Source organism: Carassius auratus, linkage group LG45M (genome assembly GCF_003368295.1).
Source record: "Carassius auratus strain Wakin linkage group LG45M, ASM336829v1, whole genome shotgun sequence".
Taxonomy (NCBI): domain Eukaryota; kingdom Metazoa; phylum Chordata; class Actinopteri; order Cypriniformes; family Cyprinidae; genus Carassius; species Carassius auratus.
The window spans coordinates 184,561-328,739 of record NC_039299.1 but is presented as its reverse complement, the minus strand read 5'-3'; the positions used below and the strand labels follow the sequence as shown (position 1 = coordinate 328,739).

Below are 144,179 nucleotides of genomic sequence, written 5' to 3'. Positions count from 1 at the left end.
GAGCATTAAAAGCTATTTGATTGCCTTTAGACAAGATCACTTACCACACAAGTGCTGCGACCGCCGCTGAATACATCATTCAAACCAATTCATTTATACAGCGCTTTCAATCCAGCTCAGTATGAAGATAAAAACCAAAAACTAAACCAAAACTCCGTTTCGTTCTGTCTCAAAAACAAGACAAATAATATCCAGCAGCTCTTCATATAAACAACAAGTCTGCGACCACCAGCAAAACTGCTTCAAATTTCTATTTTTTTATGCTGTTTTTTTAGTTTGTACAAATTATATATATATACACACACACACACACATATATATATATATATATATATATATATATATATATATATATATATATATATATATATATATATATATATATATTTTATTATTTATTTTTTTTTTTTTTTTGAAATTTTGTTTGAATTTTTTGTTATTTTTATTTTTTTTTTAAATAGCAGTGAATGGGTGCCGTCAGAATGAGAGTCCAAACAGCTGATAAAAACATCTCAATAATCCACGGCACTCCAGTCCATCAGTGAACATCTGGAGAAGACAAAACCTGAAACACATCCAGCATTAAGATGATTTTAACTCAAACACATAGAGTCTATAATCCAGAATAACACTTCCTCCAGTGAAAAAGTGTTCTGGTCTGAATCAGGAGAGAAATCTGCACAGATCAAGCAGCGTTTACAGTAAACAAATATGTGTCTGGATTTAGATGACGACAGAAGATGGAAGGAAGTGTTTCTCATTCTGACGGCACCCATTCACATCCATTGCTGAGACACATTTATCCAAATCCTTCTTAAAACCATTTCTCCAAAACCTCTGAAAATGTAAAAATGAAGTTTTTTCATCATTATTTATAATGTAGATAAATCCCAACAGGGTTTCTAAACTTAAACCAGCGCTAACATTTATAGCACTAGTGATGCTGATAGTAATAACAGGTTAAATATTAGTCTAATGTGATGTAGAGCAATGATGAAGCCCAGTTTATATGTCACTGTTTGGATGAGTTACATGTGTTATATAGTTACCTGAAGGTTACCGCGGTACTCATGCAGCTGTGATTCAATGCACCAATGTAAAATGCCACATTACCATATTGATTAAAAGTGACGCTGTGGCCTGAAACACACACGTCTTCATTACCGCTAGCGTAAAGCTGCTCGAAACACAATATAAAACATGAAAAGAAGTTCTTGCACTGCACATCATTTTATATTTATAAATGCATGATGGGAATAAACTCAAAACTAGAATGAGCATTCAGTGCATGTGCTGCGTACCACGAATGTGTGATGCAGGGTGCTGATGAGAGACATTTCTCATCGCATTTATGTCACATTGTGCCAAAAGTCACTGAGCTTCACATCAGCGCATCGACTTGTTTCCGGGAATCTGTCAGCTTCGTCCGGAGCCCAACAGCACGTCGTCTGTTTGAGGGACTATATTAGTTTCTGTGGTATCAGCAGCATGAGACAGACGCCTGTAGACACCAGTCAAGTTAGCTAAATAAAACATGAAATCTGTCCAGTTTAGAAATGCTGGATCCATCATCCAATCAGTATCCGAAAGCAATTCGAACTACAATATCAGTGAATAAAGTTTCCATTGAGCTTTAAATGATTGAGCTAAACAAGTTTTAGTCGTGTGTTCACCAGATGCTGTCTTTCTGCTTCTCAGCATTTCTTTACGTCAGACTGATTTAATGCTTTTCGATATTCAATATATGTCATTTATTCCTGAGATCAAAGCTGAATTTGAATCCAGCATTACTCCATTCCTCAGTGTCACTTGATAAATGATAATAATAATAATATTTTTATTCATTAATGATGCATTTGATTGATCAAAAGTGAGAGTAAAGACATTGATAATGTTACAAAATACTTCTGTTTCAAGTAAACGCTGTTCCTTTGAACTTTCTATTCATCTGGGAATCCTGACAAATAAAATGCATCACAGTTTCCACAAAAAGAGAATTAAAAAAAAAAAATCCACATTGATAATGATTACTTGATCTTGATTATTCTGATTTCTGAAGATCATGTGACACTGAAGACTGGAGGAATGATGCTGAAAATACAGCGGAGCATCACAGAAATACATTACACTTTAACACAGATTCACACAGAAAACAGATGATTTACATTAGAATAATATTTCAGCATTTTTACTGCACTTCTGATTAAATAAATGCAGCTTTGACGAGCAGAAGAGACTCTTTCAACCCTACATGATTTTACATACCATTAAACAAAGTAGCATTAAATGTAATATTTATTGCTAAAAATGGCAAAGCCGTATACTTTATTAAAATAAAGGAGCTCTCATAACACACACTGTCCTTTTAAGATTGAGAATGAACAGTTTGTGTAAACGTGAAACGTCTGTATTAGCACATCTCAGGTCTGTGAGCTCTGGGTGAGTTTCAGGCTTTATGAATTATAACACGAACAGGCAATTAGATCACAAATCCGCACCTTTAATCACCTTCATGATGGATCAGAGAGTAACTCTGAATCTAATGATCCACGCTTTGCACAAACAGCCCTAAATCCTTCACGTCCGTTCATCTCTGCATGCTAATCAGCCAGCGTTTCACACACCTTCAGACACTTAGACAGTTTAGTACTCACCGATTGTGATTTTCAATATAATTGTAGACCACAGGACAAGTTTAATTTGAAAAAAGCAATTCGCTTGACATCTCATGACTTTGGGGTAATGCTCAAATGCTTTTTTGGATCAAGCTGCCTTTGAGAAAAGCAATATGTTCAGGCCGTCAGAATGACATTGCACTTCAACTTCTACACAATTGTTGTTGTTGTTTTTTTTGGTTAGCCTGTTGTTAGAACCACTAAAATTTTGTATTACGAAATTATATCCAGGACCATTTCAGCATGTTTTCCCCACAAAATCATAGTGATTGTAAAAATAAAGACTTCTTTTTCTTCGTGCTAAATATATGTGACCCTGCCTGTGAAAACCCAGCTAAAGCCATTTTTTGTGATTATTATTTTTTTTTTTTTTTACATAAAATTATCCTTCATAAAGATGTAAAACGTATGAAAATATAACCTTTATGTCTTTAATATTGATTGAGTAAGGCCTGCCAAAGATTTGAATGCTTTAGCCTGGATTTCACAGACAGGGTCACATATAATGGTATATTTATTTAATTTATTTATAATTATTTATGCCAGCTGATTTAACCGTATAAGCATCGAAACTCAGTAAAGAATCATAAAACAGCATTTATTATTTTGACAGTGATTTTGATTGCCACTTCTACAAAAAACTATTGCGAAAAACTGTGAAATAAATAAATAATTGTCATCATCATTTTCAGTGCCTTTCACCATACAATATTTAATTTAATTATTCAAATATTTTAAATTAAAATCTAAGCATCTAAACTAAACAAAGAATTGCTAAATATAATTTATTATTTTTGTTATTGATTTTCATTTGATTTAATTTTTATTTGATTGACACTTCTAATATATATAAATCTTTCAGTTTGCCTTTCATTATGGTGTTTATTTAATTTAATTATTTACATAATTGCCCTGCTGATTAAATTGTCTAAATATCTAAAGAAAGAATTGCAATTATGATTTATTATTTTAGACACTGATTTTGATTTCCACTTTTATAAAAAAGTAAAAAAAAAAAATAAAAAAAAAATTATTATTATAATCTTCGGTATGCCTTTCATTATGATATTTTTAATTTGCTTATTCGATAACTGCCTTGTTGATTGAATCGTCTAAGCATCTAAACTCAACAAAGATTTGCAAAATATGATTTATTATTTTTAGCATTGATTTTGATTGCCACTTCCAAAAAATAATTTTATAAAATTGTAACAATATGAATAATAACCTACAGTATGCCTTTCACCACGGTAATTAATTTAGTTATTTACATAATTGCCCTGCTGATTAAATAGTATAAACATGTAAACATTCTAAATTTGATCTATTATTTTTGACTGCTATTTCTACAAAAATAATTTGTGATAATAATTTAATTAATTGAATTATTTACATAATTGCTTAGTTGATTAACTAGTCTAAGCATCTAAACTCAACCAAGAATCTGGACAACATCATCGTCGAGTTATCGCGTCCTGATTCTGCGTGAAAGCTGCATGCATCAGTGTAATCCTGCACTTTTCAAGTCAGAATAAGAAGAGACAAAGTCAGTGTGACTAATAATTCCAGCACTTTCCTCATAAAAACAGATGACAACTTGCCTCTGAAGTGTGACGCTCGAATTCAAACCATGTCGGGCTTTAAGAAGCTCATGAATAAACATGAGGCGTGTTTAATTATTGCCCCAATTTGAGAATTTGTGCAGTCTGGGGGAGTTAATCTGCAGAGGAGGGGATTATGATATTACACCTGCGAGATCAGACACCGATCCGAAGCTGAGGCAGAAACACATCCAACCAAAGCCTTTAATTGGGCCAATTGTGCTCAGTCCGAGGTTGAAGGGTCTTAACTCTTTCCCTGCCAAACACTGATTTCTTCATTGTATTCGGATGTACCTAATACATATTAAACATCTCCTAAGTGCTGAGTTCGTGCTGCAATGTGTTGTTTCTGAAATTAAGTCAAGTGCTCGTTGATCGTTGAAACATTTTTAGCAGTAGACCATTGGGGATCATGTTAAATTCTTGTGGAGCTATGTATTTATTCACAGAAGTGAATAAAAGTGAAAAAAATCCCTGTTGTTTTTAAATCAATGTCGATTATTTAAACTCAGTGTAATGTTGCAATTGATTTCTGGGGAATACAATAAAATTTATCTAATGTATAGCAGCATAAAAATACACGTGACTGATTATATTAAAGGGTTAGTTCAGCCAAAAATAAAAATGAAGCCATAAATTATTTATCTTTGATCTTTCGAGCCGTTTGATGCAACTTAGCAGGTGTTACACTCCATCAGTCCATGAGAAGTTTAATATAAAATGCATCCATTTAAAAAAAGTGTTTCACACGACTCCAGTGTGAAAAATATCCATAATTAAAACGTAATAATCACTTTAATCTAGCTTGCACTCACAGTTGTGAAACGGAAGCGGTTCCAGCGGAATTACATATGAAGTGAATATTAGTATTTCAAGTTTATTTCTTGCAATTCAGACTTTTTTCTTGCAATTCTGATTATGTAAAATGAAAGTTAGAATTGCAAGATTTTAACTCAGAAATGTAAGGAAAAAAAATCAGAACTGTTGGGGGGATCAGTTACTTTTTAGCCCTTGGCAGAAATAAGCTTCCAAAAATAATGTTTCACAATGTTTTTAGGAATAAAATGTTGTAAAAATGTGTGAATGTGTTAATGTTATATTAACAAACCCCTCAGTAAAAAATCTTCAGAATATATGGAAGAATAAAACTGTAAGTTTTGGTGTTTGCAAGTGCTGCTGAAGTGGAGAAAAATCTTTTAAAGTTATATATTATATATTATATTAAACTGTTATCTTGTTTGTGATTTTGTTATTCTTTATATCTTTCAAACTATAAAGATATTATTTGGATTTGTTGTTGTGTGATCTCTGGGACAGGAGGTTGGATTATCCTGGAACTCTCTCCAAGGGTTAATATTATTTAATTTAAGTAGTAGTTTCTTTTTTTTTTCATTTTGTTACTAACTCCCCAACCCTAGATGGGTGGTTATGTAACAATTGAAATCTACATACATCAATGAATGCTTAAATGTGTGTTTTGTTTGTTTTTCTTCTTCTCTCCACTAGTCTGAACATTTGTTCAAAATTCTTATTTGTTTTTGATGACATTATAACAAACTCGTACTTCTATGGTAAAAGTTTACTATAAATCTGAAAGTAATTTGGGGAGGGATCTACATACCAACTTTTCACAAACATTAAACTGTTTGTTGTAAAAAAAACAATAGAACAAAAAAATAGATTTTCTTCGTAGAGATATATTATGAAAAAACAACAACAGTGAAATGCACAATAATAAACCAAAAACAAATTAACATACCATAATCCAATAGTACAAATGACTCAACCAACAATTTAAAAAATACAAAATGCATAGTCATGCTGATATGAGCATTTACTGTCAGATGTAATGAATGCGGGAATACTTTGAATTGAAAGAAGAACTCTTCTAGACAATGTAGATGTACCCAATTATTCAATCTTTGGTAACAGTCCAGATCAAATTCAATACTCCACACAGCAATTACAGACTAAAGCAGAAACCCTTTCTTATCCTCTTCAAGGTATATCCCATTTTGGTGACCCAAAGCAAAGCTGGTAAATTTGTCCTTTCTATTTCCAACATGTACCATGAAATGGAAAAATGGACCATGGGTACAAAACAAGGGTAGGTAAAAGGAGTCCTTCTACAAACAAAATAATTAAACATTATAAACCTCACCAACAATGGAATAAAATTTATTCAGCAGTGAAAAAAATAACCTTACTTTGATTGAGCATAAAACGGTACGTTTCCCAATCAGGACATCAGTATGGGTAAGCATGGCTTCCCTCTTACCAAACAGTTCTCTCTTCTTCTAGTTCTCACCTGTATTTAACCTTAGCATAAAGGAACAACAGTGGGTAGTAGAATAACACCATAAGTAACTTTGAAACTGTTACAACATATTAGAGTTAAAGGTTTTTATAAAAGGAATTTGGGATCCCTTTTTTATCACTCTATAAATCAGAAAATACTGTCAACAGTTAGTTGACAGTAAAAAACTACAAATGTTCACCTAAAAAGTGTTGTAAAAATCAGTGTGAATGTTATATTAACAAACCCCTCGGTAAAAACCTTCAGAATTTAGAGAGGAATAAAACTCTAAGTTTTGGTGTCTGTAAGTGCTGCTGAAGTGGAGGAAAAACGTTTAAAGTTATGTATTACATTTGAAATCTACATGTATCGACGAATGCTTAAATGTGTATTTTGTATGTTTTTTCAGCTTTTTTCCACTAGTCTGCACATTTGTTCAAAATTATTATTTGTTTTTCATGACATATTAAAGGTTCTTATAGAAGGAATTTAGGATTTATCTTTTTATCACTCCATAAATCAGAAAATACTGTCTACAATCAGTTGACAGACAGTAAAAAAACTAAAAATTAGCTCCTAAAAAGTGTTGTAAAAATCAGTGTGAATGTTATATTTGTACAAACCCCTCAGTAAAAACCTTCAGAATATAGAGAGGAATGAAACTCTAAGTTTTGGTGTATGTAAGTGCTGCAGAAGTGGAGGAAAAACTTTTATAGTCATTGGAATTAAAATCTACAGGCACAGTGATAAAATGCAATGAACACTTACAGCTGTATTGTGGATGTTTTCTTTCTGCTAGTCTGAAACAACACATTATGAAATGCCAAATAGTCCACAATCTTGAAATTGACCAGTGTATGAAAAAAACAATGTTTATGCCTGTAGTGTCTTGCCTTAATAAACAAAAACAAGATTTAGAAGAAGTTTAAACAATCGTAAACTCTGTGGATTTTTTTTTTAATTCCCTGCAGGTTTTGTTACATTCAAAAACAGATCTAAAGAGCGTTTGTGGGGGGCTTTAGCTCAATTCTGCTGCTTGGCACAAGCTTCTGCTTGATCTCGTTGGATGGCTGCATTTTTTCTTTGCACTGAACCCCGAAAAAATGGTTGTGAAAAACTGCTTGTCTCTAAATAAATAGACTTTGGAGCACGTCCTGCATTCTTCAAATCCCGTACCATACATTAAAACCATACATCCAAGTGGATGCTGCACACTTGATTGTAAAAAGCACTTAGTGTGTACAACAATACACAATAAAGCGCTATATAAATGCATCATTCATTCATTAATTCATTAAAATTTTGGTGGCAAATCCAAAGAGACAAATACTTCAGAAATCATCAGCTGCAGGCGAAACTCACCTTGATGACACCAATGTACCGCGGTACAAACCCAAAAACACAGTCAGAAAGAAACCTGTGAGTCTGCAGGAGGAGATCAAACCAAGTGTGCAAACTGTTTGGAAAAAGATCATAAATATTTTAAGATTTAGATTTAGATTAATTTTTACTGTACTGTTTTTGTGCACAGCACTTTGGTAAACCCCTGGTTGTTTTCAAATGTGCTTTATAAATAAATGAAAAAATAAATATGCTTATAAATATGAACAAAATCTGTACTATTTATGATAGCATGATACATTTGTTTATGATGATAAATTCATGAGACATGGTTTGGTGGATATTGCATATGCTTTGATGTGTTTCTCCTATCCTCATTTCTCAAGCCTGTTCTCTGAAAATCACGGACAAATATTTAATCTTTGTTGTTGTTGTTTTTGTTTAGATATGTTGTTTGTCATTTTTTATAATAATGATTTTTTAATGTTTTTATAAATGTTTTATTTCAGTTTTAGATATTTTACTTAATATAAATATAGAAAATGAGAAATGTTGACTTAGCAACTAGCTGAAAAGAAATAAGTTTATGTTTTTGGTTACACTTTATTTTACGGTGTACTTGTTACTGTGTAATTATACATATACATACAGAGTAATATTAAGTAAGTACATGTAAAGTGTAACAAGGACATTTAAAAATAAAAAGGTTTTATATATTTTATTTGTTAACTTTTTATTTTTTACATTTCAAGCTTTATTAACCATTTTTAAAATTGGTTTAATTTTAGCTAATTGTTTAACCCTGCTATTAATTTGAGTAATTTTAGATATTTTATTGATTTATTTATAAATTATTAATTTCAGAATTAGTTTTAGTTATTTGACACAGTGTCGAATCCTGCTGTTTGAAACTTTAATTATCTCATTCTGTAGCTGGACGCAAATAATTTTTTTGGTGAAGTTCACTGTGTTTGTATCATCTGGTAGATGAGAAGACAAATCAAAGTTCTCTGTAATTCTGTGGCTATTTCATCTATTGTTTATTAAACCAGCGTACGTGTATCTAGAGACACACAAATGTGTGACATGATAAAGACCTGTCAGTGACATTTCACATTTAATTGACTGTAATTCTCTTTCCTTGTACCTACGTCACATTAACAGAGACATCAGCTTAACCTGTCAGCACGCAAAACACAATCACCGTCTCATTAAGGGACCTTGTAAACGTCAGACTTGTCTGAAGCGTCATCCGCCGAGGCCTGTGTGAAGATACAGCCGACTCCAATTACACAGATAACACCTTCTGCTTTATATGACAACTACATTACATCAGTGTCAGAACACGTCTGTGTTCACAGGACGAGCGGCTCTGCAGGGACAAACTTCTGTCGTCAGTTACTCTCCTTCATGTCGCTCCAAACCCACGTGACATTCTTTAAGATCTGCACAAGATATTGGGCAGGATATTCATGCGGCTCTTTTCCATGAAACAAAAGTGAAGCACCCTGCAAACTTCAGAAATGACTAAAAACACTGACAGTATCCCACCAGAAGTCCTTTATTATGGTGCTCGCAACACCAGGGCCATGGATTTGATTCCCAGTGAATGTATGAAGTGATATGAGACGTCAAATACAGTGTAAACTGCTTTGTATAAAGGTAAAAGCAGTTTTTAATTGAGTCATTTTTTATTAGTTTTCTTTATGTGTGTGTGTGTGATTAAATATTGTATCTAAATTTATTAGAACTTAACATTTTTTATGATGTATCCAAAAAATGTGTTAACTTAACTTTAGGGTTAGGGTTAATTAGGGTTAATTTAATAAAAGGATAATTAGATATATTTTATAACAATTATTCAATACATTTTTGTGCACTGTAAAGAAAAAAAAAGAAAAGGAAAAAAAAGTTTTTTGATTGCAATTTCTGAGTTTTTTGTTCAGTCTATATCTATGCACTTTAAATAAAGATTATTAGAGTATGTTTTACAGTTTTGTTTTTTAATACTATTTCTACTTCAATATTTCGTGTTTAATGTTTTATTTGCAGTTTCTTTTACTTTGCTGTCACTTTGGAGTTTTATTTCAAATTCTGTAGAATTTTGTGACTTTACACACGGAATTTAGCTTTATGAAATATGACAAATAACTTCTAGATGCATTTGCACACACTATCAGGAATCTTCCTCTGTATTCACCTGCTGAATACGAGATCAGATGCTGTTTGAAGACTATTCAGAGTCTGATATTGACCGCTTCTCGAGGCGTGCGGCTTTCATCTGCGCCGTCCTGCGGTCTGATGCTCAGCCGTTTGTCACGAGGAGACCGCGACATGAGCAGGGTTTACGGACCGCCTGCGGAGGAGCTTGAAGGGGTCGTGAGGAATCAAAAGGATCTTTCCCACAGGACCACAGCTGGAGCTCTGAGAGTTACTGAGAACAGAAATCAAGTCCGGTAGGAGACGAGGTGAAGAGCCGGCATACACATCAAACAGACTCCTGAGATTCTGTGATAGTGGCATGACGTCGCTGCTTTGAACTTCATCTTCCTCAAACCCTTCATTAATTAAGGCCGGTGGGATGCAGAGTTAAAGAAAACGAATGCATGTTGAGGAAAAATGAAGTGCTTTGAGGGTCAAGTTCAGCCTCCAGAGCATCTCCACAAAGCCATTTTTTCACCGTATTGCTCTTTAGCAAACAGACAGAAGAGGAATAGTATAGCCAAAACTAAACATTTTCTCACGCCATCCCAGATGTAGCTGAGTTTGTTTCTTCATCAGATTTGGAGGAATGTAGTATTGCATCACTTGTTTACTGCAAGTGAATGGGTGCCGTCAGAATGAGAGTCTGATAAAAACATCACAATAATCCACAGCACTCCAGTCCATCAGTGAACATCTGGAGAAGACAAAAGATTAAACAAATCCAAATCTTTAGTCTTCTCCAGATGTTCACTGATGGACTGCTGTGGATTATTGTGATGTTTTTATCAGACTCTCATTCTGACGGCACCCATTCACTTGCAGAGCATCCGTTGATGAGACACTGATGCAGTGCTACATTTCTACAAACCTGATTGTTGTACATTACGGCTGTTATTAATTCACTTGTGTGGTTCTGGGTATCATCATGATCAGAACAAAGAAAAAGAAATTTGCTTCAGTGAGGATGATCAGTATTTTTATCTAGAATAAGACCAGGAACATACATTAAAGTAAATAAAGTCAATTTTAATTTATAAACACAAAGTAAACAATGGCTTCAGTCGATACCAATTTCAATACAACAGCAAAAGCTTGACCTTAAATCTCTTCTGAATGCACCAAACATTGTTTCTCGTGTAATTATTCGAGATGATTTAAAGAAACGACTGGCAAACAACAGAACAAAGAGTGTTTCAGGTCTAACAGCAACAACTGTTAACATTCAGAAACTGAAAAAAACACCAAAGCAATTAAAAGACTGTCAGTCCTCAATGTATGAGAATTAATTATTATTCATTCGGAATTTGCTGCTGTTGGAGTTTGACTGAGAAGCTGTAATTAAAATGAGCCGTAGAGTCTGTTTCTTCAGGGCCAAACTCTGTGTTCATGTTCAGCTGCAGATTATTACAGATACTGAAGTGATTCAGACAAAATCAGTGAGCCATTTTCTATTTTTTGCTTATTAATATTCAATATTAATGATTAGTAATTCAGCATCAGCTGCATTTGCACCATAAAATCTTATTCAAAGACATATTTTATGCATTCTTATTAATACACATCCATGTTTGCATTAATTCATTAACGATATGAGCATTTTAAAAAGTGATCTAAAGGTAAATGAGGCCCAATCAAGCCCAAAATACATAGGGACTCTTATTTTGAAATATATATGTTTTACTACTTCCAGCTGCTCATTCTAAAAGATGAGATAAATATGGGAACTAAAATACCACTAAGGACCAAAAAGACAACTGTATGTATAATGTAGGAATTGTAATCATAAACAAGCTCAAAATACACAGGACTCTTATTTTGAAATATCCACACTTTACTACTTACGGCTGTTCGTTCTAAAAAAAATGAGAGATATATGGGAACTACAATAATGACCAAAAAAACAATTGTATGCATACTTTTAATCATAAACAAGCCTAAAATATACAGGACTCTTATTTTGGAATATCCACATTTTACCACTTACGGCTGTTCATTCTAAAAGATTAGCAAAATATGGGAACTTGAATACACTAGTGACGGAAAAAAACAACTTTATGCATAATGATGGACTTTTATTCATAAACAAGTCCAAATTACATAGGGACTCTTATTTTGAAATATATGTCCTTTACTTCGTTTACTACGTTCCAGGTGCTCATTCTAAAAGATTAGAGAAATATGTGAGCTACAATAATGATCAAAAAGACAATTGTATGCATACTTTTAATCATAAACAAGCCCAAAATATACAGAGGACTCTTATTTTGGATTATCCACGCTTTACTACTTACATTCTAAAAGATGAGATAAACATGGGATCTAAAATACCACTAATGACCAAAAAAGACAACTTTATGCATACTGAAGGGCTTTTAATCATAAAAAACCCCAAAATACACTGGAACTCTGACTCTGAAATGCCTACGCTTTGCTATATCCAGCTGCTCATTAAAAAAGACGAGAGACAGAAAATATGCATCTTAGAACTATATACAATATATTATATTACAAAAACCGTGACATACAAATTTTTTATTCATCAAATGTGCATCATAAGCAATAGTTCTCATAAATGTGCAGAATTCCCTGAATCGTGCAGTGCAGCCTTCATTTATTTACAGTAACTGAATCCTGGATTGTTTTAAGCCTGATTATTATATATCCATCTTGTGGATTTATAATAATGTTTTGACTTGATCATTTTAAAACATTTCTGACACTCTTTAAGAATTTTAAGGGCCTGCAGAAATCCTGGATGATGCACCAAGCGCAGTTCTTTCAAGAACACAAGATGCATGGGATGCATCCTGAAAAATCACGTGATTTTCGCCAAACCTGGTGCGACTGTCATGTGACGAACACACATTAGCTGACAGGCCTGTCTCGTGCCATGATCAGATAGAAACGCACCATCTGCTCTCCACGGCCTGGATGCTGGTTCTTCTCCTCGAACAATATGTGCCTGATGTCGAACAACATAAACACAAGCTGCCGCTGAGAGCTAAACACGGACTGAGACTCAGTTTCCGCTGTCAGGAGGGCATATGGAGAGATTCCACGATGAAAAAAACTGTGTGTGTGTGTGTGTGTGTGTGTGTGTGCGTGCGTGCGTGCGTGTGTGTGTGTGTGTGTGTGTGTGTGTGTGCTTCACATGAGCTTCATCTGAGAGTCACTTCATCAGACTCTCGAGTAATTTGAGAAAACTATGGTCAGACACAGAAACTCAAAGAGCTTCACTACAACCCGCCAAAATAAAAGTTCAGTTTAACTTGAAGAAATTATGACAATTATTTTACTATTGTACAGTAGAATGCATTTCTCAATGTAATAATATTGATTAAAAAAAATGTATTAAACCATTATTTAATAAGGAATATCACACAATACTACAACTTGGAGTTCAAATTGGATTTGAATACACTTGAAAAGTTTTATGAAATTGCATGCATTTATTTGATAACTGCCGTTTTTTATAGTAAATTTGTATTAAATTGTTAATCAAACACAGAATCCAGAAAATATAAATAAAACAGACACACAGAAAACAAGGGGGAAAATAATTAATAAATAAATTCATTAGACATTATATATTAGAGTTAAGAATGGAAAATACAACAAATATTTTTTGTTTTTTTATGTTCCCATTTTCTCCAAAAGATAAAGAAAGAATCCTGATAGTTTTTGTGTGACGTTCCAAAAGAGGATTAGAAACATTAATTCAGATGCGTTAACTAGTTTACAGTATTTTATATATATATATATATATATATATATATATATATATATATAAATAAAATAATAAATATATATTACAAGTGGGGGCTCGTCCGGGATTTGACCCGGGAACTCTCGCATATATTACATTTTGAAAGTTTTAGGAATTTTGTTGTGTTTTGTCATTTTTATTATTATTTTGTATATATAGTTCTTATTCATTTTGATTTTAGTTTGAGTTTTATTTATTTTAATACTTAAACTGAAAAATAAAATGAGAAATGATGCTAGTGGCCATAAACTTTGTCTAAGATTTGTGTCTTTTATTTTATTTACTGACTATTTTAAGTAACTTTTTATTTATTTATTTATTTATTTATTTTACTGTTCTGTGTAAATGCAAAGCAATCTCAAATCATGCTATGTATGTAAGATACTTTATCCAAAGCATTGCATTTAATCAGCTCATGCATGCGCTGGGAATTGAACCCATGGCTTGCCGTTGCGAGTGCTGTGATCTACCGCTTGAGCAGGAACATATTTGATGTTTGATGTACATCAGGTTTGACCTGCAGTTTGTTGTGGTTTTAGCTTGTGTTGACGCTCGTCTCAGCATCAGTAAATCAGTTTCCCGGCGGATGATTTGTGACCCTGTGAAACTCATCCGCTTCTAAATCACAGCCTCCATCATGCGTCCCCCTGTCTCAGTCTACATGAAATAACTGTACAGCGTGTCCTTCTGCAGATACGGTCTGATGAAAGAAAGGCCTGTGTGAGGCCTGAGCTTTGAAATGACTTCTCACACATTTGATCACACGTTTAAGGCTGTGGATTCAGCTTCAAATCTTTCCCGTTTCTACTCAGCAGGTATTTGAAGCGAAAGTCAGTGTTGGATTTTTCCTGCTCTTTGAAGTTAAATATTTCGACATTCACTTATTAATATATTACCACAAGACCTGTTTAGCATTCAGCATCCTGGCCCTCACTCAAAGAGGTCGGCCAATCACGACAGACCTCATTAACATAAACTCTTAAAGGCACAGAAACAGGGTCCGAGAAAGAGAGTGCGGAAAAGGACTAAATTATAATGTTTTTGTGCAGGAAAAACATGTCAAGTGTCAAAGCTGGAGAATCTCTGGTAATGATAGACATAAATTTAGAGAACTCAGTTGACAAATGTGTCTTTAAAAACATTAGTATCTTGTGTTCAGTCGTAATCACATCTTCTGTGGTATTTAAACAGGAATAAGTTGTGAACTGCAAAAGGTTTTCTTTTAAAATGAGGTCAGTTATTGCAGTGCATTGAGTGAGATGATCCCAAAAGACTGTTTCATAATCACATAATAAGCATCTGTGTGTGTAATGTGTTGGGAATCAATCTTAGTAATGCAAAAGAGATAAAGGACATCAAAAGTTTAAATGCATTAAACAAAAACTTGTCCAGATCACATTTCGCCCACAAAATCAAAAGGAAAAAAAATTATTATATTTTGTTTAGAGAAATGTAGGCCTATTTTAACATTTTTGTATTGTGGTATTTATGGTTAAGTTCATTTATGTGGATGTTTTCATCAGATTCTCATTATGTGCTACTGTATTTTCGTGAAAAGTACTGTGATAAAATATTTATTTTTATTTAATTCAATCATTTAAATATTTCCTTATTTTGTATTACTATGTTTGCTTTAATTTCCAACTTAGTTGTGGAAATAATCCAATAAATGAAAACTTGTCCTGATCACATTTCATCCCTAAAATTAAGAGGAAAACAATTAATAATATTATATATAAATATATATTACTTTACTATGTTTTTAGATATTTGGGTTGTAATGATGCTTAATTTAATTTATGTCGATGTTTTACTTCTCTTAAATTGTCATTTCTGAACTACTGTATTTCTGCACAAATTAGTGTAACAAATGTATTATTTTTAATATTTTAATAAAGAAAAAAGAGCTCAACCAATCCTAGATTGATCAGTTTATATATTTCACTATCTTTCATTAATACATTTGCTTAAATTGGCAAATTAATCTCATGAAAATAATGTATTAAACATGAAACTTGCCTACACTACCTATAGAGTCAAAATTATTTCATTTATGTATTTATTTATTTATTTTAAGAAGCCTATTTTTGGTACTATTTCAGATTTCTACATCGTGATGTTATTTTCACGGGTTATTTATTAGGGTCTCGTTACTGTCTTTCTGAAAAAGTACTGTAATAAAAATTATTTTAAAAAAATTACTAAGTAGAAAAGACCACACAAAATCCTGATTATATATATTTAAATATTCCATAATTTGTAATTACTATGTTTTTACTATGTCATTAAAATAATGCAAAATGATCATAAAATTGGCATAATTTTCATGTAAGTTACACATTTTATTTATTTCACTTTTGAGGTCAAATATGATCCTTTTTTTTTAGTTTTTTTCTGTGATATTAATCTAAAACATAATAAAAAATCCTGAAGGAAGCAAGGTGCAGAATAAATTCAAATTCAACAAGACTTCAAAACACGTCTGAAAAAAAAAAATGTTGTGCTGAAAGAAAAAAGCTGTAACTCCAGTCTAATGATGTCAAGTTAAAAGGAAACTCCTTCAATTATTCAACCCAGAGCAAAAGCGCTCGCGCCAGACACACTCATCAAAGCTGCGTTCACCGCAAACACACACTCATCTCCTCATCTCCGGCCTAGAAATGTTTGTCAGTTCATTATCAGGGAACTTGATGAACGTAAATGACATTAAAATACAGTCAAGAAGCAAAACAGAGCTGAGAATCTGTGAACGGCTCGTCAAAAAGATTCATACCGTGTAAGTGACATGCATTAGTTTCATAAGACGCCTCTGCGGCGAGATCTGATTGGGCGGCTGTTTGCGCGTCTCTGTCAGCCTCGATCACGCTGAGGTTGGGATTTCACATAAATCTTTCTAGAGGCTTTTTTCACTTGAATATTTCAAAGCCATCAGAGGGAATCGCTGCGAGCAGATAGCGGGCTTTCAAGTGCCTGCAAGCGCTTTCTCACCAAACACCATTTGCCATCCGTGAAAGACTTTTCAGATGAGTGTTTCTGGCTGCACTCGGCCCTCTGACGCTGTTTTTGTGCTCTGTGTTCACGCACCGGCTAGACGAAATTGAGTTTTTCTGGGATTTTCTGAAGATTAATGCTGTTTGCCAAGTCAAGCATCACTAGAGCTACACTTGATGTGGCATTAACAGCACTGCATGCCATCTTTTACCTTTAGTACTCATGTATGCACTTAAGTCAACGACCCCCACACACACCTTGGCAATACACTCACTATAGGCGACAGCAAGTAAACTTTTTAGTTTACTCCCCCTTAATTTATTCACTCATTAAGATCCTTGAGAAAGTTGTATTGATTGTATACAATTGTATTTGGCTGTTAATTCATCAAACGTTTCAGCACTGAATCTCCCCTTTTAAGTGATTTTTTACAGAAACCGATTCTGGGAAATCCATGGCGTTAGTTTTATTAGATCTGAGCGCTGCCTTTGATTCGGTTGACCATGAGGTCCTGTGACACGTCTGGAGATATCTGTGGGCCTTCATGGCACAGACTTACAGTGGTTCTATTCTTATCTGACCAAGGGATGTTTTGGTGTTGGTACTGGTCATCAGACCTCCTCTAGTATACCTCTTAATTGTGGAGTACCACAAGGATCAGTATTAGGACCGATATTGTTCACCTTGTACATGCTACCTCTGGCTTCCATTTTTAACTAAAATAGAGTATGATTCCATGTATATGCTGATGATACTCAGATCATTTTATTTTTCTAATTTTAAACTAAAATAAAACCAAAATAATTATATTTTTTATTTAAGATTAAAGAGCACATTATTTTTCATTACTATTTTTGCTTTAATTGTCAATTTAATTGAATTGTCAATTTAAAAAAGTCTATATTTGGGACTATTTTAGATAAAAATCCAAACATAACACATAAAAATAACAATGATAAATAAATATATATTTCTTTTAAAAAATTATTGAATAATTGTTTCATTTATATATGCATTGTAGCATACTGCCGAATGAAATGTTTACTACTGCATATGCATATTTCCTAAAAATGTTCCAGTGTATATGCCGTCAGTTTAAATATAAATGCATTTATACTCACTTGCATATGTAAATACATTTTCATTCTAGCTGACTTATAATGACACACTGTTATATCATCTATCAAATAAAATTTAAAGTGTATACACTATGTAGTGTGCAGTTAATTAAGCTACTATCCCATTTATACATTTGTCCCTCTTGAAATTGAATGTCAAATCAAGAGAAATGCGATTGCACTAGTACTTGATTCAAACACATTCACAGACTCTATACTTCACTGAGTCCAGGTTTCTCTCAGGTCACATTTACTCTTCTCCTGATCCAGAGAGACCGCGTTCCCTGAAGCAGATGGTGAAGCTATGCAGAGATGAAAAATATCTCATTAGCGTCTGGAAATTAATGGATTTTGCTCTTTAGAGCCAAGCCTGGAATGAACCTGCGCAGGATTCAGGACGACTCTGTGTTTAATCAAACCTCCATCGAGGCACACGCTCCCGAATGTCAGCATGACCTCACACTGCACCTTCATTACACCTGGACCATCGAGCAAAGCATCATGTGCGTCTGAGAGACACGGAGGCCATGATGGGATACATACTTACATATACACATATGTATATATATATATATACACATATGTATATATATATATATATATATATATATATATATATATATATATATATATATATATATATATATATATATATATATATGTCTGTGTGTGTGTGTGTAATATTTATGTATCATAATGTATATCTATATTACATTTTATATACAAATTGTATATTTTTACATTTTAAATTTTGTTCATATTTTTATTCATGGTATTTTATTATTTTATTTATATTTATAACATTATTATTTAAATATTATATGTTAAAATATTTAGAATTGTGAAGTTTCATATATATATATATATAGAAATTATATTAGTTATTTGTATTTTTCAATACTAATATTTGTATTAGTTTTTTTTTTTAATATTCTTGAATATTTTTAAAACATTTTTATTATATATATACATACAAACATACAATGTTGAAGTACTAATAATAGAAATAATAATAATAATGATATAAGTTAAACAGGACAAAATATTGAAACCTATTAATAAATAGTTAAATTAATATTATAATTTCATTAACCTATTTCTTTACCATATTGCTGTTGCTGCCAGATAATTATAATAAATCCCACTTTCTAAAAGTGAAAGCCACTTTGGTTATCATTATAGCTCCTCTCTTGGATAAACAATATAAACAGGCACGTGCACAGGTAGGGCTCAACCTGTGCAGAGCACATGCCCTTTTTGCCCTTACACTCCGAAGTGCCCTTTTTTTGGTGGTGTCTTTTTTTTTTTTTTTTTTTTTTTTAATCAATGTTATCGGTCACCCTTTACGTCTGTCTGTCTGTTTTACCAAATGAAAGTTCTTAAAACGAGCTTGTGTAAATCTTATTGGATCCTCAAGCTGTCAGTAAGCTGATAACTCCGCCCCCTCTATATTCATTGAATCAACTGAAGTTCCACAGCAGCCGCACAGTAGACAACAGCTGAGCTGAACAAAGTTTTGCGAAGGGTAAATAAATATCTTGTTGTTTGAATAAGTACTACTAAACACTGTCTATAAAGGCTAATGTTTTATTTATTTGATGTCTGACTGACTCACTGACTGAGACATGTGGGACGTCGCCTGAGAAAGAGGGCTAGCATTTGCCATCTAGTCATAGCCAATACATAGCCAACACTTAAATAGCCTGTGCATACAGTTGCATTTCATCTTTTATAAAATGCTAATTTGGCCAAATGCATTTTACCACAGGAAAAACTGAGCGCTCCGTCTATATAGCTAAAAAAACTAGTTTGTAACCTAGATGAAAATGTAATGTGATGCCGGCAGCGGCAGGCGCCGTCGCCGTTTTAATGACGGACAGAAAAAAAAAAATCACATTTGCACACATTCGCTGGTCAAAAACGATATATTGATAAGTAATACAACAACATATCATTTGTTTTTACCATCGGAAAATCATAATAGGTGCGCCCCCCGCTGTTTCGTACTGGAACTTACACAAAGCGACGAGCGATCCTCTTCACCTAGATAACATATTTCTAAGAAATTTCTTCTTTGATTTATGATTGCTGATACACTTAATTTATTAACATTTAGGCTAATCATGTTATGGTATACTCTCTGTATACTCTCTTTATAAAATGTTGTAAAACATGGTTTTACTACAGTAATGTAGTAGTAACTAAAAAAAAAAAAAAAAATTACAGAAGATCACTGAAATCTTTATATTTTATCATACAGAATGTAATTCATGATTCATTCGAAGGCTTCATTTATTTGATCCAAAATACAGCAAAATCAGTAATATTGTGTAATATTTTTACAATTTTAAATAACTGTTTTCTATTTTAATATTTTAAAATGTAATTTATTTTTGTGATCAAAGCTGAATTTTCAGCATCATTACTCCAGTATACTCTTCAGTGTCACGTGATCCTTCAGAAATGCTTTTCACTGCAACTGTACTTTTCACACTATTTTTATTTATTTTTTCATTGCTGGCTTATTTTAGGGAAAGTTTAGTGAATAAGAGACCTTCAAGAGAGCAACATCCCTGGTCCACCACAGTGTCAAATTTTTGCCAGATACATGGCTCACAGAAGGTTGCTGTTGTATTAGGTTTAAAGAAGCCCTTAAAACCCTGTTTATCTATATTATCTAATATTATTATTATGGTTGTTATTAATCGTTAATAAATCTAAAGCTTTTGAGACTATTATTTTGTGTTATTGAATTTGTCATGAAGATGTGACCATTTCTTCCTTTTATGCAGGCTTACTAAATAATCTTGATATAAAGAAGGGGGGGGGTGCCCTTTTTCAGTTTCAGCACATGCCCCTCAAAAGGTCTGTGCACGGCCCTGAATATAAACCATGCTATAAATCAGCTTTTCATGGTAAATGTTCTTCATGGTCTATGGTGAAATATGTTTCCCATAATCCCATCTGAACAGAGGGTTTTAGCTTTTGTCTGCTGGTACTGTAAAGCTCACTAATCTCTGTTTGTTTGTCAGACCTCCGCAGTGACGTGATGTTGTGACACTAATTCTACATTTTCACCCATTAAACCAGAACCTATTAAAATGCACAGACGCTTGTTAATGAAATGCATATGAAGCAGTGGGTGCCGCTGCAGTGGTTTGCAGTGTTACAGTGAGATATCAGAGGGATTTTCTAATTAAAACACAGTCTTGACTGAATAACCTTTCCTGCAGATTCAGAGCCATTCATCTGAGAGCTTCGTGTTTAAAAGTGTATGCATTTTGTTTCGAGGATATGATGAAAATGTTACACTGTTTGAGAAATCCTGTGGAAAATGAGCTGCTGTTGTTTGTAGAAACTTATTCTGCCTTCGAGTCATGCTGGAATGATTGTGTTTACGCACATGAACAAAGCCACGGTGTTGTAATTACTAGTGGGAAGCTGAACGCTACATAAACGAATAGTTCCACAAAAAATAACATTTTCTGAAAATGAACTCGGCCTCATGGATCAGTTTGTTTCTTCATCAGATTTGGAGAAATTGCATCACTTTTTCACTGCAAGTGAATGGGTGCCGTCAGAATGAGAGTCTGATACAAACATCACAATAATCCACAGCCCTCCAGTCCATCAGTGAACATCTGGAGAAGACAAAACCTGAAACACATCCAGCATTAAGTTGATTTTAACTCAAACACATAGAGTCTATAATCCATAATAACACTTCCTCCAGTGAAAAAGTGTTCTGGTCTGAATCAGGAGAGAAATCTGCACAGATCAAGCAGCGTTATGTGAGAGACTTTGTTGATTAGGAGCTGAACTCTGTTGTAAAGAATCATTGTGGAAGCTAATCAATACAAAGTGGAGAAAGAAGAAAGAAATCATCCAATGCATCCATTTAAGACTGACCAAAATCACTCATCACATCCTAATACTCGTGTCCCCTCAGGACATGAGCCTCCCTTTCAGAGGAAAACTAAAGCATTAGTTTGGCAGGAAGCTAATGTGTTAATCTAAAATCAGAGCCGAGGCTGGTTAATGAGGAGATCTGGATGACGGCATTCGCCTTGAAATGACAAACAGTCCTCACTGCTTTTGTTGTTGCTGCACATGATTGACAGCAGATGTAATTGCATTAGATTGAAAGCTGCTGTCAGCTCCTGTCAGTCGTTATAATCAGCAGAAGCAGATTCTTAATAAAGGTGAGATTCAGACTAGTGCACTGCTTCATGCAGACTGCCTTGTGCTGCCTATATAGACTACATTAACATTTATACTCTATAAAGGAATGTACTATTAAACATAAACTCACTATTTTAAGCAGAAAGGAACAAGACTAATAAATCTGCATGGTCTGTATGACGTCGTTTCATCTACTACAAAAACTTGAACATTCGTGACATTCAGTGTTTTTTTTACTTCTCCATCTCGATTTATGAAGATATTTAATCATTTAGTTTGAGAAAAAATATATGCCTTTATTTGATTTTGATTGTCAAAAAACATGTAAATACACAACAGGATTTCTGAAAAACAAAGGGCCCTGTTATTATAAAATAATAGTATTGTGACAATAATAATAGTAAATGTAAAAAAAATGCTAAATATTTGCATGAATTCAGATGATTTGACAGATGATTTTTTAATTAAATTTTTATTTTTATTATATATATATATATATATATATATATATATATAAATTTTTATTTTTATTATATATATATATTTTTTTTTTACTAATTAAATTCCATAAGTTTCATGATTGTAATGGGAAAATTATACATGCTTTTTCATTATTAAAATTTTAATGAACTAAAACAAATTTCACAGAAAATGTAACATAGAAAATCAACAGAATAAACGGAATCTGTAAATAAATAAATCTTAAAAATACACAATTTGGGAAGAAATATAACAGATTTTCATATATATATATATATCTATATCTATCTATATCTATCTATCTATCTATCTATCTATCTATCTATCTATCTATCTATCTATCTATCTATCTATCTATATCTATCTATATCTATCTATCTATCTATCTATCTATCTATCTATCTATCTATCTATCTATCTATCTATCTATCTATCTATCTATCTATCTATCTATCTATCTATATCTATATCTATCTATCTATCTATCTATCTATCTATCTATCTATCTATCTATCTATATCTATCTATATCTATCTATCTATCTATCTATCTATCTATCTATCTATATATATATATATATATATATATATATATGCAATTTTAAGATTCATGATCACAATTAATTAGACATGCATTTTGCTTAAACATTGTTTTTGGACTTTTAAAATTTAAACAGAAATAAACTGAATAAAAAAATGGAGTTTGAAAGAAATAATTCAAACAAACAAAACAAAAAATCAAAGATTGTAGGAATAAACAGTGTTAGCCTTCAATTTACACTGGTTTACACTGATAGTTGAGTTGTGATGTGGATATTTACACTGTTTGGCTGAACCGGACATGTATTTATGTACTTCAGGACCCCAGAGGATCAAGCTCAGAGGCGTTTAATGATGTTTTTCTCACCAGCGATGTGAGAGAGCGACAGATCGAGTCATATCAGGAAGGGTCAAGTAGAGTTTTTCCTCAGGGAATGATTTTCCTCCTATGATTTTTTTTAACCACAGCAGAAAAACAATACAGATCTGGATCACAGATGGGGATGCGTCTGCTTGATGAACACAAAGCTGATTCATATTCTCAATGCAAAGCAAACTAAATCAGGTGAATCACATGCAATAACCCCTAAAACTTAAATCTTACATGGCCTAAACTTTAAAACCCCAGTGCAAACACAGAACACGTGTTAATGAATCAGTGTCATACTTATTTTGGTCCCTGCTGAGCTCATTATGCAGATGTGTTTGTCTTTCTCTGCACTCATTTACTATTATTGATTTGTTCCTACGCTTTCAACCTCTTTTCCAATATCAGTTAGTAAACAGCATCTATTAAGCCAGAGACTTTACAATGAGAAACTCCCTGTGGTTTTGGCGAGCGGCCATGTGTGCTACATATGGGAATAAAACCAATTCGCACACAACGTGGGTGCTCGCGATAATAAACTAGTCTGAATGCAAACTTCATTTCACGAGCTTTCCGCACTCCTTCTTCTAACAAGAAAAAGAGTCAAAAGAATTGAAAGGGACGTATTAATTTGAGCCTCCTGCCGTGAAACTGACGACAGCCACACATGAAAGACTTCTCCCGTCTCTGTCATCATTACTCCGTCACTGAGATGCTTTTTGCCTGTGTTATTACTCTCTGATATAGTTTGCAGCCATTCAGCGGGATCTTGAACAAAACCTAGAGCAACTCGAGCTCTCTTGTAATTCTTCTCCATATCTTCAGACAGAGACTTTCTTCCCGCCTTTATTTTGTTCAGAGAAGAAAAAATAAATCACGAATGAATCGATATATATATATGAGAAGTAGAGTTGAGTGTCATCAGCATAGCAGTGATAGAAAAACCATGCTTCTGAATGACAGATCCTAATAATTACACGTAGATAGAGAAGATAAGTGGTCCAAGCACTGAGCCTTGAGGAACCCCAGTAGCAATAAGTTTGTTGCTTAGAAACCTCACCCCTAGATTTAGATTTCATGACACTTTTTTTTTTTTTACATTTTATGCATTTAGCAGACATTTTTATCCCAAGCAACTTACAGTGCATTTAGGCTACACATTTTTGTTTAAAAATAAAAAAACCCTATTAATTCAGACCAGGGTAGTGACGTAAATGGATAGTTCATTCAGAAGTGTACATTCTGTCATCATTTACTTCGTCACTGAGATGCTTTTTGCCTGCGTTATTACTCTCTGATATAGTTTGCACTCTGATTTACATGTATATTTACATTTGCATTAAATCATTTAACAGATGATTTTATCCAACGACTTAACAAATGAAGAGTACAAAAGAAGCAATCAAACCAACAAGAGAGCAACAGTATACAAATGATGTGACAAGTCTCAGTTACTCTAGCACAGTATGTTTTTAAAAAATAAATCAGAGAAAAACAAATAACAAAAGTTTGGACAAGGAGATGTGTGCTCTGCTCTGATACGAAGGGTCTAATCTTCCTAATGTTGTATAGGGCAAATCTGCAGGACCGGGTCGTTGTAGCAATATAATTGATCATCTATCACAACTTCAAGGTTCCTGGCTGTCCTGGAAGGAGTAATGACTGATGAACCTAACTGTATAGAGACATTGTGATGTAGTACTGAGTTGGCTGAGACTGTAAGCAGTTCTGTCTTCGCAGGGTTGATCTGAAGGTGATGGACCTTCAACCTGAATTATCTATCAGACAGGCTATAATGCAAACAGCTATTGCTGGATCATGTGGTTGGAATTAGAAGTAGAGTTGAGTGTCATCAGAATAGCAGTGATAGAAAAACCCATGCTTCTGAATGACAGATCCTAATAATTACACGTAGATAGAGAAGAGAAGCGGTCCCAGCACTGAGCTCTGAGGAACCCCAGTAGCAATAAGTTTGTTGCTTAGAAACCTCACCCCTAGATTTAGATTTCATGACACTTTTTTGTTTTTACATTTTATGCATTTAGCAGACACTTTTATCCAAAGCAACTTACAGTGCATTTAGGCTACACATTTTTGTTTTAAAAAACTATTAATTCAGACCAGGTTAGTGCCGTAAATGGATAGTTCCCTCAGGAGTGTACATTCTGTCATCATTTACTCCTTATGTCATTTAAACCTGAATATATCTGTGTTCTGTGAAACAAAAGAAGATATTTTGAGGGTTCAAAACAGTATTGGACCCCACTGAAACATGTGTTAAAACCGCAGAAGAAAAAAAAAACAGTTTTTCCTTTGTAAACAAAAACTAACCAAGCAGATCATATAAAGAAAGACTGCAGCAAAGAGACACTGTGTGGAAAGTTATAAATGTTTCTAGCCCCCCAGATCCATCTGAAATTGCATTATGAGATTCTCACAGGCTCGCCGGCTGAATATTAGATTTCTAGAAAAGTCAATAGAGAGCCTCATCCTTAAAGTGAATAAATATTCCCACCCCTCAAAGCGATCACAAATCTTGCATTTCTCAAAAGCTTTTCTTTATTATCGACAGAATAATGTTGATACTATTTTGCCTCGTGGCTTTTTATAAGAAACTGAATGCGTGTGAACAATGGCTGAATGACTTTATTGGACAACATTACTTCACCTCACTGTCTGCGGTTGTAGCTGCACTACATTAATTTTATATTTGATTGATCTCTGTATATTTCCGCTACGGTGGAATACAGCTTGATACTGCTAACCACAAACCAGCTGTTTTGGGAGATTTTTCTTTATTATTATTATTATTAATTTTTTTATTTTTAAACAACAACAGTTGCCATTTAAAATGTAAACACTTCTCAAAGTTATACATGAAGATCATAAGAGAACATTTTGCAAGAAAATATTTAAGTTTTTACTTAAAAATGTATTGTTAAATTAAATGCATTACTTGCCATTTCTTTACAAAAAAATGTAAGCAAGTGAAAACTGTTTTAAAGTAAATCCTTCGTTTAGAAAAAGATTAAAAAATATTTTAGTCAACTTGTAACAAAATTACATTTAATAATTTTCACAAAGAAAAAGTTTCACATATAATTACAAAAAGAAACTGCAGTGCAAGTAACACATTGAATTCAATGTACCTTTATGTATAAAAACTGAAGTACTATATTCTTGTAAAATGTATGCCAATAATCTGTTTTATTAAGAAATTATATGTATTTTTAAATAATTACAATTAAAGTTCATCAGTACACAAATAAACTGGTGTAGAAACAATTCACTATGAGACTGATTGTAAATTTACAATTAATTATTAAGAAATGGCAAATAACAATGAAGAGAACATAATTAAATCTGTATTCCAGTAATCTTTATTTTACAGTGTGCACCAATTTGTTTAGTTCATTTACACATTTGTCAAACATTGCGTTGCATTGCCTAACATTTGACCCGTTTATGCATTCAAAACATGCATTAATGGAAACTCACAGCTCTCTATATTGACCATTATTGTGGTTAATATATCAGTCTGTCGCCCTTAAAATGGAGCAGTGACTGTTGTGCAGGGTCTTGTTCTTCAGTCGAATCTGCAGAGATGTTTGCCTTGAATTTCTGCTGCTCTGTGCATCTTAATCATCTGTATTATTCTCACAGCGGTGGCAAAAACCTGTGATGCCCAGGGATCTGATTGGTATTTCTGTAAGGTTTTTAGAAGCTCTGGAGACAGTTTACTTCCCCTCCTCAAGTTAATTCATTTATTTATGTGTGGCGAATGAAGATTTAGCATTGTTAGTTACACAAACACAATGACATCTCAGGGAGATTAAAGCGTCCCATCCACCGCCGCGCATGCTGTGAATTAATTATCTGGTTAGGAACAGAATGATCCCTTAGAGTAGTGAACACTGCCCAAACCAGCACATCTACACTGACCTGATCACACACACACACACACACACACACACATTCCTGAAGTGCAAACAAACAACAGAAATGTTCTTAGAGAATGCATGCATTAATGCAATCTACTGTATATACCGTATTACCAGATATGCAATACAAGTTGCATTGAATAAAAACATCTGCCAAATGCATAACATTCATAATTAAAAAAGAAAGAAAGAAAAGGACTTTTTACACAATTAAGACATCTTTAGGATCAAATAGTGAGTAAAGAAAGACATGGCCTAGTGTACTTCAGTGTGCTGCAGTGTCTCATATACTATTATAGTATTATAAATATCAATATTTTGAATATACAAAAAAAGCTTTAATTTATTATTTATTTATTTATTATTTATTAATTATTTTTCATCTGAGTTTTACTTAAAGTTTTACTTTATTTTATTTCCATTTAGTAATTTTATCTAAGGTTTTTTTTATCTGAGGTTTTTGATTAAATATTTTAGTTTTAGTTTATAGTTTTAGTTTTAGTTAATAATAAATCTGATAAGCTGTGGAATATAAACAATAATAATAAGAAGAAGAATAATATGTGGATTATGCAAAAAAAAAAAATAATAATAAGTAAATACTGACTGCTACTAGGAGATTGCTAATTATTATTATTATTATTTATTTTTTAACAGTAAAATTTAGGTTAGACATTTTTGATTTTCATTTATATATACTAAAATAACTAGAGCTTAACTTAAATCAAAACATTTATTAACATATACAACATTTTAAATAATAAAAAACTGAAACTAATAATAAAGAAATTACTAAAATTTCAAATGAAAACAGAAAATATTAAAAATAAAAGCAAATTCAATGTATAAAAACTATACCAGTATCTTGATACTACAATAACACTGATGTAAACTACACAGCAGACAATGGATATGCTTATTATAACAGGGCTAATTCAAAACAAACCACATTTTCAGAAGAAACCCCCCTGCAAACTGCAAATGATGAGAGATAACTCTCAGTAAACGATGCCTGAATAAGCTCAGCTGTGGTGTTTCCAGTGTGGAAAATGGACTGTAAGTGCAACTACAGATGGTGATGGACTCTTGTTTTACACTGAAAGGCTGATAACAACACGTAAAACACACAGCTGAAAATCAAACACTGCCAAGAGAAGCCATCGAGGCTGATGAAGCCACAGAGAGACGATCTAAGAGCATATTTCAACAGGTGCCAGAAAATGCATCAAGTCATTGAAAAAATAAATAAATCAAGAGAAGATGCAGCATCCAAATCCACCCTCTTCTGAGATAATGCATGTGTTTGAGCGCTAGCAAGTGTATGGTCTAATTAAAAGCTTTGGATTTCTCCCAGCGGTGCAGACTTGCACTTTTCCAGCCTTCAGTCAAGTCTTAATGATCGTGTTTGTGTGATGAACGCACACAAACGCTTTCCTATTTGGAGGCATGTCAAATAAAGACACATGAAGAAGCAAACTGGTCAGATTTGTAAACATATTTAATAAATAAAACACTACTTTTAACACTTTAAAGTAGTAGTTCACTCCAAAATGGTCATCTGAGGTCAGGGTTAGTTTGGTTCCACATCAGGTTTATAGAAATGCATTGCATCACTTGTTCACTGCAAGTGACTGGGTGCCGTCAGAACGAGAGTCCAAACAGCTGATAAAAGCATCACAATACACATTCACAGTTGTGAATTGTACACAAAGTACTAGGTTTCTTGGCTCATTAAACACTAAATACTCTTATTAGTTCTGCAATATATGAGTTCATCTACATGTACTCATAAATGTTATCTTTTAATGAGAACTCAAAGCGACTTTCTTCCCGCCTTTATTTTGTTCAGAGCATAAAAAATAAATCACAAATGAATCAATATATATATGAGAAGTTGAGTGTCATCAGCATTGCAGTGATAAAAAAAGCCATGCTTCTGAATGACAGATCTTAATGATTACACGTAGATAGAGAAGAGAAGCGGTCCAAGCACTGAGCCCTGAGGAACCCCAGTAGCAAGAAGTTTGTTGCTTAGAAACCTCACCCCTATAGATTTAGATTTCATGACATTTTTTTACATTTTATGCAAATATTTTTAACACACTTTTACGATATATTTCTTATTGGAGAACCAGCATCTGATTCACTCTTTGATGTCCTGCATTACATCATAACTCTCTCGTGAGAAAACATAATTAAAATTCTGTATGAATCATTTTTATATTGGAGATTAAAATCAGTAAACTGCCTCGCATCCGCTATCAAAAACATTCAGAATCAGAGAAATATTACATCCCGTAAGAGCTGCACTCAGAGTATTAAATATGTCGTTATTTATCAATTATACAGTTCAAGCATCTGTGCTGCGCATGCACAATTGCTTTATTTCTACAATCTACAAGCGTATAACAGAGTAAACAACTCGCCTGCTTTCAGGAAATCAACTGAAATTCATTGCCTACAACCATGATTTAAGATTATTTGACTAACAATCTCAAAATATAACATTATAGCCTAACAAATCACTCAGCAATGGATGCTCTGCAGTGAATGGGTGCCGTCAGAATGAGAGGCAGTTAACATCTGGAAGAAAGTGTTATTATGGATTATAGACTCTATGTATTTGAGTTAAAATCATCTTAATGCTGGATGTGTTTCAGGTTTTGTCTTCTCCAGATGTTCACTGATGGACTGGAGTGCTGTGGATTATTGGGATGTTTTTATCAGCTGTATGAACTCTCATTCTGACGGCACCCATTCACTTCCGTTACTGAGCAAGTGATGCAATTTCTCAATATCTGATCAAGAAACAAACTCATCCCAATCTCGGATGGCCTGAGAGTGAGCACATTTTCAGCACATTTTCATTTTTTTGAGGAACTATTCATTTAAAAAAAAAACTTGTTGTATGAATTTATATCCATAAATCCATGTATATCCACTACGATCCAAATTAAACTTAAAGGCTATTACACTAGCGAATCCTCACGTACAGTATATGGATAGACCACTGCCAATAACAAAACTGTCTTTAATCGCTTTGTGACCCTTAAAACACTCAAGCTCACAATATAACAAATGTATTTTATTTTTTCTCAGGCCTCCAGCGTCTGATGTGTTTGATGCCCAGGATCGCAGCTTTACATGAAACGTCTTTACAATCTGACAAATTAAGTGAGAAAAACAGGAGGTGCTGCGGACTCATTTTTCACGTTATAATGAACTACAACATCAGGGAGGAAACACACCGAGCTTCAGCCGGATTAATGACTCCAGTTGTTCGGGTCATGACCTTAGAAGGTCTCCGGATCATTATGGCGTTAGCGAGCAGCTGAGCTCTCGCACGATTCAGTGAAACACCTCCAGCTTCATTTCTGCTGAATAATTCATGCTTCATTAATTGGAAAGTAAATGAAATCCAATGTTTCCATACATGAATAATGTCTGTCGCTTTACCTGACGCTCGTTGTGCATTTAAGATGCTTTCACTGTAGAGCTGCTGGTGAAGAGCCATGTTTGCATCAGAGTTAGTTTGTGTAAAAACACCTTTCAAATTAGCATCTCTTTAATATTCACACAGCCGCTCTTTTCCATATAATGAAAGCAAAGGGGCCTGAAGCTCCAAAATAAGAAGAAAATATTATAGAATTCTGGATCTAAAGTATAGAATAAATAATTAACTCAATAACTAACTAAATTAACTAAGAATAGTTGCTTATCAAATAAATAATTGTATAAACAACTAATTCAGTTAATTATTAAATAAATAAATAAATAAATAACTTAGCTATACATTAAAGAATTTAGTTACTTATGAAATAAATTAGTTACTTAATAAATAAACAATTGAGTTACTTATTATAAAAAATTATAAATTAGTTCATGAAATTAATTATTTTGTTACTTGCAAAATAAATAAGCTAACTAATTAATTACTTGTTAAAAAATTTATTATTTAGCTACGTATTAAGCAGATACATAATGTAGTTATTTATTAAATATAGATCCATTACTAATTCATAAATGTCGAATTTTAGTAACAAAGGAACGTTGACTCACTTTATTAAAGTACATTTTATTGTTTCACTCTTAGTTTTAGTTATTTTAATACTTCAAACTATGAATGAAAAATCTTGTTAAAAAGATTTTTTTATTTGATTTAAGTTAACATTATGTGAAAAGTATAAATAAAAATAAATAAATAAATAACCAAATAAGATGAAGCACAATGCATCATCTATCCCCATACGATTATGCAAATATAGTGTCTATTCTACAATATAAAGCATATTTTCATTATATTTCCAGCTATACATCATTCACAAGACACTGAGGAGATCCAGATGTTGGTCGTATCCAACACGTGTTGCTGATTAATTTTTCCCCTGCGTCTGCAGTCATTTCAGTCCAGATCAGATCAGTCTGCTCTTGTTGACTGACCTCTATCATGTGCAGTTATGTTCAATGTCCAAAATCTCCTTCACTAAAGCTGTGAGCGCTGCAGTTTTCTCTGTGATTGATGTTTGGCCAAAAGCAGCTCTGAATATAACATTAATGCAACCTCCTGCAATTCACAGAGCACAAAAAACAATCATTGATTATTTTAATAGAAAAACAAACTTCTAGTGTGTTTAATATAGTGATTAAACAAAATATAGAAATACACATTTTTTTTAAGCCTCAAGACTTCATTTGAATCAGTTCGGGAGTTCGTAGCGGGATCGGGAATCATTTGAGTCAGTTCGGGGTCACGAAACATTTGAATCAGTTCGGGAGTTCGTAGCGGGATCGCGAATCATTTTTTGAGTCGGTTCGGGAGCTCGTAGCGGGATCGCGAATCATTTGAGTCAGTCCGGGGATCGCGAATCATTTGAATCAGTTCGGCAGTTCGTAGCGGGTTCCCGAATCATTTGAGTCAGTTCGGGAGTTCAAAGCGGGTTCGCGAATCATTTGAGTCAGTTCGGGAGTTCAAAGCGGGTTCGCGAATCATTTGAGTCCGTTTGGGGATCGCGAATCATTTGAATCAGTTCGGGAGTTCGTAGAGGGTTCGCGAATCATTTGAGTCGGTTCGGGAGTTCAAAGCGGGTTCGCGAATCATTTGAGTCCGTTTGGGGATCGCGAATCATTTGAATCAGTTCGGGAGTTCGTAGAGGGTTCGCGAATCATTTGAATCAGTTCGGGAGTTCGTAGCGGGATCGCTCGTATTTTTTGTTTTAAAGATGTGCCTTTTAACAGTATCAAGTATATTCAAAAACTAAACAAATTGTGCCTAAAAAGTGCATGCATCTACGCTAATGTAAAGTTACATGATGAAGTCATACTAGTGAACAGTGCATTTTGAGTGCGTTCTTTCACTGCATTATTCGGTGTATTCAAATGCATTTATGAATGCATGAGAATAATCACAAAATTCAAGATATGGGGGTTAGAAAATGTTTATATTTATATCATTTTATGTATTTAATCAATGTCACACGAAGAGTGCCATTTCAGTTTTTCTCCAAAAATCAGCATGATTAAAATGTGATATTAAGTTACTACAAACAATAATTTAATTACAAATACAAAATGTTGTAGAATAATGTAATATATGAATGAATAATAGCCACAAATGACCACAATTTAGTGATTTTATCTGTATGACTATAAAATGACTTAACTAGTATTATTATAATTGATAAAACTATTTAATGAAGTATTTAATGATATAATAACTTTATTTTACAGTACAACTGTACTGTACAGTATGGAAATAATATTAATTTTTGTCTCAGTGTCTTTTAAAAGCAGTGTAATTTTAGCATAGCTGAGAGCTTTTATTAATATTTCGAATCAGTTTTTATTTTTCTATTTAATTTTTTTTTTCTATTTAAAGTTTTATTAATTTAGCTATGTCTTTGTCATTTGTGGTATATATATATATATATATATATATATATATATATATATATATATACAGTCTGTATAGTTCATGTAAATGTTTTATTTCAGTTTTATTTTGTTTTTATTTTTTTTATTTCAATGCACCAATTTAAACTTAATTAAATGATAAATATTGGTTTGGCAGCTGAAATAAAAATATTTTATGGTTTACTCCAGTTTATTTATTTATATATTTTTCAAATAACAAAAATGTTCTTTTTTTATAGTAATTTTAGTTTTGGACTCCACAGGGATTGATATATATATATATAATTTATTTATTTAGTTTTGATTAACCGTGCTTTAAACGATACATTAACTGTCATGCTATTCAAATAAAATGTATCAAGTTTGTAGCGTTGCTGCTGTGAGTTAGTTTCACTCTCAGTGCTGGCTCATACGCAGATTCTCAACGCCAGCCCATTAGCAATTCAAATGCATGAGGAACGACAGCTCATCCGCTCGTTTATTGAGCCGGGGTTACAAATGATGACTCACCGACAGTTTAACCACTCGTCAAGCGAAAGAGAGAGAGATCCAGGCCAGATTCAAACATATGTTAGTTGTCGAAGTTAAAAACCCACCTACAGCGCACTCCAGATCCTGCTTCACCACTCGTTCCACACATCTCTGGTCCTTCAGCGTTATTATCGTCGCAGGAGATGCAAGGCCACGGGCACCGGGCAGATCAGCTCTTTGTGCTTCTCGATGGGCTAATCACCCTGCGCTTCATGACGCTGAGAGGTTTGTAGACTCTGATTCTGTGATGAACATCCGACGCCGAGCTGAACACGTTCCTGGATCCACCTCCTTCTTGGCTTTTGGAACAACACTCCCATTAAACAATCAACATCCTATTCTTGCATAACTAGATATTGTTGACTGCTGGCTTTTGTGTGTCATGTAGCATCAATCTGAAACGTAAATGAGAACTGCATTGATTTTGCATGTACGTTTTCCAGAACATGTGAAAGTGAATGGGTGCCGTCAGAATGAGAGCTGATAAAAACATCACAATAATCCACAGTCCATCAGTGAACATCTGGAGAAGCAGTCTCAGCAGTCTGGACTCTCATTCTGACGGCACCCATTCACTTACATTGAGCAAGTGATGCAATGCTACATTTCTCCAGATCTGATGAAGACACAAACTCATCCAAATCTTCATGAGATTTTGTTTGTTCAAATATCTTGAAGATATTAATGGTCAAACTTCTCGAAGCGAACCTGTCGCTCCTCATCGCACCCGTGCGTTCGTATTCAAACTAAACCTCTGGGTTTTTCGCACGAATGAAGACCTTTTCCATTTGCCCCGCTCAGTTTGTCTGTTGGAAACGAGGAGCGACTGATCGAGTAAGTGAGCGCAGTTCAAACTGATTCGGTCTGACAGAGAGAAAAGGGCAGCTTTTCATTTCAGCCAGCTGAATATAAGTCGGCTTTCTTGTCTATCATACGCTCGTCTCGAAGCTCGCTGAACCCCAGAAGCAGCTCAGTTTGAGAGCCCTACTGTAGCTGAGGGCAAGATTCAGAGAAATATTGTTTATTAAAAGTGATAGTGTGTCTGCCATTGCTATCAACTCAGATTTATGTTCACTGAAGAACGATCTTATTCAGTGCTTGCACCATACTGTGAACAGGATTTACAGTAGTTATGGGAATATAAATATAAAGATCTGCCATATTATATGCCATCTATGTTATCAGACAATCTTCTGCATGTTTGTAATGTGAGTTTTCCAGAGTGTAGTAACTGTAAATGCACAAATGCATTCATAAAACGAGTCAAAATGTAATTTAAACAACTGAGCATGGCACTAAAAATGCCAAAGTCATGAGTTTGATTCACAGGGAATGCATGAGACAAATCTTAGCATGACGTAAACCTTAAGTGCAATGCAAGTTTCCTTGAATAAAAGCATGAAAATAATATGTTTACAATAAGATTAACATGCAATTGTTAGCTAAGACTAATAATATACACGAAGCATATATCAAGTGCTCCTTATATGCAAATCATATTTAAGTTAAAAAGTTAAGATTACAGCAAAGGAAATGCATGAAGCAGACTTTAAGTGCATTGCAAGCTGCCTTGAATAAAAGCTGACAAATGCTTTAATGTTAATGCTTACAGTAAGGTTAACATGCAATTGTAAACTAGAACTAACAATGTAAAACTTTTATCAATTTCACATCATATGTGAATATCTTACATATCATTTAACAGATTTTTCAGTTTTATGATTACAACAAACTCAGTTTGTTGATTGGAAATCAAAGAGTGCTTCAAATGTTCATCTTCCAGTTTTTTTTTACGACCCAAACCTGTAAAATGCACAAATGCATTAATAAAACTAGTTTAACAGTTAAGCAGGTCATGAGTTTGAGGGAATGCATATAAATATATAAAAATAAAATTTTTACATCGGGGGCTAGCATGCAACTAATGACAAGAAATAACAATTCATGCATACGTCATACTTAAGAATTTTTTTTACAAATAAACGTTGCATCAGATTGCTCACTTCAGTGCGGGTGCGAACGGAAGCAACTGAACTGAAAAGCCTGATTGTGTTAGCGGACCGGACTTTATTTAGTATCCCTGACCTACAACCCCAAACCGTTTGGAGATGATCCAAACCTCCGGTCCAGAGTCGACTAAAGAGGGTCGCTGTGATTGACTCGTTGCATGATGTTAAATGTCACTCCTTGATCTTTCTGCACTTGAGAGTGATTCAGCTTCCCCTCAGCGTTCAGAAGAGACCACACAGCTCACGAAAGACTCTTGTATCTTACAGGATGCTTCATTTAATTCAGCTGTGAGTATATTAGTGAATTAACAACGACTAACTAACTTAACCAGTAATCTCCAGCTTTCTGGTGGAAGAAACACATGAATATTGAAGAAAGCCTAAATATTAAATGTCATGGATGGTTATTCACTGAATAATACACGATTTTGAAGAAGGGTGTGAAAATGACAATTTTCACCTGAGATTCAGAGCTAAAATACCGGAGGGTAAATATGATATTAGAGATCTTATTTTTACACAGAGATTGGAAGCTCGATTAATAAAATCTGTTGACTTTATCAATATTTGTTGCATTATATGACAACAGTGACTGTCCAACTATGGGAAAAAGCACTTTTTTTGCATTTTCTCCCAAATGTATGTGCCTGTAACTCAAGAATTATTAATTTATATATCAATATCCTTTTTGATGTTGGTTCTAAACATACTTTTTCTTTCATATGTCAACTTTTAAAGCCTTATATGCTTCGGTTCCAGAGATATGGGGATCTCAATATGGCTTCATGTGCAAATTGTACACGTTTTCAGAAGTCAAAAACAAACGTGGGTTGCTTTGCATACAGCTGATATTAATTGCATTTAAAGAAAAACATCTCAAGAACAAATAACGTTGAAATTAGAACTGTATCTTGTTTCCTTCTATTAAAACAGTTGCATAGAACAGAACATATTGAGTGCCAAAACACTCTTTTCCCAATGTTCGCATGCCTATAACTCAAGAAATAGTAAAGATATTCTTAATATCCTTTTGGGTGTTGTTTCCTAACAAACTTTTCATTTGTTATCTTCATTTGTAAGTCCCTATATGGTTGAGACTCAGAGATATGGGGATCTGAACTCGGCTCCGTGAGTGAATTAAGTACAGATGACACCATCACTGCAGACCCGTAATACCTGAGCTTGATGAATGACTCCATCACTCCACATCCAGCATCTGTTACAGCTTCTGTGTTTAAAGATCTCAGATCTGACCCGTTACCCTGAACACTGTTCCTGAAATACACATAAGAACATGCAGCTCACACACACAGAGCTTGATGCGCTGTGTGCGAACCGTGCTGTGCACTTCAAATGGTTTGGAATATTTAATTAGCTCCATCTCATCTGACCGTCTTAACTTCTCCTATTTGCATGTGTCTTTTAACAGAGGGCTTTCAACTTCAGCTCACTCTGAAGATATCCTGAAGATGTGTGTGGTGCACGAGCGCCTCCTCAGCACACGACCGGGACTGAAACCGGTGCAAACCCACAGATGCACAGAAGAGGAGGAACCCAAGCCATGTATATATTTATATATAGAACAGGAGATCCCAGATCTATTCACACCAGACAAGAAGACACTTTCTACTAACAACCTAGCAACACCCATAATACCCTAGCAACCGAACACACCACAGGAACTGCCAATGATCACTGTTTCTATAATTAAACAACATTATAATCTGGGATACAATCATAATTAAAGAGTTAATCTCACCAAACCTCATACTTCACCCCAAAATCAGAAGAATTACAATTATTTATATAAAAAATTAAATTAAATTAAATTTGTATTGTATATATATATATAACTCATTTTCTTACAAATAAACATTTAATTACCAGAAAAAAAATACATATTTATATAATGAACATATAAATATTTGTATTTCTGTAAAAACACATTTATATACAATATATACCGATATTATTTATCACTGTTAAAATGCTAAATGCTATTAATTTGTCATACTGCCTTTAATTATACTTATTTATCAATTGCACTTCATATGCAAATATTTAATATTTAAGAAAAAAAACATCTGCAGTTTTATTTTTTGCTGCTAAATGAATTACAATTACAGTATTAACTGAACAAAAAAACTTATTTTTATTATATATATAATTATTTTTTATAACTGTTAAATATTAATTCAAAGTAATAATTTGTTATATTGCCATTAATTTATACCAATTTAAGTGGAAGAATTGTATTAAAGTATTCAAATATATATATATATATTATTGAAACAGAGAAAGAAAATGCTGTATTAAAATATTCACCATTAAGAATTTCCCCAAAAAATGAATGAATAATGAAATATATAAAAATAAAAATATTTTAATTTTTTTTTTTTCTCATTTTGGAGGGGTGGATGATTGTCAAGAAAATAATGTCACACTGGATGATTTCATGTGCAAATCTTTTATTAATGCAAAAAAACAGTAAACATTTTAAAATTATAACATATAAAGGCGTCACATCTATTATTTGCTGAATCCTCATCTAACTCGGGCAAGTGTTTTCCCCAGAATTATTATTATCACATCATCATGAAATCATGTGAAGCTAGTGTGAAAAAAAAAGATAAGTTCAAAGGTCGCACCCAGAGGCTAAGGCTGTGATGAACAAGTGTATCTTCATGAGCATCCATGTTTCCATGCCAACCTGCAGCATCTGAAACATCCTGTTATCTTGGAAACAGCTGGCAAGCCAAGGGTTACACGACTGGAAGAGGCTTCGCTTTCATTTTACAGCCTAAAGCAGAGCATTAAAGGCCAGCAGCCATCCATTAATATCCCTTACTGTATATATATATCCATGACGGCTTCAGATCGTTCTCCTGTAGGTCATAGTTTGGGTTGTTTGGATGATAAAACTGTTGAGCTGATGGCAGCTGTAAACCTAAAGGTAAAACCACTGCTTTTAACCTTAAACCGGTATTATTGTGTGTCTGGAGGCGGATATAAACCCGTTTTTAACCCATTCGTCATGTGCTTTAGAAGCCAGAGTCGACTGCTCGGTTTTACGAAGGCTACTTTATGAAATTGACTCTGTTTTTACAGTTATAATGAAAAGTGGTGAAGTCTTCAAATGCTTTAGGCTTCTGCCATCTAGTGTCAAACAGCAGATTTACAAACATGGTCGCTTTCAAACAAAATGTTTCTGATAAATTCCCATTTGAGAAAGATTTGGTGTTATTCATTTCTGACTTATTAATGGGCTACATATATTAGAATGTAATATGTTTTGGTAGATTTGACGTCATTTTGAACTCTTTATTATGTTTATGTCTAATTATTTAAACATGAAGGATGTGTAGCCAGTATGATTGGAATTTAGAAATAAAACTCCGCCCAAGTGGAGGCGTTCTTCATGAATATTAAATAGCTCAGGGCGTTGCTTGCTTGGTTCTTCAACCAATCATGAAGGTGAAGCGAAGCCAAGACGAGGTGGCCGAGTGGTTAAGGCGATGGACTGCTAATCCATTGTGCTCTGCACGCGTGGGTTCGAATCCCATCCTCGTCGACACTTTTTAGGTGTAATCAATCACTGTTGCTATGGTTACTGTGTGTTCGATTACCATTTAAAGTAATTCTGTGATGCTCCGCTGTATTTTCAGCATCATTACTCCAGTCACGTGATCTTCAGAAATCATGAAAATGTTTTTTTAATTTATTGAAAATATGAATTTATTCTTTGAAGAAAAAAGTTTAAATGAACAGTATTTATTTAAGATAGAAATGTTTCCTAACAATATAAATCTGTATTATTAAACACATCCTTGTTGAATAAAAGCATTTCTTATATATATAAAGCAACCATTATAAATCAGCATATTATAATTTCTGAAGAATCATGATCTCATTACATTTTAAAGTACATTAAAATAGAAAACTAGTATTTTAAATGGTAATAATATGTCACATCACTGTTTTTATGATCAAATAAATGTAGCCTTGATCAGAAGATACCTCGGTTTTAAAACACATTAAGAATCTTGGTGATCTAAAACTTTGGAAATGCACAGTGTATTTAAAAAAAAATATATATATATATATATATTAAAAAATACAGCATACTACACTATAATATACTATAATAACCACATAGACATTACTATCACATATTAAAAACCACATACAAGGCACACATTAAAGCAAACATCTTATTAGCTCAGTACTGGAGTCATTTCTGATGTACGTCTGTATTATAATTCAATAGTTCATGAGTTTAGTTATTTATCTACTTAATTCCTATTGTTCTTATGTTAATACAGGTGGAAACCAAGTGCTTTAACACTTGTCCTGGTTCCACACTGATGTCTTCGACAGCTCAAGTTCTGTTTTTAACTGTATATATATAAAATTGGTGAGGTTTACACATAACTTTGTCAGGTTTAGGATTTTAATTTATTAAAATGATTACAGCTAAAAAGTCTGCGACCAAATCATAACTCCTCTTTATTTCAACTACTTTCCAAAACCATGTTTAAGTGTTTTCCATTAAATGCTTATGAAATTTGTGGGAGATTAGAATCTATAACGCATCAGTTTATGGACTTCAAACGTCTCTCAACACTCCCAAATGAGGAAGAAAGACTCGATGCAACTTCTGAACAGAAACTAAGCATGTTTATTGACTGTTCTAAAGGAACTTCATGACATCAGGTCGGTGTCTTCGACTCCACATCCTGGAAGTCCAGCGAAGTTTAATCCAGCTGGAAAACAAAGTCAGAGAAGAAGAGTTAGGTTTGAGTTTTTTGATGCATCTTAAAGTTAACAAACAGAAATGCAGAACTCAAATGCACTTAAAATGCATGAACACTTGCCTTGACGAAGCCGATATCTTTAGCGTACTGTCTGAAGCACTGGCGGCACATGTTCAGTCCGTACTTACGGATCAGACCGTGTCTGTTTGAGCAAACCCGGCTGGAGAAACATGAAAGAACAGCTTAGAAATGCACATTGAAACATGACTAAATACAGCCAAAACATATTTAAAAGATATTTAACTACTTTAATAAGCACCTCTTATGAGCCTTAATATCTGAAATGCTTTAACGAACACCAATTTTGTTAAATTACTTTATCAATTGTTTATATGCAACTCAACTTCAAACTGTAATGTCACGATTATCAGATATTACACACTTTAATTTAAAGGGATAGTTCACCCCAAAATGAAAATTGTCATTTAATTCACTTTATGGTCGCCAGAGTATTTTTATTCCCTCACTTTACGGAGGAATTGTTTTTCGTCAATTTTCTTCAAAATATATTTTATGTTCAGTGGAAGATAGATATGCATACATGTTCAAAACAACTTGAGGCTGAATAACTGCTTCGGAGTATTCTTCAGATGCGAAGAAATCTCGAAGAAATTAAGGTTATTGAGGAAAACGTTTCAGGTTATGACGTAATCACGTTGTAAGAAGCACTAAAAGCCAGTCTCTCTTCTCAAACTTCGAAATAGTCCGACTTCGTTGTTCGATCTTTGTTTTTGTACTTTCTTTGCATATTCGTTTTGTAAACAATGGGACGGTACTTCCGTCCACGTCACGCGTGATACTTCCAACGTCACTACGTAATGCGATAAGCATTCGCGGTTTAAAAACTACATAATTTCTCTAATTATTTTAAGAAATGATTGATCGTATCGCTAGTTAAAAGCTTTAATAGCTCGACTGGGAACGTGTAGAGTTTTTTTTTTTAAGTTGATCCTCAGCCCGTTGAATCCATTATATAAAGAAAAATCCTGGAATATTTCCTCAGAAACCTTAATTTCTTCGCGACTGAAGACATGAAAGACACGGAGTAAAATATCAGTACATTTCTATCCTGGAAGTGAACTAACGCTACTCCTCTAAACACACGGGAGGCACTATAAAAGTTGCACATTTCTATTAAAGTCGTCGGACTGGAAGTAGAATAGTTGAATATGTTCCGGCGCGCCATGTTTCCGCGCATCTTCTCCATGTGCTTCACATTCAGACGCGTTAAACAGACACGCGACGCCGCACAAGCGCGCGTTCACAGCCCCTTCACATTAAACACGCAACAGAAGCAGAACTGACCAGGATCGGGATCCCTGGCCGTATTTTCTCGGGTGACTCCAGTAGAGCTGCTGATGGCCCATCTCGTCTCTCTCGATCGGGATGAAGAAAAGGAAGAAGCGCTTCTGCGCAGGCGCCAAAAAAGACGTTCTCCTTCTGCGGTACTCGGCGCTTCCTGCGTCACCACGGACGACGGCGCCCTTCAGCGGTCGAGTGGTGCATAACATAAATAAAAACAAAAACAATGAGTGTAATATCATTTTAAATGAATAGTTCTAAATAGTCTAATGTATAATATGATGTGTTTAACACTCTGTGTTCATCTACACACATGTAAACGTGCTGATTAAAACCCAGATTTAGTTACTTTTGTCTCTATATGCTCATAATTTAACAAGTTAATTTAAGCCACTTTATTTCCAATAACTTTATTTATTATAAACCCATATGGCAAATAATTTATTATTTTTTAAAAATATTTTCAAATATAGCCAACATATATTTGCTGAAATATGTAATTATTAATAACATTTTCATTTAAGGGAGGAGTATCCTTTTAAAGTCATCTTCTAAACGTCTGTTTGGCACCTGATAGGAAAGGTTGCACAAACACTAAAAATATATGTCTTGCAGATACAGTCAAATAGACGTGATGTACTTGTGCCATCAGACGCTTTCCAGATCTTTAACAGACTTCTGGCAGACGTGTGTGTACTATCTGGAAACAATCAGTATTATCACAAAATGAGCTTTGTTTCTTGCACTTGAACTTTTCCAGTGTTTCTTTAACCATAAAACGAGACTGGTGTGTGAGACGTGACGTCACGCAGCCCCCAGGGGGTCTGACGAAACTGTGGGAGCCTCTGGTTCCGCGCGGAGCATGACACGCGCTTTCAATTAAAATGCGCTTTTATGTGGACATGACAGCCGCCATACATGCGTGCACCTGCGGTGAGGCTTTGATTCTCTTTGTGATTCTGTGTTTCGTGTGGATCCGACTGCGGCAGCTCTTTAATATTCCGCTTTAAGAAGCGATAGCAGCAAAGCTAACCAGTGCTCCAGTGCATCACCAAAATACACACAGCGGTATGCACGCGCGTGCTTCGATTAAGTGTCATCCAAAACGAGTAATATCAAAAAAGCAATACAGTTTGTGATGTGTGCAATGGCATGTTTTTGGCTTTAATGCTTTTTCTGTCTCGCGCCGCTGCTCGCTTTAGCATGCAGCTGCAATGAATGCCTGCGTGCTGGCTTCATATTCCTTTTTTTTTTTACTTTAGCCTGTGCATATTTTTGCACTTTCTCACTTTTATTAAGCTCTAGAGTTGCATTAGTCGACAGTCATGCAAATGTGGCGTAAACATGGTCGCGTTCCCCCAATATTGTGTCTCTATGCGCGTGCACATGCATGTATTCCCGCAGGTTTATTCATAGAACTGCTGCTTTTGGTCCTAAAAATACCAATGCATTGACCTGCTAAAAGCACACCGATCACGACAAATCTGTAATAAATAGGGATTGTTTGTACTGGTGATTCAGTGCAGATTGCGGTATAAATGCAGTACTGCTTTAGTATTATTAGTTTAAATAAATGTTATGATAATCTGTACAGTAATGCATTCATTTAATCAGAAGACTGTTATGTTGGAAGCATCAACGTTCCAGTAGATTGCACTTTTTTGCATTTTTTTTAATATATGATCTGATTGAAATAGGTACAGATATTAAACAATCAGTTTATTAGAAGAATACTTGAGTACTTTGTGCGTGTGTGTGTGTGTGTGTGTGTGTGTGTGTGTAGCACTTTGGTCTTTTGTTGAAATATAAAGTGCATTATAAATAAAATGTATTATCATTATTACTTTCACAACTGGATTCAGAAGGACCTTGCACCATGCAATTTATAATTTACAAATATCTAGTTATTGAGTAGAAGCCAGTTTTTAGATGCTGCTTCTTATTCTCGTTAGCAACCTGAAATTAAAGCTCCTTGGCATATTTTTAAATATGCATGCATGCATTAGATCACTGTCCACTGTGTAGCATCACGCTGTTGTTGTTGTTTTGCATCTCACGCCATGAGTGTTGCATGTTGAAGCTTTTTACATTAACAGAATGTTGTGGATGGTTTCTTTGTATTGGGAACATTATTTTTGTATTATCTGTACTATCACTGTTCTAGTCTTCTAATTAGTGGCTGTTCAGGTTAAATCCACTGAGACTAGTAATTAGGTCTGGACTCCTGTGAGTTTATACTTTAGTTGAATCCAGGGCCACATTTTTATAGTAATACTGTACTATTAATCTCATCTGCATTTGAAATACAATCATCCAGCATTTTGTGTTCGATCATAAAAATGATCTAACAATAGGTTGCATTAAGAGGAGTTTCAAGAGAACTAAATGCTTTTGTTTGAGTAAGCGTTGAGCTATATTTATTTATACTTTGGCATTTTACGTAAATGATTTGGATTCCTTTCAGATGCATTTTTTAAATTTAGGCCTAAATTTAAGATGCATATATAATTTCCATCCATTTGGATGGCTATATTTAGCTAGCTATATTTCAACAATGTTCATATATTTTAACTGCATAAATGTCATAGTTTTTACAGTGAATAAATTGAGTTTGATTCTACACAATTCGAATAAACTCATTAATAAAATAAATTTTTTATGTTAAAAAGTAAAAAATAAACTGGATAAATCTGACAAAATAGCATGACATTAAGTTTATGTGTTTGTTGAAATTGTGTTATCCAAATATATGTAAATTTTATATGCAATTTAAATACATTAATCTTAAATTTAGTCCTAAAATACTTTTTTAGTTTTTGGGGGTGTAGCTACTAAAACTCCATTGCTTACAATGAATATTAACATGCTTCGTAAGTTCGTTTAGTTTGCAAAAAATAAATAACGTAAACAATGCTAATTGAAATCATTCTATCCACTTATTTTCCTCAGGTTTTAAAAGGCGACACTAAGAAAAATGCCTTATGGGAAACGCCGTCATTCGATTACATTCCAGAATTAGAGGACCAAGAATAAGCTGCATTTTCTATGATAACGATTCGTTCCCAATCTGCTGACGCAGAGCTTTTTGGCATCGCAAACCTGCCGTCCTCGTCTCCCGAATCGTGTCTCCGACCGTCCCGCGAGGCGACTGCCTATCATGAGATTCCGAATTTACAAGCGAAAGGTGGTAATCCTGACTCTAGTGGTGGCCATCTGTGGATTCGGCTTCTGGAATAGCGGGAAACCGAAGAAGGCGAGCGCCGCCGTGTTTTCCAAAGAGCCGGAAACGGGGAAACGGAGTAGCATTGGTGGTCAAGAACAAATACACGTCACGATCCCAGTAACACGTAAAACTATCAACGAAACACTTCCGGAAAAACAACAACCAGTTGCCAAATCTGAAACGGACAACACAACTCTGGTGTACAGAGGAATCGTCTTTCAACTCAACTTCGACCAGACGCTAAGAAACGAGGAGAAGTTTCGTTCCACGCGCCAGAAGGACGACCTAGTCGTCGTCGTCCAAGTCCACAACCGTCCCGAATACCTACGCCTCTTAGTGGAAAGCTTAAGGAAATCGAAAGGAATCGAGAACGTCTTGCTGATATTCAGCCACGACTTCTGGTCGCCGGAAATCAACCGGATAGTCGCGTCCGTCGACTTCTGCTTGGTCCTTCAGATATTCTTCCCCTTCAGCATCCAACTCTATCCTCAAGAGTTCCCCGGGAACGACCCCAAAGATTGCCCTCGAGACATTCCCAAGAAAGACGCCTTAACCCTAGGCTGCTTAAACGCAGAGTACCCAGACTCCTTCGGACACTATCGGGAAGCCAAGTTCTCGCAGACCAAACACCATTGGTGGTGGAAGCTACACTTCGTTTGGGATCGAGTCCGAGTCTTGAAAGAGCACCAAGGACTCTTATTGCTCATCGAGGAGGACCACTACCTCGCTCCCGACTTCTACCATCTACTCAAACACATGGTGTCCCTCAAGAAAGAGCAGTGTCCCGACTGCGACATCTTGTCTCTGGGAAGCTACGGACACGTCGGATACTCCAGCAAAGCCAATAAAGTAGAAGTGAAGGCATGGAAGTCCACCGAGCATAACATGGGAATGGCGCTGGACAGAGATACCTACCAGAAACTCCTCAGATGCACCGATGCCTTCTGTACCTACGACGACTATAACTGGGATTGGTCATTGCAGCACCTGACCGTGACCTGCTTGCCCTCGTTCCTGAAGGTCATGGTTTGCGAAGCGCCGCGCATCTTCCACGCCGGAGACTGCGGCATGCACCACAAGCAGTCGGCTTGCATGCCCTCCAGCCAGAAGACCAAGATCGAGAACATCCTCCATAGCAGCAAGAACCAGTTGTTCCCCAAACAGCTGCTCATTACCAAGAGACTCCCAGCTTCCGGAGCCAAAGGAGTGGCTCCGCACGTCAAAAACGGAGGTTGGGGAGACATCAGGGACCACGAACTCTGCAAGAGCTACCTTCGATTGCAGTGACTTTGTATTGTTTTTGCATCCTCTAACGAAAGCCTTTAAGAGTTCTATACGGACTATTTCTTCAAATTGCCTGTTTTATTGAGATATTCCAAATAAAAAAAAAAGTATGTGACGTTTGAATTTGGTGATTATGAGCATCATTGAAGTATTATCACTGAAAAATAAGTTTATTGTTGTCATATATCTACTATTAAATAGCTTTTTTGTGCCACTTTGAAGACGACGTTTTTACGTATGATTTTAATGATCTGCAAAAGAATGAACTTTCTTATAATTATGGGTGTGTGTGTGTGTGTGTGTGTATATACAGCGCCAGTGTTGGGGGTAACGCATTACAAGTAACACAAGTTGCATAATCAGATTACTTTTTCCAAGTTACTAGTAAAGTAATGCATTACTTTTTAATTTACAACAAAATATCTAAGTTACATTTTCAAAAAAGTAACGCCACTTACAGAAAGGCGCTGTCTGAACATGATGTAGTTCTAAACTCAATGAATATGCATTAATTTTAAAAGAAATTTAGTATTAAAAAAGTGAAATGCAAACTCAGAAAAAGACACAACCTGCAATAATTAAATATGTCAAATAACAAATGTATCTAATCCCATTTCATTTACTAATGTAACCTTTGATGATCCAGTTCAACCATAATAATAAGCTAAAATTACTTTAAAATAAACTCACAATTGTGCTTCATTGTTTTGTTTTTTTTATTGCTGAAGAGTGTCGAACCTTCTTCTATTGTGTTTACAGACGCAAATTTACTTTTCCTTCAGCCTGAGGTTTATTCATTGCACTTTTTGGTGTTGAAGGGCTTTTATATTTGCTATAAATATAACTTCTTATATTAAAAACAATCAAGCCCTGCTCATATTTAAAAAGTAACGTCAAAGTAATGTAACGCATTACTTTCCATAAAAAGTAACTAAGTAACATAATTAGTTACTTTTTTTAGGGAGTAATGTAACATTGTAATGCATTACTTTTAAAAGTAACTTTCCCCAACACTGTAACAGCGCTACAAACAAGTGTACTTTTAATCATAAATCCACCTTCTGTTTACGGTTATGCTAAAACAACGGCTATTTTTGATATGCAGATGAACTATTTTTTATTTGCTTAATTTGTAAGGTGTAAGGTTGTGCTTCGTATTGAACGTGTTGCAGTATTAGATTGGTTTTGAAGCTTTTGCAAGACATTAAAATTGCATTGAGTTTCTCACACTCCTCATCAACTTATAGATGCGTTGTCCTATTTACACAGGCTCTCAGATGATTTTCAGATTTAAGAAAGTGAGAAAGTAACCTTTGGAGCTGTAGTTTGTGACAACAATAATATATTGAATGTAATGTTTTGAGTCTTCAATAAAATAAGGTTTGCAATAATAACCCTATTGTTGCAAACCTTATTTTATTGAAGACTCAAAACCATTCAAAAATAATATTATTTAAATAAAAAAAATCATTAATGGAAATAAAATATATAGAAATATATATAGGGATACTTAAATTTTATAATTTTATAAAAATAACAAAACAACTAAATTACAAAATAAAAATAAATAGTATATAATTTGATATATTTTATTCTCGGTTTGTCATGAACCATGCGAACCCAAAAAAATGTCTTCAGTGAAAAAAAATAAAAATAAAAATTAATTGCCTTTTTTTTTTTTTTTTTTTTTGCAATGAAAGTCAATGGGTGCCGGTTGTTTTGGACGTCATTGGCTGTAACTGAACAGGCTGAAACATTCTTCAACATACCTTCTTTTGTGTACTATCCCTTTAAATAATAAAAGAAATGGTGTCCATGTTTTACACCCTTGCCCTTTTGCATTAAATATTTTGACTTAATTGAATAATTCGAATAGCTCTGTTTAACACTTGTACCACGTTTGAATCTCTTCTGCAGATTTTCAGTTCAAGAAAACGCTCTAACAGTCAATAAGTTCCTTCTGATCCTGATTATAGGCTTGGAGAACAGGATTTTAAGCACTTTCAGAGGGAAATATCTACTTGGAGTGCATTTTCCTAAACCAATATGGTCGCAAGTTCTGTTGTTCCCAATAGAGTTCAATTGGAAATGACGATGCTTTTGGAGAACGCACCCCTGGTTGTCTAAATTTGACCTTTAAGACTCATAACAAGACGAATTACTCACCATGCATATACTAGTTCAATGCCAATTAGTATTTAATTAGTAATTAATCAGAATGCAAATGACAGGCGGGACCAGATTTGAAGATGTGAATGCATCCGAAGTTTATGATGCAGAAATGAATGAAAAAAAAAAATGTGCAATGCATTTTTACTGGAACTAAATGTTTGTGGACTGTTCTGTTCTTTCTTAAAAATGTGAAATTATACAATCTAATTTAAAACCTGCTGATTACAAGAAAGCAAGGATTGGATCCCGGAGACATTTACAATCTTTAACACCAAATTATATAAAAAACTGCACAAAGTCATTATGTTCAAACCATCTGATAATGAAACACGAGTCAAACATAGGCTTATTTAAGATCAATTTATACATATATATACTCCTCTTCATTAGAAATACAACTGTTTTCTATTTTGTGTGATTATTCGGTCATAAATCTGTAATTTACAATATTTACACATTGTACAATAATCGGTTTCCTTTGAAACAACATTAAAATAAATGCTCACAAGTTACATTTACAGGGAGTCTTTTATGGCTCCAAACATGATCCTAATTATTTAGTGCAAATGATTCTCAAAACCTGCCGAGGACAAAATATTTCCCCCAAATAAACATTCGTTTTCATTGTATTTATGACAAGCTTCTTGAAACGTGAAAAACATTCACGTAATACAGTAGTGAAAACCATCCAGTTATTCAGCTTTTAATTAAACTCATGGTACTTTCGGTCGTACTTCACAATATATTGCATCACAGTAATTAAGAGTTTGGCTGAAAACATGTTTAATTGAAAATAATGCATAAAATTTAATGGCTTAATTTGTTTATGCAAAATACATATTTTTTGCTGATTTTGGATTCCGGTTATACGACCGTCCCGCCGGGAGAGTTGGCTGGGTTTTGGGACAACAACAGGCCCTAAAGAGACAAAAAAAAAAGTGTTAAGGATGCATTAAATTGATCAAAAGTGACGGTAAAGAACATTTATAATGATGCAAAAGATTTCTATTTCAAATAAATGCTGTTCTTTAATCTGTGAATCCTGAAAAATAAACTGCATCACACTTTCTACTAAAATATTAATGTTTTTAACATTGCTAACAATGTAGAAATGTTTCTTGAGCAGTAAATGATCATATTCTTCTGATTTCTGAAGATCATGTGACACTGAAGACTGGAGGAATGATGCTGAAAATACAGCGGAGCATCACAGAAATAAATTACACTTTAACACAGATTCACACAGAAAACAGATGTTTTACATTAAAAAACTATTTCACAAATTTTAATGTATTTTTGATCAAATAAAAGCAGCTTCGATGAGCAGAAGAACTCATAACTCTAATACAACACAAATGCACACTAAAAAGTGATTTAAAAAAAAATTGAAGACCCTAGCAATTAGCTAAAAATGTGCTCATCCTCAGTTCATCCAGGTTGTACATGAGTTTGTTTCTTCGTCAGATTTGGAGAAATTGCATCACTTGCTCACCAATGGATGTGAATGGGTGCCGTCAGAATGAGAGTCCAAACACTTCCAGCATTAAGATGATTTTAACTCAAACACATAGAGTCTATAATCCATAATAACACTTCCTCCAGTGAAAAGTGCATCTGCTGTCGTCTCTCACAGATTAGTTTAGATCTGTTTAAACGCTGCTTGATCTGTGCAGATTTCTCTCCTGATTCAGACCAGAACACTTTTTCACTGGAGGAAGTGTTATTCTGGATTATAGACTCTATGTGTTTGAGTTAAAATCATCTTAATGCTGGATGTGTTTCAGGTTTTGTCTTCTACAGATGTTCACTGATGGACTGTGGATTATTTGGATGTTTTTATTAGACTCTCGTCTGACGGCACCCATTCACTTGCAGTGAGCAGTCGCTACACTCACCGCTTTTCCAGGTCGTGCCCAGGTGCAAACGAATCCCTCCTGACAGGCGGTGACCAGACAGTCCTCGAGGAAGATCAGCACAGTGAGTCTCTCCTGGGAGATTTTCTTACAAACCAGCGGCTCCAGCAGCGGGATTTCCTCCATGCGCGGACACCAGCTCGTTCCTAGCGTCTTAGCGGCCTGCGTTTTAGCCGCTCGCGCGCCGATGATCTGGTTGAGCTTGTCGCTGCTCTTGTTGCTGATGTAGCTTATGCTGTGATTGCGTTTGTGCTCCTTTTCCTGAGTCGGCTCCTTACGCATTTCGTGCAACGCTAACGTTGCGAATTTGTTGACGCTTTCTACGATGCTGTTGGCGGCTTTGCTGCTCGGGCTGCTGCCTGACGAGTGTGGCAAACTATTCGACCGCGGTAAAGGAGAATTCATGCTATTGTTTCCGTTAGAAATAGTTCCGGTTTCCCCGCTCATTGCGTTCGTAAGAGTCCTGGTTCTGGATAACGGAAACAGGATGTCTTCTGTAAGGTCCCATAAGCATAACTGGGTGTCCTGACCGACCGAGCCAAACCGGTACGTCACGCTAACGCCGCGTCCATCCGTAGAGTTCCTATTGGATAGTCTAGATTGCGCGCTATTTGCTCGTTCGCGACTTCCGTTAACTTGCACCTGGTCCTGGAAGTCTTCGTCGCTCGCGCAGAATTCTTCGCAGTCTTGAACGCTAGTGATGCAATGATCGAACGCCACGACGCTCACCCACGACTTGTGCCCTCGTCCGCGAGCGATAACCCGGGAGTCCGAAAACGACCAGACCGTCACGAGGTCGTCTTCCCCACCGGTCACTATGTAACGTCCGTCGGGGCTCCAGCAAACGCACAGGAGCCCGCCGAAGTAGCTCTTCATGCTGCCTTGCAGTTCTGCCGTGTCGAAGCAAAACACCCGCAGGAAGCCGTCCTGACCGGCGCACGCCAGAAACTTCCCGTCGGGCGAGAAGGCAAACTCGTTGACCGCGCCTTCGCCCACCGTCCAGCGGAGGAGAGGATTGCGGGCCGATTTGCTCTTGTTGGTGTGAACGGCGTAGCTCTCGCCCTGCTTCAGGAGCTGGTAATGCGGCGGAGTCGTTCCACAGGTGTGCTCCACATTGTACAGGTACAAACATCCGCTGCTGTGAGACACCAGGAACAGTTGCTCTGAACCCGGGACCCACTTTAAACACGTCACCAGGGACTTCTCAATTAGTCTCTGTTATAAAACAGAAACAAAAAAGAGAGACATAATTACAAAAGATGCAAAAACGGTGCAAAAATACATTTAATTGTTGTTGCAAACTATACAAATAAAAAAAAATTATAAAAAAATCGTAATGGTCCTAAATATATTACATTTTTATCAAATAAAATATTTTTATTTTATTTATTCGTTCTGATTTAATTTTGAAAATTAAAAATAATAAGAATTTATAATAAAGACATTCAAATTTGGCATCTTTAAAATAATATTTTATAATATATATATATATATATATATATTTTTTTTTTTTTTTTTTATAAAATATATAAATTATTTTTTTAATTTATGCAGAAATAAAGCTTATCTTCTTTAACATAAAAAACTTAAATTACTTAATTTAAAATGTAATGTAATTTTCAGTCAGAAACCCAAAGACCACACCTAGTCCAGATCTCTGACGTCACAATTAGCAATAAACAAACAAAGAAGTTCCTAGAATCAAGTTCAGGACTCACATCTTCATTAAAAAGTTTGCTGGTTTCCTTTTTGATGGGGTCAATGAGCTGTACTTGCCCTGTAGAGAAGCCCACGAGCAGCGAGACGCTCTCCGCTGTGGCGGTCAGCACGTTAGAGTCGTGACACGTGGGAAGTGTTCCCTTATACATCCGCTTGTCTACAGGTTTGCTCAAGTCAGCGGCCTGGTGAAATCAGAAATAAGCAGCAATTTAACATCTTCATATGCATGATCTTAGGCTAAAGAGAGCATGCTGTGCAATCTATCTGACTGATCAATTAATAAACACATGTATATATAAACATAGCTATCAGTTCTGGCAATTGACGAACACCTAGATGTCAATCCATGTTTGAAATATGAATGCATTTAGTGTCCCATTAAATGACAATGATTTATGCAAGGTTTTATCAATTATTTCTAATAAGTACTCGGTGTTGCTGTACATGTAGATGAAGAAGAGAAGTGGTCCAAGCACTGAGCCCTGAGGAACCCCGGTAAATTAAATGTAAGTCTGTTCAAAAATCAGTGAATATTATATTCTAATATGCATTAGTATATGCACTGAACTTTGAAAGTGTAAATAATGCATTTGGTAAACCACCTTAACTTTACGCATAATCCCAGATTATCCCATAATCAGAATGCATAGGATATTTTGGATGCATTTACATGTCAATCGTATTGCAACACAAAAGTTTACACTCAAAAGCCTTTGTTAATTTAATGCAACAGGTTGCACATTAAAAAACCTCATGCATAACTTAAAATCTGAGGATGCATTAGCACATAAACTGTGCTTTAAACAGTATTTATACAACATAATACATGTTACCCACTGATTTTGATTGTAAACACAACTATCATTCTTCGCAACCCTGTTTTTATACAGCCTATGTTCGCAACATAATGCAAGCCTCAAACAGTATACATAACTCTAGATCTGCTCCAAAGCAATGTCTACAAACTATTGCAAAGTGTATTAGCACTAAGTTATAACATCCCACTTTAACCGCATGCGTAAATCTCGATCTGCTCGAAATCAGCGACTGTTTTATATTCCATTTACATGGAACTTGGGTTGTAAACATTCTTTACACACATTGCACACTCTAACCCTTTTCTTGGCCAATGCACATTGGTTTTTGCACATGCATGTCTAGGTTTTATTGACATAAACTAATTTAAAGCGGACGAAAGTGTCCCAGGAGCTGTCACCATGTAGTTACCTTCCTGACGCCTTTATAAATGTAAAAGTAAAGCTCCCGGCCCACATTGAAACAGATTCTCTCGCCGTTACCGGATTGGTCGTTCACGTTCACGAACGAGACTTTCACCGGGTTCGAGCCCTGCGAGTTGAACGACACGCGGTTCGGTCGGCTGTACTCGGAGTTCGGCAGGAGTTTATAAACGCCCTCCCGTGTGCTGAACTGAGTTTTAATTTCGTTCGACTCCTTCCCACCTCCCTCCGACGCCATCTTCCACATTAGCGTTCATTCCGCCTCGTGCACGAGCATGCGCGCGCCCTCTCCTCCTCTGCGCGAGTACGACAGCGCTGCGCGTTCACGCGAGTCAAGTGAGAGAAGATACAGAAGAAAACACTGTTCGATCGTAGCATTATAAAAACAATTTGAAATGAATAAAAAGGCGAAAATATGCAATATGGCTATTTGAATTTGTAAAATATATATTTAAAATAAAATAAAAATATTCTTTTTTTATAATGCCTTCTGGACAAAATTAATCAAAAAAATGACGGATTTCAGTTCGTTTTTACAGTTTAATTTTTAATTAATTAATTTATTTATTCTTTACTTTTCACCAAATATGAGTTTGAACGTCAAATATAAGTTTCAGTCATACATGTCTAATGCATAAAGTTAATCAGCTTTTAACTGAGTTAAGTTTTTTTTTATTAATTCTCAAAAAACTGAATGCTCAAAAACTAATACAAAAAGCAATCAACAAATAAAAATAATATTCTATGACAACAACAAAATAAATAAAAAGCGGGTGTCTTATTCCTAACACAATTGCAAAAAACAAAAACAAAAAAACAATTCGAGACAATTTGAGAATTGTTTATTTGTCATTAAAAATGGGAAAAGAGTTACAAACATACGTCGAACGTCACGTAACGTAGTTAATATTCACGACGCACGATGCATAATTACATCAATAATAAGCAAAAACAATAATAAATAAAACTCTTATAATAAAAGTAGAGAACGCAATAAGACAAACACATGTCCATAAACAATTACAAATTATTCAAAAAAATAGAGTTAAGACTTTAAAGTATTTATGTTTTGTTATTGTTTCTTTTAATTTGTGCAGGTATTCACCAATTTCTATTTTAAAATGAGTAAAAGTAAATTTTTTTCTGTCTATTTACATATTTGGAGAAAGAATATTCCAAATATAATAATTAGTAAATTCACAATACACAACATTTTTAAGTCAACAGCATAGGCTTCTCATAAAAAAATACAAAATATATAAAAATAAAAAAAGTTGCAACTTAATCTTGGTACTTTTTTTTAACAAAAAAGCAACAACAATAAAATAGTTTTGTATAAATTACAGACATAAAGTAAATTCACAATACTTTAATTTTCCTCCACGTCTTTACAAAACATACTTTGCGATGACTTGTTTAACAGGATAAATCAGATCTTAGATGTCTGATGTGTGTGTAGTGTGTGCTTCTGGAAAAGCCTGTCAAACACACTGGACTTGTCTTCTGTCAGAGAAACTGCTGGAAACAGTGCAGCGCCTCCTCTGGACTGTTCCAGAATACAACACTGGGCCCCAAACAAACAAACTACAAAACATACTACACCCAAGTCCCGTGCATTAGATCACATCCCTGAGCTTTTCTCAGAATCAACTTCATTTGTATTTCATCTTTGTGTAGAGTGCATCAAAAATATAGTTTAAACCGTATGCATGCTTTCCCTAACATATATTTTTATTGAGCATCAGTCTTGATCATGACTGCATAAATGCCCCCCACCCCCCAAATTGGGAAATCATTATGTGAATAGTCACTAAATCAGTGTCATTAGCCAAAAATTTAATATGTTTTTCATTTTGGGTCTGTGTACTCTACAAAAGATGCTAGGTTATTATAAACCCAACTTTGGGTCAAAAATTGGATTAACCCAACCATTAAGTTAAATAGAATTTTTAACCCAAAAGTTAAGTTAGTTGGAATTTGACCCAAAGTTGGGTTGAAACAACCCAGGATTTTTTAGAATGAAGCAAAACAGGTCAAACTGACCCAAAACAGGAAGGAACTTTTTTTTTTTTACACAGTACGTGTTCATCATTTTTGTTATTTATTTTAATTATTTTATTTATTTATTTTCATTTTGAAGAGTATGTTGGTAACGAAACAGTTGCCGGCAGCCATTGTACTCCATAATAGTCTTTTCCATTCAAGTCAATGGCTACCAGCAACTGTAGGTTACCAACTTTCTTCAGAATACATTCTTTTGAGTTCAACAGAGGAAATAAACTCATACAAGTTTGGAACCACTTACATTTTTGGATTAAGGTTGTTGTTGTTGTTTTTTTTGCATTTTGTGCCAAGTTGCATGGAAACCATTGGGGTCATTGACCTTCAACACAGTTCCCAGCAGTTTAAAGAAGACCAGAATGCAGCAGGATGGGAAGCTTGACCTCACAGGTGATTCGAGTCTTTATTGTGAATTCTGGCACCTCAAAGCGCTGTGATGTTTTGCAATGCTTCACTGATTCAGCCAATAAGCATTCAAGACTTTGCTCGCACCCCGCTGAAGGTCCATGTGGCCCCCGGAACATTCCGGCCCTGATTGACAGACACCTCTTGTGACTCCCTGCCCCAAAAAGGACAGAGGGGGTATGAGGTAGAGTACGCCCCCCTGCCGCCTCGCCGGCTCTTACTTTAGCTCTCTATCCCCCCTCCTTACTCTACTGGACACGCTTCTAGAACTTTCTCAACAGTGGGTTCCAGAAACTTTGCTCACATGTATATAAAGAGTGAAGAAGGCCTGATGCTCAGCAGATACAGCGAAAGCAGCGACGAGAAGTCAACACAAGTGGAGTAGATCTCCATACGCCAAGAGGATTTTTACACCGACGCTTTATACAGAAGACAATCATCAAGGTAATTCAACATGCTTGTTTTTTATCTTCATTTAAAATGCTTTTAAAAAATGTTACAATTGTATCAGAACCATTTGAATGGCGTTATATTTATTTATTGATAATTTTCTAATTTTTACAACATTTTCCTTACTTTAAGAATTAAAGCTAAAAAACACGAGCAGCTTCAATGCGTTGCATTCAGAAGTGAAGAGCACATGTCTGCAAGCGTGTCGGCTCTTTTCGGACAATTTGTTAAATCGGAGTAACTTAAAATATTATCCTAAAATGAGAATAGGTCGTATTGCATTAGTAAAACCCCCAAAAATGGGGTAAAAAGATAGTTCAGGTCACATAATTGCACCATTTGCCTGCTGCTTCTGTGACATGTGACACTGCTTTGAGATTCACAGAGACAGGTGTTGAACACGTGCTGTGGATTCGACGGAACAGCTGTTGCTTCTTTATCAATCATTTAAAGTCTAAACGCTTTTGGCCAGAGATAATTAATAATCTTTTTTTTTTCTTCCCACCGTTTGAGTTGAATAATCTTTAAGTTTTACTTCATAGGAATTTTAGAATTGTAGTTATAAAAGAAACAAAAGCATTGTGGCACAAAATATTTATAGTATTAAATATCTGTGAATTTCCAGAGGAATATGAATAAAAAAAAAGATATATATCTTTTTATCTATATATATATATATATAAAATTATTAAAATATCACTAAGTTGTCATTTCAACATCTATGTTTAGTAAAAATAAATATAATATCGTTATTATTGATAACTAAAATTTAAACTAAATCAATAAAATAAAATAATTGTTAAATAAAAAACCTAACATTTTATTTCGGCTAGTTTACCGAAGCAACAGCTCTCATTTTCATTTAGTTTAATGGTATGTACTAAAATAACTATATAAATATAAAACTATAATACATAAAAAAAATATTATTTAATATTTTTACATTTATTTTCAACATTTTAGTTATTAATAATCTGTGTTTTTAATTAATAAGAATTTGAGTGATGAAAGTAAAAAAACTTTAATAAAGGATTATATCATAAAACATTTTAGTATAAAATATATTTAGTTCACAGGCGTAATCCAAAAAAATACATTTGTTTGTTTTTTTACAAATATATTAAGACTTGATATTCTAGAATCCTTATTTATAATCCTGATTATGTATGTTTTATGCAGATGCCTGAGAACGCCACACAGCCGATGATGGAGGAGGAAGCAGAAACCTTCGCCTTCCAGGCTGAGATCGCTCAGCTCATGTCTCTCATCATCAACACTTTCTATTCCAACAAAGAGATCTTCCTCAGGGAGCTCATCTCCAACTCTTCAGATGTAAGTCAATCAGTGCGTTCTCCGTTTATGTGCCAATGTTCGTTCCAAAAATGCAATGCATATATCTTCAAAACAGGCGTTGGACAAGATCAGATATGAGAGCTTGACGGACCCTAGCAAACTCGACTCATGCAAGGACCTGAAGATTGAACTCATCCCCGATCAGAAAGAGCGCACGCTTACAGTCATCGACACCGGCATCGGCATGACCAAAGCTGACCTCATCAACAACCTGGGAACCATCGCCAAATCCGGCACCAAGGCCTTCATGGAGGCTCTGCAGGCCGGAGCGGACATCTCCATGATCGGTCAGTTCGGAGTGGGCTTCTATTCCGCCTACTTAGTGGCCGAGAAGGTGACGGTCATCACCAAACACAACGATGACGAGCAGTACATCTGGGAATCTGCAGCTGGTGGTTCCTTCACAGTGAAGCCGGACTACGGTATGAGCCCTCATAAGTGTTACTTGGTTTTTTTAGTCTATGAAAGGACTGGAACTTGACTTATGCATTTGCCTTGAAATTACAGGTCCATCCATTGGACGTGGCACCAAAGTCATTCTCCACCTTAAAGAGGATCAATCCGAATATGTTGAGGAGAAGAGGATCAAGGAAGTCGTGAAGAAGCACTCTCAGTTCATCGGTTACCCCATTACGCTCTTCGTAAGTCCTTGTACTTTGGTACAAGTACTGCAAACCTTGCTTCCTCTCCACTTGAACAAATAAACCATGGATTTTCATCTTGCAGGTTGAGAAACAGAGAGAGAAAGAGGTTGATCTTGAAGAAGGAGAAAAGGAGGAGGAGGTGGCGGCCGGCGATGAGAAAGACAAACCCAAGATTGAGGACTTGGGCGCCGATGAAGATGAAGACACCAAAGATGGTCAGAACAAGAGGAAGAAGAAGGTCAAGGAAAAGTACATTGATGCTCAGGAGCTGAACAAGACCAAGCCCCTGTGGACCCGTAACCCTGATGACATCACTAACGAGGAGTACGGCGAGTTCTACAAGAGTCTGAGCAACGACTGGGAGGACCACCAGGCTGTTAAGGTTGGTAGGAATATTGAGTCAGAAATGGATGGAGATCTTATTGAGTAGACTAGATGATTAAACCACCAATCGTCCTGTTTTTAAACCATTAATTGTCTTTTTGTTAATCCCCCAATCATCTTGTTTCAAACCACCAATATTCTTGTTTTTAAACCACCAATCGTCTTGTTTTTAAACCACCAATCATTGAGTTTTTAAACCACCAATCGTCTTGTTTTTAAACCACCAATCGTCTTGTTTTTAAACCACCAATCATTGAGTTTTTAAACCACCAATCATCTTGATTTTAAACCACCAATCGTCCTGTTTTTAAACCACCAATCATTGAGTTTTTAAACCACCAATCATCTTGATTTTAAACCACCAATCGTCCTGTTTTTAAACCATCAATTTTCTTTTTGTTAAACCACCAATCGTCTTGTTGTTGCAGCACTTCTCAGTTGAAGGCCAATTGGAGTTCCGCGCTCTATTGTTTGTACCCAGAAGAGCCTCTTTTGACCTTTTCGAGAACAAGAAAAAGAGAAACAACATCAAGCTGTACGTGCGCAGGGTCTTTATCATGGACAACTGCGAGGAGCTCATTCCAGAATACCTCAGTAAGTGTCTTCATTTGCAAACAATTCCTAGAAATTATACATGTGATATTAATTTGACGAGTGAGTTTGGATGTAAACGAGTTCAACTTTCTTCACCAGACTTCATTAAGGGTGTTGTGGACTCTGAGGATCTGCCGCTCAACATCTCCAGAGAGATGCTTCAGCAGAGCAAGATCCTGAAGGTCATCCGCAAGAACCTGGTCAAGAAGTGTCTGGAGCTCTTCATCGAACTCTCTGAGGACAAAGACAACTACAAGAAGTTCTACGAGCAGTTCTCCAAGAACATCAAGGTGTGTTCACTTTTCGAGAAGTTATTGAAAATCACATCTATCATATTTCCAGGCTAAAATGGCTTTTCCCAATTGCAGCTGGGCATCCATGAAGACTCTCAGAACAGGAAGAAACTCTCAGAGCTGCTCCGCTATTACACATCATCTTCTGGAGACGAGATGGTGTCCCTCAAGGACTATGTGTCTCGCATGAAGGACAGTCAGAAGCACATCTACTACATCACTGGTTAGTATTTGGGAATATTCATTTAAACATTATTTTAACACACAATTCATTTTCTTATAAACCTTGCTCTTCTTCTTCTTCTCCAAAGGTGAGACTAAAGATCAGGTGGCCAACTCTGCTTTTGTGGAGCGTCTGCGTAAAGCCGGTCTGGAGGTGATCTACATGATCGAGCCCATCGATGAATACTGCGTCCAGCAGCTGAAGGAATACGATGGCAAGAACCTGGTTTCAGTGACCAAAGAGGGTCTGGAGCTGCCCGAGGACGAGGAGGAGAAGAAGAAGCAGGAAGATTTAAAGGCCAAATATGAGAACTTATGCAAGATCATGAAAGACATTCTGGACAAAAAGATTGAGAAGGTATGAGCCGTTAGCATGTTAGACTTTGGTTTTGAAGTGCACACTCTTCAGAGCCAATAAAGGATACTGTGTCCAAACAGGTCACGGTCTCAAACCGTCTGGTGGCTTCTCCCTGCTGTATCGTCACAAGCACCTACGGATGGACGGCCAACATGGAGAGGATCATGAAGTCTCAGGCCTTGAGGGATAACTCCACCATGGGCTACATGACCGCTAAAAAGCACCTAGAGATCAACCCCGTCCATCCCATCGTCGAGACCCTCAGAGACAAAGCAGAAGCTGACAAGAACGACAAGGCTGTGAAAGACTTGGTGATCTTGCTGTTCGAAACCGCTCTGCTTTCCTCTGGATTCACTCTGGAAGACCCACAAACACACGCCAACCGCATCTACAGGATGATCAAACTTGGTCTTGGTAAGATGATGGATGACTTCAAAAATTAAACATTTATACACACTAGCCTAGAGTTTATCACCATTATTAATGCATTAATAGTTATTGGTAAAATATCAGTCCACCACTACACTCTCAATTTTTTGCATCTAGAACCATCAATAAAACCTTTCCAATGCATAGTGGGGAAAAAAGAGTCTTAAGATGATTAAAATGCACTTCACACTGGGAAATAATGTTTTTTTTTTGAATTGTCCACTTAAACATTTCAGTCCACCATTAGACTCTTAAAAATAAAGGTTCTTTATTGACTTTGATTCCAGGAAGAACCTTTAACATCCATGGAACCTTTCCATTGAACTTAATGTTCTTTCTAATGGAAAAAATAGGTTAAAATGTTCTTCACACTAATAAAAAATGATTCTTTTAAGAACTGTCCAATGAAAGGTTCTTTGGGAAACCAAAAATGGTTCTTGTAAAGCCTTTATTTTTAAGGGTGTAGTCATAAATGAAATTTCATTGTGAAAAAATGACTTAATTATATTTAATCTCTTCTCTTTCAGGCATTGATGATGATGAATCTACTGTAGAAGACATTACTCAACCTGCTGAAGAAGACATGCCGGTTCTAGAAGGCGATGAAGACAGTTCTAGAATGGAGGAAGTTGACTAAAGAGTTTAAGTGTAAATAGTGCTAAATTGTTAATGCATTTAATTTATTACTTTTGTAAAAACAATCCAAAAGAGAAACGTTAACTAGCTAAATGAATTTCTTGTAATGCTTTTTTTGTGTGTTTGTAGTTACTGTACCAAAAAAAAAAAAATCGAATTTTCTGACCTTTTATAATAAAAAATTTTCGTTGTTGTTGTTTTTAGTTTTTTTTTTTTTTTTTTTTGTAAACCAAAGATGAAAGTTTTTAATAAATGAATGATAAAGATGATCTGGAGTCACTTTTTATTTCGCTTCAAACGATCTAGAAATTTCACCTCAGTTTCGGCCACGCCCCTTTAACGGTTGTAAACGGAGGCGCGCGGGGATGATTGACAGTCAAGCCCCTCCCCCTGCGTCCATTAGAAAGCGTTGAGAAGATTCGAGAGATTTCTGGAGCGTCCGCGCTCCCGTCTTTACGTATATAAGAGGATCCCCCGGAGCTCAGTGACAGCTGAAGAGAAAACTCTACAAGCCTTAAAGACAGCAGCTTAATATAACTTACTCTAACACACCGTTCAAGGTAAGAATACAGACTCTAAATAACATCCCGACTCGCCAACTTTTATCTCTTTTCGCCGTGATATTCGCCGTTTATTCGCGCTTCATCTGTTCGTCAACACTCTTTTGACAGTTGAGAAACCGCTGCGCTAGTTTTTTAATTTCCTATCTCAATTTCAAATGTGTTTCAACATCATTAGGTTGCTGTTAGTGTGTTTAAATCACCATATTGCAGTCCTCAGACCATCTGGAGTTGTTAAATTACCTCAGAGGATTTCCATCAGATTAAACGTTAAATGCGCTTATGAACGCATTCGAGGAGTTATTACACATGCACGGACCTCATTATATGTGATTTTATAGACGTTGTTGCTATTATTAAAGCTTAAAGTGTAACATAACGCACTGGTGTTTTTAATATCTGAAAAGTATGCAGTTCAGTGTCTAATTCACTTATTTGTGCCGCATGTTAAAGAGTTTAGTATCTTCTAGAAGCTTGTAATGAGCGGCTCGGACCGACAGGAGGCGCTCGAGTTCCGCCTTTGCGTGGGACTCAATATATTAGAATATAGAATTAATGCATGTGAATTAAACCATGTTATGATTCTTAAATGACTTAGAAAGGTTGTACAGTATAGTATAAGTGTTTTAAAATATTTTTAAGTAGCCATTAATGGAACATAATTATTGCAAAATAGTAAATAAACATTATTGAACTAAAACGGAGAAGATCTATTTAAAAAAGAAAATGTATTATTGACTGATTAATATTATAATTTTTTTTTAAGTGGCTATTAATGGATTATAATTATTGCACAAATAGTATTTGGTACCAAACGATCTCCTCAAAGTATTAAATAAATAGTAAAACTATTAGTTTAGTCAGTAATTAATTAAAAATAATACAACAATGCTTTTTAAATGAATGCAAATTAATTATTAAATCTTTTTTTAAACAATTGCATTGATCATGCATTTTTATGAAATGCATTTATTCAGTAATGTCTTCATTTAAACAATTTTACTTGGTTCAAAAAAAATATTTTTTTTTTTTACTGACTGATTAATATATATATATATATATATATATATATATATATATATAAGTGGCAATTAATGGGCTATAATTATTGCACAAATAGTATTAAATACCAATCAACCTCCTCAAAATAATAAATAAATATTTAACTACAATGCATCAGAAATTAGTATTATTTGTTCTGAAATTAGTTCCTCTTTTGCTTCTATAAGCCGAGCTTCAGTGCTTTCACTTTCAATTTCTGGATCTTGTTGATAACTTTATCTGGTTTTGCTTTCATACATCTACACACTTTTCACTTTTTAAGACAAAAACAATAGTTGGATTTATTATGTAAGACCCTAGAATACAACTGTATAATAAGAGTGTGTTTGTGTTCCAGATGCCGGAGGAACACGAGCAGCCGATGATGGAGGAGGAAGCAGAAACCTTCGCCTTCCAGGCTGAGATCGCTCAGCTCATGTCTCTCATCATCAACACTTTCTATTCCAACAAAGAGATCTTCCTCAGGGAGCTCATCTCCAACTCTTCAGATGTACGCATCTGTGCTGTCAAAGACTTGAGTAATAGTATAGTGACTAGTGAGTAACGTAGTAATAACCCTAACTACATTCAAAGTGTGCATACTCGTATCTATACTCGATAACACTACAAAATTTTTATTTTTTTAATTTGTTTATTAATGATTATGCATAAATCAGAATTTAAAATAACATCAAATCACAACAATATATATTTTTAATATTAATTAGCGAATGCATTGTTTTCTGAAACTAGACTAGGTTTAGTCAGTCAATAGATTAAACAAAAATAAGTGAATAAATAAGTTATTAATTATAAATTAATAATAAATTAATAGTGAACAAATAAGTTAATTAACTGATTAAAGGTAATATTTCAGGAATTGCACATTTGCATGTTTAATGTTGATTAATGACATGCAGATAAACAAATATTTGTAATATATATACTTTAATTTTTAAAACATTTTTCATAATCATTAAAAAATTATGCATAATTAAGGTTAAATAAAACAAAAGGTTTTTTTTTTTCTGAAACAATTTTTACTTCAAGGCTACATTGTGATTATTGATCGTTTAGTCAGTAATAAATTAATAAAAAAATAAGCATGTTGCTTATTATAAATAAACCATATTAAACAATTGCATTTAATCTTCAGTAAACATGTCTTAAGCTATTTTACTTTTTTATTTTTTATTATATATATTTTAAATTAATTATTGTTATTTTTATTACTGACCGATACATATGTTATAAAGCACATCACAAGCAATTTAACAGAAGGTGTTTTTAAAAAAATAATATTTATAAAACATAATATAAAAAAATGACATGTAGGTTTCAAGATTTTTTCAAGTAAATATTACATAAAAAAAAAAAAAAAACATTTAAATACAAATAATTGAAGGCTACGTGCCATTAAAAAAAATTAAGTAATTAATACAATTATTGGTTTCTTAAAATCAATATAACAGAGTGTTTTAAACTAGTAATATAAATTAATATAATTAAATCAAAGTATAAAAATAGCATGTAGCTAAAAAAAAGTGTTGCTTTTAAGTAAACATTACTTCAGTAAAAACATAAACAGTGAGTAATAAAATTATAAAAAACAAAGCACGTTACAAAACATATAACAATAATCTATCGCATAATAATAATTAAATCACATTAAAAAAAAAAAAAATTTAAGTAAACATTGCTTCAGTAATGTCCTTAAGCAATTTTACTTAATGAAAATACTTACTTTTTTTTATTAATGAGTGATTAATACGTAATAAATAACAACGAAGCACATTACAATAAATAGGATTTTTAATGCAAAATAATAATGATAATTAACTCATATATTAAAAAAAACAGCATGTAGCTTTCATCTTTTTTACGTAAACACTCATTAATAAAGTAAAATAAAAAAATACAAAGATGCACATGACATTTTCTGTCTTATAAACGCTGTTTAATTGATCTAAAGGAACTGTAAAACTAAATAAAATATTATTACCTTCCACCAGGCTCTGGATAAAATCCGCTATGAGAGTCTCACAGACCCGAGCAAGCTGGACTCAGGAAAAGACCTTAAAATCGAAATCATTCCCAACAAACAAGAGCGCACGCTGACCCTCATCGACACGGGCATCGGCATGACCAAAGCTGACCTCATCAACAACCTGGGAACCATCGCCAAATCCGGCACCAAGGCCTTCATGGAGGCTCTGCAGGCCGGAGCGGACATCTCCATGATCGGTCAGTTCGGAGTGGGCTTCTATTCCGCCTACTTAGTGGCCGAGAAGGTCACGGTCATCACCAAACACAACGATGACGAGCAGTACGCCTGGGAGTCATCCGCCGGAGGATCCTTCACCGTTAAAGTGGACAGCTGTGAGTGTGATCCTGTGATCGATTCGACTGAAACGCTGTGAGCTGCAGGTTAACGGATGTTTGTGTCTCTGCAGCCGAACCAATCGGTCGAGGAACGAAGGTGATCCTGCATCTGAAGGAGGATCAGACGGAGTACATCGAAGAGCGACGGATCAAAGAGATCGTCAAGAAGCACTCGCAGTTCATCGGATACCCCATCACACTCTTCGTAAGCGCTTTGACTCGTTAATCGAAAAATAAGGCAGTCACAAACTCTGTTTTTAGTCTTCCATGAGTTAATATTTCAATAATATTAAACGTTTATCCTTCTCTGTTGTTTGTAAATGACATGCATCTAAACAAATTATTATTATTATTATTATTTTAAAATATACTAATTAAACATTTGTATTATATATTTTTTATATTTTAAATTTTTTTTACTTTTTTTTTACATTTAAAAAAATTTATATAATTTTTTTAATTTGTGTAAATAAAAAATATAATTAATTAATAACTTAAAAAAGGTGATATTTCAGTAATTTAATAACACATTCTCCTGTTTATGCTTCTTTAATGTTTATTACTGACATGCAGATAAACAATTATATATATATATATATATATATATATATATATATATATATATATATATATATATATATATATATTTATTTTATTTTTTTTCATTTTTAAAACATTAAATATTTTAAAAGATTTGATGTTTGTATAATTAAAACTTTAGTAGCTTGTAAATTATAGTTAAATATTAATATTTCAGTAATTTAACAACATACATGTGGTCACATGACATGCATCTCGACAATTAAATTTTTTTACATTTCTTAAACCATAGATTATTTTTTATATTTAAAAAAAATTATATAAAAAATTAAAATGTATATAAAAAATATAGTTAAATTGTTATATCAACTTAATTAATATTTGAATAATTTAGGAACACATTCACATGTTTATGGTGTTTTGATTCCTGTAAAAGGTTTCATGACACACATCATGACACACACAATTCCTTTTTTCCCCCTTTTTTAATCTTAAATATACTAATTAAATATTTGTAAAATATTTTATAATATTAATTACATTTATAATGTGTCTTTTACATTTAAAGAAAGTTTTAAATAAAAAGCTTGTATAAATAAAAAACAAACAGTAGCTTATTAAACAAAGTTAAATTAACTTCCAAGGCAATAATTCAGTGATTTAATAACACATTCCAATGTTTATGCTTCTTAAATCTTACATGTTAAGTCATTAAATATTTATTTTTTAAATATTATCCTCAAAAATAAATGAAAACATCAGCAGCAAATATTCACGAAGTTACCTGAATTATAGAATTATATCCCAACATTCATAGAAACGGACTAATTTAGCTCTTGATTGCATCTGTGCAAATCTAAAAGCCTCACGTGCAGCTTTTGTTTGAACGATTCGATCATCTCAGGTCGAGAAGGAGCGAGACAAAGAGGTGAGCGACGACGAGGCGGAGGAAGAGGAGAAGGAAGAGAAGAAGAAGGAGGAAGAGAAGGACGAGGACAAGCCGGAGATCGAAGACGTGGGCTCCGACGACGAGGACCACGAAGACAAGAAGAAGAAGAAGAAGAAGATCAAGGAGAAGTACATCGACCAGGAGGAGCTGAACAAGACCAAGCCCCTGTGGACCCGTAACCCTGATGACATCACTAACGAGGAGTACGGCGAGTTCTACAAGAGTCTGACCAACGACTGGGAGGACCACCTGGCCGTCAAGGTGACCACAAACCCATCTCTCCATCCATGTGTGTTTGTTAGGATCAGACCAGATCTGTCTGAGATACAACTATCTGAAATCTAAATATTTTAAACTTGTTCAAATGAATTCTTAGCAATACATATTACTAATCAAACATGAAGCTTACGATTGGAAAAAGGTACGTTGCATTTAATTTCCCTCAGTTGTACTCAGCTCGTTAGTGTGCTACAAAGAAGATAACTTCGCTAAATATTAGCCTTCATACTCATATTTTACTTATTTACCTGTTAGTGATGTTTTAATTATTTAGCATATATTTAAATAAATCTGTTATTAGAGCAAAGGTCATGAGAGCCACTGTTTAATATATTATATATAACAAATAGAATTTACATTTTTAGAATTTAAAAACTTTATTATGTGCATTTGCATATAATTTTTTTTTTTTTGAGTGTTTATTTTTATTTTTATTAATTTTTTTGGGAATAGTAATTTAATCTAAGTTTGGTCTCTGTTGTTGATTATGTGAAAGAGCTCCCTATAGCTTCCATAGATTTTAATCCCTTAGATTTTTTTATTATTATTATAAATTAAATGTATTTAAAGAAAAAGCTATTTCTTAAAAATACAATTAAAATTAAAAAAATAAAATGAATAAATCATTAAAAAAATTAATAAAATGGAAAATATTTATTTATTTATTTTTAGGTTTTGCTTTTTTTTTACTCATTTAATGAGACTTGATGATAAAAATGATATTTTAAAATAATATTAAACATGCAACATTTTTATTTCCTAAAGAACTGACACCACACATAACAAAGAGATCATGTGACGACGTAGCATGCTATTGATCAGAGTGTTTGTGGTTGCGATATTAAACACATGACGCATCGCAGGCGCAGGACTCTGTCCCAAACATCCCGTTCTCCTGAACTCTGACCTTCTCTCCTCGCAGCACTTCTCTGTGGAGGGTCAGCTGGAGTTCCGCGCGCTGCTTTTTGTTCCTCGCAGAGCTCCCTTCGATCTGTTCGAGAACAAGAAGAAGAAGAACAACATCAAGCTGTACGTGCGCAGGGTCTTCATCATGGACAACTGTGACGAGCTCATCCCAGAATACCTCAGTAAGTGTCTGAATCCAGGAGGAGGTATCTCCCAGGAGCCTCAGAGCGTAATGTGATCTCTGTCTCCTTCACCAGACTTCATTAAGGGTGTTGTGGACTCTGAGGATCTGCCGCTCAACATCTCCAGAGAGATGCTTCAGCAGAGCAAGATCCTGAAGGTCATCCGCAAGAACCTGGTCAAGAAGTGTCTGGAGCTCTTCACCGAACTCTCCGAGGACAAAGACAACTACAAGAAATACTACGAGCAGTTCTCCAAGAACATCAAGGTGAGCAGACGACTCGGCGTCGTTTCTACACTAGAGATGGATTCAAAGCAGCTTCAACAGAGACAAAGAGGAAAATAACAGCTTTAATGTCACAAAATCCATCACTTGTACCATATTATATAGAGTAACAGCATAAAGGTGATTAAATACTGCACTGCATTTTACAAAAGCACATTAAAATTTAAATGATTTTTTTTTTTTAATAAATAAAATATTGATGCACTCGTTAACTTAAAAACATCAATGTTAGAAATTTAAAACTTTATTGTAAATAGTAACTTAAAAGAATTTTTATTTTTATTATTTGAAGCATATTTATAAACATAAATGTTTAAAAGTCGATAGCTTGAATACCAAATTTGTTAGTTATATTTATCTTTTTTTTTTTTTTTTTTTTTATTCACTATATATTTAGTTTAATATTTTATTATTATTTATTTTTATTATGTTGATAGCTGGAATACCAAATTTGTTTTATATATATATATATATATATATATATATATATATATATACATTTTTTTTTTTTTTTCACTATCTATTTAATTTAATATTTTATTATTATTTATTTTTATTTATGTTGATAGCTTGAATACCAAATTTGTTATTTATATATATATATATATATATATATATATATATATATATATATATATATATATATATATATACATATTTTTTTTATTATTCACTATCTATTTAATTTAATATTTTATTATTATTTTTTTTTATTTTTTTATTATGTCCCTCAAATTTTACATTTCATGTTAAAAGCCCCAATTTAAGCTGTGAAAGATCATTATTTGGAAAATATTTAGTTTTATTAAATATTTATCACTTTTGTTAGCTGTATTTGAGCTATATTTATTAAAACCTTATTGCAAATTGCTACAAAAAAGCAAAAACCTCAGATTCTTTAATGTGTCTAAAACACAACAGTTCTGAATTCAGTGCAGTCAGATTGATAATATTATTGAACATCACTCGTCTTTAAATGAAGAGTCATAACTGAAGAGTATTTTCCCGCCACACAGCTGGGCATCCATGAAGACTCCCAGAACAGGAAGAAACTCTCAGAGCTGCTCCGCTATTACACATCGTCTTCTGGAGACGAGATGGTGTCCCTCAAGGACTATGTGTCTCGCATGAAGGACAGTCAGAAGCACATCTACTACATCACTGGTACAGACACACTGAGCTCTCCATGCTCTGCACATCACTGTATTCATGACTGTAACTCACGCTTGCTCTTCTTCTTCTTCTCCAAAGGTGAGACTAAAGATCAGGTGGCCAACTCTGCTTTTGTGGAGCGTCTGCGTAAAGCCGGTCTGGAGGTGATCTACATGATCGAGCCCATCGATGAATACTGCGTCCAGCAGCTGAAGGAGTTCGAGGGAAAGAACCTGGTGTCGGTGACCAAAGAGGGTCTGGAGCTGCCCGAGGACGAGGAGGAGAAGAAGAAGCAGGAGGAGAAGAAGGCCACGTTTGAGAACCTGTGCAAGATCATGAAAGACATTCTGGAGAAGAAAGTGGAGAAGGTACAGATCAACTCAAGCAGTCACTGTGACGATACGTATTATAAACATATAAAACATTGTTGGGAGAATATTTAGTTGATGTTACATTTACATCCGATTACATTGACTTTTTTTTCGGACTTTTATCTATTATTTATGATTTGTTTTGTTTTTTAAATTAGACTAATGTTTTAAAATCCAATTTATCTATTTAGTTTAATCTTATATTTTGTTATTTATTTTACACTGTTCATAAAATATAAAAGGTTTTTATGTTTAATAATTACTTTTAATCTCAATTTTATTTATTTGATGTTTTTTTCTTTTAAATCTATTTAGTTTAATCTTATTTTGTTAATTACTTTTTTTTACACTATGTTCCAAAGGTTTTTATCTATTTTTTTATTATTTTAAAACTATTTTTTGTTGTTGTTGTATTTTTATCTATTTAAAAAAAGCACATTTATCTGTTTAGTTTAATCTTAATTTAGTTAATTATTGATTACATTTTTCCACTGTCTCTAAAATTGAAAAAGGTTTTTTTTCTATTTTTGTTTTTATTAATAAATGTTAACATTATTTATATTTATAAGTAAAATGGTTTTATTTTTATTTTCTAAATTAATTTTAATCTCCATTTTTATTTGATGTATTTTTATTCAAAAGAAATCAAATCAAATTTAGCTTGATCTTATATTTAATTAATTCCTTATTTATTTATTTATACACTATTCCTAAATTTTCAACTGTTTCTAAAATGTAAAAGTTTTTTATCAATTTTTTTTTTATTAATTTTAACCTTATTTATATTCATTCCATGTAATTTGTCAGTATTTTAATCAGATTTTATTTTATATTTTAAATAATTTTGAATGGCAGCTATATATTTTAAATTATACTGTGAAAAATGCATGTCAAATATAATTCAGAAACTAAATATCTTTAATTACTCAGTTAAATTTTTACACTGATTTTTGCACCCCTGATCTCGAATCTCTGTTGATCTGTGCATCAGGTGACCGTCTCGAACCGTCTGGTGTCTTCTCCCTGCTGTATCGTCACAAGCACCTACGGCTGGACGGCAAACATGGAGCGGATCATGAAGGCCCAGGCTCTGAGGGATAACTCCACCATGGGCTACATGGCAGCCAAGAAGCACCTGGAGATCAACCCCGATCACCCCATCGTCCAGACGCTCCGCCAGAAAGCAGAAGCCGACAAGAACGACAAATCAGTGAAGGATCTGGTGATCCTGCTGTTCGAGACGGCTCTGCTCTCCTCGGGCTTCACGCTGGACGACCCACAGACACACTCCAACCGCATCTACAGGATGATCAAACTGGGCTTAGGTGCGTCTGAGAACTCAAACACAGCAGCTTGCATTTCCCAAACCAGCATCTAAACCAGCTTTGTGTTTCAGGCATCGACGAGGACGACGTGTGCACAGAAGAGCCGAGCTCAGCCCCCGTCGAGGACATGCCTGCGCTGGAGGGAGACGAGGACGCGTCCCGCATGGAGGAGGTCGACTGACCGACTGACCGCTTCGTCTGGAAACAGATTCATGCTCCGATCACTGATTCAGTTCATGTTCATTCCAGCTTTGTTTGTAAAAGCTCTCGCTATGCCACATTCCCTTTTTATATTCGTTCAGTTGTGTATACACTTGTTTTGTATTTATTAATTAACATTCCAATGTTGATTTTGAGTGTCTGAATGTAAATTAAACTCTGATACTGTATTATTAACAAGACGGGATCCTGAAATAAAGCTTGCTGTATCAGAAACACTCCTCCTGCGTCTGAATCTGTTCCTTTTACAAGTTTTTTTATTCTTTTACATTTTTATCTACTTATTCTTTCATTTATCTCACATATTTAATTGATGCATTTATTTTTAAATGTACTCATTCATGCATTTAATTATTGTGTGATTTAAAGACACTGGCTGTTTTTAAGACCTTGATATTTTTTGGTTTTTTTGATAATATTTTCTTGAAAATATGACTGTAATACAGTAAATGAAAATTAATTAAAACGAGGCGTTCTTATATTTAAATAATCTTAATATTGATTCGCCCATCACCTAGAACATAAAAAGGGTTTAAAAATATACAACCTTATTGTAACTTACTAATAAATACATTATGAAAATATTTATAATAATATAAATGTGTTAACAATTACAGCTTTATTAAAAATATTAAGCCATATGAAAACCATTCTATCTAGACGTGTAAGAGACGGCATCAATTTAATTAAATATTACAGTAATATATTATATTTTATAAATTAATTTTTTAAACAAAAAAAAATATCTTTTTTTTTCTCTTGGAAACAAAAACTAAAAAATGTTTTTAATAAAACCTTATTGAAAATTGTTGTTAAAGCAACTTTAATAACAGGAAAATAAAGAAATAAATGGTTTGATAAAAACAAATATAGTTAATATGCAGTGCTTTAATTGACCCGCTCCGAACTCCCGAACTGATTCAAATGATTTGCAATCCCCAAACTGTCTCAAATGATTCGCGAACCCACTCCGATTTCTCGAACTGATTCAAATGATCCGCGATCCACACTCCGAACTAGGAAGAATTAGGAAGCGTGCATTGTGAAGGGCGCTCTGAAAAGCGGCAGTGAAGGCAAAGGATTAAATCCTCTATTAAAACAGATGTCCAAATGAACGTACCGGTACGCTAAAAGCACGTTCTGGGCGCACGGAGAGGTGGTGGTACGCTTAAGAGCTATATTTGGAAGTTGCGGTACCTGTATGTACCATAGACAGTACCGTCCACTTAAAGCACTGATATGTAATACAATTGAATTACCCTTTACTATATTAATTATTTTCTGTATTTATTTATTTTATTTTTATATTTAAATGTATTTATTCATGCATTTATATTCTGTATGTTTTTATTTTTTCCTACATGTGTTTATTCATATTCACTGTTCGGTCATCAGATCAAATTAATGATAGGATCAGAGTTTGTGGGATCAACTGGAGATATTTTCACAGATTTACATTAATATGTTGAATTATTTTAATTCGACTGAATTCAGTTCCTTATCCTCAGTTTCGTCATTAAGCTTGGACTCAAGTTGTCACGTGTTTTCGCTGTAGTTCCCGGATGTCCACCAGACGGCAGCGAAGGATATACTTTCCATCAGTGCACAACATTTCAGACTGAGAGATGCACAAGATTAATAATGTTTATAATGCACACGTTATTTATAATTAATGCTCTCCTCAGTGAAAAATAACACATGAAATGCACCGCATTATTTAATAAGAGGAAAATGAAGCTAAAGTGCAGAACGAGTTTACAGACACCATGATGTGTTTAGTTCAGTTTGCTAATGAAACAGATGCATCTCACACACACACACACACACACTGAAACACACGTTTGAGTGCGATGCCGAATAAACCCAAGAAAGAGAAGGTGAGTCTCGTGAGTGATCTTCAGTCAGCTCGACACTTTAGCATGTGTGCTAACTCCAGCTATGCTCATCACAAACTGGCCTTTGTCACAGAGAAATACACACGAGTTCATAAACTTGAAATGATTTACAGCCCTGGAGGCGAAACATAGCACTTTAGATGACTTAACATGTGTGTGTGTGAGTTTATGTGTGTGTGTGTGGTCCGTTTTCGCGGCGAAGCTAACGTTAGCCTGCTAGCGGAGTGAGATGGATGGTTTCTCGTGTTTAGAAATAACTGTATTATTTTTACTCAAATGAGTGCTGAAATGTCCGAACTGCTTTTCTATGAAAATAAATAGTATGCATTTTAATATATTCACAGTTGGAGTCCAGGTTTGGCCAGATTGCTAAAGCTAGCTCTCAGTGAGATGGTGTGTTTTTATTAGCCAAAAAGTCATGGTTTTCATTTATTTGTTTTTTTTTTTTTTAGATGGAGAAATAAGGTCAATGTGTGTATTTTCTTTATTGGATTCACCAGAATCTACAAAAGTGGGTAAAACAGGAGGGCAGGAGAACTCAGAGCATGAGGTAATTCAGTTAAATATATATATTTATTTAAAATCAGCCTACATTTTGTATAATATTTTATATCAGCAGTGCAAATTATAAAAATGAGATGCATGTGTCTCATACTGATCATGTGGAGGAATTGTTTTAATAGAGACGAACTGGCAAGAAATATATTTTTTTATTTTTTTAAAGATGTACTTTGGTTAAAATTTGTGCATAAATTAAAGTATGGGCAGAAATTATAAATTTTGCATTGATGCTTTGTGGCAGAATTATGAAAGAAAATGGTTAGCTACAGTTAGAGGATCCAAACACTTTATTTTAAACATGCATATAAAATATATATAATATAAGATATGCATATGCATGCACATGTTAAACCTTGCATTGAGATGTTGATTCATGCAAGTGTTTCTAAGCTCCACTGATCTGTAATCAGTCTGCTGTGACAGTCCTCTGAGTGATACAGGAAACAGGAAACAGCTCAGAGCTGCTGTGATTGAAGATGAACCGACTCGAACAGTCCACGCCTGTGATTGAGCACATGGAAATAAGAAAAACATGAGAAAAATGTGCAACCTTCAAAATGTCAAAAGATTCATGTTTACAAATTTGCAAACTAATCGTAAATTGGAAGCCATAAAGATATGTTAAAAAATTAGCAACTATTCTAAATTGCTACATAAAATGTAACGCAAAAAGGTAACAATGTTTTAAAATGTTACCAGAAAAAAAGATTTAAAACGGGGAAATATTAAAATCGGCAAACTTTTGTAAATTGTAAAACATAAAACACACACAAAAATTGCAAGCTTATTGTACATTGTTATTAAAAACATAATAATAATTAAAAAACATTTAAAAAAAATATTTAAACTGTGTGGCTTTATTGTAAATTGTTACCAAAAAAAAATATTAAAAAACATACTGCAAAAAAATTGCAAGCTTATTGTTGATTGTTATTGAAAACATATCAAAATTTTTTAAAACTGTGCAGCTTTATTATAAATTGTTACCAAAAAATGTTAAACTATGTTAAAAATGTTTAAAAACACAAAAAGTTGCAAATCTGCCACTTTAAAAAAGGGCAGCTATTTGTACATTTTAAATTACAATTTCGATTTGTTAATTGTGGATTTTATTTATATATATATAGAACAAAAATCTAAAAATGTGTTTTGTCTGCATCTTTAAAAGTGAAGGATATTTGAAGAGAAGCTCAAAGGTGAGGCGCAGGATCTGATCTCTGATTGGATCCTGAAAACTGTTCTGCAATATTACTGGTGCATATAATGTACGATCAAAAGAACAACATTTATTTGAAACAGAAATATTTTCTATCATTATAAATGTCTTTACTGCCACTTTTGACCAGTTTAAGGCGTCCTCGATGAATGAAAGCATTAATCTCTTTCAAAGAAAGAAAGAAAAAATGTTCCCAACCCAAACTTTCACCAGTGCAGTGTTTAATGTTACAATAATTAACGTAACAGGAAAGGCTGTTCAAAATTCAGCTTTGCAACATAAGAATTAATTATACTCTAAAGTATATTAAAATGGAAAACTGTAAATTTAAATTGCAAAAATATTTCAGAATATTACTCTTTTTTTTCTGTATTTTTGATCGAGTTAATATACAGCCTTAATGAGCAGAAGAAACCAGAACAAGTGTTTTAAAACATTAAAAGTGTGTGTGTGTGTGTGTGTGTGTGTGTGTGTGTGTGTGTGTGTGTGTGTGTCTGTGTGTGTGTCTGTCTGAGTGTGTGTATGTGTGTGTGTGTGTGTGTGTGTGTGTGTGTGTGACTGTGTGTGTGTGTCTGTGTGTGAGCAGATGAGCAGCTGCAGGTGTTGATGTAGTTTCCTGTCAGTGTAGTGCTGCGGTCTCTCTCTCTCTCTCTCTCTCTCTCTCTCGATCTTCTGTCAGTATCTGGTGTGTCAGCTCTTTCTCTCGTTTACCAGCAGCGCACAGGGCTTGTGTTTCCCGCACAGGAGACGTGTTTCCTGCTAAACGATGCATTTTAGTGAAACAACAGATTGCATTATTCAGAAAACATCAGTTTGATGATGAGTAAGAATGTGATGTAGACGCTTTTGTGAAGTGCGTTTAGTGTGTTCAAATGCGGTTGCTAGGTCAGTGTGGGTTGTTTTTACGGTGATTGGTAAGTGGTTGCTAAGGTGTTTAGGTTAGGTTTATATTTTATGCATTTATTTAATTATTACTACTGTTTCGGATGCTGAATTAATATAAAATCATAAAAACACTGATTTAATTCAAATTTAAACAGACAAAATGTTTCAGGAATCAGGACTGAACTGATATTGTTAGATGTTTAATAAATTGTTATAGATTTATTAAACAAATTGATTAGGCACCATTTATTTAATTTGCCCATTAATATTTTTATCTGAATCTTTATTATGAAAAACAGAATTTGGATAAATATTGTCGTATGGGACTTTTGTTGTTTTGATAAAATATTATAAGACTTATGAATTCATAAGTCCCTCCCCGTCCCCCGCCAGCCAATCAGCAGCCTCCCCAGCCAGCCCTCTGCTGCTAGAGATCATGTGATCTCCTCCGGCCAATCAGCAGCCTCCCTTTGATGGCTGACATCACTAAGTAGCTGCTTCCCTCCAGCAGCGGAGCTTCATTTTCTGCGGAGAGGCTAACCGCTCGTCCGAGCCGTAGATGTTGAGATGCTCTAAAGAGGAGGCCAGGATGGTTCTGGATGCTCCGAGCGCCAACGGGCCCTTTCAGCCGGTGGCCCTGATGCACTTGAGAGGTCAGACGTTTGTCTTGTTGTGTCTGTGTGGGCAGGGAGAGACGAGGGAGCTTGCTATGCCATGATTTGTGTCCAGCGTCACGAAAGCAGAAGACTGTGCTTCATTCGGGAGACTCTGGAGTAGATACAAATCTCTGTTTTAGCCTCACACTGTGCAGACTGCATTTGAAGCATTTTCTGGCCATGCATTTGGGTTTTTACTACATGCATAAATCTTTGGAGCATGCATGTTGCTCGGGTGAATGTTTACAATGTGCTGGTTGAGTAGGAGGGGGTCTGTTTAACAGTGTCCCATCCCCCCTGAACAGAGCACTGATGTCAGGGGAAGTGATGTCACAGCTTCAGGAAGAAAGCATGCATGTATCCTCAAGCCACAGAGCTTTGAGAGACTGCATCCTTCACACACACACACACACAGATGATTGTAATCATTCATGCATTAATAATGCATTTGTTGCATGCTTTGCATTGTTTTAAATATGCATTTTAAATGGAGCTTTGAGATTAGACATCTCTGATTTGATATTTAACTTTTGCATGCATGCTTTGAACATTATGAAAGTGCATTAGTGCATTATACCACACTGTGTGAGATACTGAATCATTCAATGCAGTGCACTTCCAGAAAGATGCATTGTTTAACGCACACCGGATATTTGTGAACGTTACGTGACGTGTTGAGGAGGTTTGTGCGATTCATAATAGTTCACTCAAACCTTTAATGAACGTTTATAATTTGAGGTGTCTGAAAGCATGTGACAGCATTGTGTTTGCTCTCATGCATCCCAGATAACATCGAAGAGACGCCTACTCGTCTTTGTGCTGAAATAAAACAACATCCTTCTAACAGTAGAGCAGAAACTGACATAAACTGATCTGAATATCACTCTATATCTCCAGTAATGTGTGAATGATTGATCAATGAATGATTGATGGAGAATCAAGTAAAGCTGAGCTGCTTCAGTCTAGGAAGAGTTCATCATTACTGACCTTATTCTGACCTTTACTTGATCACAATCAGGAGAGATCTGAGTCGAGCGGAACACTTCGAGTTGATCAAACACTTTAAACTTTCAGAGACGGAAGAGTTTGAGGCTTTAACGTGACTCTCGGTGTCTGTAGATGTTCCTCCGGCCGAGCAGGAGAAGTTATTTGTGCAGAAGCTGCGTCAGTGCTGCGTCCTCTTCGACTTCACCTCTGACCCCTTGAGTGACCTGAAATGGAAAGAGGTGAAGCGTGCGGCGCTCAGCGAGATGGTGGAGTACATCACCCACAACAGGAACGTCATCACCGAGCCCATCTACCCCGAGGTGGTGCACATGGTGAGGACACACAGAAAACATCGCATCAGTGTCTCATCAGTGGATGCTCTGCAGTGAATGGGTGCCGTCAGAATGAGAGTCCAAACAGCTCATCACAGCACTCCAGTCCATCAGTTAACATCTGGAGAAGACAAAAAGTGCATCTTCTGTTGTCTCTCACATCAGAATCCAGACACAGATCTGTTTAAACACTGCTGGATCTGTGCAGATTTCTCTCCTGATTCACACCAGAACACTTTTTCACTGGAGGAAGTGTTATTATGATTATAGACTCTATGTGTTTGAGTTAAAATCATCTTAATGCTGGATGTGTTTCAGGTTTTGTCTTCTCCAGATGTTCACTGATGGACTGGAGTGCTGTGATCAGGTGTTTGGACTCTCATTCTGATGGCACCCATTCACTTGCAGTGAACAAGTGATGCAATTTCTGATGAAGAAACAAACACATCTTTTATTTTTTGGTGAACTACTGCTTTAATAACATGCATATTTTGGTGTACATATATATATATATATACAGTACAGACCAAAAGTTTGGAAACATTACTATTTTAATGTTTTTGAAAGAAGTTTCTTCTGTTCATCAAGCCTGCATTTATTTGATCGAAAATACAGAAAAAACTGTAATATTGTGAAATATTATTACAATTTAAAATAATAGTTTTCTATTTGAATATACTTAAAAAAATAATTTATTCCTGTGATGCGCAGCTGAATTTTCAGCATCATTCCTCCAGCTTCAGTGTCACATGTAACATCAGTCGATCACATGATCATTTAGAAATCATTCTAATATTCTGATTTATTATGAGTGTTGGAAACAGTTCTGCTGTCTAATATATTTGATCAATAAAAGGTTCAAATTAACTGCATTTATTCAAAATTAAAAAAAATCTAATAATATTTTCTTTACTATCACTTTTTATCAGTTTAACACATCCTTGCTGAATAAAAGTATTGATTTTATCAAAAAAAAGAAAGAAAAAAAATTACTGACCCCAGATTACTGACCAGTAGTGAATATTGTTATTACAAAATATTTATATTTTAAAACCATAGCTTCTTTTTTTTCTTTTCTTTTTACTTTTTATTCATCAAAGTATCCTAAAAAAGTATCAGATGTTCTGAAACAATATTAAGCAGCAGAACTGTTTCCTGCTTTGATAATGAATCATCATATCAGAATGATTTCTAAAGGATCATGTGATAATGATCCTAAAAATGCAGCTTTGCATCACAGAAATAAATGATAATTGAAAGTATAATAAATTTTAAAACAGTTATTTTAAATTGTAATAATATATCACAATATTACAGTTTTTTTCTGTATTTTTGATCAAATAAATGCAGGCTTGATGAGCAGAAGAAACTTCTTTTCAAAAACATTAAAAATAGTAATGTTTCCAAACTTTTGGTCTGTACTGTATATCACACGGCCGTATGAGGTTGTGTTGAGCGTTTTGGGCTCCTCCGAATCAGATTATCCATTTAAAGCTCAGTTTTTGGCCGACAGCTTTGCGTTCAGCTACAGGCCTGATGCGGCGCTGAATTACATCTCTTTGATATTTATCAGAGCCTATCGAAGTGCAAATGCACTTGTGAAATAAGCATGACAATATGTTCTCAAGCACATTTCCTGCATCACATCCCATTGAAAACACACACACAGCACTTTGATGATTAAAGCTAAGAACTTCAAAGTGCTGCGATCGGGAGGACACTTTAATCAACAAGCTATAAAGACTCAGATATGAATCCATACACACATTGTTCTTCACTACAGTTTTATGTGGTTTGTTTCAGTTTGCAGTCAACATGTTTAGGACGTTACCTCCATCATCCAACCCAACGGGCGCAGAGTTTGACCCCGAGGAGGATGAACCCACGTTAGAAGCGTCCTGGCCTCACCTGCAGGTGATGAACACCTGGACATTCATAAGAAGTTCATCCTTTTATTCATCGAGGACGCATTCAGTCGATCAGAAGTGACAGTAAAGACTGTGCTTTTGAACTTTCTGTTCATCTCTGGATCCTGAAAAATAAAATGCATCACAGTTTCCCACAAAAATATTAATATTTTCATGATTTCTGAAGACCATGTGACACTGAAGACTGGAGGAATGATGCTGAAAATACAGCGGAGCATCACAGAAATAAATTAGAGTTTAATAGATAGTCACATAGAAAACAGCTGGTTTAAGTTGTAATAATATTTAAAATTTTTACTGTAATTTTGACTAAATAAATGCAGCCTTGGTGTGCAGAAGAGACTTCTTTCAAATCAAAAATATATAAAAATCTCACCGACCCCAAACCTTTGGGCTGCATTCATTTAATCAGAAATACAGAAATACAAATATAAAATTGTGAAATATTATTACCATAATAAAATATAAAACAATATAATAAAACATTTTTGTACATTTTCAGCTGTTGAACTGTAGTGTATATTGTTAGAAAATATTTCTATTTTAAATAAATGCTCTTCTTTTGAACTTTTTATTAATCAAAGAATCCTGAAAACAGGTATTTTAAATTATAATAATATTTCACAATTTTTACTGTATTTCTAATCAAATAAATGCAGCCTTGATGAGCTGAAGAAACTTTATTAAAACATCACTGATCCCAAACTTGAACATCAGTGTATATAATAGTATTATTTGTTGTTACTCATTAATAATTTTATTACAATCTCTGTATTACAGTAAAAATTAGAATGTGTACACTTACCCAGATTGTATTTATTTAAAAATTGTAATCGTTATTCGTTATTTTTATTATTGATAAAATAATGTATCTTTAAAAAGTCTGCTGTAAGGTGCTTTAAATCAATGACTGCTAATTTATAATTAAATGCATATTTCAGATACATATTTTTCCTTCCTCAGCTCGTCTATGAGTTTTTCCTGCGGTTTTTAGAGTCGCCAGACTTTCAACCAAACATAGCCAAGAAATACATCGACCAGAAGTTTGTGATGCAGGTGTGTTGAAATACGTGTTGTTTTCTAGAATCACATAGCATTGAAAAACCATTCGTTAAAATCAGTTCATATTTAAAAATCACATGCACAAGACTCCAGCTGGAAAACAGATGCTTTGTGTGGCTCCTCGAGTTACTTCTGCATTGTTATAGACTGCTCACTTCACATCTCATTAGCATAATTAATGAATGTTGAATCTGATTGGATGGCAGCTTCTGGAGCTGTTCGACAGCGAAGACCCTCGAGAGCGTGACTTCCTGAAGACGAGTCTCCACCGAATCTACGGGAAGTTCCTGGGTCTCAGAGCCTACATCAGGAAACAGATAAATAACATTTTCTACAGGTGAGACTCGATCAAACTATGAAACAAGATTTGCAATGCTTTCGACTATATAGTGAAAACATTATATTGTTGTTTTAACAATTTTCTTTTGCTTGGTTTTTGCATTGAAATGTAAAACCTATATGTTAATATAAAAATAAAAATAAAAATTATTTTTTTATATAATTTTTTACATTTTAATAACTTTTAAAATAATATAGTTAGATATAATGCAACATAAATTTTTGGCCCATAGCTATGTGTGTGTATATATATACAGTATGTTATGCATGTGTCAACTTTAATAGTTTCTCATTCAGTAAAGTACGAGAAAAAAATACAGTAAAAACTTGAAATAATATTACAATGTAAAATATCTGTTTTCTATTTTTAATATTTGTAAAACTGTAATTTATTTCTGTGATCCGAAGCTGAATTTTCAGCTGAAGAAACATTTCTGATTGTTATCAATGTTAAAAGTGGTGAAGATTTTTACAGATCAAAATTAATCAAAATAATAATAATAAATATTCTTAATATTTAATTAATACAATGTTACAACACATTTCAGTTTCAAATAAATGCTGTTGTTTTGAGCTTTCTGTTCATCTGTGAATCCTGAAAAATAAAATGCATCACAGTTTACAGAAAAATATTAAAATCATCATATTCTCATGATTTCTGAAGATCATGTGACACTGAAGACTGGAGGAATGATGCTGAAAATACAGCGGAGCATCACAGAAATACATTACACTTTAACACAGATTCACACAGAAAACAGCTGTTTTACATTAGAATAATATTTCACAATTTTTACTGTATTTTCATCAAATAGATGCAGCCTTGATGAGAATGAGGCTTTCAAAAACACAAATGTATGGTGACTTCAAATGTTGTTTTCAGTCTCAGTTTTTTTGTCTGTTACAGGTTCATCTATGAAACAGAGCATCATAACGGAATAGCCGAGCTACTGGAAATATTAGGAAGGTATGAAACAATGCTAATAAAATCAGTTTATTCCTCTCAAATCCAAGCGGTATTAGAAAGAATCAGTGTGATGCTGTATTATCCTGACGAATCACTGTTGCTTAGAGCTGACATTATTAGTGCGTTTCATCATGTTTTATTAAGAGTTACAGCTCGTTTACTCTGCTCTAATGAGGTCTCTCTTCCTCCAGCATCATTAACGGCTTCGCCTTACCGCTGAAAGAAGAGCACAAAATCTTCCTTTTAAAAGTGTTGTTACCTTTACATAAAGTCAAGTCCCTCAGTGTTCATCACCCACAGGTACGACCTGGAGCTTATGCCCAAATTACTCTCAGTGAGTTTTATTAAGAACTTAAGACACTTTGTTGATTTGATGCTGATCGATTATATATAGAGAGAGAGCATTAAGAGTTTACACTTTAAATTAGGACATTATTTATGATAATTTTGCATATTTGTTCCCAAAATTCACTCTTTGTTTTTATTTAAAAAAAAAAGACTTTAAATTTGTAAGGTAATTCATGCAGAATTAAAGTACATCAGTTTTTTTTCCTTCTAAATAATTATTGACGAATTCTACACCCCTCCACATTACAGAAATTACGTTTTTATTTCATATATCTGTGTGTCTGTGTCTATATCTATCTATATATTTATTTTATATTCATTATTACAAATATTATATATAATGTATTTATATAAATATATATATTATATATATATATATAAATAAATAACTAATTTCTAGAAAATTACGGAAACATTTTAAATATATATAAATGAGTATGTGTATTTTATATAATTATACATGAATAATTACCAAAAGAATTACCAAAGAAATATTTCTATGAATATATAAGTAATTTTTAAAAAATTGTGGAAACAAAAAAATTATGTTTGAATTTGTTTATTTTATATAATAAATTATATTTGAATAATAAAATATTTAATATTACATTAATTTAAATAAATATTTCTATGAATAAATAAATAATGTCTAGAACAGTGGTTTTCAACCTGTGGTCCGCTGCCCCTAGTGGGTCGCGATGGTAATGCAGGTGGGCCGCCAATTACTATTAAAAGAAATAATAATATTATTTATATATGTAAAAATGTCTAAGTCATAACATAATAGCATCATTTCACATATATATGTGGAGTTATTAATAATATTATATTAATATAATAACATGTGTTTGGTTGTGTGGGCCGCGAGTTGAAAAAGGCTGGGAACCACTGGTCTCGAAAATTGCTGAAACATATAATATATTTAATTTATTAAATATTATGTTTTAATATATTTCATATTTTAATTCTGCATAAATTACATTCGATTCTCATTCAGCAAAGTAAGTAAGTAAATAAAAACGTGACCTCCATGTGTGTTAGTAATAGTAGAGAGTTGTATTAATCTGTGACTCGTCTCTTAGTGTTGAAGTGCGGCAGGCTTTGACTCTGACGACTGACTGATTCTGCTGTTGTTTCTGGTTCTTCAGCTGGCTTACTGTGTGGTTCAGTTTCTGGAGAAGGACAGCACGCTCACTGAGCCGGTGTGTTTCTCTCTTACAGACGGTTCATCTTCTCTTCAACTAGCTTTCACCAGCATACCTGGCCTTTTCAGCAGCGATCACTACATACTTTACACATTACCAGTCACATAAATCTCTCTTCTGCTCACTGGGGCTGCATTCATTTGATTAAAAAATACAGTAAAAATTGTGAAATAGTTTTGTAATGCAAACCAACTGGTTTCTGTGTGAATCTGTGTTAAAGTGTAATTTATTTCTGTGATGCTTCGCTGTATTTTCAGCATCATTCCTCCAGTCTTCAGTGTCACATGATCTTCAGAAATCAGAATAATATGATGATTTACTGCTCAAGAAACATTTCTGATTATTATCAGTGTTGAAAACAGCCGAGAAGAGATTTTTACAGATTAAAAGATATTTTTTTATTCATCAAGGCGCGTTAAATTGATCAAAAGTGACATTTCTAATGTTAGAAATATTTATATTTCAAATAAATGTTATTTTTAACATTTTGTGTTCATTTGTGAATCCTAAGAAAATCAGTTTACAGAAAAATATTAAAATCAGCTTATTATTCTGATTTCTGAAGATCATGTGACACTGAAGACTGGAGGAATGATGCTGAAAATACAGCGGCGCATCACAGAAATAAATTACACTTTAATAGATATTCACATAGAAACCAGTTGGTTTGCATTACAAAACTATTTCACTATTTTTACTGTATTTTTTAATCCACTGAACGCAGCCTTGGTGAGCAGAAGAGATTTATAAATGATTAGGAATCTGAATTCCTCCCGTCTTCAGAGCAGTGTGTGAGGAGTGTGTGAGGAGTGTTTTGTTGGTTTCAGGTGGTGATGGCTCTTCTCAAATACTGGCCAAAGACTCACAGTCCGAAGGAAGTGATGTTTCTGAACGAGCTGGAAGAGATCCTGGACGTCATCGAGCCGTCAGAGTTTGTTAAAGTGATGGAGCCGCTCTTCAGACAGCTGGCCAAATGTGTGTCCAGTCCACACTTCCAGGTCTGCTGGACACACAGAAGCAGCTCGAGCTCATGAAGGAGTCCCTGTCTGACTGTAATCACACTCCTGTCGTCCTCAGGTCGCAGAGAGAGCGCTCTACTACTGGAATAACGAGTACATCATGAGTTTAATCAGCGATAACGCTGCCAGGATCCTGCCCATCATGTTCCCCTCGCTGTACCGAAACTCCAAAACCCACTGGAACAAGTGAGCCACTGTTTACAAGCCTTTACTCTGTAGACCAGCACTTCACCTGTTATTGAGAATATTGACTAGTTTGGTAACGGAATAATGAGTTTTACGCCTGTAAAGAGGTCAGCCAATCAGAAGAAAGCTCATTTGCATATGAAAGCGCAACAAATACACATAAATATAAATGTGTGTGTGTGTATTTATATACCAAAAATATATCTTTTTTTTATGTTTGTCTAATAACTTGCACAATATCAAGAAAGTGCAAAATCGGTTTGAGTTTTATCCTGAGTTCAGAAGTGCATCTAGAGTGTTGAGACGCTGTCACTTCCTCTTCCTGTCTCCAGGACGATCCATGGGCTGATCTATAACGCTCTGAAGCTCTTCATGGAGATGAATCAGAAGCTGTTTGACGACTGCACACAACAGTTCAGGGCCGAGAAGAACAAGTAGGAAGTGCTTTCACACACACACACACACACACACTCTCTCTCTGAGAGGCGTGTGGGTAAACTCTTTCTTTCTCTCTGAACAACAGAGAAAAGGTGAAGTGGAAAGAGCGCGAGGAGGCGTGGATCAAGATCGAGAATCTCGCTAAATTAAACCCGCAGGTAAACGGCTCTGTGCCATTCATTTTAGTTCTTTTTGTCACGTATTTACATGAATATATAATATATAGGGCCCTATGAAATCAGTTTTATATTTTTTCCTAAAGAAATGTACCCCCCCCCCCATTCAGTTTTTTTACGTTTAAATTTTACTGCATTTTTTTTTTATGTAAATGTTTTAATCCTTTTTAATAGTAAAAAAAGTTGTCTACTTAATTAAAATCATGAAACGTAAAAATTTTCACATCAGTTTATTAAAAGTATTAAAAGTATAAGTTTAGGGCCCTATAAAATGTTAAAATTTTTTATGTTTAAGCATGTCTGATTAAATGCATGAAACAACTTAATTTATTCATTTTTTCTTAAAGTGGCTTTTTTTGTTTCACTCAAATTCTGTGTTGTTTATTTACATTTTTCTGGTTATCAAATGAAGGCATAAATCATTAATTTCATGTATCTTTTAATTATTGAAAATTATGCTAACTTTTTTTTTTGCAAACAAATGGGATTTACTATTAAAATTAAAACATGGAAGAATGTTGTGTGATATATTTCTTAAAAAATATAATTTAAGTGATAATAGTAGGCTTTGTACATTCTTCGGAAAAATATTAATAGGCACAATGTCTTCAAATCAAACCGGACTTTTATTTTGACGGGTTGCCGTGAATACATTTACAGTTCTGTGCATGTGATAAGATGCTTTTGTTCACATCAAACGCTCAGATGCTCATGAAGTGACTCTGATGTTCTTTATTTAATGAGAATCATCATGCTTGGTAACATTAGAAATTATATAACTAATGTGCATTTATCTTTCTTAGTTTTTTTTTTAAACTGCTATATTGTAAAATGTTTTTTTCTGCTTTAGTTTCTGCAGTACATCGACTCCAGCAGCTTCAGCGGTCCGATGGACATGGAGACGGACGGACCGGTCATAGATGATGACAAGATGCTGAAGAAGACCGTAGAAGAAGAAGCCACTCAGGTACAGTAAACCTGCTCTGACTTTCACAGAGGCTGGATTTATTTTGATCAAAAGTACAGTAAAAATTGTGAAATATTATTAGAATTTAAAATAGCTGTTTTTTTTTTTTATTTGTCACTGAAGACTGGAGTAATGATGCTGAAAATAAAGCTGAGCGTCACATAAATAAATTAGTTTATTAGATATTCACAAAGAAAACAGCTGTTCCAAAAAAAAAAAAAAACAGGCTTGCAAAAAAATTTTGAATTTTTACTGTTCAAAAACTTTTGACTGCTAATGTGTGTGTGTGTGTGTATTTATTTATTTTTATTTATTATTATTATTTTTTATTTATTAGTTAACATTCATTTTAACATAATTTTCAAATCAACATAATTTTCTGTAAAGTTACTTTGTAACGATTTGTTTTGTAAAAAGCGCTATACAAATAAACTTGAATTGAATTGAATTTTATTTCAAGTAACAATTTTTTTTTTTAATGGTTTTAGTTTTAGTTTAAAAAAGGAAAATGAAACCCAAAAATGAAAATGTCAATTACGAAACCTGTTTCTTTCCTCTCTTGATCACAAAAGAAGAGATTGTGAATAAGCAGCACAAAACCATTCTCAAGTCTCTGGGGTATATTTGTAGCAATAGACAACAATACATTGTATGGTGTTTCTCTTTTATGCCAAAAATCATTAGGATATTATGTAACGTTCATGTTCCATGAAGATACTTAGTAAACTTCCTAACGTTAATATATATCAAAACTAGTAATATGCATTGTTAAGAAATCATTTGTACAACTTTAAAGATTTTTGTTGCATCCCTCAAATTCCAGATTATTATTATTTTTTTTAATAGTTGCATCTCAGACAAATATTTTCCTCCTAACAAACCATACACCAATGGAAAGATTATTCATTAAGCTTTCAGATGATGCATAAATGGTTTTGTGCTCCAGGGTCACAAATAATGACTCTTTTACTTGTTATAGGTGAACTGTGGCTGTGTAATAACCCTGCTGCAGAAGTCATCTCACGCGGTTTGATTTCCTCTCTCTGCTCAGATCCACAGAGACCAGCGTAGAGAGCGTCCTCTGATGCGACGCAAGTCCGAGCTGCCTCAGGATATATCCACCGTGAAGGCCCTCGAGACGCACCGGCGAGCCGAGGACATGATCGGTGCCCAGGACGGCCTTTAGAGGACCACAGACGCCCGAAAACCCAGTCCAGTCTCAGCCGGTCGATGACGGCCCACGTCTTGGCGCTTGGCTTTTTAGTCTGGAAGCTCCTCGAGATGTATTTTGCATCTGAATCGAGTGCAAACGCTTCCGTTCGTGTCCAGATACTTTGGCAATAAGTCCGTCCAGGGAGATTTCGGGTGTTCAAACAATGGTGGTTAATCAGCATTAAAGCTTTTAAACAAGTTGCATAGAGTGCCTTTTTAGCTAAAGGAGAAAGTATTTATCGTCTGGAATTCGCTTGTGGAAAAGCAGTCACAATGGGAGCCATACAAAAAACCCAACTTTTCCTGATAAACTTGAACGATTTCTTCTGTTTCCTTGGGTTTGGTTTGCGACGTATCCGTCTGAACCATTGTTTGAACCTCCATCGGGTTTGACCTGGAAACACATCTTCAAAGTGTCCTTTAGTATGCGTCCCCCACTAAACGGCGTCATCTGATATTGTATATATTGTAATCCATCTATTATTGAATGATAGATCTCTTATTTTGTATACATTTACTCATGTACAGAAGAAAACGGTTATTAGCCACTTGCGTTAGAAACGTTTAGGGTTTAATTCCTAAGTTTTTTTTTTTACTATTTGTATTTGAGAACTTTTCTGTCTCTGCATTCAGCTGTGTGATGAGATCCATTATAAAATAGCTTTCATATGTGCTTTTCTCCAAATCTCAAGTGGTATATGTCTATATACAGAAAATAAATAAAACATGTTTTATATTTTCATCATATAAGAACATGGTAATTGTATTCTGTTGTGCATGCGTGAGTTTATATTAGCTTGGCTTTTCTCATTCCTTGAAGCCTTTAAAGTTATTTTTTGTTTTTGATTGGATGCTTTAGAATTTCATTTACTCAAGTGTGTGAGTGCTGAATCTGAAATGCATCGATGAAAATAATTTTATAGAAGCTCCTCATAATTGGGAACTGAAATTGTGTGATTCATTTTTAATTACTTTTAATTTATCTGTGATTTCTCATGAAACACTCATGAATGGAATGGGAACTTTGGACGAAACTGTGCTTAATATTCATGAAAAAAATGTCAACAATACAAAAAATACAAATAATTCGTAATAAAAATTTAGATTGTGGGTTAATTATTTTCCATGATTTTCTACTCAAAGTGTTTAAGCAGTGTAATATAAAAAATAAATAATAATGACCAAAACGGAAAAATTTTTAAAATGTTTTTTATTATTATTTTTATTTTTACTTTGAGTGAACTGAATACTTTTTACTTTTTTTTTACTTAACGTTCCATATAATGTAAATTTGTCAACACAATGCATATTTATTTTTTTACTAAATGTCAATCTTGCGTGAAAACGTCAGTTGAAAGGAGCTAGTCCAGATGGCGCGCACAGCGACAGAAATGGCGGGCTTTTCTGAGGTAAGGCGATTTTACTTCAAGACAAATTATTATTATCGGTAAAAACCTTTAAATTTTCCGTTATAATCGAGCTACTATCTCCATTTCTCTGTCCAAGTACATATCCTGCGAATGAATAGAAGTTAATTTGGCTTGCCTATTGGCATTCCCAGGTTAAAAATGATTGATATCAAGATTTAACATTGTTACTATAGTGGAAATGTAATTGATGATATCGAGAATGAACATTTTAACTAGTGAAAATTTAATTGTTGATATCGCGGATGACTAAAAGTTAAATCGGCTTGCCATAGTGTGATAGCGTCATGTCGAGGAGACAGTGTGTTTTTAATTGTAAAGGCAAGTTTGTTTTATTTTCACTGCCAAAGAATGAAGATCAGAAGAACCAATGGCTAAAATTCATCTTTACCACAATACCAGAGCAGTACAACAAATTCCTTTTGTTGTGTTCACAACATTTCACTGATGACTGCTTTTCTAATCTCGGTGAGTTCAAAGCGGGATTTTCAAAGCGTTTGGCCATAAAAGTGGGTTCATTACCAACTTTATTTGGACCAACAAGCATCTCCGGATCACAACCTGTAAGTATGATTATAAAAAATGTGTTTGTTTTCTCCCGAGCGTCTTAACAGTATGTCGCGCTAGCACTATGCTAACACAATGTTTACCGTGAAGTTGTGTGCTCAGTTTGGTTATGTACGTGCTTAAATGAGTATGACATTTTTAGTGTGTGTCATTGTTTTTATTACTTGGATGAATGATAAAAGACGTGTAGATATGATGTTTTTCCTTTACGAAAATTAACCATGGTTTTAGTGTGGTAAAGTGTACTAGTAACCATGTTTTTTGTGGTGCATTGATTACTATAAGCAAAACCATGGTTATTTTGTGCTTACCATGATTCCACTACAGTAACCCTGTTTTTGTTTTGTTTGTAACTGAAGTAAAACCATGGTTAATTTTAGTAATGGTTAAACTTGTTTTTAAAATGTGTTGTCTGATCAGTATTTTAAAGTTACAAATTGTTTCTGTGTAGCTGTAGCCCCAGTTAAATAACTATTATGTTCAATTACTATCTTTTCAAACTACATATAATGTGGTGGGGGAATGCACTTATATTGTAATTTTCTTGTAGAGTACATCAAAACAGATTGAATCACCCAAAAGCTTGTTCGTGGAGGTGGAATGTCAGACTGATCGTCCACAAACAATGTCAGTGGGAACACAGACAGAACTGACAGAGATGTCTGTCGGCACACAGCTATCTACTGGTACACGGAGAGCAACACACACTGGGAGCAAAGGCATGTTAAATGGATTTAAATTGTGTGTGTGTGTGTGTGTGTGTGTGTGTGTGTATAAAAAAAGTTTTTCTTTTTTCAGGATTACAAGCAGCAGTTTCTTTCAAAAGTGTTGGCGCAGAAACCACTGCAGCTGTTTATGATGTACCATTTTCATCAAAACCTGTAAAAGCTACTGGATTTCGACCACATAAAAGACCTAGACTGGACTTGGAGGAAGAAGAAGAAGAAGAGGAGGAAGAACCTCATGACTCAACCTTTAATCCAAGCGACTCTACAATATCTGAGGAATCTTCGTAAGCAATGTACACATAAATTTAATTCTGTACCAAAACATGATGATGTATAAATTAAATATAGTTATAATTTTTATTACTTTAGGTTTGTGCAGAGGACAATCTATGGGGATAAGAAATTCATTGTGTTTGAAACCTGCCTGCGTGAGCTGTTTGCCACATGCCCGATGTGTAAACACAAGAGTGATGTAAGTCTACGCCGGATTGGTACATACGTGGCTTTCCTCCAGCTTTGCCCCAAGTGCGGTTACCGCAAGCAATGGGAGAGCCAGCCCACTGTTGGTAGTACGCCCGTCGGAAACCTTCAGTTATCTGCAGCCACGTATTTTACCGGAGCATCATTCATCCAAGTGCAAAAGGTAAGCACGAAACGTTTCGTTTGTACCACACAATTCCAGGTTATGAACTTTACATAATACTTCAACTTTTCTCATAGATCTGCAAGGGCATGCAATTACAGATTTTCACGCATGAAACATTCCGGAGACATTGTAGGAGCTTCCTAGAGCCTGCCATAATCCACAAATGGAAAAGTGACCAACAAAAACTTTTCCAGAAGTTTAGATCGAGTGGAAACATTGGCCTTGCCGGAGACATGCGTGCGGACGCACCTGGTAACAGTTTTTTATTTTGTATAAAAAAAACAAGGTTTGAAGATTGATAATGTACACACTATTGATTGTCTAATGTAATTTATAAAATCTACTCTTGTGTTTAATTTTAGGACATTCAGCCAAATATGGGAGTTACACGTTGATGCACACAGAGAGCGGCACTATTTTGGACATTCAACTTGTTCAGGTAAAATCATGAACAACTTGTTTTCTATTTTCCACAAGTTTATAAATGACTGATGTTACTGTGTTGTATACCTAGAGTAATGAAGTCGGCGGTAGATACCATATGGAGAAAGAGGGCCTAAAGAGAGGTCTTGATCATCTAGAGTCGAGTGGCTTAACAGTCGGCTACATCGTGACTGACCGTCACACTCAGATACGGAAATATTTAAGAGAACGCAGCATTAATCAGTTTTATGATGTGTGGCGTTTTGAGAAAGGTAATTTTTTTTTTGTTTTTTTTACTACCGTATTTTTTGGACTATAAGTCGCATGTGAGTATAAGTCGAATCATTCCAAAAATACGTCATGACGAGGAAAAAAAACATATACAAGTCGCACTGGACTATAAGTCGCATTTATTTAGAACCAAGAGAGTACATTACCATCTCCAGCCACAGGAGGGCGCTCCGTGTCTTCAGTGTAGACTACAGGAGAACTGAGCAGCATAGAGCGCCCTCTAGCGGCTGGAGACGGTAATGTTTTCTATTGGTTGATTTCTCTCAGTTCATGTCAAATTAATTTTGATAAATAAGTCGCAGCTGACTATAAGTCGCAGGACCAGCCAAACTGTGAAAAAAAGTGTGACACATAGTCCGGAAAATATGGTACATAATATAGTTTAGTTAATAGTCATACTTTATCAATACCCATTTACCTCATTGAATCAGATCTGTCAAAGAAGCTTGAGCAACTATCAAAAAACAAGGAGTGTGTAGTTTTGAAGAAGTGGCTTCGTAGCATAAGGAACCATGTCTACTGGAGTGCTTCAACTTCTACGACAGGACCAGAGAAGGTGGCTAAGTGGACATCCATTGTGAATCACATTCAGAATGCGCATGTACACGACAGCCCCATCTTCCCAAAGTGTGCCCATCCAGACCGTGTGTCCAAGAATGCTGCGAAATGGTTTAATCCAGGTATTTAAATAAGTTTTGTTTTTTTGATCAAATTCAAGACATTTATTGTTATGCCATACTAGACCCCTGGTAATATATATATTATTGAATGCATTTGCTACTCTACCATCACATGCATGGAATTTACATTTCTACATTGTCGTTACATACAAGCATCGCTGGAACTCCACAGAGTTGAGAAGGTTCTCTGCAACAAGAGGGTTCTCAAAGAAGTGGCAAAGTTAAGTCACCACTTTCAGACATCATCGCTGGAGGCTTTCCACAGCTTGATACTGAAGTTTACACCCAAAAATGTAGTGTTTCCTTTCATGGGAATATTGTGCAGGTAATAAATATATATATATTTCAATTGCATTATGTAGGGAACCTGTGATTTATGGGTTAATTTGTTTTTGGCAGATTGCTCCTTGCAGTTCTACACCATAACGAGAACATCGGTCGAGAACAAGCAACAGGGAAACCAGTGTTCAAAGTGGTGTTCCCCAAGTCTAAGAAGGGAGAACCCATTGCAAGGCCATTGAAAACCGAGCCTACATGCAGTACGTTTCTAAACTTTTTATTGTAAACATTTTTATTTCAAATAAATATCAAATAATTTTTTTTTTTTTACAAATATTTTCAAGATTACGTTGATGACCTAATGAGGCTCGTCTTCGAGGAGGTTATAGTAGACCCTGCACCTTTTGTTGAGGAGCTACAGGCAATTCCTGTTCCCATGGCCATTTCTGCCGAGTTCGAGAGACCCTCGAAAGAAGGAAACAATTGCTCGCCATATATCCCGGTTCAGTCGAGAGGAATCCGAAAGCCGACATAGCGACCAGCCAGATCTGGAAACTCCTGGCGTATCCGGGATACAACACAGGAAGGAATGACCACTCTGAAGCCCCAGCTCCAGCTCACAAAGCTCCGATATCCCAAATGTCGGAATTGCCTATTTTTCAAAAAGAAGACACTCTTACTAAATTTCTATTTGTAAATAAAAATATATCTTTTTACATATAAAGTTTATTTCATTACAAGTTTTCAAGTCATTGATTGTCCTTTAGAGGCAATTAAAGTTGTGGTTTTATTCTATTTCTATATTTCATTAGTCCTGCTAATTCTCATTACAAACTTACTCCTCTCTTGTTCGGTGTCTTAATGGACCATAGTCGCTTCTATATATATATATATATATATATATATATATATATATATATATATATATTATGAATGTTCTGGAGGGTATAGGGATTGAGACAGTTTGCTTCAAAGCCTGGATGCAGAATCATGCAGATTGGAGGGACTGGAATCTGTTGAATTCGTCTTATTACCTTATAAGAAAAATATAAATTACTATCAAGACAATTTTACTTTATAAAGTAGTATTAATGAAATTGAAATTAATTGGTAACATTTCTAAATATTAATTTTTTAAGGTAACACACAGAATATTAGAAAATTGGCAAGGCATGTTTATTTATCTAGCATATACATAGAGGTAATTTAAAAGAGGTGAAAATGGAAACTATTTACACAGAGAAAAGGTAGGTAAAAATCTAAATAAAAATAAAGACACATATGAAGAGTTGGTTTTAAAAATACATAACCTTAATTTGAATAAAACTGAAGTTGGTTTGTTTTGATCTAAGTTAAGCATATTCTTAACTTGGAGTTAGTAGCGGGTTCGCGAATCATTTGAGTCAGTTTTGGGATCGCAAATCATTTGATTCAGTTCGGGAGTTCGGAGCGGGATCGCGAATCATTTGAGTCAGTTCGGGGATCGCGAATCATTTGATTCAGTTAGGGAGTTCTTAGCGGGTTCGCGAATCATTGGGTAAGTTCTGGAGTTCAAAGTCGGTTCGCGAATCATTTGAGTCAGTTTGGGGATCGCAAATCATTTGATTCAGTTCGGGAGTTCAAAGCGGGTTCGCGAATCATTTGAGTCAGTTTTGGGATCGCAAATCATTTCAGTCAGTTCAGGAGTTCACATTGGGTTCGCGAATTATTTGAGTCAGTTTGGGGATCGCAAATCATTTGAACCAGTTCGGGAGTGGGTTCGAGAATCATTTGAGTCAGTTCGGGGATCGCGAATCATTTGAATCAGTTCGGGAGTTCGTAGCGGGTTCGCGAATCATTGGGTAAGTTAGGGAGTTCAAAGTGGGTTCACGAATCATTTGAGTCAGTTTGGGGATAGCAAATCATTTGAGTCAGTTTGGGAGTTCAAAGCGGGATTGCAAATCATTTTAATCAGTTCGGGAGTTCGTAGCGGGTTGGGGAATCATTGGGTAAATTCGGGAGATCAAAGTGGGTTTCGCGAATCATTTGAGTCAGTTTGGGAATCGCGAATCATTTGAGTCAGTTCGGGAGTTTGTAGTGGGTTCGCGAATAATTTCCCAGATAGCTCATTTACAGATAGCTCATTTAAGTTGCGGAGACGTCTGTGCAACTTCATCTTTTGCATCTGGCAGATGTATATTTTAGGGCGTTTGCTCATCTGGCATATGTCGCTGAGACGTCCCTGCCTATCCAATGTATTCCAGACATAAATAAATTAGAACCTAGAATAAGCTCTTTAAACGATGTTAATCAGATGTTCATATGTCTGCCAGATGTCTGATTGATGTAGGACAGACATCCTTTTATCAAAACTTTCCCCTGCTATTATTTTAATAAAATACTCTTGCGAGCTTTTAAATAAATTCCGTCATGCATGTTACAATTACCAAACAAAATAATGAACAAATAAACCAAACGATCAACTAAAGAGCATTTGCTGATTTTATGAAATATATATATATATATATATATATATATATATATATATAACAGGCAAAAAAAAAAAAAAGTTTATGCAAACAACAATACACTATTGGTAACATACAGCATTCAAAAAAATAAAAATAAATAAATCCTCCCTGGGGCCAAGCTTTAATTAATTTTTCCGCGTCTGCTTTGGTTGGAGACAGAAGGACGGGGTTCTTTATAGCTGAAGCTGTATTATGTTAAAAGAAACAATTACAAAAATGTTTAAAAAAAAAATAATAATAAAAAAAAAATACTTACATTGAAATGAACGTTAGATATTTTTTTTCTTTATCTGGTTCGTGTGAATAAAGCGGACAAAGTTATCTAAACGGTTTTATAATAACTTCCAAATTACGTTGTGTATGATGACTATCAGCTGTTTGTTAATCAGGGAGTATACCAAGTTGTTTCGCGTGAGTATTGGTTGGGTAAATGGATTTCTAAAAGGCTTAACTGATGTTTTAAGTGTAATTTAAGTTTTTATTTTTTTTCTAAATATGTTTAATAATGGCTGATACAACATCAGATTATGTTTAACCAATTTGAAACCGGTTATACATTATTTTTAGTTGCTCTGACAGCTCCGCCATTAGGCTAATTCTATTGTTTGTATTTGTGTAACATTAATGAACTTAACTATTAGGAGTGCTCCGATTTGTGATTTTCGGATCCCTCTCTTTCTTCATGTTTGGCTCCTGATAGATAATCTGTTCACCTTCAACAGGTACATTTTGAAGTAATATTCTAGCATTAAATTGACCTGTATTCTATACACATCTAGTTAAAAGAATGGAACAATTAAGATTTTATTTTTGCTCAAGAAACATTTATTATTATTATCAAAGGTGAAAATGGTTGTACTGTTTCAAGTTTTTGTGTAAACCATAGTGCACTGTTCGAACAGTGTTGTGTACTTACATTATCCCAAATGTTCCGAAGATTGTTCGTTATTTAGGGTAAATGTTTACCATTTTCAAATTAATACTTTGGGTTTCATTAATTTAAACCTATAACATAGTAATGTGCAACTACCTGGACTCCCTGTGTTATTTATGACATTAGCTGAAATGTTTGATCCATTAAATCATTTTGGTTGTAGTTCATTTAAGAGAGACCAAATTTGTTCAGTAAACAACTGTTTACTAAAGAACACAATTTAGATTTTTTTTTCTCCTGCTTTACTAAAATCATAGCTACCATGATTTCTAAACTGATGTACCAAATATATTCTTTTTTTATTTTTTTTGGTGCAACTTCATTTTCAATTATTTTCGGATGGGCATGACCGGGATGCAATTTTCTGGTTTGGGTACATTATTAGTATAATGTAAAACAGCTGTTTTCTGTGTGAATCTCTGTTAAAGTGTAATTTATTTCTGTGATGCTCCGTTGTATTTTTAGCATCATTCCTTTCAGTCTTCAGAAATCATGAAAATAGGATGATTTACTGCTCAAGAAACATATTTGTTATTTTATTATTATCAATATTTAAAATAGATATATCAGGATTCTTTGATGAATAGAAAGATCCAAAGATCAGCATTTATAAGCACGCAAATCATTTGCGTCAGTTCGGGAGATCAAAGCGGGTTCGGGAATCATTTGAGTCAATTTGGGGATCGCGAATCATTTGAGTCAGTTCGAGAGTTCAAAGCGGGTTCGCGAATCATTTGCGTCAGTTCGGGAGTTCAAAGCGGGTTCGGGAATCATTTGAGTCAATTTGGGGATCGCGAATCATTTGAGTCAGTTCGAGAGTTCAAAGCGGGTTCGCGAATCATTTGCGTCAGTTCGGGAGTTCAAAGCGGGTTCGCGAATCATTTGCGTCAGTTCGGGAGTTCAAAGCGGGTTCGCGAATCATTTGCGTCAGTTCGGGAGTTCAAAGCGGGTTCGCGAATCATTTGCGTCAGTTCGGGAGTTCAAAGCGGGTTCGCGAATCATTTGCGTCAGTTCGGGAGTTCAAAGCGGGTTCGCGAATCATTTGCGTCTGTTCGGGAGTTTAAAGCGGGTTCGCGAATCATTTGAGTCAGTTCGGGAGTTCGGAGCGGGATCGCGAATCATTTGAGTCATTTTGGGGTTCGCGAATCATAGCTGTATATGGATAGGCATTTTTAACTAATTTAGTAGCTAGTTCTAATGGCGTTTTTCACGTGTGTTTAGGTGTGATATGTGAACTCTTTTTTTTTTTTTTTTAATGATGTGCCTTTTAACAGTATCAAGTGTATTCAAAAACTAAACAAATCGTGCCTAAAAAGTGCACGCATCTAGGCTAATGTAAAGTTACATGATGAAGTCATACTAGTGAACATGTGCATTTTGAGTGCGTTCTTTCACTGCATTATTCGGTGTATTCAAATGCATTTATGAATGCATGAGAATGATCACAAAATTTAAGATATGGGGGTTAGAAAATGTATATATTTAAATCATTTTATGTAGTTAATCAATATCACACGAAGAGTGCCATTTCAGTTTTTTCTCCAAAAATCAGCATGATTAAAATGTGATGTTAAGTTACTACAAACAATAATTTAATTACAAATACAAAATGTTGCAGAATAATGTAATATATGAATGAATAATAGCCTAAAGAACCTTTGTGACAATAGGGTTCTTTCTTGTCATTATAGAACTTGTTTAGCATAAAAGGTTCTTTGGAGTTGAGTAAAGAACCCTATGGTTCTATATAGAACCCCAATGAACCCTTTTTTCTAAAAGTGTGTTGTCATAACGTTCACCTTGGAGATTGAAAATGTTTCTTTTTTGAGACCCCAGGAGCCCAAATTCAGACCCAGAACAATAAAACCCACAGAAGAGGTGGGAGTTCAAAGGAGGAATCGTTATATTACCAAACTGCAGGGAGAGGAAGAGTAGATATAAGTCATGATCTGCAAGATTAACCACAATCTGATGTGATCCGACCACCTCAGAGAAAACCAGTGTTGAGCTGCTGCAAGAGCTTTTGAAGCACAGCAGCTGTGGTCAGAGAGTTCTGTGTGTTCTGATTGGTGGATGATGATGATGATGATGATGATGAGTGGATAAAGACTAGAGCTATCAAATAGTGAGAGAGTGATCTGCTCACCTGGTTATGTTCGTGGATGTTTCGATGTGGAAAGCAGTTCGGAATGGAAATATTGTGATATGTGTACTCATATTTTTTGTTTTAAAGGTGCCCTAGAATGTGTTGAAATAATATTTTAAATTTGTCTCTGATATCTACAAAGAGTGTATGTGGCTTTTTAAGGGCGTTTAAAATGTCCAGATGGTTTTACAGGTCCATTTTCAACCCTAGAAATTGTCCCTAGAATGAAATGGTCTGTTTTTACCTTATTTGGAAGGGTCATGAATAGTAATGAGGAGTTCTGCTCTGATTGGCTGTTTCACTGCGGGCTCGTCACAGCAGCTCAGAGTGACAACAAACAGCTCCAGCGTGACAATGGAGAGATGAGGCGTTCAACAGTACATGTTTGAGTCCGTTTCAGATGAAGATGCCGATTTTAAGGAACAACCTAATGTTTTAAGATTGGAAATGGGCGCTTCTGAGTGGTAAGTTTATTTTTTATTTTCAATAAGAACTGTTACGTCAATTCTAGAACTTCAACCTAAACGTTAACTAGCATATAGCATTAACTTTACACGTTAAGTTATAACGTCAGCAGTCACAATTTTAGCATGATTTTAAAAACATTAAAATTATTATATTGTCAACGTATAATTTTACAATGATAGGTTTTTCACGTTGAATCAAGAACATAAAACAGTGAACTGTGTAACGTTAGCGCGTGAATGTATTGTTTGAAAAGTATTTACAGTAAGTTAGCCTATTGAAGTTATTAAAGTTGATTTATTTAGCCAACAAAAGTACAGTATAGAAGCCACTCAATATAGTCAATGTCATGTTTACTAGCTGCTTTATTGTGATTAGGACTTAGCCTCATAACAACAAAAACTTAATCAAGGTCTATCTTTTTTTACAGGTGTACTTGTGGAAATTGTGCACGCATGGCCCTCGAGAGAGAAAATATATGTTGCAGGGAAATACCACAGGTATTTCACTAGTACACTTGATAGAAATGTATTCAACCTATCTATGTGTGTGCTTTCTTCTACTTCCAAACAAAGTATGAAAGATTACTGTAAATAACAGTGCCATTATGATTTGTTTTCTTTTGCAGGTCACAAGAAAAATGAGAAAAGTGCCTAATACAAAATCCTGCATGACAGACCATCCTGGCCTTGAACCTGTGTGACTCAATATATACTGTATTCTTTGTAAAATGCAATGAATGAATGTAGCAATGAATGTATATAGAGCTGACCATGGGCGTTACAGTCAGAGGGATGGAAAGGTAAGGCCAGTTTCACACACTTGCTACATTTTGTGTAAATAATTGGGCTCTGTTGCATCCTGATGTTTCCTGATGCTGCTGGACAATATGTTGGATTCAGACCCCGTCTTGACTGAAACGTGACACATGCAGAGCAACAGCTTCTTCCATGGAAGGTCTGTCATGCTGAGAAGACCGGTCCGGAGGCACAGGAATCTGCTGTATGCCATCCAGATATGGAAGAGGATCACGGACAACTTCTTCAAAAACAGTATTCATCAAGTTGATGACACAGCCTGTAAAGTATAATAAGTTATTCATTTAAACATTCATTTTATTTGCACATTTGTAAGTGTTGTTTAAAATAAATATTTTTGGGAAAAGCTTATAAAATGTTGGCTCTGTTTTTACTGGTTTGACGGTGTGTCCTCCCTCTGGAAAGAGAAGCTTGTACACAGCATTCTCACTGAAGTCATCTTTACAAGATACAACCTAAAGGATAAGAGAAACAAACACAACAATTGTTCATATTGTCATAGTGAATAAATCAACTTTTTTATTCATTAAAATTATGAAAATATTAAAAATAGCACTTATATACTTATACTAATACAATAAATCTGTACCATTCTGTAAACTGTGACCTCTAACTGAAAGGCAGTAGCAGTTTGCCCACACAGAAAACAATAGTATGCCTCCTTTCAAACATAACTGTTTATGTGTTGTGTTCTGACCTATGTTCATGTTGACACCGAGGGGACGCTGGGTCAGAATGTGTGTGATTGTCTTGAATGTGGTTCATGATGGAGGTCCATCTGGTTCCCTTCTCAGGTCCTGAATCAGAGCTGCTGGCAGACCAGTACAGGTGCTGGGGGATGCTCTTATGCCACTTCTTCACCAAACTACAGTCCTTCTCTCTGGACATTTTCTACATCTTCTTTGTCAATCCTGATTGAGTAAAAGTTACAGGCAAAACATATCAGATTTTTTTATTTTATTTGATGCAGTAAGCTTTTTCAGAAATATGGATACTAATACCATGAATATTTGAATTTTATTTTCTTTCAAAGACGCAAGCATTACCTTTCGCCATGTGCCAGACGTCATAAGAGTAGTTAATTTTACGACCCTTTAAAAACTTTTTTTTAATCTGGGGGTGACGGTCAGTAACAACACAGTCCAACTTTACACCGCTTTCCTCCAGGAGGTCCAAGCTTCTTCTAAGACCCTCCTTCTCCACGTGGTATCTTCCCCCTTCCTCATTGCTCTTAGTAGAAACACACAAGTATAAAATGTATATGTAATATCTCTATAAATTACTTCTATATAAAGAAGTGTGCATGATAAATATAAGTCTTTTCTTCTCTACGTAAAAATTGCTGAGTATGTTATGTATGCTGTATTTTATCTCTAAAGTTTGCACAGATTTGTTACAAACTGATATTAAAGACAAAGTTGTCAACCGCTTACATGACATTTAAAAACCGTATAATTGCAATTTTACATAGTTATACATAACAGGAGTATGTTATCCATAGTCTGCAGTTGAAGTACCTGCACCAGCTGTATGTCTGTTATGTTGTTGGTCTGCAAGTTCATCATAGTGTAGCTCCCATATTTTGCAGAATGTCCTGCAATTACAAAAATAGTCACTAATCATTTTTAAATAATGCAGAGGTATTTATAAGACAGAAACACACAATCTTAATATTTATAAGTACTTGTGCAAATGCATAGTTGTTTGCATAGAAACAGAGACTGAAATAAAAATGTGCACCTAGTGAGTAAGCTTGCATGAAATAGACGAAAGTAAAATTATTTGACAAAAGAGAATTTACATATGTATCTACAGTAGTATTTTGTAGATTTATAAGACAACACAGGCAATAATTATTTACCTCAGCGTAAATACTTTGTCATACTATTTAGAACTAAACCAATAGTAGCGCTGGCTGTCATTTGATTTGGATGGGAACTTCTGATTGTGAATCATTTCAGTCAGTTCGGGAGTTCAAAGCGGGTTCGCGAATCATTTGAGTCAATTTGGGTATCGCGAATCATTTGAGTCAGTTCGGGAGTTCGTAGCGGGATCGCGAATCATTTGCGTCAGTTCGGGAGTTCAGAGCCGGTTCGCGAATCATTTGAGTCAATTTGGGGATCGCGAATCATTTGAGTCAGTTCGGGAGTTCGTAGTGGGTTCGCGAATCATTTGCGTCAGTTCGGGAGTTCACATCGGGTTCGCGAATCATTTGAGTCAATTTGGGGATCGCAAATCATTTGAGTCAGTTCGGGAGTTCGTAGCGGGTTCGCGAATAATTTGCGTCAGTTCGGGAGTTCAAAGCGGGTTCGCGAATTATTTGAGTCAGTTCGGAAGTTCGTAGTGGGTTCGCGAATCATTTGAGTCAATTTGGGAGTTTGTAGTGGGTTCGCGAATCATTTCCCAGATGGCTCATTTAAGTTGAGGAGAAGTGCAACGTCATCTTTTGCATCTGGCAGATGTATATTTTAGGGCGTTTGCTCATCTGGCATAAGTCGCTGAGACGTCCCTGCCTATCCAATGTATTCCAGACGTAAATAAATAAGAACCTAGAATAAGCTCTTTAAACGATGTTAATCAGATGTTCATATGTCTGCCAGATGTCTGATTGATGTAGGACAGACATCCTTTTATCAAAACTTTCCCCTCCTATTATTTTAATAAAATACTCTTGCGAGGTTTTAAATAAATTCCGTCATGCATGTTACAATTACCAAACATAATAATGAACAAATAAACCAAACGATCAACTAAAGAACATACATTTGCTGATTTTATGAAATATATATAACAGGCAAAAAAAAAAAAAAAAGTTTATGCAAACAACAATACACTATTGGTAACATATATACAGCATCCAAAAAAATAAAAAATAAAAAAATCCTCCCTGGGGCCAAGAGTAGGAAATCTTTAATACATTTTTCCGCGTCTGCTTTGGTTGGAGACAGAAGGACGGGGTTCTTTATAGCTGAAGCTGTATTATGTTAAAAGAAACATTTACAAAAATGTAAAAAAAAAAAAAAAAAAAAAAAAAATACTTACATTGAAATGAAAGTTAGATATTTTTTTCTTTATCTGGTTCGTGTGAATAAAGCGGACAAAGTTATCTAAACGGTTTTATAATAACTTCCAAATTACGTTGTGTATGATGACTATCACCTGTTTGTTAATCAGGGAGTATACCAAGTTGTTTCGCGTGAGTATTGGTTGGGTAAATGGATTTCGAAAGGGCTTAACTGATGTTTTAAGTCTAATTTAAGTTTTTATTTTTTTTCTAAATATTTTTAATAATGGCTGATACAACATCAGATTATGTTTCACCAATTTGAAACTGGTTATACATTATTTTTAGTTGCTCTGACAGCTCCGCCATTAATTCTATTGTTTGTATTTGTGTAACATTAGTGAACTTAACTATTAGGAGTGCTCCGATTTGTGATTTTCGGATCCCTCTCTTTCTTCATGTTTGGCTCCTGATAGATAATCTGTTCACCTTCAACAGGTACATTTTGAAGTAATATTTTAGCATTAAATTGACCTGTATTCTATACACATCTAGTTAAAAGAATGGAACAATTAAGATTTTATTTTTGCTCAAGAAACATTTATTATTATTATCAAAGGTGAAAATGGTTGTACTGTTTCAAGTTTTTGTGTAAACCATAGTGCACTGTTCGAACAGTGTTGTGTACTTACATTATCCCAAATGTTTCGAAGATTGTTTAAATCCAGAGAAATAAGCAGTTTTAACTAGTGACATATGTTTTAATAGACTGGTGATAACCGCACAGACTAGGATTATAATAAAACTTTCAAATGCATCTACTATGATCCGCCAACATAACATATGATTTTAACCACTGCAAATCAGTTGTATTTTTAACTTTTAAAGATTCTTAAAAAATAATTATAGTTTTCATAAAATATACTGATGAGAAGAACCATTATTAATAACTGCCTTTAATAATTGCTATTAACTGATAAGCATATTCTAATGATTTTTGAAGGGTCACGTGACACTGGAGGCTGGATTAATGAGTATATAAAAATATTTTAAAATAACAGCTCATTATTTTTCATTAATAATTTTATACATTAGCAAGTAAATGCAGTGCGCATTAGAGACTTCTTTCAGCAACATTTCACCTGAATCATTCCATGGTTTTGACTGGTAGTGTGTGTAAACATGCGCACACACACGCTAGCACACAAACAGTTTGTTTACATTTTGTTAGTAGTTGTAGATTTGACCGTTTCAGTGATCTTCCCATTCTCTGCCAGTCTTTGTTCCAGCCTATCTAGGTCTGCAGTAGATGCTAAAGGAAAGACACCACCCTCTTCCTCTTCAGCCATCTGCATTTGGGGTACAATACTCCTGTTCCCCACTAGAGACTGGACCAGTGAAGTCAGATGGTTGATCCTCATGTCCATTTTCTCTAGTGTTTCCAGAATTGCCCTTTCTACAGCTGCAATACAGAAGATAATTACATTTTTTATGTAGCTTTGATGAATTAAATTATGCATTTTGCATCTTATTTAAATTAATAAATGTACATTGACTTGTTACAGCAAACAAGACTGGATTTTCCTGTCTCCCAAAAGAAGTACCTGTAAGTATAAATTTACTGTAAGGTTTTAAATGTAAGATGTAGTGTTACATGCATCTGCCTTGAGGTTATCAAAAGAATGTCACATTATTTAGGGTAAATGTTTACCATTTTCAAATTAATACTTTGGGTTTCATTAAATTAAACCTATAATATAGTAATGTGCAACTAGCTGGACTCCCTGTGTTATTTATGACATTAGCTGAAATGTTTGATCCATTAAATCATTTTGGTTGTAGTTCATTTAAGAGAGACCAAATTTGTTCAGTAAACAACTGTTTACTAAAGAACGCAATTTAGATTTTTTTTTTCTCCTGCTTTACTAAAATCATAGCTACCATGATTTCTAAACTGATGTACCAAATATTCTTTTTTTATTTATTTTTTTTGGTGCAACTTCATTTTCAATTATTTTCGGATGGGCATGACCGGGATGCAATTTTCTGGTTTGGGTACATTATTAGTATAATGTAAAACAGCTGTTTTCTGTGTGAATCTCTGTTAAAGTGTAATTTATTTCTGTGATGCTCCGCTGTATTTTCAGCATCATTCCTTTCAGTCTTCAGAAATCATGAAAATAGGATGATTTACTGCTCAAGAAACATTTGTTATTTTATTATTATCAATATTTAAAATAGATATATCAGGATTCTTTGATGAATAGAAAGATCCAAAGATCAGCAATTATAAGCACGCGAATCATTTGCGTCAGTTCGGGAGTTCAAAGCGGGTTCGCGAATCATTTGCGTCAGTTTGGGAGTTCAAAGAGGGTTCGCGAATCATTTGCGTCAGTTCGGGAGTTCAAAGCGTGTTCGCGAATCATTTGAGTAAATTTGGGGATCGGGAATCATTTGAGTCAGTTCGGGAGTTCAAAGCGGGATCGCGAATCATTTGAGTCAGTTCGGGAGTTCAAAGCGGGTTCGCGAATCATTTGTGTTGACTTATGTAATTGTATATGTTCTCTAATTGACTGTAATTAAGAAGTGGGTGGATCACAGGTGTGCAATCACTAATAAAAAGGCCGCTGCTCTCTTGTTTGAGTGTGCAGACTAAACGCCAGATAATGTCTGAGTTGTGAGTCTTGTAATCCTTCGTCATGAACCGGTAACCTAGCTCTAATTGAGATGGCAGCGCCAACAGGTTATGGGCCCAGTAAAGAGTTTGGGAACCGATGGAATCGTTTATGTTTCGACGGAGAGGAAAAGAATTACGAACTGTGGGAAACCAAGTTCCTGGCACATTTGCGTCTTCTGGGTTTGAAATCCATCATATTGAGTGAAGCACCGGCCGTGAATGATGAGGGTGCGGAGGAGAGAGACGACAGTAAAAATGAAGAGGTATATGCAGTTCTGATCCAATTATTAGATGACAAGAGTATGTCGCTTGTGATGAGAGAGGCTGCGGATGATGGCAGAAAGGCATTACAGATTTTGAGAGATCACTACGCTGGTAAGGGGAAGCCACGTGTGATAAGTTTGTATACGGAGTTGACATCTCTTCAGAAAGGTGTAAACGAAACCGTTACAGATTACATTATTCGTTCAGAGACTGCAATTACAGCATTGCGGAATGCGGGAGAGACTTTGAGCGATGATTTATTGACTGCCATGATTCTAAAGGGTTTGCCCGATACTTTCAAACCATTCTCTATTTTTATTACGCAGAGTGATGAAAAACTAACATTTGCTGACTTTAAAGCGAAACTGAGGAGCTATGAAAGCACCGAGAAGTTCGGCATTGCTAGTTCGGGAGAGGATAGCATAATGAAAATTAAAGGAAGGGATAATTGGTGTATGAGACTCACCTGTTACAATTGCGGCCGGAAGGGTCACAAAGCCTCGGAGTGCACGGTGGTTGATGGGGAGCGCGGGGAACGGAGACAATGGTGTAGTTTCTGTAAAAGCACCTCACATATAGACATGCACTGTCGTCGAAGAAAGCGGGATAAAGTGAAGCAAACGGTGGACGAAGAGGAGGATCACACATATGGGTTTATGGTGGAGCAGGTGAATAAAGTCCCAGATGGTGGCGTGGAAATGAAAGGTCTCATGGTGGATTCTGGAGCTACTAAACATATCGTTACGGACATTGAGAAGTTCGTTGATTTCGATTTAAGTTTCAAGCCACAGAGCCACATTCTGGAGCTGGCTGATGGAAAACGGGCCAGTGGAATCGCGATGAAGAAGGGTACCGCTAAATTGCGTTTGAGAAATAGCAATGGTCGCATTGTGGACATGATGTTGACGGAGGCACTTTATGTGCCATCATTTTCTCAAGACATCTTTTCTGTCAAAGCGGCAATTTCACACGGAGCAACAGTAATCTTCAAAGAGGGACAGAACCGACTCATTCACAAAAATGGTACAATTTTTGATATTCATATGTATGACAGATTGTTTTATTTGAGTACTGTTGTTAATGAGATTGATGAGTGTAACGCGTGCTATGATATTCAGACATGGCATGAAATACTGGGTCATTGTAATTATGATGATGTGTTAAAGTTGGAGAATGTTACAGAAGGGATGAAAATTAGAGGTAAAATTGACAGATCCAATTTGAAATGTGAAGTGTGTGTAAAAGGCAAATTTGCTCAGAACAGAAATAGAGATCTAGATGAGAAGGCAAAAGATGTGTTTGCACTTGTTCATGCAGATCTGGCTGGTCCTATAGAACCAGCAGGAAAAGATGGTTTCAGATTTGCCTTCGCATTCACAGATGACTATTCAGGAGCTGTCTTTACCTATTTTTTGAAGAACAAAAGTGACACTGCCGTAGCCACCGAGAAATTCATTGCTGATATTACACCGTATGGTAAGATTACATGTATAAGATCAGATAATGGAACAGAATTTACATCTTCCGTATTTCAGTCATTGCTCCGCAAGAATGCCATTAGACATGAAACCTCAGCTCCTTATTCACCCCATCAAAATGGGACAGCTGAAAGAGCTTGGAGGACTTTGTTTGAAATGGCAAGATGTATGCTCATTGAGAGTAAATTACCAAAGGAGTTGTGGACATATGCGGTACAAACCGCTGCTATAATTAGAAACAGATGTTATAATAGACGTCTGGGACAAACTCCATACTACCTGATAACTGGAAAGAAGCCTGATCTATCCAAAATGAGAGCGTTTGGGTTAGAGTGCTATGCATACAAGTATAACAAGAAAAAGTTGGATGTGCGATGTGACAAGGGTATATTTGTTGGTTATGACAAAAATAGCCCTGCTTATCTTGTTTTCTATCCAGACACAGGGAGAGTACTTAAGAGTAGACTGGTGAAGTTTGTCACAAAAAGTACAAATGAAAGGGATACTCAGACAGTGGAGGATGTGGATGAATATTTGGCATACCAGAAGGAGGTTGAAACCTTATTACCAAAACTAGACAGGACTAAAGTAGTTCCACAAGAAATGAAAGTTGAAGGTGAAGTCAGTGCAAAGGGTGAAAAAGAGAGTGATCCAGGTACTAGATATCCAAAAAGAGAAAGAAGACCCCCTCAGTACTTTGCAGATTATGATTATGAAGTTAAAGATGATGCAGATCAGCCATTGACTATTGACTATTGCTATCGTGTTGCATGTGGTGCTCCCCGGACACTGAAGGAAGCCTTGGGCTCTTTAAAATCAGAGCAGTGGGTTGAAGCTATAGAGGATGAGATGAATTCTCTGAAAGAGAATAACACTTTCACATTAACAACCCTACCAGAAGGTAAACAGGCAGTAGGGGGGAGATGGGTTTATGCTATAAAGGAAAATCCTGATGGGAGAGTATATAAAGCCAGGTATGTGGCAAAAGGGTTATAGTCAAGTGGCAGGTATTGATTATAATGAGACATTTTCACCTACTGCCGATATGACTTCAGTGCGTGTTTTAATGCAGCTTGCAGCACAATATGATTTGAATTTACATCAGATGGATGTTAAAACTGCATATCTGCATGCTCCTATAGATTGTGAAATTTATATGAAGCAACCTGAAGGATTTGAAGTTGAGTCAAAAACAGGAGAAGAATTGGTATGTAAGCTCAATAAATCACTGTATGGTCTGAAACAATCAGGACGAAATTGGAACAAGATGTTGCATGATTTCTTAACTGAAAATGACTTTGTTCAAAATTCAGCAGATTATTGTGTTTACAGTAAACAAACTGATAAAGAAAGAGTCATACTGATTATTTGGGTTGATGATCTTCTCATTGCAGCGAGTAATGATCAAATACTCAGAGATGTGAAGGAAATGTTGGGAATTAAATTCAGAATTAAAGATCTAGGAAAACTTCAACATTTCTTAGGCATTGACTTTACGCAAGAACATGGTAAAGTAAAAATGAATCAGGAAAGATACATTTTAAAAATTTTGGAGAGATTTGATATGACTCACTGCAAACCAAGATCAACCCCATGTGAAATGAAAGTAAAATTTGACAATGATGGTGAACCTGTCGACCTAAAGAGGTATCGAGAAGTGATTGGCAGTTTAATCTATATGATGACAAGTACTCGTTCTGATTTGAGCTTCATTGTTAGTAAATTGTCACAATATCTAAGGGCACCAAAAGAACAACATTGGGTGGCTGCTAAACATGTGTTGAGGTATTTGAAAGGTACAGCAGACTTGGAATTATGTTATAATAGAAATGATGTAGATCTTGAACTTGTGGCTTATAGCGACGCAGACTGGGCAGCAGACTTGAATGACAGGCATAGTATTACTGGATACTGTTTCAGTTTGTCTAAGAATGGGCCTGTTATTTCTTGGAAGTCTAAGAAACAACAAACTGTTGCTTTATCCACATGTGAAGCCGAATATATGGCTTTATCAGCTACTGCGCAAGAAAGCTTGTATCTGACCAATCTAATCAATGGAATGGACAATGTACTTGAATATTCACCAGTGACTATTTTTGAGGACAATCAGGGTGCTATTGCACTTACAAAGAATCCGGTGTGTCGACAAAGGAGTAAGCATATTGACATCAGGTATCATTTTGTTCGATCTGTACTGAATGATGGCAAAATAATTCTTCATTATTGTCCTACAGTTGATATGGTGGCAGACATTTTAACAAAATCTGTGTCTAAAGCTAAAATGGATAAATTTCTGTGTTTTTTATTTGGAGTATGAAGATTTATCTAAATGCATGTATGTGATGCACTGTGTTTATATTCTGTCAATTTAAGAACAAGTGGGGGTGTTGACTTATGTAATTGTATATGTTCTCTAATTGACTGTAATTAAGAAGTGGGTGGATCACAGGTGTGCAATCACTAATAAAAAGGCCGCTGCTCTCTTGTTTGAGTGTGCAGACTAAACGCCAGATAATGTCTGAGTTGTGAGTCTTGTAATCCTTCGTCATGAACCGGTAACCTAGCTCTAATTGAGATGGCAGCGCCAACAATTTGCGTCAGTTCGGGAGTTCAAAGCGGGTTCGCGAATCATTTGAGTCAGTTCGGGAGTTCGTAGCGGGATCGCGAATCATTTGCGTCAGTTTGGGAATTCAAAGCGGGATCGCGAATCATTTGCGTCAGTTTGGGAGTTCAAAGCATGTTCGCGAATCATTTGAGTCAGTTCGGGAGTTCGTAGCGGGATCGCGAATCATTTGCGTCAGTTTGGGAGTTCAAAGCGGGTTCGCGAATCATTTGCGTCTGTTCGGGAGTTCAAAGCGGGTTCGCGAATCATTTGAGTCAATATGGGAATCGCGAATCATTTGAGTCAGTTCGGGAGTTCGGAGCGGGATCGCGAATCATTTGAGTCATTTTGGGGTTCGCGAATCATAGCTGTATATGGATAGGCATTTTTAACTAATTTAGTAGCTAGTTCTAATGGCGTTTTCCACGCGTGTTTAGGTGTGATATGTGAACTCGTATTTTTTGTTTTAAAGATGTGCCTTTTAACAGTATCAAGTATATTCAAAAACTGAACAAATCGTGCCTAAAAAGTGCACGCATCTAGGCTAATGTAAAGCTACATGATGAAGTCATACTAGTGAACGTGTGCATTTTGAGTGCGTTCTTTCACTGCATTATTCGGTGTATTCAAATGCATTTATGAATGCATGAGAATGATCACAAAATTTAAGATATGGGGGTTAGAAAATGTTTATATTTATATCATTTTATGTAGTTAATCAATGTCACACGAAAAGTGCCATTTCAGTTTTTCTCTAAAAATCAGCATGATTAAAATGTGATATTAAGTTACTACAAACAATAATTTAATTACAAATACGGAGTTTGGAGCGGGATCGCGAATCATTTGAGTCATTTTGGGGATCGCGAATCATAGCTGTATATGGATAGGCATTTTTAACTAATTGAGTAGCTAGTTCTAATGGCGTTTTCCACGCGTGTTTAGGTGTGATATGTTTACTCATATTTTTTGTTTTAAAGGTGCCCTAGAATGTGTTGAAATAATATTTTAAATTTGTCTCTGATATCTACAAAGAGTGTATGTGGCTTTTTAAGGGCATTTATAATGTCCACATGGTTTTACAGGTCCATTTTCAACCCTAGAAATTGTCCCTAGAATGAAATGGTTTGTTTTTACCTTATTTGGAAGGGTCATGAATAGTAATGAGGAGTTCTGCTCTGATTGGCTGTTTCACTGCGGGCTCGTCACAGCAGCTCAGAGTGACAACAAACAGGTCCAGCGTGACAATGGAGAGATGAGGCGTTCAACAGTACATGTTTGAGTCCGTTTCAGATGAAGATGCCCATTTTAAGGAACAACCAAATGTTTTAAGATTGGAAATGGACGCTTCTGAGTGGTAAGTTTATTTTTTATTTTCAGTAAGAACTTAACTGTTACGTCAATTCTAGAACTTAAACCTAAACGTTAACTAGCATATAGCATTAACTTTACACATTAAGTTATAACGTCAGCAGCCACAATTTTATTTTTAGCATGATTCTAAAAACATTAAAATTATAATATTGTCAACGTATAATTTTACAATGATAGGTTTTTCACGTTGAATCAAGAACATAAAACAGTGAACTGTGTAACGTTAGCGCGTGAATGTATTGTTTGGAAAGTATTTACAGTAAGTTAGCCTATTGAAGTTATTAAAGTTGATTTATTTAGCCAACAAAAGTACAGTATAGAAGCCACTCAATATAGTCAATGTCATGTTTACTACGCTGCTTTATTGTGATTAGGACTTAGCCTCATAACAACAAAAACTTAATCAAGGTCTATCTTTTTTTACAGGTGTACTTGTGGAAATTGTGCACGCATGGCCCTCGAGAGAGAAAATATATGTTGCAGGGAAATACCACAGGTATTTCACTAGTACACTTGATAGAAATGTATTCAACCTATCTATGTGTGTGCTTTCTTCTACTTCCAAACAAAGTATGAAATATTACTGTAAATAACAGTGCCATTATGATTTGTTTCTTTTGCAGGTCACAAGAAAAATGAGAAAAGTGCCTAATACAAAATCCTGCATGACAGACCATCCTGGCCTTGAACCTGTGTGACTCAATATATACTGTATTCTTTGTAAAATGCAATGAATGAATGTAGCAATGAATGTATATAGAGCTGACCATGGGCGTTACAGTCAGAGGGATGGAAAGGTAAGGCCAGTTTCACACACTTGCTACATTTTGTGTAAATAATTGGGCTCTGTTGCATCCTGATGTTTCCTGATGCTGCTGGACAATATGTTGGATTCAGACCCCGTCTTGACTGAAACGTGACACATGCAGAGCAACAGCTTCTTCCATGGAAGGTCTGTCATGCTGAGAAGACCGGTCCGGAGGCACAGGAATCTGCTGTATGCCATCCAGATATGGAAGAGGATCACGGACAACTTCTTCAAAAACAGTATTCATCAAGTTGATGACAGAGCCTGTAAAGTATAATAAGTTATTCATTTAAACATTCATTTTATTTGCACATTTGTAAGTGTTGTTTAAAATAAATATTTTTGGGAAAAGCTTACAAAATGTTGGCTCTGTTTTTACTGGTTTGACGGTGTGTCCTCCCTCTGGAAAGAGAAGCTTGTACACAGCATTCTCACTGAAGTCATCTTTACAAGATACAACCTAAAGGATAAGAGAAACAAACACAACAATTGTTCATATTGTCATAGTGAATAAATCAACTTTTTTATTCATCATTAAAATTATGAAAATATTAAAAATAGCACTTATATACTTATACTAATACAATAAATCTGTACCATTCTGTAAACTGTGACCTCTAACTGAAAGGCAGTACCAGTTTGCCCACACAGAAAACAATAGTATGCCTCCTTTCAAACATAACTGTTTATGTGTTGTGTTCTGACCTATGTTCATGTTGACACCGAGGGGACGCTGGGTCAGAATGTGTGTGATTGTCTTGAATGTGGTTCATGATGGAGGTCCATCTGGTTCCCTTCTCAGGTCCTGAATCAGAGCTGCTGGCAGACCAGTACAGGTGCTGGGGGATGCTCTTATGCCACTTCTTCACCAAACTACAGTCCTTCTCTCTGGACATTTTCTACATCTTCTTTGTCAATCCTGATTGAGTAAAAGTTACAGGCAAAACATATCAGATTTTTTTATTTTTTATTTGATGAAGTAAGCTTTTTCAGAAATATGGATCCTAATACCATGAATATTTGAATTTTATTTTCTTTCAAAGACGCAAGCATTACCTTTCGCCATGTGCCAGACGTCATAAGAGTAGTTAATTTTACGACCCTTTAAAAACTTTTTTTTTTTATCTGGGGGTGACGGTCAGTAACAACACAGTCCAACTTTACACCGCTTTCCTCCAGGAGGTCCAAGCTTCTTCTAAGACCCTCCTTCTCCACGTGGTATCTTCCCCCTTCCTCATTACTCTTAGTAGAAACACACAAGTATAAAATGTGTATGTAATATCTCCATAAATTACTTCTATATAAAGAAGTGTGCATGATAAATATAAGTATTTTCTTCTCTACATAAAAATTGCTGAGTATGTTATGTATGCTGTATTTTATCTCTAAAGTTTGCACAGATTTGTTACAAACTGATATTAAAGACAAAGTTGTCAACTGCTCACATGACATTTAAAAACAGTATAATTGCAATTTTACATAGTTATACATAACAGGAGTATGTTATCCATAGTCTGCAGTTGAAGTACCTGCACCAGCTGTATGTCTGTTATGTTGTTGGTCTGCAAGTTCATCATAGTGTAGCTCCCATATTTTGCAGAATGTCCTGCAATTACAAAAATAGTCACTAATCATTTTTAAATAATGCAGAGGTATTTATAAGACAGAAACACACAATCTTAATATTTACAAGTACTTGTGCAAATGCATAGTTGTTTGCATAGAAAGAGAGACTGAAATAAAAATGTGCACCTAGTGAGTAAGCTTGCATGAAATAGACGAAAGTAAAATTATTTGACAAAAGGGAATTTACATATGTATCTACAGTAGTATTTTGTAGACAATTTTATAAGACAACACAAGCAATAATTATTTACCTCAGCTTAAATACTTTGTCATACTATTTAGAACTAAACCAATAGTAGCGCTGGCTGTCATTTGATTTGGATGGGAACTTCGGATTGTGAATCATTTGAGTCAGTTCGGAAGTTCGTAGTGGGTTCGCGAATCATTTGAGTCAGTTCGAAAGTTCGTAGTGGCTTCGCGAATCATTTGCGTCAGTTCGGGAGTTCAAAGCGGGTTCGCGAATCATTTAAGTCCATTTGGGGATCGCGAATCATTTGAGTCAGTTCGGGAGTTCGTAGCGGGTTCGCGAATCATTTGAGTCAATTTGGGGATAGCGAATCATTTGAGTCCATTTGGGGATCGCGAATCATTTGAGTCAGTTCGGGAGTTCAAAGCGGGTTCGCGAATCATTTGAGTCAATTTGGGGATAGCGAATCATTTGAGTCAGTTCAGTAGTTCGTAGCGGGATCGCGAATCATTTGCATCAGTTCGGGAGTTCAAAGCGGGTTCGCGAATCATTTGAGTCAATTTGGGGATTGCGAATCATTTGAATCAGTTCAGAAGTTCTTAGTTGGGATCGCGAATCATTTGCGTCAGTTCGGGAGTTCAAAGCGGGTTCGCGAATCATTTGATTCATTTTGGGGATCGCAAATCATAGCTGTATATGGATAGACATTTTTAACTAATTTAGTAGCTAGTTCTCATTACGTTTTCCACGCGTGTTTAGGTGTGATATGTGAACTCGTATTTTTTGTTTTAAAGATGTTCCTTTTAACAGTATCAAGTATATTAAAAAACTGGACAAATCTTGCCTAAAAAGTGCACGCATCTAGGCTAATGTAAAGTTATATGATGAAGTCATACTAGTGAACGTGTGCATTTTGAGTCGTTCTTTCACTGCATTATTCGGTGTATTCAAATGCATTTATGAATGCATGTGAATGATCACAAAATTCAAGATATGGGGGTTAGAAAATGTTTATATTTATATCATTTTATGTAGTTAATCAATATCACACGAAGAGTGCCATTTCAGTTTTTCTCCAAAAATCAGCATGATTAAAATGTGATATTAAGTTACTAAAACAATAATTTAATTACAAATACAAAATGTTGCAGAGTAATGTAATATATGAATGAATAATAGCCTAAAGAACCTTTGTGCCAAAAGGGTTCTTTCTTGTCATTGTATAACCTTTTTAGCATAAAAGGTTCTTTGGAGTTGAGTAAAGAACCCTATGGTTCTATATAGAACCCCAATGAACCCTTTTTTCTAAGAGTGTTGTCTAGTGTTGGGCAGTAACGCACTATTAGTAACGCGTTACTGTAACGCAGTTACTTTTGACAATAACTAATACTGTAACGCAGTTACTTTTGACAATAACTAATACTGTAACGCATTACTTTTTAAATGAAATAACTCATGGTTACCATATGGTGCATTGTCTGTTATTTTTTAAAATTAATACATTTTGACTGAAGTGCAGCCTAACCTGTTTGCAGCAGTGAAGCATTGTGGGATTGGTGGATGCCAACCACTGTAAACACGAAGGCGCACTGTGGGCGTGTCTCCGTTTATTCAAGTATGTGCGGCAGTCATGGCGAGTCACGGCGAGAGCAACATGAGTTTCTCAAAGTGGAAATATGCTCATTATTTCACTTTAGTTGAGCATAAAGACATGGTTCTATCCTAGCCCACGAATTTCCAATCCGGGCGCTCAGATTTTATAAACCGTACCCTCGGTTTTTAAATCTGTATCCACGAATTCATAATCTGCGCGCACACATTCGCAATCCGTTCCCATGGATTTGTAAACTGTAGCCTACTCACTGATTCATGCAGCAAGCTCCTACGTGTTAACATACAGTTTTAATGAATATTATTATGTGGAATGGGTCTACAGCAAAGTGTCTTTAGTGATTCTCTGTATGTTTTTCTCATACAGGTGAAACATTGTAGAAAACATGCACCTGTCTCTACTGTGGAGTCACCGGCTTTCAGTCAGATCCTTAGCATGATAACATAGATTTCATTTTTAAACAGCATTTATATATATATATATATATGTGTGTGTGTATGTTTCTCGAAATTGATTCTGAATTATTCAGATTGCTTTCATTTATTTATTTCAAAAAGTTCTGTGTTATGTTGTCCATTGTTGATAGTTTTCATACTTAAGCTGTGAAAGGAACATTTTTAAGGGCTCAACACAACAGCTTTTATGATGCAGAAGCCACTTTAGTTTTTGATTCTGAATATATTATTCAGGTGTTTTGTTATTTATTTCAGAAATCCTTGTGATATACAATATTCAGTTTGTGCTGGTCTGACTTAATCAAAATAGTGTTTAAAAATTACTTTCTGTTTTACTTTGTGTTTGTATAGATCATAACGCATAAAAGTGCATTAATGGGAACATTAAAGAAAGTTCTGCATTACTTTTTGGTGTAAGTAATCAACAAAGTAATTGAGTTACTTTTTGAATTAAGTAACTAGTAACTGTAGCTAGTTAATATTTCTTAGTAACTAGCACAACACTGGTGTTGTCATAACGTTCACCTTGGAGATTGAAAATGTTTCTTTTTTGAGACCCCAGGAGCCCAAATTCAGACCCAGAACAATAAAACCCACAGAAGAGGTGGGAGTTCAGAGGAGGAATCTTTATATTACCAAACTGCAGGGAGAGGAAAAGTAGATATAAGTCATGATCTGCAAGATTAACCACAATCTGATGTGATCCGACCACCTCAGAGAAAACCAGTGTTGAGCTGCTGCAAGAGCTTTTGAAGCACAGCAGCTGTGGTCAGAGAGTTCTCGTGTGTTCTGATTGGTGGATGATGATGATGATGATGATGATGATGATGAGTGGATAAAGACTAGAGCTATCAAATAGTGAGAGAGTGATCTGCTCACCTGGTTATGTTCGTGGATGTTTCGACGTGGACAGCAGTTCGGAATGGAAATATTGATATTTTATTTGTTAACAACATACTTTCCGTACCTTAATTTCAGTAAATGTCATGAAATTACATTTACATTTATTCATTTAGCAGACACTTTTATCCAAAGCGACTTACAGATGAAGACAGTGGAAGCAATCAAAAACAACAAAAAGAGCAATGATATATAAGTGCTATAACAAGTCTCAGTTAGGTTAACACAGTACACATAGGATGGGTTTTTAAATCATATAATAAATAAAAAGAAAACAGATAGAATAAAAAATAAAAGAATAGAGCTAGCTAGATAGAGGTCTTTGCACATACACACACACATACATATACAATTGCATAATAAATGAAAAGAAAATAGAATCCAAAAGATTAGAAAGGTAGTTAGATTTTTAAAGAATAGAATTAGAATAGTGAGTGTTAAAGTTAGAGGGTGAAATAAAGATGGAAGAGATGTGTTTTAAGCCGATTCTTGAAGATGGTTAAGGACTCAGCTGCTCGGATTGAGTTGGGGAGGTCATTCCACCAGAAGGGAACATTTAATTTAAAAGTCCGTAAAAGTGACTATGTGCTTCTTTGAGATGAACAATCAAGCGACGTTCACTTGCAGAACACAAGCTTCTAGAGGCACATAAGTCTGAAGTAATGAATTTAGGTAAATGGGTGCAGAGCCAGTGGTAGTTTTGTAGGCAAACATCAATGCCTTGAATTTTATGCGAGCAGCTGTTGGAAGCCAGTGCAACTTGACAAACAGAGGAGTGACGTGTATTCTTTTTGGCTCATTAAAAATTAATCTTGCTGCCGCGTTCTGAATTAATTGTAAAGGTTTGATAGAACTGGCTGGAAGACCTGCCACGAGGGCATTGCAATAGTCCAGCCTGGACAGAACAAGAGCTTAAACAAGGAGTTGTGCAGCATGTTCTGAAAGAAAGGGCTTGATCTTCTTGATGTTGAATAAAGCAAATCTGCAGGATCGGACAGTTTTAGCAATGTGGTCTGAGAAAGTCAGCTGATCATCAATCATAACTCCAAGGCTTCTAGCTGTTTTTGAAGGAGTTATGGTTGATGTGACTAACTTGATGGTGAAATTGTGATGAAACGATGGGTTTGCTGGAATCACAAGCAGTTCTGTCTTGGCAAGGTTGAGTTGAAGGTGATGGTCCATCATCCAGGAAGAAATGTCAGTTAGACAAGCTGAGATGTGAATAGCTACCGTCGGATCATCAGAATGGAATGAGAGGTAGAGTTGAGTGTCATCAGCATAGCAGTGATATGAAAAGCCATGTTTCTGAATGACAGAACCTAATGATGCCATGTAGAGAAAGAAGAGAAGTGGTCCAAGAACTGAGCCCTGAGGCACCCCAGTAGTTAGATGTTGAGACGTGGACACCTCACCTCTTCAAGATACTTTGAAGGACCTATCTGATAGGTAAGACTCAAACCATTGAAGTGTTGTTCCTGAGATGCCTTTCGCCAGTAGCGTTGATAGGAGGATCGGGTGGTTAACCGTGTCAAAAGCAGCGGACAGATCAAGCAGGATAAGTACTGAAGATTTGGATTCTGCTCTTTCCAGTCTTAGGGCTTCAACAACTGAGAGCAAGGCCGTCTCAGCTGAATGTCCACTTCTGAAGCCAGATTAGTTGCTGTCAAGGAGATTGTTGTGTGTGAGAAATGTAGAGACTTGTTTGAACACAGCTCGTTCAAGTATTTTTGCAATAAAAGGAAGAAGGGAAACTGGTCTGTAGTTCTCTAAAAGAGATGGGTTGAGGTTGGGTTTCTTAAGTAGTGGAGAATTATTAAAATTAAAATTAAATTAAATTATTAAAATTAGAGAACTAAGCCAATAGTACCGATGTTGGTGTCATTTGATTTGGATGGGAACTCCGGATTGTGAATTATTTGTGTCAGTTCGGGAGTTCGTAGCGGGATCGCGAATCATTTGAGTCAGTTTGGGGATCGCGACTCATTTGAATCAGTTTGGGAGTTCGTAGCGGGATCGCGAATCATTTGAGTCAGTGCAGGAGTTCAAAGCGGGTTCGCGAATCATTTGAGTCATTTTGGGGTTCGCGAATCATAGCTGTATATGGATAGGCATATATATATAAATATGTGTGTGTGTGTGTGTGTGTGTGTGTATATGTATGTTTCTCGAAATTGATTCTGAATAATTCAGATTGCTTTCATTTATTTATTTCAAAATGTTTTGTGTTATGTTGTCCATTGTTGATAGTTTTCATACTTAAGCTGTGAAAGGAACATTTTTAAGGGCTCAACACAACAGCTTTTATGATGCAGAAGCCACTTTAGTTTTTGATTCTGAATATATTATTCAGGTGTTTTGTTATTTATTTCAGAAATCCTTGTGATATACAATATTCAGTTTGTGCTGGTCTGACTTAATCAAAATAGTGTTTGAAAATTACTTTCTGTTTTACTTTGTGTTTGTATAGACCATAACGCATAAAAGCGCATTAATGGGAACATTAAAGAAAGTTCTTTAAAACAGTAACTAAAAAGTTACTTTTAACAGTAATGCATTACTTTTTGGTGTAAGTAATCAACAAAGTAATTGAGTTACTTTTTGAATTAAGTAACTAGTAACTGTAGCTAGTTAATATTTCTTAGTAACTAGCACAACACTGGTGTTGTCATAACGTTCACCTTGGAGATTGAAAATGTTTCTTTTTTGAGACCCCAGGAGCCCAAATTCAGACCCAGAACAATAAAACCCACAGAAGAGGTGGGAGTTCAGAGGAGGAATCTTTATATTACCAAACTGCAGGGAGAGGAAGAGTAGATATAAGTCATGATCTGCAAGATTAACCACAATCTGATGTGATCCGACCACCTCAGAGAAAACCAGTGTTGAGCTGCTGCAAGAGCTTTTGAAGCACAGCAGCTGTGGTCAGAGAGTTCTCGTGTGTTCTGATTGGTGGATGATGATGATGATGATGATGATGATGATGAGTGGATAAAGACTAGAGCTATCAAATAGTGAGAGAGTGATCTGCTCACCTGGTTATGTTCGTGGATGTGTCGACGTGGACAGCAGTTCGGAATAGAAATATTGATATTTTATTTGTTAACAACATACTTTCCGTACCTTAATTTCAGTAAATGTTATTAAATTAGAGAACTAAGCCAATAGTAGTGCTGTCGGTGTCGTTTGATTTGGATGGGAACTCCGGATTGTGAATCATTTGAGTCAGTTCGGGAGTTCGTAGCGGGATCGCGAATCAATTGAGTCATTTTGGAGATCGCGAATCATAGCTGTATTTGGATAGGCATTTTTAACTAATTTAGTAACTAGTTCTAATTACCAACGCGTGTTTAGGTGTGATATGTGTACTCATATTTTTAGTTTTAAAGGTGCCCTAGAATGTGTTGAAATAATATTTTAAATTTGTCTCGGATATTTACAAAGAGTGTATGTGGCTTTTTAAGGGCATTTAAAATGTCCAGATGGTTTTACAGGTCCATTTTCAACCCTAGAAATTGGCCCTAGAATGAAATGGTCTGTTTTTACCTTATTTGGAAGGGTCATGAATAGTAATGAGGAGTTCTGCTCTGATTGGCTGTTTCACTGCGGGCTCATCACAGCAGCTCAGAGTGACAACAAACAGGTCCAGCGTGACAATGGAGAGATGAGGCGTTCAACAGTACATGTTTGAGTCCGTTTCAGATGAAGATGACGATTTTAAGGAACAACCAAATGTTTTAAGATTGGAAATGGACGCTTCTGAGTGGTAAGTTTATTTTTTATTTTCAGTAAGGACTTAACTGTTACGTCAATTCTAGAACTTCAACCTAAACGTTAACTAGCATATAGCATTAACTTTACACGTTAAGTTATAACGTCAGCAGTCACAATTTTATTTTTAGCATGATATTAAAAACATTAAAATTATTATATTGTCAACGTATAATTTTACAATGATAGGTTTTTCACGTTGAATCAAGAACATAAAACAGTGAACTGTGTAACGTTAGCGCGTGAATGTATTGTTTGGAAAGTATTTACAGTAAGTTAGCCTATTGAAGTTATTAAAGTTGATTTATTTAGCCAACAAAAGTACAGTATAGAAGCCACTCAATATAGTCAATGTCATGTTTACTACGCTGCTTTATTGTGATTAGGACTTAGCCTCATAACAACAAAAACTTAATCAAGGTCTATCTTTTTTTACAGGTGTACTTGTGGAAATTGTGCACGCATGGCCCTCGAGAGAGAAAATATATGTTGCAGGGAAATACCACAGGTATTTCATAAGTACACTTGATAGAAATGTATTCAACCTATCTATGTGTGTGCTTTCTTCTACTTCCAAACAAAGTATGAAAGATTACTGTAAATAACAGTGCCATTATGATTTGTTTTCTTTTGCAGGTCACAAGAAAAATGAGAAAAGTGCCTAATACAAAATCCTGCATGACAGACCATCCTGGCCTTGAACCTGTGTGACTCAATATATACTGTATTCTTTTTAAAATGCAATGAATGAATGTAGCAATGAATGTATATAGAGCTGACCATGGGCGTTACAGTCAGAGGGATGGAAAGGTAAGGCCAGTTTCACACACTTGCTACATTTTGTGTAAATAATTGGGCTCTGTTGCATCCTGATGTTTCCTGATGCTGCTGGACAATATGTTGGATTCAGACCCCGTCTTGACTGAAACGTGACACATGCAGAGCAACAGCTTCTTCCATGGAAGGTCTGTCATGCTGAGAAGACCGGTCCGGAGGCACAGGAATCTGCTGTATGCCATCCAGATATGGAAGAGGATCACGGACAACTTCTTCAAAAACAGTATTCATCAAGTTGATGACACAGCCTGTAAAGTATAATAAGTTATTCATTTAAACATTCATTTTATTTGCACATTTGTAAGTATTGTTTAAAATAAATATTTTTGGGAAAAGCTTATAAAATGTTGGCTCTGTTTTTACTGGTTTGACGGTGTGTCCTCCCTCTGGAAAGAGAAGCTTGTACACAGCATTCTCACTGAAGTCATCTTTACAAGATACAACCTAAAGGATAAGAGAAACAAACACAACAATTGTTCATATTGTCATAGTGAATAAATCAACTTTTTTATTCATCATTAAAATTATGAAAATATTAAAAATAGCATTTATATACTTATACTAATACAATAAATCTGTACCATTCTGTAAACTGTGACCTCTAACTGAAAGGCAGTACCAGTTTGCCCACACAGAAAACAATAGTATGCCTCCTTTCAAACATAACTGTTTATGTGTTGTGTTCTGACCTATGTTCATGTTGACACCGAGGGGACGCTGGGTCAGAATGTGTGTGATTGTCTTGAATGTGGTTCATGATGGAGGTCCATCTGGTTCCCTTCTCAGGTCCTGAATCAGAGCTGCTGGCAGACCAGTACAGGTGCTGGGGGATGCTCTTATGCCACTTCTTCACCAAACTACAGTCCTTCTCTCTGGACATTTTCTACATCTTCTTTGTCAATCCTGATTGAGTAAAAGTTACAGGCAAAACATATCAGATTTTTTTATTTTTTATTTGATGAAGTAAGCTTTTTCAGAAATATGGATCCTAATACCATGAATATTTGAATTTTATTTTCTTTCAAAGACGCAAGCATTACCTTTCGCCATGTGCCAGACGTCATAAGAGTAGTTAATTTTACGACCCTTTAAAAACTTTTTTTTTTATCTGGGGGTGACGGTCAGTAACAACACAGTCCAACTTTACACCGCTTTCCTCCAGGAGGTCCAAGCTTCTTCTAAGACCCTCCTTCTCCACGTGGTATCTTCCCCCTTCCTCATTACTCTTAGTAGAAACACACAAGTATAAAATGTGTATGTAATATCTCCATAAATTACTTCTATATAAAGAAGTGTGCATGATAAATATAAGTATTTTCTTCTCTACATAAAAATTGCTGAGTATGTTATGTATGCTGTATTTTATCTCTAAAGTTTGCACAGATTTGTTACAAACTGATATTAAAGACAAAGTTGTCAACTGCTCACATGACATTTAAAAACAGTATAATTGCAATTTTACATAGTTATACATAACAGGAGTATGTTATCCATAGTCTGCAGTTGAAGTACCTGCACCAGCTGTATGTCTGTTATGTTGTTGGTCTGCAAGTTCATCATAGTGTAGCTCCCATATTTTGCAGAATGTCCTGCAATTACAAAAATAGTCACTAATCATTTTTAAATAATGCAGAGGTATTTATAAGACAGAAACACACAATCTTAATATTTACAAGTACTTGTGCAAATGCATAGTTGTTTGCATAGAAAGAGAGACTGAAATAAAAATGTGCACCTAGTGAGTAAGCTTGCATGAAATAGACGAAAGTAAAATTATTTGACAAAAGGGAATTTACATATGTATCTACAGTAGTATTTTGTAGACAATTTTATAAGACAACACAAGCAATAATTATTTACCTCAGCTTAAATACTTTGTCATACTATTTAGAACTAAACCAATAGTAGCGCTGGCTGTCATTTGATTTGGATGGGAACTTCGGATTGTGAATCATTTGAGTCAGTTCGGAAGTTCGTAGTGGGTTCGCGAATCATTTGAGTCAGTTCGAAAGTTCGTAGTGGCTTCGCGAATCATTTGCGTCAGTTCGGGAGTTCAAAGCGGGTTCGCGAATCATTTAAGTCCATTTGGGGATCGCGAATCATTTGAGTCAGTTCGGGAGTTCGTAGCGGGTTCGCGAATCATTTGAGTCAATTTGGGGATAGCGAATCATTTGAGTCCATTTGGGGATCGCGAATCATTTGAGTCAGTTCGGGAGTTCAAAGCGGGTTCGCGAATCATTTGAGTCAATTTGGGGATTGCGAATCATTTGAATCAGTTCAGAAGTTCTTAGTTGGGATCGCGAATCATTTGCGTCAGTTCGGGAGTTCAAAGCGGGTTCGCGAATCATTTGATTCATTTTGGGGATCGCAAATCATAGCTGTATATGGATAGACATTTTTAACTAATTTAGTAGCTAGTTCTCATTACGTTTTCCACGCGTGTTTAGGTGTGATATGTGAACTCGTATTTTTTGTTTTAAAGATGTTCCTTTTAACAGTATCAAGTATATTAAAAAACTGGACAAATCTTGCCTAAAAAGTGCACGCATCTAGGCTAATGTAAAGTTATATGATGAAGTCATACTAGTGAACGTGTGCATTTTGAGTCGTTCTTTCACTGCATTATTCGGTGTATTCAAATGCATTTATGAATGCATGTGAATGATCACAAAATTCAAGATATGGGGGTTAGAAAATGTTTATATTTATATCATTTTATGTAGTTAATCAATATCACACGAAGAGTGCCATTTCAGTTTTTCTCCAAAAATCAGCATGATTAAAATGTGATATTAAGTTACTAAAACAATAATTTAATTACAAATACAAAATGTTGCAGAGTAATGTAATATATGAATGAATAATAGCCTAAAGAACCTTTGTGCCAAAAGGGTTCTTTCTTGTCATTGTATAACCTTTTTAGCATAAAAGGTTCTTTGGAGTTGAGTAAAGAACCCTATGGTTCTATATAGAACCCCAATGAACCCTTTTTTCTAAGAGTGTTGTCTAGTGTTGGGCAGTAACGCACTATTAGTAACGCGTTACTGTAACGCAGTTACTTTTGACAATAACTAATACTGTAACGCAGTTACTTTTGACAATAACTAATACTGTAACGCAGTTACTTTTGACAATAACTAATACTGTAACGCATTACTTTTTAAATGAAATAACTCATGGTTACCATATGGTGCATTGTCTGTTATTTTTTAAAATTAATACATTTTGACTGAAGTGCAGCCTAACCTGTTTGCAGCAGTGAAGCATTGTGGGATTGGTGGATGCCAACCACTGTAAACACGAAGGCGCACTGTGGGCGTGTCTCCGTTTATTCAAGTATGTGCGGCAGTCATGGCGAGTCACGGCGAGAGCAACATGAGTTTCTCAAAGTGGAAATATGCTCATTATTTCACTTTAGTTGAGCATAAAGACATGGTTCTATCCTAGCCCACGAATTTCCAATCCGGGCGCTCAGATTTTATAAACCGTACCCTCGGTTTTTAAATCTGTATCCACGAATTCATAATCTGCGCGCACACATTCGCAATCCGTTCCCATGGATTTGTAAACTGTAGCCTACTCACTGATTCATGCAGCAAGCTGCTACGTGTTAACATACAGTTTTAATGAATATTATTATGTGGAATGGGTCTACAGCAAAGTGTCTTTAGTGATTCTCTGTATGTTTTTCTCATACAGGTGAAACATTGTAGAAAACATGCACCTGTCTCTACTGTGGAGTCGCCGGCTTTCAGTCAGATCCTTAGCATGATAACATAGATTTCATTTTTAAACAGCATTTATATATATATATATATATGTGTGTGTGTATGTTTCTCGAAATTGATTCTGAATTATTCAGATTGCTTTCATTTATTTATTTCAAAAAGTTCTGTGTTATGTTGTCCATTGTTGATAGTTTTCATACTTAAGCTGTGAAAGGAACATTTTTAAGGGCTCAACACAACAGCTTTTATGATGCAGAAGCCACTTTAGTTTTTGATTCTGAATATATTATTCAGGTGTTTTGTTATTTATTTCAGAAATCCTTGTGATATACAATATTCAGTTTGTGCTGGTCTGACTTAATCAAAATAGTGTTTAAAAATTACTTTCTGTTTTACTTTGTGTTTGTATAGATCATAACGCATAAAAGTGCATTAATGGGAACATTAAAGAAAGTTCTGCATTACTTTTTGGTGTAAGTAATCAACAAAGTAATTGAGTTACTTTTTGAATTAAGTAACTAGTAACTGTAGCTAGTTAATATTTCTTAGTAACTAGCACAACACTGGTGTTGTCATAACGTTCACCTTGGAGATTGAAAATGTTTCTTTTTTGAGACCCCAGGAGCCCAAATTCAGACCCAGAACAATAAAACCCACAGAAGAGGTGGGAGTTCAGAGGAGGAATCTTTATATTACCAAACTGCAGGGAGAGGAAAAGTAGATATAAGTCATGATCTGCAAGATTAACCACAATCTGATGTGATCCGACCACCTCAGAGAAAACCAGTGTTGAGCTGCTGCAAGAGCTTTTGAAGCACAGCAGCTGTGGTCAGAGAGTTCTCGTGTGTTCTGATTGGTGGATGATGATGATGATGATGATGATGATGATGATGAGTGGATAAAGACTAGAGCTATCAAATAGTGAGAGAGTGATCTGCTCACCTGGTTATGTTCGTGGATGTTTCGACGTGGACAGCAGTTCGGAATGGAAATATTGATATTTTATTTGTTAACAACATACTTTCCGTACCTTAATTTCAGTAAATGTCATGAAATTACATTTACATTTATTCATTTAGCAGACACTTTTATCCAAAGCGACTTACAGATGAAGACAGTGGAAGCAATCAAAAACAACAAAAAGAGCAATGATATATAAGTGCTATAACAAGTCTCAGTTAGGTTAACACAGTACACATAGGATGGGTTTTTAAATCATATAATAAATAAAAAGAAAACAGATAGAATAAAAAAATAAAAGAATAGAGCTAGCTAGATAGAGGTCTTTGCACATACACACACACATACATATACAATTGCATAATAAATGAAAAGAAAATAGAATCCAAAAGATTAGAAAGGTAGTTAAATTTTTTAAAGAATAGAATTAGAATAGTGAGTGTTAAAGTTAGAGGGTGAAATAAAGATGGAAGAGATGTGTTTTAAGCCGATTCTTGAAGATGGTTAAGGACTCAGCTGCTCGGATTGAGTTGGGGAGGTCATTCCACCAGAAGGGAACATTTAATTTAAAAGTCCGTAAAAGTGACTATGTGCTTCTTTGAGATGAACAATCAAGCGACGTTCACTTGCAGAACGCAAGCTTCTAGACGCACATAAGTCTGAAGTAATGAATTTAGGTAAATGGGTGCAGAGCCAGTGGTAGTTTTGTAGGCAAACATCAATGCCTTGAATTTTATGCGAGCAGCTGTTGGAAGCCAGTGCAACTTGACAAACAGAGGAGTGACGTGTATTCTTTTTGGCTCATTAAAAATTAATCTTGCTGCCGCGTTCTGAATTAATTGTAAAGGTTTGATAGAACTGGCTGGAAGACCTGCCACGAGGGCATTGCAATAGTCCAGCCTGGACAGAACAAGAGCTTAAACAAGGAGTTGTGCAGCATGTTCAGAAAGATAGGGCTTGATCTTCTTGATGTTGAATAAAGCAAATCTGCAGGATCGGACAGTTTTAGCAATGTGGTCTGAGAAAGTCAGCTGATCATCAATCATAACTCCAAGGCTTCTAGCTGTTTTTGAAGGAGTTATGGTTGATGTGACTAACTTGATGGTGAAATTGTGATGAAACGATGGGTTTGCTGGAATCACAAGCAGTTCTGTCTTGGCAAGGTTGAGTTGAAGGTGATGGTCCATCATCCAGGAAGAAATGTCAGTTAGACAAGCTGAGATGTGAATAGCTACCGTCGGATCATCAGAATGGAATGAGAGGTAGAGTTGAGTGTCATCAGCATAGCAGTGATATGAAAAGCCATGTTTCTGAATGACAGAACCTAATGATGCCATGTAGAGAAAGAAGAGAAGTGGTCCAAGAACTGAGCCCTGAGGCACCCCAGTAGTTAGATGTTGAGACGTGGACACCTCACCTCTTCAAGATACTTTGAAGGACCTATCTGATAGGTAAGACTCAAACCATTGAAGTGTTGTTCCTGAGATGCCTTTCGCCAGTAGCGTTGATAGGAGGATCGGGTGGTTAACCGTGTCAAAAGCAGCGGACAGATCAAGCAGGATAAGTACTGAAGATTTGGATTCTGCTCTTTCCAGTCTTAGGGCTTCAACAACTGAGAGCAAGGCCGTCTCAGCTGAATGTCCACTTCTGAAGCCAGATTAGTTGCTGTCAAGGAGATTGTTGTGTGTGAGAAATGTAGAGACTTGTTTGAACACAGCTCGTTCAAGTATTTTTGCAATAAAAGGAAGAAGGGAAACTGGTCTGTAGTTCTCTAAAAGAGATGGGTTGAGGTTGGGTTTCTTAAGTAGTGGAGAATTATTAAAATTAAAATTAAATTAAATTATTAAAATTAGAGAACTAAGCCAATAGTACCGATGTTGGTGTCATTTGATTTGGATGGGAACTCCGGATTGTGAATTATTTGTGTCAGTTCGGGAGTTCGTAGCGGGATCGCGAATCATTTGAGTCAGTTTGGGGATCGCGACTCATTTGAATCAGTTTGGGAGTTCGTAGCGGGATCGCGAATCATTTGAGTCAGTTTGGGGATCGCGACTCATTTGAATCAGTTTGGGAGTTCGTAGCGGGATCGCGAATCATTTGAGTCAGTGCAGGAGTTCAAAGCGGGTTCGCGAATCATTTGAGTCATTTTGGGGTTCGCGAATCATAGCTGTATATGGATAGGCATATATATATAAATATGTGTGTGTGTGTGTGTGTGTGTGTGTATATGTATGTTTCTCGAAATTGATTCTGAATAATTCAGATTGCTTTCATTTATTTATTTCAAAATGTTTTGTGTTATGTTGTCCATTGTTGATAGTTTTCATACTTAAGCTGTGAAAGGAACATTTTTAAGGGCTCAACACAACAGCTTTTATGATGCAGAAGCCACTTTAGTTTTTGATTCTGAATATATTATTCAGGTGTTTTGTTATTTATTTCAGAAATCCTTGTGATATACAATATTCAGTTTGTGCTGGTCTGACTTAATCAAAATAGTGTTTGAAAATTACTTTCTGTTTTACTTTGTGTTTGTATAGACCATAACGCATAAAAGCGCATTAATGGGAACATTAAAGAAAGTTCTTTAAAACAGTAACTAAAAAGTTACTTTTAACAGTAATGCATTACTTTTTGGTGTAAGTAATCAACAAAGTAATTGAGTTACTTTTTGAATTAAGTAACTAGTAACTGTAGCTAGTTAATATTTCTTAGTAACTAGCACAACACTGGTGTTGTCATAACGTTCACCTTGGAGATTGAAAATGTTTCTTTTTTGAGACCCCAGGAGCCCAAATTCAGACCCAGAACAATAAAACCCACAGAAGAGGTGGGAGTTCAAAGGAGGAATCTTTATATTACCAAACTGCAGGGAGAGGAAGAGTAGATATAAGTCATGATCTGCAAGATTAACCACAATCTGATGTGATCCGACCACCTCAGAGAAAACCAGTGTTGAGCTGCTGCAAGAGCTTTTGAAGCACAGCAGCTGTGGTCAGAGAGTTCTCGTGTGTTCTGATTGGTGGATGATGATGATGATGATGATGATGATGATGAGTGGATAAAGACTAGAGCTATCAAATAGTGAGAGAGTGATCTGCTCACCTGGTTATGTTCGTGGATGTGTCGACGTGGACAGCAGTTCGGAATAGAAATATTGATATTTTATTTGTTAACAACATACTTTCCGTACCTTAATTTCAGTAAATGTTATTAAATTAGAGAACTAAGCCAATAGTAGTGCTGTCGGTGTCGTTTGATTTGGATGGGAACTCCGGATTGTGAATCATTTGAGTCAGTTCGGGAGTTCGTAGCGGGATCGCGAATCAATTGAGTCATTTTGGAGATCGCGAATCATAGCTGTATTTGGATAGGCATTTTTAACTAATTTAGTAACTAGTTCTAATTACCAACGCGTGTTTAGGTGTGATATGTGTACTCATATTTTTAGTTTTAAAGGTGCCCTAGAATGTGTTGAAATAATATTTTAAATTTGTCTCGGATATTTACAAAGAGTGTATGTGGCTTTTTAAGGGCATTTAAAATGTCCAGATGGTTTTACAGGTCCATTTTCAACCCTAGAAATTGGCCCTAGAATGAAATGGTCTGTTTTTACCTTATTTGGAAGGGTCATGAATAGTAATGAGGAGTTCTGCTCTGATTGGCTGTTTCACTGCGGGCTCGTCACAGCAGCTCAGAGTGACAACAAACAGCTCCAGCGTGACAATGGAGAGATGAGGCGTTCAACAGTACATGTTTGAGTCCGTTTCAGATGAAGATGACGATTTTAAGGAACAACCAAATGTTTTAAGATTGGAAATGGACGCTTCTGAGTGGTAAGTTTATTTTTTATTTTCAGTAAGGACTTAACTGTTACGTCAATTCTAGAACTTCAACCTAAACGTTAACTAGCATATAGCATTAACTTTACACGTTAAGTTATAACGTCAGCAGTCACAATTTTATTTTTAGCATGATATTAAAAACATTAAAATTATTATATTGTCAACGTATAATTTTACAATGATAGGTTTTTCACGTTGAATCAAGAACATAAAACAGTGAACTGTGTAACGTTAGCGCGTGAATGTATTGTTTGGAAAGTATTTACAGTAAGTTAGCCTATTGAAGTTATTAAAGTTGATTTATTTAGCCAACAAAAGTACAGTATAGAAGCCACTCAATATAGTCAATGTCATGTTTACTACGCTGCTTTATTGTGATTAGGACTTAGCCTCATAACAACAAAAACTTAATCAAGGTCTATCTTTTTTTACAGGTGTACTTGTGGAAATTGTGCACGCATGGCCCTCGAGAGAGAAAATATATGTTGCAGGGAAATACCACAGGTATTTCACTAGTACACTTGATAGAAATGTATTCAACCTATCTATGTGTGTGCTTTCTTCTACTTCCAAACAAAGTATGAAAGATTACTGTAAATAACAGTGCCATTATGATTTGTTTTCTTTTGCAGGTCACAAGAAAAATGAGAAAAGTGCCTAATACAAAATCCTGCATGACAGACCATCCTGGCCTTGAACCTGTGTGACTCAATATATACTGTATTCTTTTTAAAATGCAATGAATGAATGTAGCAATGAATGTATATAGAGCTGACCATGGGCGTTACAGTCAGAGGGATGGAAAGGTAAGGCCAGTTTCACACACTTGCTACATTTTGTGTAAATAATTGGGCTCTGTTGCATCCTGATGTTTCCTGATGCTGCTGGACAATATGTTGGATTCAGACCCCGTCTTGACTGAAACGTGACACATGCAGAGCAACAGCTTCTTCCATGGAAGGTCTGTCATGCTGAGAAGACCGGTCCGGAGGCACAGGAATCTGCTGTATGCCATCCAGATATGGAAGAGGATCACGGACAACTTCTTCAAAAACAGTATTCATCAAGTTGATGACACAGCCTGTAAAGTATAATAAGTTATTCATTTAAACATTCATTTTATTTGCACATTTGTAAGTGTTGTTTAAAATAAATATTTTTGGGAAAAGCTTATAAAATGTTGGCTCTGTTTTTACTGGTTTGACGGTGTGTCCTCCCTCTGGAAAGAGAAGCTTGTACACAGCATTCTCACTGAAGTCATCTTTACAAGATACAACCTAAAGGATAAGAGAAACAAACACAACAATTGTTCATATTGTCATAGTGAATAAATCAACTTTTTTATTCATCATTAAAATTATGAAAATATTAAAAATAGCACTTATATACTTATACTAATACAATAAATCTGTACCATTCTGTAAACTGTGACCTCTAACTGAAAGGCAGTACCAGTTTGCCCACACAGAAAACAATAGTATGCCTCCTTTCAAACATAACTGTTTATGTGTTGTGTTCTGACCTATGTTCATGTTGACACCGAGGGGACGCTGGGTCAGAATGTGTGTGATTGTCTTGAATGTGGTTCATGATGGAGGTCCATCTGGTTCCCTTCTCAGGTCCTGAATCAGAGCTGCTGGCAGACCAGTACAGGTGCTGGGGGATGCTCTTATGCCACTTCTTCACCAAACTACAGTCCTTCTCTCTGGACATTTTCTACATCTTCTTTGTCAATCCTGATTGAGTAAAAGTTACAGGCAAAACATATCAGATTTTTTTATTTTTTATTTGATGAAGTAAGCTTTTTCAGAAATATGGATCCTAATACCATGAATATTTGAATTTTATTTTCTTTCAAAGACGCAAGCATTACCTTTCGCCATGTGCCAGACGTCATAATAGTAGTTAATTTTACGACCCTTTAAAAACTTTTTTTTTTTATCTGGGGGTGACGGTCAGTAACAACACAGTCCAACTTTACACCGCTTTCCTCCAGGAGGTCCAAGCTTCTTCTAAGGTCATCCTTCTCCATTGGTAGCTTCCCCCTTCCTCATTGCTCTTAGTAGAAACACACAAGTATAAAATGTGTATGTAATATCTCCATAAATTACTTCTATATAAAGAAGTGTGCATGATAAATATAAGTATTTTCTTCTCTACATAAAAATTGCTGAGTATGTTATGTATGCTGTATTTTATCTCTAAAGTTTGCACAGATTTGTTACAAACTGATATTAAAGACAAAGTTGTCAACTGCTCACATGACATTTAAAAACAGTATAATTGCAATTTTACATAGTTATACATAACAGGAGTATGTTATCCATAGTCTGCAGTTGAAGTACCTGCACCAGCTGTATGTCTGTTATGTTGTTGGTCTGCAAGTTCATCATAGTGTAGCTCCCATATTTTGCAGAATGTCCTGCAATTACAAAAATAGTCACTAATCATTTTTAAATAATGCAGAGGTATTTATAAGACAGAAACACACAATCTTAATATTTACAAGTACTTGTGCAAATGCATAGTTGTTTGCATAGAAAGAGAGACTGAAATAAAAATGTGCACCTAGTGAGTAAGCTTGCATGAAATAGACGAAAGTAAAATTATTTGACAAAAGGGAATTTACATATGTATCTACAGTAGTATTTTGTAGACAATTTTATAAGACAACACAAGCAATAATTATTTACCTCAGCTTAAATACTTTGTCATACTATTTAGAACTAAACCAATAGTAGCGCTGGCTGTCATTTGATTTGGATGGGAACTTCGGATTGTGAATCATTTGAGTCAGTTCGGAAGTTCGTAGTGGGTTCGCGAATCATTTGAGTCAGTTCGAAAGTTCGTAGTGGCTTCGCGAATCATTTGCGTCAGTTCGGGAGTTCAAAGCGGGTTCGCGAATCATTTAAGTCCATTTGGGGATCGCGAATCATTTGAGTCAGTTCGGGAGTTCGTAGCGGGTTCGCGAATCATTTGAGTCAATTTGGGGATAGCGAATCATTTGAGTCCATTTGGGGATCGCGAATCATTTGAGTCAGTTCGGGAGTTCAAAGCGGGTTCGCGAATCATTTGAGTCAATTTGGGGATTGCGAATCATTTGAATCAGTTCAGAAGTTCTTAGTTGGGATCGCGAATCATTTGCGTCAGTTCGGGAGTTCAAAGCGGGTTCGCGAATCATTTGATTCATTTTGGGGATCGCAAATCATAGCTGTATATGGATAGACATTTTTAACTAATTTAGTAGCTAGTTCTCATTACGTTTTCCACGCGTGTTTAGGTGTGATATGTGAACTCGTATTTTTTGTTTTAAAGATGTTCCTTTTAACAGTATCAAGTATATTAAAAAACTGGACAAATCTTGCCTAAAAAGTGCACGCATCTAGGCTAATGTAAAGTTATATGATGAAGTCATACTAGTGAACGTGTGCATTTTGAGTCGTTCTTTCACTGCATTATTCGGTGTATTCAAATGCATTTATGAATGCATGTGAATGATCACAAAATTCAAGATATGGGGGTTAGAAAATGTTTATATTTATATCATTTTATGTAGTTAATCAATATCACACGAAGAGTGCCATTTCAGTTTTTCTCCAAAAATCAGCATGATTAAAATGTGATATTAAGTTACTAAAACAATAATTTAATTACAAATACAAAATGTTGCAGAGTAATGTAATATATGAATGAATAATAGCCTAAAGAACCTTTGTGCCAAAAGGGTTCTTTCTTGTCATTGTATAACCTTTTTAGCATAAAAGGTTCTTTGGAGTTGAGTAAAGAACCCTATGGTTCTATATAGAACCCCAATGAACCCTTTTTTCTAAGAGTGTTGTCTAGTGTTGGGCAGTAACGCACTATTAGTAACGCGTTACTGTAACGCAGTTACTTTTGACAATAACTAATACTGTAACGCAGTTACTTTTGACAATAACTAATACTGTAACGCAGTTACTTTTGACAATAACTAATACTGTAACGCATTACTTTTTAAATGAAATAACTCATGGTTACCATATGGTGCATTGTCTGTTATTTTTTAAAATTAATACATTTTGACTGAAGTGCAGCCTAACCTGTTTGCAGCAGTGAAGCATTGTGGGATTGGTGGATGCCAACCACTGTAAACACGAAGGCGCACTGTGGGCGTGTCTCCGTTTATTCAAGTATGTGCGGCAGTCATGGCGAGTCACGGCGAGAGCAACATGAGTTTCTCAAAGTGGAAATATGCTCATTATTTCACTTTAGTTGAGCATAAAGACATGGTTCTATCCTAGCCCACGAATTTCCAATCCGGGCGCTCAGATTTTATAAACCGTACCCTCGGTTTTTAAATCTGTATCCACGAATTCATAATCTGCGCGCACACATTCGCAATCCGTTCCCATGGATTTGTAAACTGTAGCCTACTCACTGATTCATGCAGCAAGCTGCTACGTGTTAACATACAGTTTTAATGAATATTATTATGTGGAATGGGTCTACAGCAAAGTGTCTTTAGTGATTCTCTGTATGTTTTTCTCATACAGGTGAAACATTGTAGAAAACATGCACCTGTCTCTACTGTGGAGTCGCCGGCTTTCAGTCAGATCCTTAGCATGATAACATAGATTTCATTTTTAAACAGCATTTATATATATATATATATATGTGTGTGTGTATGTTTCTCGAAATTGATTCTGAATTATTCAGATTGCTTTCATTTATTTATTTCAAAAAGTTCTGTGTTATGTTGTCCATTGTTGATAGTTTTCATACTTAAGCTGTGAAAGGAACATTTTTAAGGGCTCAACACAACAGCTTTTATGATGCAGAAGCCACTTTAGTTTTTGATTCTGAATATATTATTCAGGTGTTTTGTTATTTATTTCAGAAATCCTTGTGATATACAATATTCAGTTTGTGCTGGTCTGACTTAATCAAAATAGTGTTTAAAAATTACTTTCTGTTTTACTTTGTGTTTGTATAGATCATAACGCATAAAAGTGCATTAATGGGAACATTAAAGAAAGTTCTGCATTACTTTTTGGTGTAAGTAATCAACAAAGTAATTGAGTTACTTTTTGAATTAAGTAACTAGTAACTGTAGCTAGTTAATATTTCTTAGTAACTAGCACAACACTGGTGTTGTCATAACGTTCACCTTGGAGATTGAAAATGTTTCTTTTTTGAGACCCCAGGAGCCCAAATTCAGACCCAGAACAATAAAACCCACAGAAGAGGTGGGAGTTCAGAGGAGGAATCTTTATATTACCAAACTGCAGGGAGAGGAAAAGTAGATATAAGTCATGATCTGCAAGATTAACCACAATCTGATGTGATCCGACCACCTCAGAGAAAACCAGTGTTGAGCTGCTGCAAGAGCTTTTGAAGCACAGCAGCTGTGGTCAGAGAGTTCTCGTGTGTTCTGATTGGTGGATGATGATGATGATGATGATGATGATGATGATGAGTGGATAAAGACTAGAGCTATCAAATAGTGAGAGAGTGATCTGCTCACCTGGTTATGTTCGTGGATGTTTCGACGTGGACAGCAGTTCGGAATGGAAATATTGATATTTTATTTGTTAACAACATACTTTCCGTACCTTAATTTCAGTAAATGTCATGAAATTACATTTACATTTATTCATTTAGCAGACACTTTTATCCAAAGCGACTTACAGATGAAGACAGTGGAAGCAATCAAAAACAACAAAAAGAGCAATGATATATAAGTGCTATAACAAGTCTCAGTTAGGTTAACACAGTACACATAGGATGGGTTTTTAAATCATATAATAAATAAAAAGAAAACAGATAGAATAAAAAAATAAAAGAATAGAGCTAGCTAGATAGAGGTCTTTGCACATACACACACACATACATATACAATTGCATAATAAATGAAAAGAAAATAGAATCCAAAAGATTAGAAAGGTAGTTAAATTTTTTAAAGAATAGAATTAGAATAGTGAGTGTTAAAGTTAGAGGGTGAAATAAAGATGGAAGAGATGTGTTTTAAGCCGATTCTTGAAGATGGTTAAGGACTCAGCTGCTCGGATTGAGTTGGGGAGGTCATTCCACCAGAAGGGAACATTTAATTTAAAAGTCCGTAAAAGTGACTATGTGCTTCTTTGAGATGAACAATCAAGCGACGTTCACTTGCAGAACGCAAGCTTCTAGACGCACATAAGTCTGAAGTAATGAATTTAGGTAAATGGGTGCAGAGCCAGTGGTAGTTTTGTAGGCAAACATCAATGCCTTGAATTTTATGCGAGCAGCTGTTGGAAGCCAGTGCAACTTGACAAACAGAGGAGTGACGTGTATTCTTTTTGGCTCATTAAAAATTAATCTTGCTGCCGCGTTCTGAATTAATTGTAAAGGTTTGATAGAACTGGCTGGAAGACCTGCCACGAGGGCATTGCAATAGTCCAGCCTGGACAGAACAAGAGCTTAAACAAGGAGTTGTGCAGCATGTTCAGAAAGATAGGGCTTGATCTTCTTGATGTTGAATAAAGCAAATCTGCAGGATCGGACAGTTTTAGCAATGTGGTCTGAGAAAGTCAGCTGATCATCAATCATAACTCCAAGGCTTCTAGCTGTTTTTGAAGGAGTTATGGTTGATGTGACTAACTTGATGGTGAAATTGTGATGAAACGATGGGTTTGCTGGAATCACAAGCAGTTCTGTCTTGGCAAGGTTGAGTTGAAGGTGATGGTCCATCATCCAGGAAGAAATGTCAGTTAGACAAGCTGAGATGTGAATAGCTACCGTCGGATCATCAGAATGGAATGAGAGGTAGAGTTGAGTGTCATCAGCATAGCAGTGATATGAAAAGCCATGTTTCTGAATGACAGAACCTAATGATGCCATGTAGAGAAAGAAGAGAAGTGGTCCAAGAACTGAGCCCTGAGGCACCCCAGTAGTTAGATGTTGAGACGTGGACACCTCACCTCTTCAAGATACTTTGAAGGACCTATCTGATAGGTAAGACTCAAACCATTGAAGTGTTGTTCCTGAGATGCCTTTCGCCAGTAGCGTTGATAGGAGGATCGGGTGGTTAACCGTGTCAAAAGCAGCGGACAGATCAAGCAGGATAAGTACTGAAGATTTGGATTCTGCTCTTTCCAGTCTTAGGGCTTCAACAACTGAGAGCAAGGCCGTCTCAGCTGAATGTCCACTTCTGAAGCCAGATTAGTTGCTGTCAAGGAGATTGTTGTGTGTGAGAAATGTAGAGACTTGTTTGAACACAGCTCGTTCAAGTATTTTTGCAATAAAAGGAAGAAGGGAAACTGGTCTGTAGTTCTCTAAAAGAGATGGGTTGAGGTTGGGTTTCTTAAGTAGTGGAGAATTATTAAAATTAAAATTAAATTAAATTATTAAAATTAGAGAACTAAGCCAATAGTACCGATGTTGGTGTCATTTGATTTGGATGGGAACTCCGGATTGTGAATTATTTGTGTCAGTTCGGGAGTTCGTAGCGGGATCGCGAATCATTTGAGTCAGTTTGGGGATCGCGACTCATTTGAATCAGTTTGGGAGTTCGTAGCGGGATCGCGAATCATTTGAGTCAGTTTGGGGATCGCGACTCATTTGAATCAGTTTGGGAGTTCGTAGCGGGATCGCGAATCATTTGAGTCAGTGCAGGAGTTCAAAGCGGGTTCGCGAATCATTTGAGTCATTTTGGGGTTCGCGAATCATAGCTGTATATGGATAGGCATATATATATAAATATGTGTGTGTGTGTGTGTGTGTGTGTGTATATGTATGTTTCTCGAAATTGATTCTGAATAATTCAGATTGCTTTCATTTATTTATTTCAAAATGTTTTGTGTTATGTTGTCCATTGTTGATAGTTTTCATACTTAAGCTGTGAAAGGAACATTTTTAAGGGCTCAACACAACAGCTTTTATGATGCAGAAGCCACTTTAGTTTTTGATTCTGAATATATTATTCAGGTGTTTTGTTATTTATTTCAGAAATCCTTGTGATATACAATATTCAGTTTGTGCTGGTCTGACTTAATCAAAATAGTGTTTGAAAATTACTTTCTGTTTTACTTTGTGTTTGTATAGACCATAACGCATAAAAGCGCATTAATGGGAACATTAAAGAAAGTTCTTTAAAACAGTAACTAAAAAGTTACTTTTAACAGTAATGCATTACTTTTTGGTGTAAGTAATCAACAAAGTAATTGAGTTACTTTTTGAATTAAGTAACTAGTAACTGTAGCTAGTTAATATTTCTTAGTAACTAGCACAACACTGGTGTTGTCATAACGTTCACCTTGGAGATTGAAAATGTTTCTTTTTTGAGACCCCAGGAGCCCAAATTCAGACCCAGAACAATAAAACCCACAGAAGAGGTGGGAGTTCAAAGGAGGAATCTTTATATTACCAAACTGCAGGGAGAGGAAGAGTAGATATAAGTCATGATCTGCAAGATTAACCACAATCTGATGTGATCCGACCACCTCAGAGAAAACCAGTGTTGAGCTGCTGCAAGAGCTTTTGAAGCACAGCAGCTGTGGTCAGAGAGTTCTCGTGTGTTCTGATTGGTGGATGATGATGATGATGATGATGATGATGATGAGTGGATAAAGACTAGAGCTATCAAATAGTGAGAGAGTGATCTGCTCACCTGGTTATGTTCGTGGATGTGTCGACGTGGACAGCAGTTCGGAATAGAAATATTGATATTTTATTTGTTAACAACATACTTTCCGTACCTTAATTTCAGTAAATGTTATTAAATTAGAGAACTAAGCCAATAGTAGTGCTGTCGGTGTCGTTTGATTTGGATGGGAACTCCGGATTGTGAATCATTTGAGTCAGTTCGGGAGTTCGTAGCGGGATCGCGAATCAATTGAGTCATTTTGGAGATCGCGAATCATAGCTGTATTTGGATAGGCATTTTTAACTAATTTAGTAACTAGTTCTAATTACCAACGCGTGTTTAGGTGTGATATGTGTACTCATATTTTTAGTTTTAAAGGTGCCCTAGAATGTGTTGAAATAATATTTTAAATTTGTCTCGGATATTTACAAAGAGTGTATGTGGCTTTTTAAGGGCATTTAAAATGTCCAGATGGTTTTACAGGTCCATTTTCAACCCTAGAAATTGGCCCTAGAATGAAATGGTCTGTTTTTACCTTATTTGGAAGGGTCATGAATAGTAATGAGGAGTTCTGCTCTGATTGGCTGTTTCACTGCGGGCTCGTCACAGCAGCTCAGAGTGACAACAAACAGCTCCAGCGTGACAATGGAGAGATGAGGCGTTCAACAGTACATGTTTGAGTCCGTTTCAGATGAAGATGACGATTTTAAGGAACAACCAAATGTTTTAAGATTGGAAATGGACGCTTCTGAGTGGTAAGTTTATTTTTTATTTTCAGTAAGGACTTAACTGTTACGTCAATTCTAGAACTTCAACCTAAACGTTAACTAGCATATAGCATTAACTTTACACGTTAAGTTATAACGTCAGCAGTCACAATTTTATTTTTAGCATGATATTAAAAACATTAAAATTATTATATTGTCAACGTATAATTTTACAATGATAGGTTTTTCACGTTGAATCAAGAACATAAAACAGTGAACTGTGTAACGTTAGCGCGTGAATGTATTGTTTGGAAAGTATTTACAGTAAGTTAGCCTATTGAAGTTATTAAAGTTGATTTATTTAGCCAACAAAAGTACAGTATAGAAGCCACTCAATATAGTCAATGTCATGTTTACTACGCTGCTTTATTGTGATTAGGACTTAGCCTCATAACAACAAAAACTTAATCAAGGTCTATCTTTTTTTACAGGTGTACTTGTGGAAATTGTGCACGCATGGCCCTCGAGAGAGAAAATATATGTTGCAGGGAAATACCACAGGTATTTCACTAGTACACTTGATAGAAATGTATTCAACCTATCTATGTGTGTGCTTTCTTCTACTTCCAAACAAAGTATGAAAGATTACTGTAAATAACAGTGCCATTATGATTTGTTTTCTTTTGCAGGTCACAAGAAAAATGAGAAAAGTGCCTAATACAAAATCCTGCATGACAGACCATCCTGGCCTTGAACCTGTGTGACTCAATATATACTGTATTCTTTTTAAAATGCAATGAATGAATGTAGCAATGAATGTATATAGAGCTGACCATGGGCGTTACAGTCAGAGGGATGGAAAGGTAAGGCCAGTTTCACACACTTGCTACATTTTGTGTAAATAATTGGGCTCTGTTGCATCCTGATGTTTCCTGATGCTGCTGGACAATATGTTGGATTCAGACCCCGTCTTGACTGAAACGTGACACATGCAGAGCAACAGCTTCTTCCATGGAAGGTCTGTCATGCTGAGAAGACCGGTCCGGAGGCACAGGAATCTGCTGTATGCCATCCAGATATGGAAGAGGATCACGGACAACTTCTTCAAAAACAGTATTCATCAAGTTGATGACACAGCCTGTAAAGTATAATAAGTTATTCATTTAAACATTCATTTTATTTGCACATTTGTAAGTGTTGTTTAAAATAAATATTTTTGGGAAAAGCTTATAAAATGTTGGCTCTGTTTTTACTGGTTTGACGGTGTGTCCTCCCTCTGGAAAGAGAAGCTTGTACACAGCATTCTCACTGAAGTCATCTTTACAAGATACAACCTAAAGGATAAGAGAAACAAACACAACAATTGTTCATATTGTCATAGTGAATAAATCAACTTTTTTATTCATCATTAAAATTATGAAAATATTAAAAATAGCACTTATATACTTATACTAATACAATAAATCTGTACCATTCTGTAAACTGTGACCTCTAACTGAAAGGCAGTACCAGTTTGCCCACACAGAAAACAATAGTATGCCTCCTTTCAAACATAACTGTTTATGTGTTGTGTTCTGACCTATGTTCATGTTGACACCGAGGGGACGCTGGGTCAGAATGTGTGTGATTGTCTTGAATGTGGTTCATGATGGAGGTCCATCTGGTTCCCTTCTCAGGTCCTGAATCAGAGCTGCTGGCAGACCAGTACAGGTGCTGGGGGATGCTCTTATGCCACTTCTTCACCAAACTACAGTCCTTCTCTCTGGACATTTTCTACATCTTCTTTGTCAATCCTGATTGAGTAAAAGTTACAGGCAAAACATATCAGATTTTTTTATTTTTTATTTGATGAAGTAAGCTTTTTCAGAAATATGGATCCTAATACCATGAATATTTGAATTTTATTTTCTTTCAAAGACGCAAGCATTACCTTTCGCCATGTGCCAGACGTCATAATAGTAGTTAATTTTACGACCCTTTAAAAACTTTTTTTTTTTATCTGGGGGTGACGGTCAGTAACAACACAGTCCAACTTTACACCGCTTTCCTCCAGGAGGTCCAAGCTTCTTCTAAGGTCATCCTTCTCCATTGGTAGCTTCCCCCTTCCTCATTGCTCTTAGTAGAAACACACAAGTATAAAATGTGTATGTAATATCTCCATAAATTACTTCTATATAAAGAAGTGTGCATGATAAATATAAGTATTTTCTTCTCTACATAAAAATTGCTGAGTATGTTATGTATGCTGTATTTTATCTCTAAAGTTTGCACAGATTTGTTACAAACTGATATTAAAGACAAAGTTGTCAACTGCTCACATGACATTTAAAAACAGTATAATTGCAATTTTACATAGTTATACATAACAGGAGTATGTTATCCATAGTCTGCAGTTGAAGTACCTGCACCAGCTGTATGTCTGTTATGTTGTTGGTCTGCAAGTTCATCATAGTGTAGCTCCCATATTTTGCAGAATGTCCTGCAATTACAAAAATAGTCACTAATCATTTTTAAATAATGCAGAGGTATTTATAAGACAGAAACACACAATCTTAATATTTACAAGTACTTGTGCAAATGCATAGTTGTTTGCATAGAAAGAGAGACTGAAATAAAAATGTGCACCTAGTGAGTAAGCTTGCATGAAATAGACGAAAGTAAAATTATTTGACAAAAGGGAATTTACATATGTATCTACAGTAGTATTTTGTAGACAATTTTATAAGACAACACAAGCAATAATTATTTACCTCAGCTTAAATACTTTGTCATACTATTTAGAACTAAACCAATAGTAGCGCTGGCTGTCATTTGATTTGGATGGGAACTTCGGATTGTGAATCATTTGAGTCAGTTCGGAAGTTCGTAGTGGGTTCGCGAATCATTTGAGTCAGTTCGAAAGTTCGTAGTGGCTTCGCGAATCATTTGCGTCAGTTCGGGAGTTCAAAGCGGGTTCGCGAATCATTTAAGTCCATTTGGGGATCGCGAATCATTTGAGTCAGTTCGGGAGTTCGTAGCGGGTTCGCGAATCATTTGAGTCAATTTGGGGATAGCGAATCATTTGAGTCCATTTGGGGATCGCGAATCATTTGAGTCAGTTCGGGAGTTCAAAGCGGGTTCGCGAATCATTTGAGTCAATTTGGGGATAGCGAATCATTTGAGTCAGTTCAGTAGTTCGTAGCGGGATCGCGAATCATTTGCATCAGTTCGGGAGTTCAAAGCGGGTTCGCGAATCATTTGAGTCAATTTGGGGATTGCGAATCATTTGAATCAGTTCAGAAGTTCTTAGTTGGGATCGCGAATCATTTGCGTCAGTTCGGGAGTTCAAAGCGGGTTCGCGAATCATTTGATTCATTTTGGGGATCGCAAATCATAGCTGTATATGGATAGACATTTTTAACTAATTTAGTAGCTAGTTCTCATTACGTTTTCCACGCGTGTTTAGGTGTGATATGTGAACTCGTATTTTTTGTTTTAAAGATGTTCCTTTTAACAGTATCAAGTATATTAAAAAACTGGACAAATCTTGCCTAAAAAGTGCACGCATCTAGGCTAATGTAAAGTTATATGATGAAGTCATACTAGTGAACGTGTGCATTTTGAGTCGTTCTTTCACTGCATTATTCGGTGTATTCAAATGCATTTATGAATGCATGTGAATGATCACAAAATTCAAGATATGGGGGTTAGAAAATGTTTATATTTATATCATTTTATGTAGTTAATCAATATCACACGAAGAGTGCCATTTCAGTTTTTCTCCAAAAATCAGCATGATTAAAATGTGATATTAAGTTACTAAAACAATAATTTAATTACAAATACAAAATGTTGCAGAGTAATGTAATATATGAATGAATAATAGCCTAAAGAACCTTTGTGCCAAAAGGGTTCTTTCTTGTCATTGTATAACCTTTTTAGCATAAAAGGTTCTTTGGAGTTGAGTAAAGAACCCTATGGTTCTATATAGAACCCCAATGAACCCTTTTTTCTAAGAGTGTTGTCTAGTGTTGGGCAGTAACGCACTATTAGTAACGCGTTACTGTAACGCAGTTACTTTTGACAATAACTAATACTGTAACGCAGTTACTTTTGACAATAACTAATACTGTAACGCAGTTACTTTTGACAATAACTAATACTGTAACGCATTACTTTTTAAATGAAATAACTCATGGTTACCATATGGTGCATTGTCTGTTATTTTTTAAAATTAATACATTTTGACTGAAGTGCAGCCTAACCTGTTTGCAGCAGTGAAGCATTGTGGGATTGGTGGATGCCAACCACTGTAAACACGAAGATGCACTGTGGGCGTGTCTCCGTTTATTCAAGTATGTGCGGCAGTCATGGCGAGTCACGGCGAGAGCAACATGAGTTTCTCAAAGTGGAAATATGCTCATTATTTCACTTTAGTTGAGCATAAAGACATGGTTCTATCCTAGCCCACGAATTTCCAATCCGGGCGCTCAGATTTTATAAACCGTACCCTCGGTTTTTAAATCTGTATCCACGAATTCATAATCTGCGCGCACACATTCGCAATCCGTTCCCATGGATTTGTAAACTGTAGCCTACTCACTGATTCATGCAGCAAGCTCCTACGTGTTAACATACAGTTTTAATGAATATTATTATGTGGAATGGGTCTACAGCAAAGTGTCTTTAGTGATTCTCTGTATGTTTTTCTCATACAGGTGAAACATTGTAGAAAACATGCACCTGTCTCTACTGTGGAGTCGCCGGCTTTCAGTCAGATCCTTAGCATGATAACATAGATTTCATTTTTAAACAGCATTTATATATATATATATAT

At 35.3% G+C, this 144,179-nt stretch overlaps 7 protein-coding genes, 8 long non-coding RNA genes and 1 other non-coding gene across 27 annotated transcripts; 11 read left to right on the top strand and 5 right to left on the bottom strand.

Moving 5' to 3' along the window:
* The first annotated feature begins 39,441 nt into the window (after nt 1-39,441).
* trnas-gcu (transfer RNA serine (anticodon GCU)) lies at nt 39,442-39,523 on the top strand. Its single transcript has one exon. It is a non-coding gene; the product is annotated as a tRNA-Ser (tRNA).
* Nucleotides 39,524-40,610: 1,087 nt separating this feature from the next.
* Nucleotides 40,611-42,214, bottom strand: LOC113068521 (40S ribosomal protein S29). Its single transcript, XM_026241251.1, has 3 exons — nt 42,072-42,214; nt 40,827-40,926; nt 40,611-40,715 (listed from the first exon to the last, which is right to left on the bottom strand). The coding sequence occupies exons 1-3, from the start codon at nt 42,131-42,133 to the stop codon at nt 40,707-40,709; spliced, it is 171 nt and encodes a 56-aa protein (XP_026097036.1). The 5' UTR covers nt 42,134-42,214; the 3' UTR covers nt 40,611-40,706.
* A 649-nt stretch (nt 42,215-42,863) lies between these two features.
* LOC113068520 (alpha-1,6-mannosyl-glycoprotein 2-beta-N-acetylglucosaminyltransferase-like) lies at nt 42,864-46,796 on the top strand. Its single transcript, XM_026241250.1, has 2 exons — nt 42,864-43,001; nt 45,018-46,796. The coding sequence occupies exon 2, from the start codon at nt 45,226-45,228 to the stop codon at nt 46,576-46,578; it is 1,353 nt and encodes a 450-aa protein (XP_026097035.1). The 5' UTR covers nt 42,864-43,001; nt 45,018-45,225; the 3' UTR covers nt 46,579-46,796.
* Nucleotides 46,797-48,755: 1,959 nt separating this feature from the next.
* On the bottom strand, nt 48,756-53,972 carry LOC113068518 (WD repeat-containing protein 20-like). 2 transcript variants are annotated; one of them, XM_026241248.1, is made up of 4 exons: nt 53,607-53,972; nt 52,379-52,561; nt 50,643-51,875; nt 48,756-49,665 (listed from the first exon to the last, which is right to left on the bottom strand). In XM_026241248.1, exons 1-4 carry the CDS (start codon nt 53,862-53,864, stop codon nt 49,612-49,614), a joined length of 1,728 nt encoding a protein of 575 aa, XP_026097033.1. In that variant the 5' UTR covers nt 53,865-53,972; the 3' UTR covers nt 48,756-49,611. The 2 variants fall into 2 exon arrangements, with proteins under 2 accessions (XP_026097033.1, XP_026097034.1); XM_026241249.1 differs by lacking the exon at nt 48,756-49,665 and having other exon boundaries at nt 51,737-51,875; nt 52,437-52,561; nt 53,607-53,969.
* Nucleotides 53,973-56,360: 2,388 nt separating this feature from the next.
* LOC113068517 (heat shock protein HSP 90-alpha 1-like) lies at nt 56,361-61,598 on the top strand. Of its 2 annotated transcripts, XM_026241246.1 has the most exons (11): nt 56,361-56,527; nt 57,713-57,865; nt 57,942-58,308; nt 58,394-58,527; nt 58,613-58,912; nt 59,343-59,508; nt 59,608-59,798; nt 59,877-60,024; nt 60,113-60,381; nt 60,462-60,795; nt 61,338-61,447. In XM_026241246.1, the coding sequence occupies exons 2-11, from the start codon at nt 57,713-57,715 to the stop codon at nt 61,445-61,447; spliced, it is 2,172 nt and encodes a 723-aa protein (XP_026097031.1). In that variant the 5' UTR covers nt 56,361-56,527. The 2 variants fall into 2 exon arrangements, with proteins under 2 accessions (XP_026097031.1, XP_026097030.1); XM_026241245.1 differs by lacking the exon at nt 56,361-56,527 and having other exon boundaries at nt 57,707-57,865; nt 61,338-61,598.
* Nucleotides 61,599-63,405: 1,807 nt separating this feature from the next.
* Nucleotides 63,406-71,857, top strand: LOC113068516 (heat shock protein HSP 90-alpha). The gene is made up of 10 exons (XM_026241244.1): nt 63,406-63,558; nt 65,060-65,426; nt 65,501-65,634; nt 66,874-67,179; nt 68,120-68,285; nt 68,361-68,551; nt 69,586-69,733; nt 69,821-70,089; nt 71,084-71,417; nt 71,489-71,857. The coding sequence occupies exons 1-10, from the start codon at nt 63,406-63,408 to the stop codon at nt 71,596-71,598; spliced, it is 2,178 nt and encodes a 725-aa protein (XP_026097029.1). The 3' UTR covers nt 71,599-71,857.
* A 1,371-nt stretch (nt 71,858-73,228) lies between these two features.
* On the top strand, nt 73,229-88,987 carry LOC113068515 (serine/threonine-protein phosphatase 2A 56 kDa regulatory subunit gamma isoform-like). 2 transcript variants are annotated; one of them, XM_026241242.1, is made up of 16 exons: nt 73,229-73,513; nt 73,984-74,081; nt 76,587-76,846; nt 77,969-78,168; nt 79,972-80,082; nt 81,060-81,152; nt 81,365-81,495; nt 82,405-82,464; nt 82,656-82,764; nt 83,961-84,014; nt 84,845-85,015; nt 85,095-85,222; nt 85,555-85,656; nt 85,746-85,818; nt 86,687-86,803; nt 87,855-88,985. In XM_026241242.1, exons 3-16 carry the CDS (start codon nt 76,753-76,755, stop codon nt 87,987-87,989), a joined length of 1,578 nt encoding a protein of 525 aa, XP_026097027.1. In that variant the 5' UTR covers nt 73,229-73,513; nt 73,984-74,081; nt 76,587-76,752; the 3' UTR covers nt 87,990-88,985. The 2 variants fall into 2 exon arrangements, with proteins under 2 accessions (XP_026097027.1, XP_026097028.1); XM_026241243.1 differs by lacking the exon at nt 76,587-76,846 and having other exon boundaries at nt 87,855-88,987.
* Nucleotides 88,988-89,866: 879 nt separating this feature from the next.
* Nucleotides 89,867-93,774, top strand: LOC113068514 (uncharacterized). Its single transcript, XM_026241241.1, has 11 exons — nt 89,867-89,910; nt 90,560-90,695; nt 90,808-91,021; nt 91,107-91,380; nt 91,458-91,635; nt 91,746-91,822; nt 91,898-92,078; nt 92,529-92,777; nt 92,931-93,102; nt 93,177-93,316; nt 93,401-93,774. The coding sequence occupies exons 1-11, from the start codon at nt 89,890-89,892 to the stop codon at nt 93,589-93,591; spliced, it is 1,833 nt and encodes a 610-aa protein (XP_026097026.1). The 5' UTR covers nt 89,867-89,889; the 3' UTR covers nt 93,592-93,774.
* Nucleotides 93,775-98,978: 5,204 nt separating this feature from the next.
* LOC113068513 (uncharacterized) lies at nt 98,979-100,859 on the top strand. Of its 3 annotated transcripts, none has more exons than XR_003279565.1 (5): nt 98,979-99,110; nt 99,542-99,611; nt 99,740-99,913; nt 100,014-100,190; nt 100,724-100,859. It is a non-coding gene; the product is annotated as an uncharacterized LOC113068513 (long non-coding RNA). The 3 variants fall into 3 exon arrangements; XR_003279566.1 differs by having other exon boundaries at nt 100,014-100,195; nt 100,724-100,831; XR_003279564.1 differs by lacking the exon at nt 100,724-100,859 and having other exon boundaries at nt 98,980-99,110; nt 100,014-100,293.
* A 10,283-nt stretch (nt 100,860-111,142) lies between these two features.
* LOC113068512 (uncharacterized) lies at nt 111,143-112,438 on the top strand. The gene is made up of 4 exons (XR_003279563.1): nt 111,143-111,311; nt 111,755-111,824; nt 111,952-112,125; nt 112,226-112,438. It is a non-coding gene; the product is annotated as an uncharacterized LOC113068512 (long non-coding RNA).
* Nucleotides 112,439-120,531: 8,093 nt separating this feature from the next.
* On the top strand, nt 120,532-122,443 carry LOC113068509 (uncharacterized). 3 transcript variants are annotated; one of them, XR_003279560.1, is made up of 5 exons: nt 120,532-120,679; nt 121,123-121,192; nt 121,321-121,494; nt 121,595-121,771; nt 122,308-122,443. It is a non-coding gene; the product is annotated as an uncharacterized LOC113068509 (long non-coding RNA). The 3 variants fall into 3 exon arrangements; XR_003279561.1 differs by having other exon boundaries at nt 121,595-121,776; nt 122,308-122,415; XR_003279559.1 differs by lacking the exon at nt 122,308-122,443 and having other exon boundaries at nt 121,595-121,861.
* LOC113068510 (uncharacterized) lies at nt 121,628-122,634 on the bottom strand. Its single transcript, XR_003279562.1, has 4 exons — nt 122,562-122,634; nt 122,211-122,424; nt 121,885-121,965; nt 121,628-121,769 (listed from the first exon to the last, which is right to left on the bottom strand). It is a non-coding gene; the product is annotated as an uncharacterized LOC113068510 (long non-coding RNA).
* Nucleotides 122,635-129,898: 7,264 nt separating this feature from the next.
* LOC113068507 (uncharacterized) lies at nt 129,899-131,809 on the top strand. 3 transcript variants are annotated; one of them, XR_003279556.1, is made up of 5 exons: nt 129,899-130,045; nt 130,489-130,558; nt 130,687-130,860; nt 130,961-131,137; nt 131,674-131,809. It is a non-coding gene; the product is annotated as an uncharacterized LOC113068507 (long non-coding RNA). The 3 variants fall into 3 exon arrangements; XR_003279557.1 differs by having other exon boundaries at nt 130,961-131,142; nt 131,674-131,781; XR_003279555.1 differs by lacking the exon at nt 131,674-131,809 and having other exon boundaries at nt 130,961-131,280.
* Nucleotides 130,994-131,949, bottom strand: LOC113068508 (uncharacterized). The gene is made up of 4 exons (XR_003279558.1): nt 131,928-131,949; nt 131,577-131,790; nt 131,251-131,331; nt 130,994-131,135 (listed from the first exon to the last, which is right to left on the bottom strand). It is a non-coding gene; the product is annotated as an uncharacterized LOC113068508 (long non-coding RNA).
* Nucleotides 131,950-139,263: 7,314 nt separating this feature from the next.
* LOC113068505 (uncharacterized) lies at nt 139,264-141,175 on the top strand. 3 transcript variants are annotated; one of them, XR_003279552.1, is made up of 5 exons: nt 139,264-139,411; nt 139,855-139,924; nt 140,053-140,226; nt 140,327-140,503; nt 141,040-141,175. It is a non-coding gene; the product is annotated as an uncharacterized LOC113068505 (long non-coding RNA). The 3 variants fall into 3 exon arrangements; XR_003279553.1 differs by having other exon boundaries at nt 140,327-140,508; nt 141,040-141,147; XR_003279551.1 differs by lacking the exon at nt 141,040-141,175 and having other exon boundaries at nt 139,265-139,411; nt 140,327-140,646.
* On the bottom strand, nt 140,360-141,315 carry LOC113068506 (uncharacterized). The gene is made up of 4 exons (XR_003279554.1): nt 141,294-141,315; nt 140,943-141,156; nt 140,617-140,697; nt 140,360-140,501 (listed from the first exon to the last, which is right to left on the bottom strand). It is a non-coding gene; the product is annotated as an uncharacterized LOC113068506 (long non-coding RNA).
* Nucleotides 141,316-144,179: the final 2,864 nt, after the last annotated feature.

Coding starts and splice junctions, on each gene's coding strand:
- LOC113068521 (XM_026241251.1), bottom strand. CDS start 42,133: ATGGGCCATCAGCAGCTCTACTGGAGTCACCCGAGAAAATACGGCCAG. Junction 40,927..42,071: donor GGCCAGGGATCCCGATCCTG/GTCAGTTCTGCT, acceptor ATGTTTCTCCAG/CCGGGTTTGCTCAAACAGAC.
- LOC113068520 (XM_026241250.1), top strand. CDS start 45,226: ATGAGATTCCGAATTTACAAGCGAAAGGTGGTAATCCTGACTCTAGTG.
- LOC113068518 (XM_026241248.1), bottom strand. CDS start 53,864: ATGTGGAAGATGGCGTCGGAGGGAGGTGGGAAGGAGTCGAACGAAATT. Junction 52,562..53,606: donor TTTATAAAGGCGTCAGGAAG/GTAACTACATGG, acceptor TGATTTCACCAG/GCCGCTGACTTGAGCAAACC. Junction 51,876..52,378: donor GCAAACTTTTTAATGAAGAT/GTGAGTCCTGAA, acceptor GTTTTATAACAG/AGACTAATTGAGAAGTCCCT.
- LOC113068517 (XM_026241245.1), top strand. CDS start 57,707: ATGCAGATGCCTGAGAACGCCACACAGCCGATGATGGAGGAGGAAGCA. Junction 58,528..58,612: donor GTTACCCCATTACGCTCTTC/GTAAGTCCTTGT, acceptor TTCATCTTGCAG/GTTGAGAAACAGAGAGAGAA. Junction 60,796..61,337: donor GATGATCAAACTTGGTCTTG/GTAAGATGATGG, acceptor CTTCTCTTTCAG/GCATTGATGATGATGAATCT.
- LOC113068516 (XM_026241244.1), top strand. CDS start 63,406: ATGCCGGAGGAACACGAGCAGCCGATGATGGAGGAGGAAGCAGAAACC. Junction 68,552..69,585: donor AGTTCTCCAAGAACATCAAG/GTGAGCAGACGA, acceptor CCCGCCACACAG/CTGGGCATCCATGAAGACTC. Junction 70,090..71,083: donor TGGAGAAGAAAGTGGAGAAG/GTACAGATCAAC, acceptor TCTGTGCATCAG/GTGACCGTCTCGAACCGTCT.
- LOC113068515 (XM_026241242.1), top strand. CDS start 76,753: ATGTTGAGATGCTCTAAAGAGGAGGCCAGGATGGTTCTGGATGCTCCG. Junction 76,847..77,968: donor GGCCCTGATGCACTTGAGAG/GTCAGACGTTTG, acceptor CGGTGTCTGTAG/ATGTTCCTCCGGCCGAGCAG. Junction 86,804..87,854: donor TAGAAGAAGAAGCCACTCAG/GTACAGTAAACC, acceptor CTCTCTGCTCAG/ATCCACAGAGACCAGCGTAG.
- LOC113068514 (XM_026241241.1), top strand. CDS start 89,890: ATGACTGCTTTTCTAATCTCG. Junction 91,636..91,745: donor CATGCGTGCGGACGCACCTG/GTAACAGTTTTT, acceptor GTTTAATTTTAG/GACATTCAGCCAAATATGGG. Junction 91,823..91,897: donor TGGACATTCAACTTGTTCAG/GTAAAATCATGA, acceptor TTGTATACCTAG/AGTAATGAAGTCGGCGGTAG.